The 142,205-nt window shown below is 47.5% G+C and overlaps 2 protein-coding genes across 2 annotated transcripts; both read left to right on the forward strand.

The window, feature by feature from the left end:
- Positions 1–2,253: 2,253 nt before the first annotated feature.
- NOS1 (nitric oxide synthase 1) lies at positions 2,254–90,289 on the forward strand (the record flags this gene model as incomplete). The annotated part of the gene is made up of 28 exons (XM_079718133.1): positions 2,254–2,957; positions 18,215–18,341; positions 37,480–37,608; positions 38,918–39,063; positions 40,242–40,404; positions 41,392–41,483; positions 44,235–44,376; positions 46,953–47,092; positions 49,300–49,474; positions 52,627–52,728; positions 54,325–54,519; positions 54,935–55,020; positions 57,312–57,456; positions 58,436–58,540; positions 59,077–59,135; positions 60,219–60,320; positions 63,053–63,169; positions 67,317–67,491; positions 70,478–70,616; positions 70,838–70,916; positions 77,720–77,913; positions 79,179–79,348; positions 81,795–82,005; positions 83,093–83,180; positions 84,806–84,927; positions 86,176–86,324; positions 87,752–87,946; positions 90,167–90,289. 28 exons carry the CDS (start codon positions 2,254–2,256, stop codon positions 90,287–90,289), a joined length of 4,374 nt encoding a protein of 1,457 aa, XP_079574259.1.
- Positions 90,290–106,746: 16,457 nt separating this feature from the next.
- On the forward strand, positions 106,747–141,968 carry FBXO21 (F-box protein 21; the record flags this gene model as incomplete). The annotated part of the gene is made up of 12 exons (XM_079717109.1): positions 106,747–106,985; positions 107,864–107,999; positions 109,925–110,019; positions 116,487–116,608; positions 119,477–119,623; positions 119,924–120,060; positions 121,031–121,167; positions 124,995–125,174; positions 126,251–126,383; positions 132,979–133,190; positions 134,687–134,844; positions 141,781–141,968. The coding sequence occupies 12 exons, from the start codon at positions 106,747–106,749 to the stop codon at positions 141,966–141,968; spliced, it is 1,884 nt and encodes a 627-aa protein (XP_079573235.1).
- Positions 141,969–142,205: the final 237 nt, after the last annotated feature.

Raw genomic sequence — 142,205 nt, forward strand, 5'->3', positions numbered from 1 at the left:
TGACATAACGGTTCTGGATGGTTTTCTCTGCAAACCAGAGCCCCGACAGCAAGATGCTGAAAGACACTCCGCCTGTCAACACATGGGCCGCACACGCTCACACACACAGCAGAGAAATGACACAGCACGAGGGCGATGCATGAATACAGAGAGAGAAACACACACACACGGCGACACCAGATGGAGAAGGCAGCCGGGCTGGGGCTGGGCGTTCATGATCCCCTCAGCCACAGAGAGGGGCTGGCGGAGCTGCATAACGCAAGCTGCAAAAGGGGCAGGTTGAACCTGCTGACCACCACCCACCTTGAGGGGGATCCAGGAGGCAGTGCCTCCTTCTCAGGGTGTCACCTGCACCCACCCCCTACTCTCAGAGGCAGCAGGAGTTTATCAGCTGCCCCAGCCCTGGGGTGACCCCGGGAAGTCACTAAAAGGAAAACAAGGGAGTGTCACTTTGTTAGTAGTGGCAGATGGGGGCTCCCTCCTTGTGCGAAGGAATTTTGAAGATGCTGGCAGCAAGGGCTGCCAGGGTAGAGAGGAGACTGAGGCTCGGGCTGGGGGACAGGAAAAGAGATGGAGGGATTCTCTTCCACCCCCGACCCCCGACCCCACCCACAAGCCACAGATCGCCTGCCCGCCCAGACACGTAAGGCACGCTTCCACAGCTGCCCGCTGTGCACGTGCCACAGGTGCACACACCTCACGTGCACCACAACATCTCCAGCTGGCCTCCCTATGGGCCTTTGGTATCCCATTTACTTCTCTGAGCCTGGGGGAGCTGGTGGGAGTTGCAAAAATCACTAGATTATACACTTTTTAAAACTAGAGTATGAACTTAAAAGCTCATGCTCAAGAGTGGAGCAGATCTGAGTTCAAATCCTCCCTTCACCATCATTCTCCACATGACCTTGGACTGAACCTGCCCAAGTTTCAGTCTTCTCATCGGTTGAAGGGTTACTGTGAAAATCAAAGGAGAAAAAAACATTAAGAATGTACGTGCTCAGCAAGTGCCCGCTGTCTTTAGTCTCTGGGGCTTTTTCTTCTTCATTCCACAAATATTCGTTGAGCACCAGCTGTGTGTTTACCTAACAGTCCGTGCTTCCTAATGTTTCTCCGTTAGGGTTTCAGACAGCCTGTGGTACACACATGCTCTCCAGAGTTTGGTGTGGACCCACGTCTTTGGTATTTATTATACCAATTTTGGCTTATCATGGTATGGAATGTGGCCAAGTCTGTCATTTTGAACCTGGATGGTCGATAATTACAAAAATGGTCATAAAGTCCAGTTGACATCCCTCGTCGGTGGTTCCATAGAAGGTGGCGTCATTCCCTGTCCCGTGGGTTTGTTGTGGGCGGGCTTTGGGAACAGCCAGAATGGAGAGTCCAGTGATCTTTGTCGGCCGAGCTCCTGACCTGAGGATGGAAAACGTTGCAAAACTCAGAGGGCCAGAGGCTGCGTGACAGGTTGGAGTGGTGACTTCTTGCGGTGGGAAAGAGATAAGAGAGGTCTTCTGGTCCTTGCCTTTTGATTTCTGGGGCTGACTGTCAGTGGTTTCCCCCAAGGAGCCCCTCGGTCTCATAGGGCTTTGATCCTGAGGGTGAAACCAGGCAATATGCAGCTGCCTGCAAAGGTATGCCCCTCGAGGAAGAAGGATTTCATTTCTAGGTTGGCTTCAGAACTCCAGAGCATCTTATGGCTAGACTTCTCAGTTGGCTGCGTTTCCCATGTTAGTTTTGAAGGTGGTGTTGGACACTCCACATCCATCTCTCTTTTTAAATTCTTTTCTTCCCCTCCCTTTTTCCTTCTCTTGACCTCAGGAGGCCCCAGATTGGATCTGCGTCTAACGGGGTGGCGATACCCAGAGGATAGTTCCCGCTAGCATGCGTCACCTCTAGACACAAACACCAGACACGTTTGCTCCCTGGTCTGCCTGACCTGTTGCTTAGGGACACGTCCCACTGCTTCCCCTGACGTCTGCCTGATCAACCATCGCTTCCTTAGAGAATAAGGAAGGAGGCAGACACAGGAAATCATGCCACCGACGGCCCAATGACAGTGAGTGAGTGACGCTGAGTTGACGTCAAAGGCAGAGAAGACCAAGACCAAGAGCAGCTCGCTCTCCAGACTCCCCTTGGCCCCTGCAGCGCCAGCCCCCCGCTGCTCCTCTCGTCACAGCCAGAAGCCTGGCTGCTCCCGGCGACATCGTCTCGGCTTGACACATCTTGAGGTCTTCCGACCCTTGGACACTAGACACCATGGAGAATCACATGTTCAGCGTTAAGCAGATCCAACCCAATGTCATTTCTGTCCGCCTCTTCAAGCGCAAAGTGGGGGGCCTGGGGTTCCTGGTGAAGGAGAGGGTGAGCAAGCCACCCGTGATCATCTCCGACCTGATTCGAGGGGGCGCCGCAGAGCAGAGCGGCCTCATCCAGGCTGGGGACATCATTCTCGCCGTCAACGGCCAGCCCTTGGTGGACCTGAGCTATGACAGCGCCCTGGAGGTGCTCAGGGGTATTGCCTCCGAGACCCATGTGGTCCTCATTCTGAGGGGTCCCGAGGGCTTCACCACGCACCTGGAGACCACTTTCACTGGGGACGGGACCCCCAAGACCATCCGGGTGACACGGCCCCTGGGTCCGCCAACCACAGCTGCCGATCTGTCCCACCAGTCATCAGCCAGCAAAGAGCACACCCTGGCAGTGGACGGGGCCACGGGTCCTGGCAATGGGCCGCAGCACGTGCCAGACCAGGTGCAGGAAGCTGGCTTGCACTCCCACACCAATGGCCTGGCTCCCAGGCCCCCAAGCCAGGACCCTGCCAAGAAAAGTTCTGGGGAGAGCAATAAACTGCTCAAAGAGATAGAGCCTGTGCTGAATCTTCTCACCAGTGGGGGCAAAGGGATCAACGGAGGGGGACCTGCCAAAGCGGAGACAAAGGACGCAGAAATCCAGGTGGACAGGTAAGCTCCACAGGTGCGTGTGTGTGTACGTGTGCTGTACGCGAGCATGTATTGCGACTGTCTCGCAGCCCGGAGGCTTACCTGAGCGTCTCAGTCTTCTGCACACGTCCAGCCACTCAACCAGACTTGCCTCTTGCCCTGAAAATTGCTGTTGCAGGAATGCAGTGGGCGTAATGTCTAGCACGTATCTCTTGCCATGAAACCCAGAGTTTATAATCCTGGTAGCTGAGGTCCTGTCTTCCAGCAACCCCACAAGGTGGGGATTTTTGCAATCCACATTTCACAAGTGGGAAGACAGAGGGTCAGAGAGGAGGGGCCTTTCCCGAGGTCACCTGGTGATGACAGGCACATGTACGTGGCAGGCTTGGGCGTGGGTAGATGCCGAGGCTCTGGGGAGAGAGAGGAAGCGCTGAGAGCTGAGAGCGGGGTTACCCTCAGCCCAAACTAGCTCTCTCCTGGTGATGGCCGGTCCAGGGCAAGGAAGCTTTGAAAAGGAGGAAATGGAGGCAAAGTAGAGAATTGGCCCTGACGCCCCCCAAACACTGGAATTGCTCAGGTTTTATGGGAGCCAAGGCTAGCACTTGAAGAGCTGGGGACCAGCCCCTCTGTATGTGCCAGACTGGCATTTTCTGAATCTCTGGGGGAGGAGAGCTGGCAACACAGTGGGTGATTCTAGCTCCTTCTCTGGCGAGGAGTCAGCAGCTGGACCAGGTGGTCGGGAACTAGTCAGGAGAGAGAGAAAAGTTTCTCTCCACCTCCTTCCACTCCCATCTAAGGTCTAGCACTGACCCTACAGCCCACAGTGTTCCTAGGCAGACGCTTCTTATTTACAGAGGGAGGCTCAGGTCTGAGCCCCCCAGAAATCCAGGCTGAGATTTCCCAGCTCCCTCCTCAAGGACCCCTGAGTGTCCCAAGAGCATTTAGAGGTCACCAGGACGTCCCTTGGGGGCCTGGATTAAAGTAGCTCCCCAAGCCCCTGAATGTATTCGTTTAACAAATGTTTGTTGAGGACCTACTGTGTGCCACACTGTTCTGGCCCTGGTATAGAGCAATGAATAGACAAGTCCTCTGACCTTGAGAGTGAAGGAAATTGACAACCCCCCTGACCTTTGGAAGCTTGCAGTACAGTGGGGAAGATGAAGACGTAAACTACGTAGACCGTTCGTCGTACTTGCTAAGTAGATAAATAGAGCGGGGAAGGTGTTAGGAAGTGTTGGGGAGGGTGACATTTCAGATCGGAAGCTGGTGGGTCTCACTAGGAAGGCAACATGGGAGGACCCAGAGGAAGGGGGAGAGGAAGGCTTGCAGCTTCCTGGGGGAGGGGTGTTCCAGGCAGAGGGAGCGGCAGGTGCCAAGGTCCTGGGGTCAGGTATGCCTGACACATTTGAGGACCTGCATGGGATCCAGTCCTCCTTCCTGGTGGGGCGGCCCCCAAACTACCCACTGGTGAGCCCCTCAGTCTGTGGAGCCCACCCCGGCCACCACTGCATCCTGGGGCTTTTCCAGCATCTGACACCAGGGTGAAAACTGAACCAGTGCCAGCAAGACCCCAAGTAGGAAGGTAGAGGCTCTGTCAGAAGGCTTGGGCAGAGGGGAGACAAAGGGCACCTGCTGCCCGTCCAGCCCCTGCCCTCCCAACCACCCCTTCTCACTCCTGTGAGTCCCCTGCACACACCCTGGAGCCTTTCCCACACCTTGGGTCCTGTCTCCACAAGAGACAGTGAGTCTTGGGCCCAAAACACAGGCCATGGTGTGGGCAGTTGGGAGCCCCCAGTGCCCTGCTGTCCATTTCCAGAGCTGGGGGCCAGGATCAGTCCTTGAGGTTCTCCTGGTGGCAGGGACCTGGTGCCTGATTCTCCCTCAACTAGGGAGGTCCCCCAGGCTAGAATCCAGCCTTCAGAGCAGCCACCTCCCAGGGGTCCCTACAGCAACACACCCAGTGGAGATGACGTGTTGAGCCTTGAGATAGCTTCTGGGCAGCCAGCAGGCCCCCCGAGTCTTGCTCCGTGGACTTAAATTCTAAAGCAGCTGTGTAGTCCAGAATCGATCACTGGCCTTGTTTTCCAGGAGGCCTTGGAAGTGTCTGTCCTCAGAGGCTCCTGGACACGGCCTTCCCCCCGCATCCTATACATGCCCCCCATCCTCAGCACCACCTCTCCCAGGAGGAGCAGCAAGGCAGTGCATGGGGCCGTCTCACCGTGTGGGGCAGCTGAGCCCCTGTACTAATGGCCCATGTGCTTGGTTCTGATTCTCAGCTGGGCACAGGGTGGGCGTGAGGTGTGAGCCTCAGAAACTCCGGGGGCTCTATTTCAGTCCCACCCTGGCCCTGGGAGCCTGAATCACCGGGTGTGACGTGGAGAAGTCCCTCCTGTCCCTGGGAGCTGGGCCCTCCATCCAAGGAGCCAGTGATCCCCTCTCCCCGCTGACAGTCCGAAGACGGGACTGTTGGCTGGAAGAGGCCAGAGACAGGACGCCAGACTGAGATGAGATTGTCGAGTGTAACAGACTTTAATGGGAGCCCCTCTTTGTAGCCAAGCCCCAAGGGGCTTCTCCAAACACCATCTCAGGGAAGCAGCCTTGTGTCCCCAAGAATGAGGGAGGGACACAGCGGTCTGTGTGGGGCCCTGCTCTCGCAGCCCTATTTTACCACCTCAGGAGGTTACATCTGAGCTCTCAGCTGCCCTCGTCCATTCAGGGTCCTCCATCCAGGGAGCCCACATCAGTCTCACGTGCAGTGTGATTGACCAAAAGTAGCCGAAAAAACTGCTTTGGTAGAGGTATGATTTGGGAGAAAGTGACCCAGGGCAAGCATATGCCTCCACGAAACCCACTAAGATGAATGGTTCTAAGGTTGAGTAATACTGTGTAATAGCATGTGTTCCCCCAGCTCAATGGCTAGATGCGAAGCTCCCCCCACGTTTTTGTTTTGTTTTTTTTTTTTGCGGTATGTGGGCCTCTCACTGTTGTGGCCTCTCCCATTGCAGAGCACAGGCTCCGGACGCGCAGGCTCAGCGGCCATGGCTCACGGGCCCAGCCGCTCCGCGGCATGTGGGATCTTCCCGGACTGGGGCACGAACCCACGTCCCCTGCATCGGTAGGCGGACTCTCAACCACTGCGCCACCAGGGAAGCCCTCCCCCCCTTTTTTTAACGAATATTTTTAAATGTCCCCTTCACTAACCAGAAGCTCATTCATGGAGCATAATACCTACCCACACTTTACATTGTGTAAATCAATATTATAACGCCCTAACTATAAAATAAAGGAGATAGAGCATAAAAGTCATTTATAATAAAAGAGCCTCTAATTTAATATACCAGTGCACAGGCATGGCTCCACCAGAATGTCACATGTTTGCACCTAAAGATAGACTTGCTGCAAACACGACGGCATCAAATGCAGATTGACACAGGTGTGTTGTGTTGGCAACTCAAATGCCACCTGCAGCGTCACCTTGGTGATGTGATTTTCCAAAATGGTGAATGATTCCTGATAAAACGATGTCCTGTCTTTCTCTGATTTACCCAACAGTTGCATGCATGGAAAGTTCAGTATCATTTAAAGCCAAATTTATACATAAGCCCAAATTGAGATCTTGGCTGAGAAATGTAAGCATGCTTTTTTATCTTAGTGGGTGTCCAAAGTTTGTGTGGCAGTCTGGATCCTTCTTCCTTGAGTGGGTTTGTCGCTGGTATTGCAGGAGGCCCCTCAGCACCCCCCCATGCCACCTCCCTTCCGCTGTGATGCCAGGAGCATTTGCCGTCACCGTAACAACCACAAAAGCGCTCCCCAAACTGTCTGCTCACGGCTGAAATAAGTGTCTCGTTACGCATCAGTGTCCCAAGTCAGGAAATGCAACTCAGAGGCAGCATGTTCTTCAGGGCCCTTTTGGGGCTGCTGGCCTGGGAGGATTCAAGCCGCTTGGAGCACAGGGCTGCCTGGAAACGACTCATCCTCCCAGGGGCGTCTCCATCCAGCCTGCTTTTTGGGGTGGGGTCAGACTGGCATCCCAGATGTTAGATGACAATGAGGCCAGCTGCCTGCCAGGCCCAGAGCCCCACATCCGGGTCACACTCAGTGTCCGTGGCTTCTGGGTCTGAGCAGAGGCTGGGCCATCCCTGGCTCTCAGCAGCGACCTTGACTCTTCTGCCCTCTTGGCCTCATTTTCTTCCTCCGTCCTTTCCTCTTGGCTGTGGACTTATTCCCCTGCTCTGTCTAATCCCTTTCCCTCATGGGGCACCCCTAGTCCTGTTGTTTGGCGTGCTGGCCCTTATTTATGGAGAGAAGTGATATTTACTTTAGACACAGTCTCATCCCTTCATCCCAGGGGGAGGTGGCCCTGGCAGGCGGTGGCAGCCGGTGAGGGATGGTCAGGAAGGAAGGTGGTGATTTGGGGACCTTCTGTACTTGGGAGCGGTCACTTTAAAATGCTGCCTGTCAGAGGATATCCAGGTTGTTCAGCTTGCTGCCCTGAAGGAGGGTTCTAAAGAGGCCAAGGTCTCCGGTCCAGCATCCATCTGGACTAGCTGGTCAGCCTCGCCCTGTGCTCTGATAACTTCTCATCCACTCACAGGGCCCTTGGTTACTTACAAAAGTACCTTCACAACAGTCAACTCTTCAGAGCTTGCATAAATTCAGCTCCCTAAGTAGCACCTGTAGTTTTAGCCCCCGTTTATATAAGAAGGAACTAAAGCTCAAGAGAGGTGAAGCAGCTTGCCCAGGGTCACACAGCACTGGCCACAGGGTTCTATCCAGGTTCTACCTAGACGTCTCACAGTGACTGTCTACAGTTAAAGAGAAACCAGACAAGAGAATGTGGCTGGAGGAACGGAAGTCAATTTCAACCCTATAGAATCAGCTTAATTGGGGGAGGTGGCCTCCTTCTATGACAAGCCTGAGTTTTATCATCATCATGTTGGTCAGCCTCTGCTGAGCACTCCAGGTGGGGCTGGCCCCAGGCTACGGTCTTCACATCAAGTAATTCACTTTCTCTGCATAGCACCCTGTTTTCCTGATAAGGAAACCAAGGCTCAGAGAGGTGCAGTCACTTGTGCCAGGTCACACAGCCAGCCCATGGCAAAGCCAGAACTCGACCCTAAACCCATACTCTTGACCTCTACTAACTTTGTAGATTGCACTGTTGGCCACAGTGCCCTTGACCACTAGCCATCAAATTTCTGTGGACATCAGAATATTTTCTCAGTCTGAAGGGGAAACCGAGGCCCTGAGGTTGTCATCTACTAAAGACAGCCCCCCTGGAGAACTGATCTCAGACCAACCAATGACAGCATTGATTCCAGGACTGTCTGCACTAGAGAATCTCCTCCTAGGCTGCACTTGACATGCCTCATGGCTTTGAATCACTCTGGTGGCATTTTTCAACTAAGGAATTGACTCTGGTAACTTTGTCATCACGCTGAATCTGGGTTCAACTTTTCATTCTCACCCTGAACATTCGAGTGTGAGTGGCTTCCCCAGTCCAGCCTTTCCTGGGTGGGGGACAGGGGTCCTATTTATAGCAGTTATTGCTCTTGCTCTGTTCCCTCCTCCCATCTGTATCCCTGCCACCTGGCCCAGTGGGCACCCAGACCCTCATTCTGGGGCAGAGCTATGGAAACAAGCCCACCCACCTCAAATCGCATGTAACCAGAGGGCTTCTCTCCATCTTTCAGTTGCTGGATATTTATGGAGCATCTATTCTGCCTCAGATACTGTCCTAAGAGCTGGGGATCCACTGATGATCCATTATAGAGTCATATCATAGGCAAGAAATGAATAATAAACAGACACATGCAATCATTTTAGATAGTGATACATGATGTGAAGGAAGTAATACATTGACTTCAAGAGAAGTGGCTTGGGGTTGGGTAGTGCTTTAGATCAGAAGGTCAGGGAAGGCTTCTCTGAAGGCATTTATACCGAGGCCACAAGGTGTGAACCATGTGAAATCTAGGGAAGTGTGTTCCTGGCAGAGGGTACAGCAGGAGCAAAGGTCCTGAGGCAGGGATGAGGTTGATATGTTCAAGGAACTGAAAGGAGGAGGCCTGTGGGGCTTGAGTTCAGCCAATAGGAGGAGAGTGGTAGGCGGTGAGGTCGGACACCTGGGCAGGGGCCATCAACCATCCCACCACCGTGCCATCCCCGTCCCTGTCACCACCCACTCATTGTATCAGCCATCCTTCCTGTGGCTACTGTAACAAATGACCGCAAACTTGGTGCCTTAAAACAACACATCTTGGGCTTCCCTGGTGGTGCAGTGGTTGGGAGTCCGCCTGCCCATGCAGGGGATGCGGGTTTGTGCCCCGGTCTGGGAAGATCCACATGCCGCGGAGCGGCTGGGCCCGTGAGCCATGGCCGCTGAGCCTGCGCGTCCGGAGCCTGTGCTCCACAATGGGAGAGGCCACAACAGTGAGAGGCCTGCGTACCGCAAAAACAAACAAAAACAAACAAAAAAACCCACATCTTTATTCTCTTACATTCTGGGGGTCTTAAGTCTGGAGGCTCTAGAGGAGATGCTGTTTCCTGGCCTTTCCCAGGTTCTAGAGCTGTATCCCTTGCATCCCTTGGCTTATGGCCCCTTCCACCATCTTCAAAGCCAGCAGCACACCTATCATTTTGCTCCATGGTCACACGGCCTTCCTTTTCTGTGGTCAAATCTCCCTCTGCTTCCTTCTTATAAAGATAGTTGTAACAACTTTTAGGGCCCAACCAGATAATCCAGGATAATCTTCCTATTTTCAAGATCCTTAATTTAAGCACAGCTGCAAAGATGCTTTGTCCATGCAAGGTAACATATATGGGTTCCAGGGACTAGGACTGGATATCTTTGGAGGCTGTTATTCAGCCTACCATGTGCATCCACCAAGCCCCCTCCCCGAGCAGTGCTGTGACCAGGCCCTGGACTGGCCGACAGCTGTCCCAGTCACTATCACCATCGCGTCTCACTGGACTGGGTTCAGTGGCCTTGCTTCTAGATCCACCTGCCGCCACCCCCCCCCCCCACCCTGCCCCCTTTGCCACTCACCAGCTACATATTTTAGGAAAACCCCTTGACCTCTCTGGGCCTAACTTAGTTCCTCCATCGGTAAAAGTGGTACATGCACAAGATGAGCCCTAAGATTCCTTCCAGAACAACCGTTCAGGTTCTTCCTGAAGGTCAACGGTAACCATGCTTATTGCAGGCCAAGTACCCGACCGGTCCACCTCCTGTAAAGCCATACCCGGAAGGTTTACTGCTGCCTTCGACCTCTCTGGAATATCACGCCAGGAGGAGGAACTGCGACACCCCTTTAGGTCAGAGGTCACATACTGGGGGTTGAAGGTCATGAGTAGATCTCCCATGAGTTTCATCTGGCCTGCAGAGTTTACTGAAAAGTGAATTTGTGGCAAAATAGATAAATCAAGAGATTTTACATTAAAACCAATTTTGGGCCTCTCAAAAAATAGATCAAAAGAGCTGTTAGCAAGAAGCCCACATCCTGGCGAGGCAATCAGCCATGGAGCTGGGATCCAAACTCAGCCCCAACCCCCCAGCCCGGAGCCTATAAACACGAGCTGGAGAATCATGCCCCACTTTTTTTTTTTTTAATAAATTTATTTATTTATTTATTTATGGCTGTGTTAGGTTTTCGTGGCTGTGCGCGGGCTTTCTCTAGTTGCAGTGAGCGGGGGCTACTCTTCATTGCGGTGGCTTCTCTTGTTGCAGAGCACGGGCTCTAGGTGCGCGGGCTTCAGTAGTTGTGGCACGTGGGCTCAGTAGTTGTGGCTCGCGGGCTCTAGAGCGCAGGCTCAGTAGTTGTGGTGCTCGGGTTTAGTTGCTCCGCGGCATGTGGGATCTTCCCTGACCAGGGTTCGAACCCGTGTCCCCTGCATTGGCAGGCATATTCTTAACCACTGCGCCACTGGGGAAGTCCCTGCCCAGCTTTGGTGACATTAGGAATGAGAGTCATGGTTGTTCCTGAGCTCAGAGGCCCTCGCCTCACTTCTCAGCTACAGCACTTGCCATGGAATTCCCGCTCTGAAGAGCATACTTTTCTCTTTATCAAGAACTTCACCCCACTCCAGCGGGATGAAATCTGGCAGGAAAGCTGCACAGCGACCCCACACCCACTTCCACCGCCCCCAAGTCTTCCAGCTTCAGCTCAGCTCCCATCATCCGCAACCAGGTAGAGGCGGAAGCCAAAGGCCGCTGGAGTGTGGAGGGCGAGAAGGGGGCTGGGGGGGAGTGTGGTGTCTGCCGGGAGATGCAGGCAGGGCTTCCTGCCAGGGCCAGCTGCTCCTCGGCGGCCTCCTCGCCTGCTTGGGCCGGAGCAGGCCGTCCCCACCTCCAGGCTGCGCCCTGCACGCAGGCCGGGCCCACCCGCTCCCCATCCTGGGTCCTCGGGGTGGGTTAGTGGTCAGCACTGGGCTGACCGGCCTATGTGCAAACTCCCTGTGGAGTCAGGCCCAGGACCCCCATCCCCCCTGCATGAGAGATCAGGGAAGCCTCGGTTGGAAGGATCTGGCAAAGGTCCTCAGAAGGTTTAGAGATGCTAGACCAACTCTTGGCTTGAGTATGATGATCCAGGTAGTCAAGTGGAAGAAAAGGGCTTTAGTTTAGTCCTTGCCAAAAAGCACAGAAAATGCTCACCAGGTAGGAGGGAGAGCAAACTACCTGATCTTATGGGGGGAGGGTAAGGGGGGGGAAGAGAGGAGCTGGGGGGAGGGTGACATTTCTAACCAGGAGGGGACCTTGCTGCTCACTACCAGAGCCCAGCTCCGAGCTCTCCAAGAGAAACGGGTCTTCAAGGGTATCCTTGGCCGATGTGGGGTGCTTTTTTTTTTTTTTTTTTTTTTTTTTGCGGTACGCGGGCCTCTCACTGCTGTGGCCTCTCCCGTTGTGGAGCACAGACTCCGGACGCACAGGCTCAGCAGCCATGGCTCACGGGCCCAGCCGCTCCACGGCCTATGGGATCTTCCCGGACCGGGGCACGAACCCGTGTCCCCTGCATCGGCAGGCGGACTCTCAGCCACTGCGCCACCAGGGAAGCCCGTGGGTTGCTTTTGACAGTGCAGATTTCAGGCTTCCCGCTCTTTCAGACTCTCCAGGGGGTGGGCTCAGGAGAATTTTAACAAGCCCTTCGATGGGTTCTGATGCACCCTGAAGTTTGAGAACCACCAAACATGACCACATGATGGCTCTGGCCTCGCTGGTCTACCAGAATGCCAAGTCCACTGGAGGGTGGCCTTTCCAGGGGGATAAGGACACTGAGAGTATGTGGCAGCCACTTAGTGAAGGCAGGTTCCTCAGTCCCATCTGGAAACAAGGGACAACTAGTAAATAAATCCTCATAGACCCTTGGGTGGGCGTGGAGCAAGGCTGGAAGGAACTGCGAAGCATGGGGTTGGGGTCCTCGGCTGCAGCTAAGCTGTGCTTCTCAACAGGGAGGAGTATATTTCTCCCCCTGCCCACAGGGACACTGGGCAATGTCTAGACATTTTGGGTTGTCACAACGGGTGGTGGGGTGATGGGGGATGTTACTGGTATCTAGTGGGGAGAGACCAGGGATGCTGCTAAACGTCCTACAAGGCACAGGACAGCCCCCACCACAAAGAATTATCAGACCCCAAATATCAAGAGCTCCAGGCTGAGAAACCCTGATCTAAATGAAGACCCCTCAGGCAGCTGGGCAGGACAGAGCCTCAGGAGTACTGGCCAAGGAGAGTCACCATCCAGGCTTCTCAGAAGTCAAGCCAGGCCCCATCCACTTCCGTCTGTGGGCTCCCAGGGTGTTTACTTAAATGAAGCCATGATACATTGGAGTTACCAAAATTGCATTTAGCTGATAAATACGTTCACCACCTCCGCCTCCTTTGCGGGGGATATTTGCTATCTAGACTTGAGGGTCTTCACGAGTGTGAGGTCCCATCAAATGGCTCCTCTTCCCCATAAGCCCTGTTCACAGCGAGTCTCAGCTGGGAGGACAGCAAGAAGGAGACATTTGTTTTCCAAGCTTCCTCCACTTCTCACTGGTGGTGTGATCTCTACAAGTGACTTAATCTCTCTGGGCTTCAACTTCCTTAGCTGTAAATAAAGATAAATTTAGTTCATGTTTGGTTAGTGCTGACTGTGTACTAGGCATTTTACAAGCATGACCTTGTGTAACCCTCAGGAGAGGTGGCATGTGAAATGGCCCTTGAAGGGCAAATAGGAGTTGGCTCTCAGCAGAGGGAAATGAAAGGGCATACTGGGGAGGGCAAGGATAAATGTAGGGGTGGACATAGTGTGCTCGTTGGGAAGAGAGGAGAGTGGAGATCAGGGCTAAGAGTGATGGGAGGTGTGAGTCTAGAAAAGAAGCAGAGAATCCCCAAATTTCTGGGCTCTCTGAACAAGACATGATATGCCTCAATGGAATATTACTTAGCCATAAAAAAAGAATGAAATAATGCCGTTTGCAGCAACATGGACGGACCTAGAGATTATCATACTAAGTGAAGTTAAGTCAGACAGAGAAAAATACATGTCATATGATATCACTTATATGTGGAATCTAAAAAAATGATACAAATGAACTTATTTACAAACCAGAAATAGACTCACAGGCATAGAAAAAAAACTTATGGCTACCAAAGGGGACAGCGGGAGAGGGGAGATAAATTAAGAGTTTGGGATGAACATATACACACTACTGTATATAAAATAGGTAAAAAACAAGGTCCTGCTATAGAGCACAGGGAACTATACTCAATATCTTGTAACAACCTATAATGGAAAGGAATCTGAAAAAGAATATATGTATGTATAACTGAATCCCTTTGCTGTACACTTGAAACTAACACAACATTGTAAATTAACTGTACTTCAATTTAAAAAAAAAAGAAAGGTCTGAGTACAGACATCCTTCCTGGGCCCCCATAAGCCCCCAAGGAAGACGCCCCTTCTCAGGTGGAAGCCTTATATACCTTCAGTCTTTAGAGACATTAAGCCTTCGGCCAGCACTGCCCAGTGCTATGCCGCTAGCTATAAAGTGAAATAAAATTAAAAATGCAATTCCTCAGTGACAATGGGCACATTTCAAGTATTCAGTTGCCTCATGTGGGCCGAGGCTAAGCTTACACCTAAAGCAATTAGATGGAGAAAAGGGAACCCTCTTGCACTGTTGGTGGGAATGTAAATTGATACAGCCACCATGGAGAACAGTATGGAGGTTCCTTAAAAAACTACAAATAGAACTACCATGACACAGCAATCCCACTACTGGGCATGTACCCTGAGAAAACCATAATTCAAAATGAGTCATGTACCACAATGTTCATTGCAGCTCTATTTACAATAGGCAGGACATGGAAGCAACCTAAGTGTCCATCGACAGATGAATGGATAAAGAAGATGTGGCACATATTATACAATGGAATATTACTCAGCCATAAAAAGAAATGAAATTGAGTTATTTGTAGTGAGGTGGATGGACCTAGAGACTGTCATACAGAGTGAAGTAAAATACCGACAACACAGGCAGACACGGAATGTTTCCAGTGACTCAGGAAGTTCTAGACCATGCTGGCTTAGAAGAATCTTGACTGTTTTATAAAGAACGAGCATTTTCTTTTCTCTGTTTCTGTCTGATCAGCCTGTAAGCAAATTAGTAGTCAAAGCAATAGTAGATGCCACAGGCTAGGCGCCATAAGCTTTACCTCATTTAACCATTGCAGTCACCCTGTGAACTGGGTATTATTATTAACCCTATTTTGGAGATGAGTATACTGAGAATTAGAAAGGTTGAGTATCAGAAATATCCAAAGTCACACAGCTTATGACCAGCAAAGCTAAGAGTTGAACCCAGCTCCACCCAATCCACAGCCCATGTCTTAACCAGTAGGCTGAACGGCCCATACGAACCCAGCAAGCGGATACCTCTCAGGCTGAGCAAATTCATGGCCATAAACCACATATTCCCCTCAGACCTGTTTATCACGGACAGACTTGGGGTGGGGGTGGGAGCTGAGAATGTACCTAAATCTACTTCTGATTTTGTCCCCGGTTGCAGGAAGCAAAATAGCTCCATGTCAGACGCTAATGGGTGTTCCCTATGGTCCCATATTAAAAATATTCTTCCCCTGCTCATCACAGGACTGTCAAATAAGTGTGTGTTGACAGAACACTTCAAATGCATTATTTCAACAAAGGTGTTAAAGGCTTTAAAAAAAAAAAAAGTTGATAAAAGGAATTCTCCCTGCAGATTCACACAAGACAAGCCATATGAGCGGTTTCAGAGTTGCCCAGGTAATTTTAACCCTGTAATTTTTGCAAACTGACCTCATTCAGTGAGAGATGTTGGATTCCTTCCTCTTTAGCCTCTGGCTTAGCATAAGCATCCTGACTCTTTTTTCCTGTCTCTGTTTAAAAAAAAAAAAAAAAAAAAGAAGGATCTGAACCGAGCATCAGTTAGACCTACTTTCAAATCCCAGCTCTGCTGTGTACTTACTGCTGGACCTTGGGAAATTTACATAACCTCTCTGAGCTCAGTTTTTGCATCTGTAAAATGGGGCTTTTAGTATCTGTTGAGATTAAATGAAGTAACTTCTGTGCTGGCACCTGGTACATTACGGACACTCAAACAGTACTAACCTCCTCTCTTCTCTGCTGAATCCCCATTTATGGTCATGTGATATCCTAGGATCAGGAGTTTTAGAGCTGAGAGGGACTGGAGTGACATTTACAGCAGCCATCTCAGCAGACAATTCCTCTGTTTATCACCATGTAGGTAAACCATTGACTTGGGAAATGTCTGTAATCAAGAACCACTCCTGGTATGTTTTGGTGACATTTTAAAGAGGGTAAAACAGAATGTTCCCTCTGACAATTGCAGACCTCTCCAAGCAAGGTAAGCAGAAGTGGCTTTGACATGGGCCACCAGAATGCTGTGAAACAAAGCAAGGAGGGGGTTCTGGTTAGCACCCCCTCCTTGTGAGCAGCCAGAGGGACCACTTACGGCCTTGTACTCAGAGCTTGGGCCCTGGCTTCTGATTCATCCCAAGTGACTGTCAGCATCAGACTGGGGTTTGGAGGAGATTACGGGGCCAGGACCAGGAGTCCCCAAAACTGGGAATGTAGAACAGAAGGCTGGATACGGCCAGCCTCGACACCTGGGACCAAAACTGAGATGGACCACAGAGCAAGCCACATCACCCAAAGTTGAGGAACAGACAGATACCGTAGAGTGAAACTGGATGGGAGGGTTAAAAAGAGGCAGATCGTTAGGAAGCAGGAGGGCAGTGCTCAGAGGGCAGGAGAACAGAGATGAGCCAGACTGATTGGGAGGTCCGGGTTTTGATGCAAAGTCAGTCCCATTTCAGCCATGACTTCTCTCCGTCTCTGAGGATGGTCAGCCTGTGGAATCTAGCCAAGATAGCCTCTTCTTGAACCTATCAGAGTTCAAGGGCAGAGAGCCAGGAAAGCTTCATTGTTAAGAAGTCAACCTCCAGGGCTTCCCTGGTGGCGCAGTGGTTGAGAGTCCGCCTGCCGATGCAGGGGACACGGGTTCGTGCCCCGGTCCGGGAAGATCTCACATGCCGCAGAGCGGCTGGGCCCGTGAGCCATGGCCGCTGAGCCTGCGCGTCTGGAGCCTGTGCTCCACAACGGGAGAGGCCACAGCAGTGAGAGACCCGCGTACCGCAAAAAAAAAAAAAAAAAAAAAAAAAAGAAGAAGTCAACCTCCAGAGTCAGGAACAAGCCTGGGTTTGAATCCCAACTCCATCATCCCTAGCTGTGAGACTTAGGCTAGTGATTTAAACTCTCTGAGCCTCAGTTTCCTCATCTGATAATGATTGTAAGGAAGATGATGGTGGTAATGAAGATGATGATGATGGTGATGATGTAAGAGGTTGATGATGATGAAGATTCTGATTTGATGAAGGTGATGATGAGAAGGATGAGAATGATCTTGGCAATAGCATTGGTGATAATGAGGCTAATGGTACTGGTGCTGATGGGGATGGTGATGATGGCTATGGTGACAATGAGGGTTATGCTGATAGGGAGAAGTTGGATGGTGATGATTACGATGGTGCTGATGATGACAATCATAAAGCTGATGGTGGTGATGGTGACGGGGGTGGGGACTATGATGATAAGTGATGGTATTAGTAAGAGCCTCCACTTCAGAATAAATGTGGAGAGTAGGCTGGAATACTGTGACCTCGAGCGACTTAGCTTCCGTCTCACTTATGCCATCTTTAAAATAGTGATTGGGCTTCCCTGGTGGCACAGTGGTTAAGAATCCTCCTGCCAATGCAAGGGACACGAGTTCGAGCCCAGCTCTGGGAAGATCCCACATGCCGTGGAGCAACAAAGCCCGTGCACCACAACTACTGAGCCTGCGCTCTAGAGCCCGCAAGCCACAACTACTGAGCCCATGTGCCACAACTACTGAAGCCCACGTGCCTAGAGCCCATGCTCTGCAACAAGAGAAGCCACCGCAGTGAGAAGCCCGCGCACCGCAACGAAGAGTAGCCCCCGCTTGCTGCAACTAGAGAAAAGCCCGCACGCAGCAACAAAAGACCCAACTCAGCCAAAAATAAATAAATAAATAGATAGATAAATAATTTTTTTAAGTTTTTTAAAAAAATAGTGATTAACGTTCACACCGACCTCATACGGTTGTCCCAAGGACTAAATTCACTAAAACATATGAAAAGTGCTTGACACATAGTAAGTACTTAATAAATGCTGTCGTTATTGATAGTAGTATTATTTCTGTTGCTATGTTCCCCTTATTTTCAGAATCATTCCTGTTGATCATGGGCTGGTATCACTAGTCTTGTGATCAATGCTCTAGATGGCGTTTGTATGACTCATCACCTTGGCCCGCAGGACTGGTTTCCAACCCTATCCCTCTTGCTTCCTGTGTCTTCTATCGTTAAGTTTCAGGGATGTTAAGCTGCCCAGGGGTTCTGCATAGGATTCTGCTAGGAGAGGGGCCCCCTGTGTTCCTAGATGAGGGAAGAGGGAGGGAAGAACAAAATCTGTGTTGTGGTCATCCTAAAATGATGTCCACAGAATGGGTGTGTGCCAGCCATCCGTGCCAAGTGGGATGAGCTCACCGTCATGCTTGATCCTACAAAGGGGCAGGCTGCAGGTCCAAAGCTCCCCGTCTCCGTGTAGAGTCGGGTGGGTGAGCCCTGCAGGCCCTGCACTGACTCAGGACTTTCAGAGCAGGGTGACCAGCCCGTCACTCCAGACGTCGAGTCTTCCTCACGTCCCCTGCCTTGCCTTTCAGAGATCTGGATGGCAAATCACACAGGCCGCTGCCCCTTGGTGTGGAGAACGACCGAGTCTTCAATGACCTATGGGGGAAGGGCAACATGCCAGTCGTCCTCAACAACCCGTATTCAGAGAAGGAGCAGGTAAGTGGTGGTGCCAGCCTGGCACCCACACTCCATGGCTCCCTGAATCCTCTTGGGGAGACAAATCCCAAACCACGTGGGGGAGGAAACCAGCCAGTGTAGCTGGAGAACTGGGGTGGGGAGCTGAGGCCGGGAGTGCTTATCCTGGGCTATGGATTTTGGCTTTGATATGGTTGTTTACTTTGCGAGCTTGCTAGTTTTCAAATTTTCCTTCTGTTTCTACCAGGAAAGACATTCACATGGTTTTAAATTTAAAAGATATAAAAGATACATGGTAAAAACTTTTTCTCTCTCCCGTCATCCCAGCCACACAGTTTCCCTTCCCAGAGGCGAGCAGTATTCATCAATCATCATTTTAGGGGTCCTTTTAGCAATATTTTATGCATAGACAAACAAATACACAAACATTATTTTCACATTTTTTTAACATCTTTATTGGAGTATAATTGCTTTACAATGGTGTGTTAGTTTCTGCTTTATAACAAAGTGAATCAGTTATACATATACATACGTCCCCATATCTCTTCCCTCTTGCATCTCCCTCCCTCCCACCCTCCCTGTCCCACCCCTCTAGGTGGTCACAAAGCACTGAGCTGATCTCTCTGTGCTATGCGGCTGCTTCCCACTAGCTATCTATTTTACATTTGGTAGTGTATATATGTCAATGCTACTCTCTCACTTCGTCCCAGCTTCCCCTTCCCTGTGTCTTCATGTCCACTCTCTACGTCTGAGTCTCTATTCCTGTCCTGCCCCTAGGTTCTTCAGGACCTTTTTTTTTTTTTTTTAGATTCTATATATATGTGTTAGCATACAGTATTTGTTTTTCTCTTTCTGACTTACTTCACTCTGTATGACAGTCTCTAGGTCCATCCACATCACTACAAATAACTCAATTTCGTTTCTTTTTATGGCTGAGTAATATTCCATTGTATATATGTGCCACATCTTCTTTATCCATTCATCTGTCGATGGACACTTAGGTTGCTTCCATGTCCTGCCTATTGTAAATAGAGCTGCAATGAACATTGTGGTACATGACTCATTTTGAATTATGGTTTTCTCAGGGTATATGCCCAGTAGTGGGACTGCTGTGTCATGGTAGTTCTATTTGTAGTTTTTTAAGGAACCTCCATACTGTTCTCCATGGTGGTTGTATCAATTTACATTCCCACCAACAGTGCAAGAGGGTTCGCTTTTCTCCATCTAATTGCTTTAGGTGTAAGCTTAGGTTGTTTATTTGAGATTTTTCTTGTTTCTTGAGGTAGGATTGTATTGCTATAAAGTTCCCTGTTAGAACTGCTTTTGCTGCATCCCATAGGTTTTGGGCCATCATGTTTTCATTGTCATTTGTTTCTAGTTTTTTTTTATTTTCTCTTTGATTTCTTCAGTGATCTCTTGGTTATTTAGTAGCATATTGTTTAGCCTCCATGTGTTTGCATTTTTTACAGTTTTTTTCCTGTAATTGATATCTAGTCTCATAGCATTGTGGTCAGAAAAGATAGTTGATATGATTTCAATTTTCCTAAATTTACCAAGGCTTGATTTGTGACCCAAGATATGATCTATCCTGGAGAATGTTCCATGAGCACTTGAGAAGAAAGTGTATTCTGTTGTTTTTGGATGGACTGTCCTATAAATATCAATTAAGTCCATCTTGTTTAATGTATCATTTAAAGCTTGTGTTTCCTTATTTATTTTCATTTTAGTTGATCAGTCCAACTTTGGTGAAAGTGGGGTGTTAAAGTCCCCTACTATTATTGTGTTACTGTCAATTTCCCCTTTTATGGCTGTTAGCATGTGCCTTATGTATTGAGGTGCTCCTATGTTGGGTGCATAAATATTTACAATTGTTATATCTTCTTCTTGGATTGATCCCTTGATCATTATGTATTGTCCTTCTCTGTCTCTTGTAATAGTCTTTATTTTAAAGTCTATTTTGTGTGATATGAGAATTGCTACTCCAGCTTTCTTTCAATTTCCATTTGCATGGAATATCTTTTTCCATCCCCTCACTTTCAGTCTGTATGTGTCCCTAGGTCTTAAGTGGGTCTCTTGTAGACAGAATATATATGGAAGATCTTGTTTTTGTATCCATTCAGCCAGTCTGTGTCTTTTGGTGGGAGCATTTAATCCATTTACATTTAAGGTAGTTATCGATATGTATGTTCCTATTACCATTTTGTTAATTGTTTTGGGTTTGTTATTGTAGGTCTTTTCCTTCTCTTGTGTTTCCTGCCTAGAGAAGTTCCTGTAGCATTTGTTGTAAAGCTGGTTTGGTGGTGCTGAATTCTTTTAGCTTTTGCTTGTCTGTAAAGATTTTAATTTCTCTGTCGAATCTGAATGAGATCCTTGCTGGGTAGAGTAATCTTGGTTGTAGGTTTTTCCCTTTCATCACTTTAAATATGTCCTGCCACTCCCTTCTGGCTTGTAGAGTTTCTGCTGAAAGATCAGCTGTTAACCTTATGGGGTTTCCCTTGTATGTTATTTGTTGCTTTCCCCTTGCTGCTTTTTTTTTTTTTTTGCGGTACATGGGCCTCTCACAGGAGATGTTGTGGCATCTCCTGTTGCGGAGCACAGGCTCCGGACGTGCAGGCTCAGCGGCCATGGCTCACGGGCCTAGCCGCTCCACAGCGTATGGGATTTTCCCAGACCAGGGCACGAACCCGTGTCTCCTGCATCGGCAGGTGGACTCTCAACCACTGCGCCACCAGGGAAGCCCTCCCGTTGCTGCTTTTAATAATTTTTCTTTGTATTTAATTTTTGATAATTTGATTAATATGTGTCTTGGCATGTTTCTCCTTGATTTTATCCTGTATGGGACTCTCTGCACTTCCTGGACTTGATTGACTATTTCCTTTCTCATATTAGGGAAGTTTTCCACTATAATCTCTTCAAATATTTTCTCAGTCCCTTTCTTTTTCTCTTCTTCTTCTGGGACCCCTATAATTCGAATGTTGGTACATTTAATGTTGTCCCAGAGGTCCCTGAGACCATTCTCAATTCTTTTCATTCTTTTTTCTTTATTCTGCTCTGTGGTAGTTATTTTCACTATTTTATCTTCCAGGTCACTTATCCGTTCTTCTGCCTCAGTTATTCTCCTATTGATTCCTTCTAGGGAATTTTTAATTTCATTTATTGTGCTGTTCATCATTGTTCGTTTGCTCTTTAGTTCTTCTAGATCCTTGTTAGATGTTTCTTGTATTTTCTCCATTCTATTTCCAAGATTTTGGATCATCTTTACTATCATTACTCTGAATTCTTTTTCAGGTAGGCTGCCTATTTCCTCTTCATTTGTTTGGTCTGGTGGGTTTTTACCTTGCTCGTTCATCTGCTGGGTATTTATCTGTCTTCTCATTTTGCTTAACTTACTGTGTTTTGGGTCTCCTTTTTACAGGCTGCAGGTTCGTAGTTCCCGTTGTTTTTAGTGTCTGTCCCCAGTGGCTAAGGTTGTTTCAGTAGGTTGTGTAGGCCTCCTGGTAGAGGGGACTAGTGCCTGTGTTCTGGTGGGTGAGGCTGGATCTTGTCTTTCTGGTGGGCAGGACCATGTCTGGTGGTGTGTTTTGGGGTGTCTGTGACTTTATTCTGATTTTAGGCAGCCTCTCTGCTAATGGGTGGGGCTGTGTTCCTGTCTTGCTAGTTGTTTGGCATGGGGTGCCCAGCACTGGAGCTTGCTGGTCGTTGAGTGGAGCTGGGTCTTAGCGTTGAGATGGAGATCTCTGGGAGAGCTCTTGTTGATTGATATTACGTGGGGCCGGGAGGTCTCTGGTGGACCAATGTCCTGAACTCGGCTCTCCCACCTCAGAGGCTCAGGCTTGACGCCCGGCCGGAGCACCAAGACCCTGTCAGCCACACGGTTGGAGTGCCTTCAGAGTTGGAGAAGCTGGCCTGTAGTGGCTCTCCTTCTGTGCTGCACATTAGAATCACCTGCTTCTTCCTTGTTTTGCCCCGAAGGCAGTATTCCACAGAGAAATACAGTAGCCTTGAAAATAGTCACAGCTCTGAGATGGCTTTTTTTTTTCCTTTGTGCTTAGTTGGGTTTCACTTGCTCACAGGGGGCCACGTGCAGAGGCCTCACACCCAGCTCTTCCGACCGGAGTTCCTAGGGCGGGATGGCTTCTGCCAGCACCTCAGCTCAGGCGGGCCGTGTGCAGAAGTGGTCGAACGACACTGCGATCCAAGATGGCAGCCCAGGGCCACGTGCAGAGAGCTATTTTCACATGTTTTTACGCAAATGAGAGCACATCATACAGGCAGACCTTGTTTCATTGCTTTTTTTGTTTCTTGTTTTTACAAATTGAAGGTTTGTGGCAGCTCTGCACTGAGCAAGTCTATTGGTGCCATTTTTCCAGTAGCATTATTTTTAATTTAAATTATGTACATTTTTTAAGACACAAGGTTATTGCACACTTAGTTGGCCACAGTATAGTAGTATAGTACATATAGCATTTGTATGCACTGGGAAACCAAAAATTTAGTGTCACGTACTTTATTGTGGTATTTGCTATATTATTATTGGTCTGGAAATGAACCCACAATATCTCCAACATATGGCTGTATTGTTTTGTGCCTTGTTCTTTCACTTATCAACGTATCTTAGAGATTAGTCCTCATTAGTAGGTAAAGAGTCCCGGTTCTTTTTTCATGGCTGCATAATATTCCATTATATTGCTCTGCCATGTTTATTGAGCCAGTCCTCCAAAGTGGACACGTGGTCCATTGCCAATATTTTGCCATGACATTGTCATAATGCATGACATTGTGCAGATACCTCATTGACAGATGGGTGGGCTTATCAAAAGAATAAATTCCTAGTACCAGAATTGTTGACTCAAAGGTCATATACATTTGTGACTTGGGCAGAAATGGCCAAACGGCTCACCACAGGGGTTGCACCATTCCCACCTGCTAAGCAGGCAAATGACTGTTTCCCCACAGCCTCGCCAGCTTGGTGTGTTATCAAACTCTTCAGTCTCTGCCAATTTTCTGAGAAATGTTTTATCAGCTAAGTCAATATGGTGAGAGTGGCTAGATCTGGCTAGAGATTAGCAGAGCCTTTTCCTCACCTAACAGACCAGGCCAGAGCAACCCTGGCATGTGAATTTCCCACCCCTCCCCTGCACCAGAGCAAAGTATGGGTGGAATGGCCACTCAGCAGGTCATCCTCTTCCTTCCCTCCACCTGTCCCAAGCCCTGGATGGCACAGACCAGGTTGCCAAGCTCTTTCTTTCAATGTTTAATCTATGGACAACACCTTTCATCACTAGCCCACATGAGCAATGACTCATAGCCTCTCTAAGTAACTTCACAGGGGAGGATGAGACATTCCAGAGCCTCAGTGAGAATTGCTTTCTTTAGCTGCTGATGGTTGGCCAGGAAGATAAAGACATCAGGATTCCACAGTAGGTCAGATCCATGATGCCACCGGCCAAGCACACCCCCTCTTGCAGGGACACCTGGGAATGTTTGGTGGACAAGCACAACTGTAGCCTTCTTTTATGCTGTCCTCAAAAATCCAGGCCATACTGTGAGTGTAAGGACTATTATTATCCATTAATGATTAAATGAACAAATAGAGCTTAAATTTTCTTTCTTAACTGAAGGGAAAGGGTGTTGCCATAATGCAAACCCTCCCAAGACAAAGGACAGAAAGAGGTAGCCTCAGGCCAGATCCAGGCTGTAGACATGATTTGTTAAGTTTGTACTATATTGTCCTAAATGACAATTTATGTTTGTACTTTGAGTTTATTGCTAGTGTTTCGCATTTTCATGTAATTATCACATTTACAACTTCTCTTACAAATGTGGACAGTCTGGCTACATTGACCCTATATTCTTATGGGGCAATAATCTGCCTGGACTGAGTTAACAGCTGTTCCCACTACACAGGGTGTGTGCTCTCCAGTTTGTCACAATTCCCACCACTCTCTTTTGTGCTCCTCTCATTACTGCCAACTGTTCATTGTCATTTATCATAACATTAGTGCTGTTGGTTTTCTTATAATAGGGTGAAAGTTAAATCTTTTCGTATCCATGTCTTTATTACAAGTGGCATGTAGGGACTGACCAAGAGGTTTACACATTTCAGGAAAGATGCGAAAGATTTCATGTTTGTGAGAATTAAGAATATTCTTATGTGTTTAATATGCAACCACATGTTTTGTCTTGAGCTTACCCAGCTGGCTTTACTGATTTGCCTTGCCTACCTGCCCCCTCTATGTATCAGAGTTTGGGATTGCTGGTCTGCAGTAACCCCTGAGATCTGGGGTAGAGGGAAGAAGCAGAGGAGGCCTTGGCCCCACCAGAAAAACCCTTAAAGTCCTGCTGAAATCTGAGTGATAGCACGATTATGGCTATTTCCTTTCAGAAGGTCCATATTGGTTAGACAGTGACAGCTTGAAAAACATAAACTTGAACTTCAAGCCAGAGGAGTAGGGTTCAATACTGGGGACAGGACATGGAGATTAATAGGACCAGAGAGGGGCTTCCCTGGTGGCTCAGTGGTTGGGAGTCTTCCTGCCAATGCAGGGGACACGGGTTCGAGTCCTGGTCTGGGAAGATCCCACATGCAGCAGAGCAACTAGGTCCGTGAGCCACAACTACTAAGCCTGCACGTCTGGAGCCTGTGCTTCCAACAAGAGAGGCCGCGATAGTGAGAGGCCCACGCACTGTGATGAAGAGTGGCCCCCGCTCGCCGCAACTAGAGAAAGCCCTTACACAGAAACGAAGACCCAACACAGCCAAAAATTAATTAATTGATTAATTAATTAATTAAAAAATAGGACCAGAGACCTTCTTTGCAAGGCATCATGATGAAATGATCAGTATCTTAGTCCATTTGGGCTGCTATAACAGAATACCGTAGACTGGGTGGCTTATAAACAACAGAAATTTATTTCCCACAGTTTTGGACGCTGAGCCATCCAAGATCAAGGCACTGACAGATTCAACGTCTAGTGCAGGCCTGCTTCTTGGTTGATAGACAGCCATCTATGGCTGTGTTCTCACATGGTAGAAGGGGCAAGGGACCTCTCTGGGGTTTCTTTCATAAGGACACTAATTCCATTAATGAGGGCTCCACCCTCATGACCTCATCACCTCCCAAAGGCCCCGCTTCCAAAACCATCACATAGAGGTTGGGTTTCAACAGATGAATTTGCAGGGACATGAACATTCAGTCTATAGCAATCAGGGGGAGGTGCTGAGAACCTGCCTTAAGGCCTCCTCTAAAATGGAAATTCCATTTCCTTGGAGGAGAAAGGGTGCTGGAGAAAGGGGAAAAGACAGTCTTCCTGAGGTTAAGACGGCCAAACAGTTTTAGACATGGGAGCTTCTGGAAGCATGACATACAGACCAGCAGTGCTTGGATTTACACTCACTCCTTTATCATTATCAAGTCCTCACTGTAGTCCGTGACCTAAAAAAGTTTCAAAATCACTGGCCTGTGAGATTATCCAGGCTCTGCTGTCTAAGACTCAATTTTCCAAATGCATCTCAGAAATAGAGCTGAAAAGAGCTGGAGACCCAAGCGCTCAGTTATATTGGAGTCCCAGTGCTAAAGAAACAGCCCAGCTACCTCCTGCTAGACACCCTCAAAGCCACAGGGCTCAGAAATGTTTCCCAGGCTGAGCAAATTAACAGAAAACTCAACGTGTTTCTTTCTGACCTGAAAGACCAGCTCCTATGCTTAGCCTCTTCTCTACCTGCTCAAAGCCACTTTACCTGGAGCTCCTGGAATCAGCTTCCTTCCTCCCAGTTGTAACCCACATTTGCTGCCTTTTTAGGCATTGGTGGAGGGGGTAGCATTGTTAATAACACAAAGAGAGACCCAGCCACTACCTGCCTTCCTGAGTCACGAAGAGACAGGAGCTGGTGGAGGAGCAGCTGGTCTGCCTTTTCCCCAAGGACTGGGCAAAAGGCAACAGAGCCCAGGTGAAGCAGGGCAGATGCAGGCTAGACATGAGAAAGAACTTCCTGACTCAGACGACTGTTAGGTCCCTGAAGGAATAGTGTGGTCTGTCCTATCCTCTTTGATACTCTTGTTTGTCCAGACTCAAGGAAAATCGAGCCATAGAGGCAACTTCTCTTAAATTAGCCTCAGAAGGCTGAGATGTTAATCTTTACCTAGTGGTTATTTCTCTTGCTAATAGTTTGGGTCAGCAATGGGTAGAGCCAGTGAGACTCAAGTCCCTGGTCACTAGAGCACAGTGTGTGAATGACTCTGTGATGCTTATCTTTAACATCCCCTTGCAAATTGTATCTGGCCTGGGCTGGTGGATGGAATGAATCGGTTCACCCATCACACAAAAAATAGTCACCCAATACCTGCCACCTGCACAGCTTGGGGTGGAAGCAAAGGTGAACAAGCATCGCCCTCCCTTCCCCTGAGAACTTCACGGGTGAATTGGGGAGACAGACACATGGACAGTGCAGTTAATCCTAAAATAGAGAGGGACACAAGACACTGTGGGAACATAAATACCTCAGGCGGTATCAGGAAAGGTTTACTGGAAGAGGTGACATTTGATCTGGGTTTTGACGATCATGTAGGAGTTTGCCTAGAAGAAAGTGGGGAAAAGCATTACAGTTTTAAAAGGAATAGTGATGGCTGATACACTATGTTTCTTTTTCTTGCTAAGGATTATTATTTGATTGCTGAGGTTGTCTTTGATGCTAATACCACCTGAGACACATATTGAGTTTTGACACTTTCTAAAAGGCCCTTACATAATAACCCTCCTAAGTGGAAATGCTACCCTAGATTAAGGACATGAGAAAGTGCTGTTTGTCCATTCTCCCCGCAAAACCTTAGGATTTGAAACAAGCCCTTCTCTGCTTCCCTTCTTATTAAGCATCTATTTTTCTTGCCTGCCTGATTTGCTTTCCTAAGGGGTAAGGATAGAACCGTGCCCTGCTTGGGAGCAGAACGTCTATTTTCAGATACTAATTAAGCATCCATCCAATCCGTAGTGGGTGCAAGGGGGGTCCTGGGCCTGGGGGAAGTGGCGTTTCCATTTGGGTTTCTTCCTTCTTATTCAGCCCGCTGCCCCTCTATCCAGCCTCTTACTGACAAAGGCAACAAGGTAGTCAGAGAGATGATTCTTATTTTGAAATCTCCCTTCCCACCCCATCCCCACCACCTCATCAAGAACCTGGCATTTCCTCACCCCTGGGGACATAGGGCTTGCTAGCTTTCAAAATGTCAAAATCTGCTGAGAAGCTTTTCCCTATTTCCAGGTAAGTGTCAGCATCACCCCAGCCTCTCTGCACAGCTCCAAATTATAAGGCAAAAGGGGAGTGCTTATGGGCCCTCAATCTTCAGAGGTGTCCCAGGCCCCTCTGGGAGTAAACACCCCAACCAGCCAGCTGCTGCTTGGCTTTGCTGATGACCAAAAGGGGACAGCCAGACCCAGCCAGGCTGTGTCTGGATGAAGGCAAACCAGCACAGCCCTCTGCCTCTTAGCGACAGCCCAGCATGCTTCAGGGAAATCTTCTAAGTCAGCCCTGACTCACTGCACGTAATGATGTCGGGATAAAAATAACAGTAATGCTGATAACAATACCACCCTGCAAGGGGTGTGGTCATTTTACTCCCTGGACTCACGCACAGCACTGGGGTCAAGAGCTCAGCTATGGGTTTGGCTTCCTCCTCCTGGTGACCGTGGTCAGACAACTGATTAGCATCTGTGCTGAGGCTCATAGTAGCTTATGGGCTGGTGGAGTCGTAGGGAGGAAGAAATGAGATACTGTATGAAATGATAGCATCTGCTGTCACGACCAAAGCTAACATTTGTTGAGCGGAGGCAGGCACTGTGCCAAGCACTTTAGATCCACAGTCTCATTTAATCCCCAGCCCAACCGAATGGATTACTGTTATCGTTCCCATTTTACAGATGAATAAACTGAGGCCCAAAGGGTTGAATAGCTTGAAGAAGGTCACTTGACTAGTAAGTGGGCAAGATGGGACTTGAACCCAGGCCATGGAGCCCTAGAGCCACTCTTAACTCTACAAGGCCTGGCACAGAATAAATGCTCCAAAAAAGTTCATTAGCGTCATTATTATGTTGTTGTTGTGATTTGGCTAATTATTATATTGCTAATCTAGGCATCATATTGCTAATTTAGGTAAAGATGTATTGCTAATGATTATATTGCTGATGTGAGGCAGATAGGGCAAGAAGCCCTGTCCCCATTTTGCAGATGACACCCTTGTGGCCCAGAAAGGGAACGCGACCACCCACTGAGTCTTGGTGACAAAGCCACGTCTCTTTCCCTTTATGACGACATCATCATCCTTGTCGATCGTTCAAATCAATGTTGTGTATGGCGTTTACCTCCTGGGGCCGAGCTCTAGGAATACACAGAGCAGGGAGCACTAAGACCTAGATGGAAATAAAGGAAACTTTGAAGGCCTGGATTCCAGGCCCAGCTCTGTGGCCTATCAGTTGTTAATTTGGGGATAGTTAGTTTACTTCTCAGAGCCTCCATTTCCTCATCTGAAAAATGGGTTACCATGCGGAGTCCATGAACCAGTGGATATGCAGTGGCCTAGCCTGGGTGAGGCACAGAATAGGCATTTACTGAATGTCACTGGAAATGAAATTGAAATGATCACGGCCCTTGAGTTCAGAGCCTAGACGTCATCTTTTCCTCGAGTATTTGCCTCAACCTCCAGAAACAACCAGTCTCAAGACAAGCTCCAGACACAGACACACACACAGCAGTTATCACACTGTGATAGTTGCGGTTTCGTAGACTCATGAGCAGATGTTCCCCGCAGAGCCCACCTGGCTGGCTCTAGCAGATTCCACTGGCTGCATTCAGGGTACCTTCCTGGGGGGGCCTGTTGACTACTCCCTTCCCTAAGCCTGTCTCTAAGCACTTGAGAAACCTCTTATGTTTTGAGATTAGTTTCTCTCTGTGGGAAAGTGCCCCCAAATCCCTAATATAATATAAGTTGCAATTAAACCCATTTCTGCCCCCAACTCTATCAGGCCAGGTATCCTTTGCCTTGATCTGGCTTACAACCAGAGTGAGACACTCAGGTTGGATTTTCCCCAAAGCATTTTCAATACCCCCGTCCCACTTCCTCGAGTTACCAGGGTTTCCTGGGTTGCCCTCAAACAGGGCGCAAAGGATGCTGTCCAGGAATTTGTATTGAACAGAGTCCCTCAGAGTTCCCAGTGGCAGCAGAATCCAAATCTTGCTGATGTTTCACATCCCTCCACCCAGACCATCACCTGCTCAGTGACCTCCAGGGTCTTCCTAGGTCACTTACTCAAGGGACCAGCCTTCTATGACCTGCTGCTATAGGTGGTATGAGCCAGGGTGGAACCAGGAAGTGGGGCCTATATTGACAGGTGTTCGGGTTCAGCCCTGCTGGAATTTCCACATTTAAAAAATATATATATATATATATATTTATTTATTTATTTTTGGCTGTGTTGGGTCTTCGTTGCTGCACACGGGCTTTCCCTAGTTGTGCCGAACGGGGGCTACTCTTCATTGCGGTGCGTGGGCTTCTCCTTGCAGTGGCCTCTCTTGTTGTGGAGCACGGGCTCTAGGCACGCGGGCTTCAGTAGTTGTGACTTACAAGATCTAGAGTGCAGGCTCAGTAGTTGTGGCGCCCGGACTTACTTGCTCCACAGCATGTGGGATCTTCCTGGACCAGGGCTCGAACCCGTGTCCCCTGCGTTGGCAGGTGGATTCCCAACCACTGCACCACCAGGGAAGCCCTACACGTATTTTGTTAACTGTTTGTTTTAATAGTGAATATATTCAATGCAAGCTGTTTGAGTGTTGTCCATGTAGGACAATGACACTCTAGCTCAGGAATCAGTGAATCCACTCTGTACGCTCATTTATTGCATCAAACCATATTCAGATTCTTTCCCCAGATAGGCCGAGTTGGGTCAAAGTCGTTTTTTCCTCCTCTATTTGCAAATGGGTATCAGCAGCCAAAGCCATCTTCACATGGAGATTCTCGGAAGTCCACAGAGCCCCACCCCACTTCTATTTTCTGAGGGCCCCAGAATGTTTAAAAGGTAAAAAGTCCAAAACATGATCACCAAGCTTGTTGTGCATTTTAAATATTTACATTTAGCAAGTTAATGCTTTTAATAAACACACACAGTACAATGCAATATAATAGGGATGGGCCACAAGATAATTACAGGGTTTCTCAAAATTAATTCATAGTGCACATATACATTCTGGTCTGGCAATGGGACCAAGTTTAAAGTTGTCTAATATTCTGATCATCTTGTGAGATCATTGTGACTACAAGCATCACCTCATTTGGAGAAAGCAACAACAAGCTAACTTCAAAACCCCTTGGGACTTCCCTGGCCGTCCAGTGGTTAGGGCTCCCTGATTCCACTGCAGGAGGTGCGGGTTCAATCCCTGGTCGGGGAACTAAGATCCCACATGCAGCCCTGCAGGGTCAAAAACAAAAACAAAAACAAAAACAAAACCTCACCTCCAGAGGCCCTTGTCTGTGAACCCAAACTGTGATGAGTCTGACTCCCAAGCACCCCCTTCCGTAATCATCCTCCACAGACTATAGAACACAGACCATTGAATCAGGGGGAAAGAGAGAGTGGGGGAAGAATAAGCCATTTCAGGCCTCCGTGGAGTTATTATAAAGAATGAATCACTTTAGAAATCATGCTTTGAATACACTACAAGGAAATTATACTCCAAGATACTTAACACTGTTGGTTAAGTTTTATAAGTAGCAATTTTTTAATTGCACAGATGGGTGCGTACCTGCTGGTTTGCGGGCCCGTGGTTCTAGAAACTGAGCTGCCACAGCTCCCAACTGGGTTATACTTGCTGCTCTGAGTGGTGGTACCCACAGATTGGAACAGTGACGCCTGGGGCTGCAGCTAAGGGGCTGCAGCATGGTGTGTGGCATCCAGGCCCTGGTTTGGATGGCCCACTGCCCGGCTCAGCCCCAGCGTGCTGCCCTCATTTTAGAGCAAGCCAAGCAGGGCAAGTTGCTGAAGGCCTATGAGGGAGGGGCTGGCACTGACACCAACAGTGAAAGAATGAGAACTTACTTGCTTTGTACAGGTTTGGGCCTCAGCTCCTAGATTCGTTTCCTAGAGCTGTTTTCAGGAGGAAGCACCACAAACTGGGTGGCTTAAACAACAGGAATTTATTATCTCAGAATCTGGAAACCAAAAGTCTGAGATCAAGGTGGCTACGGGGTTAGTTCCTTCTGAGGGCTGTGAGGGAAGGAGCTGCTCCAGGCCCCTGTCCTTGGCTTGTAGATGACGGTCTTCGTGTTCTCCCTGTATACGTGTCTGCCTCCTAATTTCCCCTTTTTGTAAGGTCACCAGTCATATTGGATTAAGGCCACCTTAATGACCTCATTTGAACTTAATTACCTCTTTAAAGACTCCAAATAAGGTCACATTTTGAGGTCCTTGGATTAGGGCATCAAGGTATGAATTGGGAGAACACAGTTCAACTCCTAACGGCTCCTAATATGTTCTGTGTCTGGCAGGCACCCCCCTCCCTGCTGTCAAGCTCTTGTCCCGGTCTCACTGTGAGAATCCTGGCTGTGACAGCCCACAATCGGAGGAGGGCAGGGTGCCCGGCCTCTCTGTTTCTAGATCTGCCAGATTCTGATGTCTAGCGTCTATCTTCCTGCCTTAAAATCCTCCCTCCACGTTCCCCCCACTCCCACTCCTTACTTCCCAACGTCTGCTAAGAGGCTCACATCCTCCCACTTACCTAGACTGGAAGCCTCCAAGTCATTGTTGACTTTGTTCTTTTCCCTCCCATCCTCGCATGCTACAAGGCTCTTGTCCTGCTTCTGGCACCCCAGCTCCCATCTCCTCCCTTCCTGTCGTCTGCTCCTGCAGCTGTATTTTCCACCCTCCTGGCCCCTCCCCCGCACTGGTGCAGCAGCCCCCTCCTGGGTCTCTGAGCCTTCACCCTCTCCCTCCTGTAGTCCCAGCAGTCACATATTTCCTAAAATTCAGCTTCGATAATGCCACCCCCTCCATAAGGCAGCTTCTCCACTGTCTACTAAATCAAGGCTGAAGTCTTTGGCTTAGCATTTAAGGAACTCCACAATTTTGAAATGCATTTATTTATTTATTTAAACATCTTTATTGGAGTATAATTGCTTTACAATTTGAAATGCATTTAGACCTTATATTAAATAGCTCAAGCTGCCAAAACAACAACCACAGACTCAGCAGCTTAAACAACAGAAAGTTGTTTCTCACAGTTCTGGAGGGTGGTGCCAGCATGGTTGCATTTGGTGAGGGCTCTCTTCCTGGCTTGCAGACAGCCACCTTACTTACACAGCCTGTGCACACAGGGAAAGAGAGAGAGAGCGATCTCTCTTCCTCTTCTTATGAGACCACTAATCCTATCAGATTAGGGTCCTGCCCTTATAACCTCATTTAACCTTAAGTACCTTCTAAAAGCCCTATCTCCAAATATGTCACAATGGGAATTAGAGCTTCAACATATGAATTCGAGAGGATACAATTCAGTCCATAGCAGACCTCAAATGAAGATGTTGTTGAACATGCAGTGTGTGCTGGGCACCAGTCTAGAGACTGGCAAAGAGCAAAGTGGATGGTGAGTAGGCCAAAAACTGTATCTATATCTAAACATCTATAAAGATATATGTAAATCTATGTGAGATAAAGAGATATAACTACGTACATTCATGTGCAAATACATATACACTCACAAACTGCAGGCAGTGGTAAGTGCTATGAATAAAAATAAAGCATGATAAAGGGGCAGAGAGTAACAAGGATGGGGCACTGTTTTAAAGAATGATCAGGAGTGATCTCTGTCTCAGCAGTGTTTAAGTGGATGGAGACATAAGTAAGAGAGGTTAGCTTTCAGCCACTGAAATTTAATCCTTCACATCAGGAGTCTGCAAACTTTTTCTGTAAGGGAGAGGATAGGAAATATTTTTGGCTTTGTGGGCCATCCCATCTTAGTCTCCATCACAACTTCCCGACTCTGCCCTTGTATTGCAAAGGCAGCCACAGACAATATGGAAACAAACAAGGTTAGCTGTGTGCCAATAAAACTTTATTCACAGACACTGAAATTCAAACTTCATGTAACTTTCATCTGTCATGGGACATTATCCTTTTGACTTTTTCATTCAACAAGTTTAAAATGGGAAAACCATTCTTAGTCCATGGGCTGAACCAAAATAGATGGTAGACCAAATTTGGCCCACAGGGCCACAGGTTGCAAAAACCCTTGCTTCAGAGCATGCAGCTAGAAGATGCTTCTCCCAAGAGAATGGGGATCACTGTAGGGCCTAGAACACAAGTCCCTGGCACACAGTACGTATTCAGTGTGTATTTGTTGAATGAGAGGAAGCAGGGAGGGAAGGAAAGGGGGAAGGAATGAGGGTCCCGGGGCTCCTGCAAGCTGAATTCCTGGCTCAGGGCCCCAGGCTGACATGACCTCACCTGCTGTCTCCTCTTGGGTTGCGAGATCATTTCCTTCCATTTCCTCAGGGCCTCTCTGCAGGCTCCCCAAGCAAAGAGGTGTGGACAAAGCCTTTGAAATGCCCAGGAGCTCAGAGCCTCCTTTGCAAATTTAGGAACAGGCATCGAGGAGCCCTCCCATAGAACCCACTGAAATCAAGTCCGTGTCTCCCGCGACCTGAAAAGCTTCCATTGTCTACCCCAGACACAAATCAAACACACACAGCCGCAGCCCAAAGTCCACTTGTGCCCCATCCCCAGCTTAACAACCCACAAGGGCCACTAATCTGAATTTTTAGCTCAGGTCCCCACTCAGAAAAGTCATTTGCATCCCCCATGCAGGCCCCTGACTGCTATATTAATCTCCCCATTTGTCCCCTTCTGAGTCATCTAATATTACTGCTGGCTAATTAAAACATCAAAGCCCAAGTACAACAGCCCTGCCAGAGGCCCCCTAATGCCTGGTTTCAAGTGGGCAGTTCACACAGCCTGGGGTGCAGAATGGCACACCTCGCGCCTGGGCCCCCAATCACTTGTGTAATGACCACCCCTCGCACATCCGGACCCTCAGCACATGGCCTCTTTTACTGCCTGTTATCTCACTCCCTCCGCCCTGCCAATGATTGCTGCCGGCTGCCTGCCCACCGGCCACGCCCCACCCCTCTCTTCCTCCCTCCTTGTCAGGCTCCCCGCCCTCCTGCACTCCTGTCACCTCCACGGGTCCTGGGCCCAACCCCAGCACCAACACCTTGTGTTATCCCCACTGTGGGATTCCAGCTGCCCCTCAACCTCCAGGGTGTTAAGAGAGAGAGTTTCTAAACGGGCTAAGTGACGCCCTGCCTACGGAGGACGGCTGGGGTGCCTCCCACGCAGGAAAGGTAGGATTTTATTTTCTCAAGGATGCAGGTCGTCGGCACCGTCAGAGGAATTTGTCACCACAAAGGCCTTCCCAGAGGTGGCCTCCATCACCTGGACATCTGATGGAAGACACAGGAGTGGAAATAGAATCCGAAATAAAGAAGTTTAAGTTGTCTGGACAGGCCTTCCAAGGAAGTGGAGTTTGGATGTGGCTTCACGTGGGGACATGAGTAAAATAACTTAAGAGTTTAGCAGGATAGAAAGGCAAATAGGGAATTTGCCTATTCCCTATTAGGGAATTCATCCATCTCATTCTCCTGCTCCCGGGATGGCAGTACAGCAGTAACGCTGATAGCAGTAGTCGTTGTAACAGGACTACAAGTTTTACTAGTAGCAGAATAACGACACCAATAGTGATGAAGAATGGCTAACATTTAGGAGGCTGTTGCAGTCACCCCAATGAAAGATGATGGAGGCTTGGACAGGGTGCTGGCCAGTAGATGGAGAGAAAGGGGACCAAATGGATTCTAGAGTTATTTAGAAGGCTAAAATGGATGGGAGTCAGGGATGGATTGGGGGGTGGGAGATAAAGAGGATGATGTCCAGGAAGCTCCTCCCTGTGGCATATGCACAGGTGGTGGATGGATGGTGGTACCCAACACTGAGATGGGAGCCACTGGGGATGACTGGGTCTGGCCAGAGCAGGGGGGTGTGGAAGATGATGAGTCATAGTACCTTCCTTTTGTTCTCTGCCATCGCTCCCTGCACGGTTCTGGCATGATCTTTAACAGTGGCATGCTGTCACCTGCCTCCTGTTCCCCAAACTCCAACATGGCAGCATGGATGCTTTAGCACAGAGCTCCTCTTCCTCGGCTGGAAAGGTGGCTATGCCTCTCACTTCTCTGCCAGCAAGACTATGCTTCCACTTCTTTGCCTGGTTAGCACCTACTTATCCTTCGGGTCTTGACTTAGAAGTCAAATACTCTGGGTCAGGCGCCTCTTCTTTGTGCTTCCACAGCCCCCTACACACTGCCAACGTCCCGAGTTATGGCACCCACTTCACTCAATTATAATGGTTCATTAAATCACCATCCCCATTGGACTGTGAACTCCGTGAGGGCACAGATCACATCTGTATGTTTGTAGCCCTGGCCCTTACTGACTTGCCTGGCACATAGGAGATATTCAATAAACATGTGTTGAATGAATGAATGAATGAATGAGTGAGTGAATTGTGCATGATCGTCAAGAGGCAGGATAGTCAAACAGTTAAAGGCATGGTTTCAAAGGCCAGACTGCCAGGCTTGGACTCCTGGCTCCAGCTTACTAGCTCTGTGGTCTTAGACAACTTAGTTAACCTCTCTGTGCCTCAGTTTCCTCATCTGTAAAATGGGGATGATGTTGCTTGGAACATAGCAAGTGCTCATTGAGTGCTAGTTTTCAGTAGTTGGCCTTTAGAGTTCCCTGGGATTTCTGTCCTAGGCTTAACCTGATTTAATCCTAATTCACAGCTCCCTGCCAGCCTGAGCACCTCCAAGCTGATGAGACCTGGACCCTGCCTCCTTTCTGACTTCATCTCCTTGTACTCATCCTCACTCATCCACTCCAGCCACACTGGCCTCCTTGCTGGTGCTTTGAACTGAGCAAACCCATCCCTACCTCAGGGTCTTTGCACTTGCCTCTTTCCCCTCTACTTTGTCACCATTACCTCCCTCTATATTATATTCTTATCACCACCTGAAATTATATCATCCACATATTAGTTTACTTATTATTTATCTCTGCTTCTCCCAAAACGATGCTCCAGAAGGACAAGGATCCTGACTGCCTTGTTCACTTCAGTGTCCCCAATGCCTGACAGTGTCTAGCACATAGTAGGTGCTCAATAAATACAATTTGAATGTGTGAATGCCCTGCCTCAAGGTCACTGCCCACTGCTCTACTCTTTGACCTGAGTGACACAACATTGTCTCATCTTCTCCCCTCCCTTGCTCGGTTGTTGCATCAGGGTGTGCCTGCTGCCTGTCCCTTAGAGTTGCTGATGCTCGTCTGATGCACGAGCACACCTCTGCCCAGGCAGATAGACAACCACTCAGAAACAGCCAAGACAGAATGTGATCCTTATCGATGAAGTTCAAAATGGATACGGGCTGACATTTGTCAGCCCAGGCTTATCCCCGCTCACCTACTGGACAGTTTGCTTACAGAGGTGAAGACAAATGGATCACTGAAGACATTCAAGATGGAGAGAACAGTAAGTGCGAAGGCCGGAGGCAGGCATGTGTTTGGCCTTTTTGAAAAGCAGAAACCTGAAATCGGGGGAAAGTATTCTATGCTTTAAACCTTTCTCACATAAACTTTTTGTTGTCCCAGTACTTGCCCGAAATGGTGAGTTCGGGCTATGGCAGGAAGGCCCAGAAATCCAAGTAACTTGACCCAGCCTCAGGTTTGATTCCTCCGCCCTGAGGGCTGTTATCACTGACAGTGTTCTTTCAGTCACTTATTCATTCCACAAACTTTCATTAAGTCCCTGCTGTGTGCCAGACACTGTGCTAGACGCCAGAGAGACCACCTTTGAGTTCCTGACCCCTCTCCCCAGAACAGAACCTGAAACATTCTTCCATGGTGCCTCAGGTAGAGGGACCAAGTTCCCAGCTACCTTGTATGTGTCCATCCCAGAGAGTCACAGACAGTTGGTGACTGGCGACAGATTCCAGGAAGAGCATCACCTCTCCCCATACCAATGGAAACAATCTTCCAGTGCCCTCAAATGCATAATATCTCATCTTTATTCTCTCCTCCAGCCCCCTGCCTCGGGAAAACAGTCTCCCACAAAGAATGGCAGCCCCTCCAAGTGCCCTCGCTTCCTCAAGGTCAAGAACTGGGAGACCAGTGTGGTTCTCTCTGACACCCTCCACCTTAAGAGCACGTTGGTGAGTAACCCAGCAAGGGGGAGACCAGGGTTTCTCAACCCCAGCAATATCCACACATGGGACTGAGTAATTCTTATCGTGGGGACCAACCTGTGCATTATAGGATGTTGAGCATCACCCCTGACCTGTGCCAGCCAGATGCCAGTACCCCCCACACCAAGTTGTGACAACCAAATATGTCTTCAGACATTACCAGATGTCCCCTGGGTGGGAAATTCATCCCCATTTGAGAACCACTGGTGGATACTTACTTGTGCAAATACTTTTTATTTGTGTCCCTTGTACTCAAAAGGGGAGTTGCTGGTTCTAAGTACATTCTTTTTCTCTCACACAATCCGACCACTGATGGAGTTTTGGACAAACCCTTCTTGATTTTCAGTCTGTCCTCTAAATTTTATATATTTTTAAGTCAATCAACCAATCTATTGTTCTACATTGTTCTGGAAAATGGACCTCCTGGAGGAATGTTGTATCAGTTAGCTATTGGAGTGTAACAAACTTCCCCCAAAATTAGTGACCTGAAACAACCACCACTCATTATTCTCCAAAAGCCTACGGATGGGCTGTGTGGTTCTGCTGATCTCATGCTTCTGCGATCATCTGAGGGGTCAGCTCTCGGCAGGCTGGTCTCGGGTGGCCCTGGCTGGGATAACTGAGCTCTGCTCCGTGCGGCCTCTCAGCCTCCAGCAAGCTAGCTGGGTCTCCTTCACATGCTGGTTGCAGTGTCCTGAGAGAATGAGCAGAAATGTGTAAGATCTCTTGAGGTCTAGACTCAGAATGGGCACAGTGTCGCTTCTGCCATATTCTATTGGCCCAAACCAGCCCAGATTCAAAAGGAGATGGAAGAGGCTTTACCTCTTGATGAGAATTGCTGTAAAGTCACATAGCAAAGGGTGTGAATACAGGGAGGGGAGAATTAGGGCTATGTTCTGCAATCAACATCCCACAGACACATTCTAACAAGTTACTCTAGTCACTCTACTAGCTCCTTCTTGATCAACAGGGGATCAGAACATATTGGGGGATTCAGCACCAATGGTTCTGCTTCCCAGGGAATGGCAGTCACAAAGCCCCCCTCCCCCCGGTTAAGTAGAGCAAACACATCCAGGACCTTAAACTGATGCTTGCCCTTTCCTTACCTGGGCTGATAACCAGGTCCAACAGTGACGAGAAGCTGGTATGTGAGAAATCCGCTTTGGGAATTAAAGCCAGGGAAACTCCACCACGAATGTCAGATCCAGGTCCACAACCCTACACGTGCCACAGTTGGGTGAAACGAAGTAATAGCCCAAATCTCTTTTCCTTCCAGGGAACGGGATGCACCGAGCACATCTGTATGGGGTCCATCATGCTTCCTTCTCAGCAAATACGAAGGCCTGAAGACGTCCGCACAAAAGAACAGCTCTTCCCTCTTGCCAAAGAGTTTATTGATCAGTACTACTCATCAATTAAAAGGCAAGTTCATGTCTACACTGGGAAGACCGGGTACTGGGTACAAAGACTCCAGGTCCAAATGTGCAGACAGGTGAACCAAGACCTGAGCATAAGGCCTCTGCCTGCCATGCACAGAGGTCGAAAACTGGTGGCCCAAGGGCCAAATCTGGCCCCTAGAAGTGTTTTTGTTTAGCCTGCAAAGTGTTGCTTAAATTTGAAGCTTTTCAAGCAATTCCACGCCTGGGTATATTCCCTAAAGAAACTCTCACACTTGTTCACAAGAAGGCCTGCATAAGAATGTTCACTGAAACATTGTTAGAATAGGAAAAAAAAATTAAAGAGCCAACTGGAAACAATCTCAACTCCATTGATAGGAGAACGTGTAAGTAAACTGTGGCATTTTCTGTAATGGAATACTATACAGCTGTGAACATGAACACGTTAAAACTCTGCATGTTCATGGAAATGAAGCTCCTAAATAACTTTGAGCAAAGGAAGAAAAGGACAGGCTGTAGAAGGATACATTCAGGACAGCCTCATTTACATAAACTTTTTAAACATGCAGAAAAATACTATACGTGATTTAGGGGATAGATACACAAGTGGCAAAATATAAACAAAAGCGTGAGAATGCTAGATGCCACATTCAAAACAGCAGTCACTCCTGGAAAGAAAGTGGGCTACAGTGCACAGTAGTCCCCAAGGAACTATAATATATTTTCTTATTTATTTATCATTTCTTAGGCTTGGGACATGGGTATTCATTACATTATTCTCTATACCTTTTTGTAAACCTGAACCTTTTCATAAGAATTTTTTAACTTTCTAAAATTCAGTTTATTGCCACCATTTAAAAATTAGAAGAGTTGCCTTTAAAAATCAGATTTCCAGTTTCTCTTGAAAGAAGATCTGGCAGTACCAGGCCCCCATAGACAACAGCAGGCTAGAGCAGAGTTGGGGCTGCCCCCTTTGGACCAGGCGTAGGCTCACCTGTTTGCTGCAGTCCCCATCCAGCCAGTTCAGTCATACGTACACTGCCGGGCCTTTGTAGGCATTTGAGTTTGCCAGTCTCTGCTTTATGCTGAAACTGTTGTGTCCAGATATCAATCCAGACTCTGTGGCTTCTGGCTCACTCCTTCCACCAACCTCTAATTTAGTAGAGAGGGTGATGCTCCCATGTCTCTTCTCTCTTCCCTCAGATTCGGCTCCAAAGCCCATATGGAGAGGCTGGAAGAGGTGAGCAAAGAGATTGAAACCACCAGCACCTACCAGCTCAAGGACACAGAGCTCATCTATGGGGCCAAGCACGCCTGGAGGAATGCCTCCCGCTGTGTCGGCCGGATCCAGTGGTCCAAGCTGCAGGTGGGCAGTCAGGCTCAGATACTATGAAGAGCCCTTTGGTGCGGTTGTGGGGGGGAGGAATGAGCTTTTAAAAGGGTCAGCTCCTAGCAAGGGCACTTGGTGGCTACGGTGAACTCTCAGACGGTGATCATGGGGTCCCAAATTCTCAGATCATGACTGAATCTGGCTTATATCTTATTTAGCCCAAACAATCTTTTTTAAAAATTGAATTTGGGGCTTCCCTGGTGGCACAGTGGTTGAGAGTCCACCTGCCAATGCAGGGGACATGGGTTCGTGCCCCGGTCCGGGAGGATCCCACATGCCACGGAGCGGCTGGGCCCGTGAGCCATGGCTGCTGGGCCTGCACGTCCAGAGCCTGTGCTCCGCAACGGGAGGGGCCACAACAGTGAGAGGCCCGCGTACCGCAAAAAAAAAAAAAAAAAATGAATTTGATGTCTCTAGGTAGGGCTTATACTCTCCAGTTTACTACAGACCCCACTTGCCCCTTTTGTCTTATACCTCCTCTCTTTCCTTATTTACATTATCTGCCTACTCCCTAAAAGCATTAGATTCTGTGTCCCCTGGTGTGATTTTTTTTTTCCTCTAGGGAATAGTTTCATTTTGGAAGTAGATTAGTTATCAATCTCGGGGGGGGCGGGGTGTCTGGTTTTTTTGTTGTTGTTTTATTTTTAAGTTCCTAATCTCTAGGAACCTCATAGGAGATACAGGCGGCCCATTTAAAGCCCCTCCTCTGTTCAGCATCCCTTTCCTACATTCACTTGCACTCCATGCCTACTTTTAGGGGATTTTTCCTGGTTTGACTGGCCATAGTTATTAGGGTAGAAAAAAAGATAAAACCCAGCCTGGGGCTCGGTAATGAGATGCTCGCTACCCCAGGGGCGCAGCAGCCGGGGTGGGCTCTGGGCGCTCCTCCATTGGGAGGGCTGCCCTGGGGGTGGTGAATGGGGAAGGAGGAGGTGATCACTCCCACGATATACCCCCTTGCAGGTGTTCGATGCCCGCGACTGTACCACGGCTCACGGGATGTTCAACTACATCTGTAACCATATCAAATATGCCACCAACAAAGGGAACCTCAGGTGAGCTGACCTGCTTAGGGATGCGGAGTCTGATGTCCCCCCCATTGTTGACCCTTGGGTCTGGCGTTCACTCCCCTGTGAAGGAAATTCTCCCCCTCTTTTCCCGGGGACAGGTGTCAAGCCGAGAGAGGTAGCCTGGCATCCACGTTCTAACCGGCATGTGCCTTCTCTCCCAGGAGAAACAGACTCCGTGTGGTGTGCAAGACTACAGCAACCAAAATCATGTTTATCCTACAGTTCAGTATCACCCACGGAGGAAACAGGAAGGGATGTTTCAGATTCCCAGGAATAGGAAAATCCCATTGCCGGTGGTGACCTGCTTTTACCAGCTCCTGCTCTGTTGCCTGGAGCCGCCTCTGAGGCTCCCTGGGTTTAAAAGGCAATTTCTCTTCCCTCTGCTGTGGGGACCACCGTTTCTGGTTCCACCAAGCTGAGCCACACCTGGGACTCCTTTTGCCGCCCGCGAAGAATAGAGCCACAGGATACAGGCCAAGGCAGGAAGGCGCCAATGTGAGCTGGTGGCTTCCACACTGGCAAGCCTCAGCTGGGAGAGGAGCAGCTAGAAGGGAACAGCTGGGGCCCCGCAGACAGGCGGTGACAGTTGTTAATCCTACTCCCTCAGTCCTGCCCCTGCATCTGTTCCCAGCAGCTGAGGACCAGCCCCATCTTGGGGCCATGCAGGACCACTGCAGGGATATTCCCACAAGCCCTCAGGCTACACTGAACTCATCCCCAAAGTGACCTATTGGCATTAAGCATGGGCTTTCTTGGACAAGTCTCTTCCTTGAGAAGGAAATGGTGTTTGCCAGCCGAGCCCACCAATAGGAAAAGACCCTGTAATGTAAGCCCAGGGCCTGCTTGGGAAATTAGTATTCAGATCTTTTTCCTAAAAGACCTCACCCCTCAGAAAACAATAAAGAGCCCTCCTGCATATCCTAACATTAAAGGAGGGCCCAGTCAAGGTCTTGGCCTCAAGGAGTTTATGGGTTATTTTGGTAGTTTTCAAATGGTGCTGTGATGGGGTAATATGGGGCGGGGATCGCCACAGGGCAGGCAGTGCACCTTTACTTTTTTCAATTCTGTATTGGGGGGGGCGGGTCTAAATGAGATATTCTATTGATGAAATGTTTGGCTAATTTTTTTTTTTTTTACAAGTTTGAAACTACACATCTGGACACGATGAGAGGCCATGAGAGAATGTATACCATGTATAGAAACTATCTAAGCCTAAAGGAGGAAGGTGGACAAGGGAGATGAAGGGAGGGAGAGAGATGTAATTCAAACAGTACAGGGCATTAGACTTGCCATTATGCGACATTATGCTTAGGAGGCTTGGGAGATGGGAGGTGTAAACCTGTTCCACGTCTTCCATTGGGCTCATTCCCACACACAGAGTAAGCATCCCACCCCACTGTGTGAGATTCTGGAGTTTCTAAACACACTTTTTAAATATATATAAACAAACACAAACAGGCTTTATCTGCTGCTCAACCGAAGAAACAGCCATGTGGTTTAATGCTGGAGGGAAATGCTCACAATTTTACTCAGTCTGTGTTCATCTCCAATATGGCACCTTTGCTAAGAGATTTTTAAGAGCATCTTTGGCTCTGTATGACTTCCGCCTTCAGCCTGGGTCCTAGACTCACCCCGAGGTGTGACACTCCACTCCCTGCAGTATTAAATGCAATATTGCCTTGTGCAGACAGTATGACCTAAATGTGCTCAAAAGGAGGCCCTGGGAGCTAGATAAGACAGGGGATGCTGTGTGGAGAAAGCAGATTTGAATCGGGCCTTGCAACTGGGTACATGACAGCAGAAACAGACTCCAAGCAAGGGAGCAGCAGGGCAGGATCCCAGGGGCAGGATGTGAATGGGAGCAGATCTGTGAGCTTTGGGTTGGACCTATGATGTCCTCCCCATGTTGACACAAGCCAGGATGTGGTTTCCATAGCCTAGGATTTGGTCCGTGGATGGAACTGATGAGTCCAGGTAACAGGAGCTCCTGGCAGGAGACACTATCAAACCACTTTGTGAAAAAATTACTCTCCTTTCCATTTGTTTCAGTCCTTCTGATGGTACCAAAGAGGATAAGGCATCATTATAACAGCTCTCCAAAACGCTGATCTCCCTTTTAACAAGAAGAGAGCAGGGCTCCAGTGAGGTGCCTTCCATAGGCAACCACAGCTTTCTACAATTTAATAACAGTACACGGTCTCACAGTTGCCTGTTTAGGTGGGCAAGGCCAGGGGCGATCTTCAGTTCTCTTTCAAAGTAAATAAATACGAGTACAAATGGAAGTTGATTTCTTATTAATCGTACATCTGTAGACTTTGCTGTGGTACAGGAGGTGAGCAAATGGGACAATAAACAGTGATGGTGGTAAAAGAAAGACTAAAACTGGGAATCAGTGGTGAGCTCTCGAAAGGAAACAGGATCTGATGTTTTTTTCCCTGAGGATTACCTGCTGCAAAAGAACTTTCTGGAAAACTGGCCCAAGTCAAGATTGTTTGGAAGTCTCCAGTTAGAGACGCATTCTCTTTCCTTCAGTGAGCTGACACCAGGCCTCCTATCCTCCACCTTTCCTCACCCAGCGGTCCAGTGGAGAGACAGAGAAAGGTCCCTCCCCTTCCAACAGCTGCACCGTGGGCCCGGAGCCTTATGCACTCATTGGCCTGGACGACACTTTTTCCACTATGTCCCCAAAGTGCAAGGCCAGCCCTGGTGCCAAACGTCCCCCTCTCTCCGCCACAGATCTGCCATCACCATATTTCCCCAGAGGACCGACGGCAAGCATGACTTTCGCGTCTGGAACTCCCAGCTCATCCGCTATGCTGGCTACAAGCAGCCCGACGGCTCCATCCTGGGGGATCCAGCCAGCGTGCAGTTCACAGAGGTGCGTGCCCCCACTCCTCCCCCAGCTGGTCTCTCATCCTCCCAAACTGTCTTTATCCACAGACTTTTCTTAGTTTAATATTATCGTAGGGAGAGTGGTCGGTGTGGTACAGCTTACTCATCTCCAGAGCTCCTGCTCTGTCTGCCTCTAGTCCTGCTGGTTCTGCTACAGCTGGTCATTTGGTCATTTTCAGGCCATTACCTTGCCCGACCCTCATGATGGGAACTATTGCCCCATTTCACAGATGAGTAGACTGAGTCTCACCAAGGCCAAACACATTATCCAAGGCTACTGAAGGAGCAGAGGAAAAGCTAGAAGTACAGTTCCAATCTCCTGCCTTCCCCTGGGAGGAGAGGAACTGACATGTGGAAGCCATGTCTGACATCATCTTTTCTGAGTTGGGTAATATGTCAGACTCATACCCTTCATTCATTCATTCATTTCCTTGTACAACATTTCTCCCTACCCAACTCCCCTCTGGACAGACTGGACTCTCCAGTACCACCACGGTTGCTGGCAGCCCAAGTCAGTTCATAAAAGCCACTAGGAACATGAATACCACCTTCTCCCCATCCAGGGCTCCTTCTAGGTGGCGATGTGGGCGGATAGCACAGGTAAGGCCTGGAAGCTTCCACAAGCTATGCCCACAGGAGACATAATAGGCAGAGCCCATGCCTGGAATATCTCACGCACACAGACCTGGTACCTCCTTTATTTGTCACCCACTCAGCCGCCATTCTGCTTTATCTTCGTTCTTTCCTCAAACCCCCCTCAAACTCCACCCCACGAGGGAGCTGCTTAGGCCAAGGGCCAGCCCACACCCTCATCACCGCTGACTTCATTTGCAAGTGGCTTTTCTTTTTAAAATATTACTATCCTGGGGAGGGGGCTATAACCAGGGCGACCAGGAGTCAGACCTGTGTCTTTTAGCCTCAGCCGGACTCTCTGCTCCACTTGGCTGACCTCTAACTGTATACTTGGCTGACCTTGTCCTTGTGGCCGCCGGAACAGAAACACCATGGCCTCTCCCTCTCCTTCTGTCTCCAGAAACCTCACTGACACAACATGTTCTAAACCCACGCTTCTGTGCTTCCTCTGTCTACTAACCCAGCAGAAAGAGTCACCCCAAACATAACCACAGAATTGTAACTTTCAAAACCCCTCACCCAGTACGGCAGCCACTGGCTGCATGTAGCTAGTGACCACTTGAAATGTGGCGAGTCCAAACTGAGACATGCCCTAAGTGTAAATAACACGGTCTCAGAGACAGGGAACAAAAAAAGAGTGGAAAAGATCTCATTAGTAATTTGTATCTTGATTACCTATTGAAAAATAATATTGTGGATAATATCGGGCTAATCTATTTCTATTTATTAATAAATTAATACATTTTATTGTATTAATAAGTATAGTTAATTTTATGTTAAACATCTTTAAATATATTAATATTAATAATTTATTTAATAATTTATTATTAAACAGTCGGTGTTTAATTATGTTATATATTATAAATTTTTATATTTTGTTGGATTAATAAATGAATTGAATATTTAATTTTAATGTCAAATATACTATTAATATATTATTACTATTAATATATGCCATATATATTATATATATGCCATATATAATAATATATTAATACATAGTGATATTAATATTTGATATAGTAATGCTTTTAGTACAGTATTAATAAATTACTGTTACTATAATTAATTACTGTTACTGTAATTAACATCGTGCTATAATTCTTTTTTTTTTTTTTTTTTTTTGCGGTACGCGGGCCTCTCACTATTGTGGCCTCTCCCGTTGTGGGGCACAGGCTCCGGACGCGCAGGTTCAGCGGCCATGGCTCACGGGCCTAGCCACTCTGCGGCATGCGGGATTTTCCCGGATCGGGGCACGAACGCGTGTCCCCTGCATCAGCAGGCGGACTCTCAACCACTGTGCTACCAGGGAAGCCCCATCATTATTTAATTTAATTAAATATTATTGAAATTAAAACTTTTTTAAATGATATATTATTTTCACCAGGTTTTGCTCTGTGTTTTTTTTTTTTTTAATTTTTAAAATGTGGCTGGTAGAAAATTTTAAATTACTATGTGGCTCGCTTTATATTTTGATAGGATAGCTGCTCTAACAGATGCATTTTATGTGGTCCTTCTGAGAGATCTGCCCTCATCAAATCTGGTAGATTTTCTTCATGTCTTAGGCACCGGATGCAAACACTTCCGGAGCAAGTGCGTAGGCGTGCCCAGCACTGTGCCAGGGCACCACAGATGCAAGAGTCAGTTCAGCCCTTGCTCCCAGAGTTCCCAGTTGGCAGGGAAGACCTGGAAAACATAACCAAGTGAGGGGCTGGAGGACACGTTTGCTTTCTGTCCCGTGGGACCACAGAAAGTTATACTAGTTACCTGATGATGTCAGGGAGAACTTCATAAGGAAGGTGGCCGTGACCCAGAGCCTCCAGCGGGGCTGCTGGTGGGCTTGCACTGGGACCTCTGCCCCTCCCCCCATTGCTGTTGTGTCTGGAGGGTCTGGGGCATGGTGTCCTGACCTGGCGGATCTGGTTGCAGATCTGCATCCAGCAGGGCTGGAAACCCCCAAGAAGCCGCTTCGATGTCCTGCCACTCCTGCTCCAGGCCAACGGCAATGACCCTGAGCTCTTCCAGATTCCTCCAGAGCTGGTGCTGGAAGTGCCCATCAGGCACCCCAAGTAAGAGGGACTGGCATGGGGTGGGTGAGGGTGGGTGGATTTACCCAGTGCCCCTCTCTACCCAACCCTGCACCCCCGGCTCTCTCTCCAGCCCAGACAGAGGCTGAAAGGGGGTCTTGGTTCCTACCCTCATTATGGGGCCAGGGCAAGGTGAGCTCCCTCAACATCAATAATTCCTCCTTCACCAGCCCAAGGACCACCATCTTTTCTGAATCAAAATCTCCCTCCTTGTAAGTCAGATAGAGAAAGACAAATACTGTATGATATCACTTCTATGTAGACTCTAAAAAGTACAACAAACTAGTGAATATAACAAAAAAGAAGCAGACTCACAGATATAGAGAATAAACTAGTGGTTACCAGAGGGGAGAGGGGCAGTATAGGGGTAGGGGATTACGAGGTACAAACTGCTAGGTATAAAATAAATAAACCTCAAGGAGATACAGTAAAACACAGGGAAGATAGCCAGTATTGTATAATAACTATAAATGGAGTATAACCTTTAAAAATTGTGAATCACTATATTGTACACCTGCAACTTATCTAATATTGTACATCAACTATACTTCAGTTAAAAAAAAAATCTCCCTCCTTACCCCACTCCTAAGCCATCAACCTGGACCTGCCCTTTTTCCAACCCTAAGGGCTGAAAGAGCAGAAGCACCTCCTGTGTCGTTGTGGGCACAAATTTTAAATAGAGGGAGCCATTTAAAACTCTATGTGACCTGACGCAGCTCAAGGTCAAAAGCAATTTGGGGCTGGGATGGGGCTATGAGGGCTGTGGCCAGCAGCACAAATAGAATTTACACTTTTCGAGAGTAAAGAAACTCCACAGTAAGACCCTGGCCTCAGGGGCAAAATTGATGAGGGAAGCACCAAAAAAAAAAAAAAAACCAATCATCAAGATAAATAGTATTTTAATGTAATATTTTTTAAAATAAAAATTAACTTTTTAAATATATCAAAACTTTAAACAAAGACCAGGTCAGGGCTGAAATTAGGGGGAAGCAAGTGAGGCGAGTTAGGGCAAGGTGGGAGCCTGTCTTTATTTAAAGTTGTTTTTTGTTTTTTTTTTTTGCGATACTCCCACCTCTCACTGTTGTGGCCTCTCCTGTTGCGGAGCACAGGCTCCCGATGCGCAGGCTCAGCAGCTGTGGCTCACGGGTCCAGCCGCTACGCGGCATGTGGGATCTTCCAGGACCGGGGCACAAACCCGTGTCCCCTGCATCGGCAGGCGGACTCCCAACCACTGCGCCACCAGGGAAGCCCTATTTAAAGTTTTGATATTTTGTTTGTCATGGATTTTTTTGCATTAATTTTGATTTTTTAAAAAAACATCGAATTAATTTAGAATATTGTGTAAATAAGTTAATAGTATTGATCTTGATCCCTGGGTTTGTTGGTGCCCCCTTAAATTTTGCACCCAAGGCTAGTGCCTTACTTGCCTCACCCTAGTCCAGGCCCTGGAGAGGGAGCAAGTGTCCTGAGGCTCCTGACACTGCCCAATATCTGGGAACTTACCCAGTCTCCCTGCTGAAACTTGACCTTCATTCATTCATTCATTCGATACTGTTTATTATTCCCAGTCTGGGCCAGGCATTGTGCTGGGTTTTGTAGATGACTTGGTCCCCACCTCCACGGTGCTTTCAGTCTCAAGGAGGAGATCAGTTACCCAAATAACCACTTAATTCCAATAAAATGCTGCAAAATAAATTTTATGGTACCTAGAGGCATAAAGCTTCCTGACCCAACCCAGATCAGGCATAAGGGAAGGCTTCCCAGAGTCAATAGCATTTTAGCTGAGAATGAAAGGAGGGTAAGAGCTGAACAGGCACAGAAGGGAAAGAGAAGGAAGGAACTGCCGTGCAAAGGTCCTGAGGTCAGAAGGAACTCAGCAATGCTCACTTTCTCCTAGATTCACCTTCAGGGTGGGTTTAGGAGATAAACAGCAGCCCAAGGCAATTGTTCCCAGGCCTGGATGTCCATCCAAATCACCTGGGAAACATGTTAAAGTGCATATTCTCAGGCCCCAGCTGCGGAAGCTGTGATCCCACAGGTCTGACATGAGCCCAGGAATTAGATTCTGGCATAGTAAGTCCCAGTCAGTCACTGGCATTTCAGCATCCCCAGACTAAGGATATCCTGCCTGTGTGTCTTCCCATGAGGCTTCTGCCCCATGGTGAGCTGGGCTGTGTTTCTCTCTGCAGGTTTGAATGGTTCAAGGACCTTGGGCTGAAGTGGTACGGCCTCCCCGCTGTGTCAAACATGCTCCTGGAGATCGGCGGCCTGGAGTTCAGTGCCTGTCCCTTCAGCGGCTGGTACATGGGCACAGAGATTGGCGTCCGCGACTACTGTGACAGCTCCCGATACAACATCCTGGAGGTGAAGTCCCTTCTTGGTCATCATGATGCAGAAGCAGAAGGCAAAGGGGATGGGCTCAGCTGTCCTTTCCCACAGCTGAGCTTTGGGGCTTGGAAACTAGAAGAGGTTAAAACAGAATCTGCAATTCTGGGGATGCCCCCTGGCCTTTGTGAAGCCTTCCGTGGCATTAAGAGTACGTGTACTACAAAAAAAAAAAGAAGAGTACGTGTACTATGTGCTCGGCACCACTCCAAGCACTTTGCATGTATTAGGTGCTCATTTAATCCTTACCACAACCTCCAGGTGTGATAATTCCCCTTTCACAGATGAGGAAACTGAGGCCTTTGGGAGGGTTAAAATGACGATGAGCTCAAGATCATACAGCTAGGGAGTGGCAGAGCTGGGATGTGAACCCAGTCTGGCTTTTTTTTCTTCCCCTCACCCTGGCAGTCTGGCTTTATGATCCAAGTTCATAAGCATTCTACTGCACTGCCTGTCAGTGTCAAGCCTTGTTAGAAGGTTTTGAGAACGACCCATGAACATGGGACATTTTTGGTCTCTTTTCTTAAAAAAACAAGGCTTGACAGTGATTCCCCACCATGTACATTTCTGGGTGGAGGTTCTGATTCTCTCCAGGGCTGAGTCATCCTGATCTACAAAAGAGTGCTGGGGCGGACTGCTCCCTGGAGCTCCACTTTGGTGAAAGCATCAGGATTGCTGTGGTTTTGTCAGCAAATGTTGTTTGTAACCACAGTCTGCTGTGATTGGCCTTGTTTCAAAAGAGAACACTGAGAAACAGAGAAGTTAAGTGCTGAGCCTACATCACGCAGTAAATAAAGCACAGGGCAAAATTCGAACTCCGAAACAAGCGTTAGGTTTATATTATTAAAATCCATGGGTGTTCACCTGGGTGGACCTTAAGGGCATTATGCTAAGTGAGATAAATCAGACAGAGAAAGACAAATACTACATGATCTCACGTATGTGTGGAATCTAAAAAAGCCAAACTCCCCAAAACAGAGAGTAGAGTGGTGATTACCAGGGGCTGGGGAGGCGAGGCAGGAGAACTGGGGAAGATGTGGTGGAAGTGTACAAACCTGCAACTAGCAGATAAATAATTCCTGAAGATTTAATGCCCAGCATAGTGATTATACTCAACAATGATACTGTTGTAAATTTCAGAGTTGCTAAGAGACTAGATCTTAATTGTTCTCACCACAAAAAAGAAATGGTAATTATTTGATTGGATAAAGGTGTTAACTAACCCTACAGTGGTAATCATATTGCAATATATAAATGTATCAAACCAATATCTCTCACACCTGAAATACACATAACGTTATATGTCAATTTTATCTCAATTTTAAAAAATTCCATGGGTGCTGGCCTGGAAAACAGAACCAGGGGTCCTCAGCCTCGCCACACACTGGAATTACCTAGGGAGTTTTATTATGCTGGGGACCCACTCCCCAGAATTTGGATGAAAGTGCTCCAGGGTGGAGCCCAGGCACCAGTATTTTTCAAAGCTCCCCAGAAGATTCTACTGGGAAGCCACTGATTTATACAAACTCCTGGCAGGAAAGGAAAAAACATTTCCAGGCAATTTCCAGAAATGTGGCTCAAGTAATATTTGGGAATTTTTAAAGTCATATATATATATATATATATTTGCACTTTCTTGCAACTAATTTCTATTCTTTTAACCAAAATAATGCTGTAGAAGTAACAATAGCAGCATGACTGGCTGTACACACTCTCTTCTTTTATAAAATAACTCAAGTTTTATATGTATTTATGTAAAGCAGCGAATTTCTTACTCTCTGTGTTTGTATCATCACTAAAAGACCCCAAACAGACCCTAACACCTCAGCCTCAAAAGAGTACATTAATGTCTGCTATTGTGATCCCTGCTTACATTTCGATTGCAAAGAGTAGTCACTGGGTAACTTAAATGAGACACGCTTCCACCCCAGCCTTCCAGTTCTAACTGCCATTATGTACAAATGTTGACATCTGGGGCTGGGAAGCGATTTACCCAAACTTGAGAAATTGTCACTTTCTAACCCCATAATGAGACCTAGGTTCCCACAAGTGACTAGAATTGACAGAGGAAGTGAGAAGCCAGGCTCTAATTAATGGATTTGCTATTGGGTCTTCCCTCCTCCTGACATCAGCTTAGCTGGAGCTGTAACATAAATGTCAGGAGTTGTTTTCTCCGAGTAGTTTTGCCAAAGGAATCTGCCAGCTGGGGAGCCGCTCCCAGGTCTTGGGCATTACGCATCTCCCTGGGCTCCAGCCCCGAGGCCAACTGGCTCTGTGGCCTGTGAGCAAGTCTCTGCAGCTCTCTGAGCCTCAGTTTCCTCATCTGTCAAGTGGAGTAGGCAGGCATCCCCATGAACTCAAAATACCCATGATCTAGATTCCAGGCAGTGGCCACACTGGAGATGGAACAGGATGGGTGGAGAGCTTTTCCTACTAGAAAGCAGCTCATGTCACTTCCAGACCCACATCTCTCCTTAAAATCCCCCAAAGACCCTCCTCATCATATCTGGAATAAAATCCTCACTCCTTAGCACATCTAGCATAATCCAGTCCTGCATCTCTCTCTCACCAACTCCCCCTGGCTCCCTACCCTCCAAATACACTGGCCTTCTTTCTGTACCTCAGCGCAAGCCTGATCCCACCCCAGGGTCTTTGCATGCTGTTCTCTCTACATAGAACATTCCCTCCCAAGATTTACAAATGTCTTGCTTCTTCTCATCATTTGGGACTCACCTGTATGCCACCTCTGCAGTGGTCCTTCCCTGACTATCCTGGTTCAACTCATCCTGCCCCCATATCCCTCTTTATCCCATTTCCTCACCTTACTTTCTTCCTAGGAATTAGCACTCATCACAGTATTAACTATTTCTCTCCCCCACTAGAAGGTAAGCTCAATAGTAAAAGGTCCAGCCAAGTCCCTCTAGTCTCTTGATGCTACCAGTGGGTCCTCAATAAAAAAAAAAAAAAAAAAAAAAAAAAAAAAAAAAAAAAAAATTTGAGTAAGTGAATTAGTCTGCATATGAGTTGATGAATTATTTAAGAATTTCATTGGTGACACTAGCCCTGTCCCTCTTTAGTCTGAAATACAGAGGTGCCCCAGCCTATGAGTCTGTGTTTCCTTCCCCTTTCAGGAAGTGGCCAAGAAGATGAACTTGGACATGAGGAAGACATCCTCCCTGTGGAAGGACCAGGCACTGGTGGAGATCAACATTGCGGTGCTGTACAGCTTCCAGGTAGTGCCAGGGCACACCTCCTGGCTGCCAAGCCTCAAAGGGGAATTAAAACCTTTCAGAGTCTCAGGGCAGAAGGTCAAAAGCCCAGCTCCCAGGAAGCGTCCTTGCAGGGACCTGCCTGCCAGTGAGGTGTACTTCCCATCATGCATGCCTTCCTCCCCATGATGGATCTTGGGTGGGGACCATTTGAGAAAGAGGCAAAAAGATAAGGGTTTTGTGACTTGTTGCTTATGATTTTTTAGAACTGAAATGACAGACATCCGGGACTTCCCTGGTGGTCCAGTGGTTAAGACCCCACACTTCCACCGCAGGGGGCATGGGTTCCATCCCTGGTAAGGGAACTAAAATCCTGCAGGACGCATGGCGCGGCCAAAAAAGAAAAGAAATGGCAAACATCATCTGTGTCTTGCCACTTCTTAGGCATTCAGACTTTCACCTAACAGAGATAAATACTCATCATCATGATCAGAAGCATAGGTCCCCCGTTGCATGGGGCTCCGTGATAAATGCTATTATATACAGTATGATAGCTTTAAAAACTATCAGCTAAACCATGACACTTTTGAGAGTGAATGGAGGACACCACTAATAATTGTAACAGTACAAAGGCATAAGCTGGGATTCTCCCAGGCAAACCAGGAGGCCCACAGAATAGAGGTCACTCTCTGTAGTAGAGACCAGCTCTATCCTCTGAGGGTGATGGTTTGGGAAGCTAGACCCTCATAGACGTACATGGGAGGCGTCCACAGGCAGTAGAATGAACATACCAAATCATGTCTAGACATGAATATAAACCATAGGTCCCCATGTCAGGAATAGGGAGACTGGGTATACTGGGGAATGTGTATCCCAGGGAAGAGACCAGTTGAGATAGGATGAAGGTGAAGGAATCCCCCTCCCTTCCTTCTCTACCGTGGGGGAGTGAAGTTTTAGGAATTGTTGAAAATGAAGGAGGGTGCTTTGGTGGACTGGTACGAAGACTGGCGAGCCAGAGGCAGCAGAGATGTGAGTGAGATGAATGATTGGAAGAGAAAAGTGCAGGAAAGGGACAGAGTTTTGTGGGCAGAAAGGGAAGACACTGCCTGGGCAAGGTAAGAATCCAAGCCAGCAGACTACAACGGGCCCTGGGGCTGGGTTACGCGGACATTCAGTCCACCCAGCTCTGCTGTGATTGACTTGTTTTCACTTTAATAAACTCATCCTTATTACTTAAAATTGTTGATTTTAAGAGGATTTTGTCTCACCATCCTAAATGGAGAGCCAGTACCATTTGCCATAAATAGAAGAGAATTGTACATTTAAATAAATATATAAACAAATACACACAGGGAAACAACACAAAGTTGTTGGATTCTAGTTGCCTGAGCTTCCTTTCTCATTAAAAAAAAAATTTAAAAAAGAGAGGAGGAAGGACAGAGGAAGATTGGAGGTGTTTCTCCTGGGTCTCATCAGGATTGAAAGAACAATGTAGAGAATCACCTGCCTAGAAGCATCTCCAGGACCAGCCTTTGGGAAACACTGCTCTATGGGCAAGGGAGTCCCGAGATACCCCAGCTGCTCTTTCCTCCTGACTCCTTGTCCCCTCTCCTCCCACAGAGTGACAAAGTGACCATCGTTGACCACCACTCTGCCACTGAGTCCTTCATTAAGCACATGGAGAATGAATACCGCTGCCGGGGAGGCTGCCCCGCTGACTGGGTGTGGATCGTGCCCCCCATGTCTGGTAGCATCACCCCCGTCTTCCACCAAGAGATGCTCAACTACCGACTCACCCCCTCCTTCGAATACCAGGTCCTGCCCCTCCCCGCCTCTCTCATGCTAAGTCTTCAATATCTGGTGTGTGTGTTATGATTAGAGCACGTCTCAGCTCACACGTGCATTTCGGATGCTCAAGTGTGGCCACCATATTGAAGAGCACAGCTCAAGCTGAAAGACGAATGGAGATGAAATGAGTAGTCCGGGGTCACGAGGAGGGTGTTTGAGAGGGATTCTGAGGGATGAGTGGGAAGGTCTAGCAGGACAGTGCAGGGAGGCTGGACCAGCCACTCTGTGCCAGGACCCCTGTGGTCACCACTGTCAGAATCGTTCCCTTCAAGGGCTAAGGGTTGGAGCTGGCTGGACAGCCACAAGCCCCCAGGGAGCCCTGAGCATCTCCCAAGAGGAGCCAGGGCCCCTCACTGCAGTGACCATAGTCCTCTCTTCCCAGCCTGACCCTTGGAACACCCACATCTGGAAAGGTACCAACGGGACCCCCACAAAGCGGCGAGCCATTGGCTTCAAGAAGCTGGCAGAGTAAGTCTCCTAAAGTAGGTGGGGATGGGGGGTGGATGTGCCCCCGCATTCAGAGAGCCCCAGAAAAGAAGGCTGGAAACATGCTTGTGCCTCTGCCCTCTCGTGTGACGTGATTTCTCCATTTTCTCCAACCCCCTCGTGGGATGCAAACATCACCATGACTCTTCTCCTTCCCAACCTCACTTTCCTCCCCGCCACTTTCCTAAATTCTTGTCCTGGAGACAGTGTTGTGTTGATAAACCAGCTCTCCAATTAGTAAAGTTGGCCATAATAATGATAATAGATTTGTAACCTTTGCCAATTTCCGTGGTGTAAATACTCCCACTATGGCCAATTTCAAGCTCTCAACAGGAAGTCACTGAAGCCAGAGTCAGGAGGAGCTGGGACCAGCTGGCTCCAGCCCACCACTGCCTAGAGAGGCCTCTTGCCCAGGGCTGGGTCTCATTTCACTCACTCATTCACTCATTCAGCCAACAAATGGATACTAAGTGCCTACTCGGTGCCCGGCACTGTGCTGGGCTCCAGAGATGCCATGATGAGCCAGATGATGTGGTCCTGCCCTCGTGAAGCTCACAGCTACCATCAAGGAACGATTCATGGTGCCATAAAATAGACTTCAGCCAGTTTGGGAGGTCAAAAGGGGCTTCCCGCAGGAGATGACAATTGAGCTGAAGAATGAAATGAATAAGACTTCACTGAGAAAAGGAGGGAGGGAAGAGGGTTAGGGACCAAGGCTATTGAAGAGTAATTGTCCTGAAGAACTCGTGGTCAGCCAGGGGACCGGCTGACAAGTGGGGTGGGGTTGACAGATGGTTTAATGGGGATGCCAGCTTTCTGTCTAAAGATAGAGACCTCCCTGACCCACTCAGCAGAGGCCCTCTATTGGGAGCTCACTTTTTGGCAGAGGGGCTAGTAGGCACTGAGCTACTTAGTCACTTTCCTCAGCCCCTCGGGTCCAGCTCTCAACAGGTGACTGGTAGGTCTTGCAGGGACTGAAACCTAGATCCTGGATCCACTAATATGGTCCACAGGATCTCTCCCTTCTCTCCCTCCCTCCCCTTTCTCCCTCCACCTAACTTTATCTTGCAGCCAAGCAAGAATGCATCAGCAGCCATTCTTTCCCTATCAAGAGCATCACAAATTCGCAGGGACAGCAGCCTTTGGCTTCAGTTCAGTTCAAACTCTCTCTGAGGGAGGAAGGGAGGGAAAAATCTAAAGAATTAATTGCACTATTAATTTCGGGGTAGAAACAATGGGAGTTAATTATAGATGCTTTTTTACGATCCGATCATTCAAAGGGAACCCTCCAGGCATCTTTTATTCTCTTCTGTTTCTCCCCCTTTAGCTCCCAGTGCTCTGGCAGCATGGGTGGTTTCCCTGATTCTAAAAAAGTGATGAATTTACCACCGATAATCCCCAGATTGGGGTAACTAGCAATTTGTCTACTCTGAGATTCCTAGTTAGAACAGGGATGCTTGCTCGGAAGGTGAGCCCAGGCATTCATAGATGGGAAGGAAGAAACACTGGTTCTGAATTCTCCATTTAACTAGAAAGAGCCTCGACTTGACATTTAAACTCCCCAGGGCTTTGGTGGTAGCAGTATGTTTAAAATCCATTCCTTCTTTTGATAGATACATATTTAGTGCCTGTTAAGTATCAGCCTCTGCAAGACCCTGGATGTGCATGGCTGCTTAAACCAGACTTGGTCCTTCCTTTGTGGATTTATGAACCTCTAAAATCCCTTCTAGCTCAATACCTGGTGATTTATTAGTGATTCGTTCTCTCTCTCTCTCTCTCTCTCTCTCTCTCTCTCACACACACACACACACACACACACGCACATACACACACACGCACACACACACGAGCATAAGCCCCATGACAGCCATTTCTCTGTGTTTCCATTCCTATAACAATGCCTGGCACATAGCTAGGCACTCAACAAACACTTGATGAATGAACAAATGAGTGAAGGAATGAATGATCATCTTTTGGGGCAATGCTTGGCAAACCAACGTTCTCAAGACTGGGATCAATTAATCAAGTAACAAACTAATGAAACTAACTAACCATGTTAGCTCATGACCAGTTGGTCTGGAGTGACTTTTAAGAAAGGGATCAATATGGCACCTAAACTTGCACTTTGAGTATCCCTGAAGCCATCAAAGATTAGGAGAGAAAGTTCCCTCCTATTAAATTTCATGGATCATGGTTCTTGCCCCAGAGTCCCAGCGTGGCATCCTCCCTCCTTTCTGCATTTCCCATTTTCCTCTCCATCCTCTCCCCTCCAGAGCCGTCAAGTTCTCAGCCAAGCTGATGGGACAGGCCATGGCCAAGAGGGTCAAGGCTACCATCCTGTACGCCACAGAGACGGGCAAATCGCAGGCTTATGCCAAAACCCTGTGTGAGATCTTCAAACATGCCTTTGATGCCAAGGTGGGTAGGGGGCAGTGCCAGCTCTCTGACCCTTCATGGTAAAGTTGGGGAGGGGAGAGAAGGAATTCAGCAAAGAAGAATCCTTTGAGAATGGGTGATAGCACATCTGAAGATGCCCATCAACTCACTCACGCACATTTGCATATATTTCAGGGTACTCTGATGCTTCTCTCCCTGGGAACCCTCCAGGAGTCCAGGAATCATAACCCCCATTCCAAGAGCAAAATATTGGAAAGTTTATGAAAGACAATTCTGGAGTCAGTTTGGGAAGCTCTGCCTTTAATACAATTCAGTGGGTTTCTTTGCTGCAGGAATTCTCAGAGCCTGTAATCTGCATGTACGTGTTATCATTCCCAAAAGAGGAGAGGAGAGAATATAAATGTTTCCCAAAGATGTTTGCTTATGGATCACTTACTTTTAAGGAGCATCTCAGGAGACTAGGCTTCCCTGGAACCTACTTTGAGAAATATTGCTCAAGTAATGCTAAGATATAGGGCAAAACAATCTTTCCCTAAGGCGGGTATCTCAGACCTGTTTGGCCCAGGTCCTTCACACTGCTGGACGGAGGATTAGAAAGGAAGCGGAGCAGACAACTGGTCAAATCTAGCTGGGTCATTCCCAGCCTAAATGTGATGAAGAAGATTCCAGCATCCTTTGGTTGTAAGAAGCCCAGGAGTCTTAATCAAGATCTGTCTTTACTGACAGCCAACCCATTGCCCCAGACTCTCTGTAGTCCTTCAGGCCACAGGTGACCACAGAAAGGTCCCACGCTGCCAACAAGCTATTAGTTCTACCCACTTGAGCCCGTTGAAATAGTGGCACCCAGGACCTTTGGATCTCCTTCCGAAGGAGATGGCTCAGGATGACTCATCTTCTTCCTCCCTCTCTTCTCTTCCCCCATCACTTTGTTCTCTCCTTCCCCTTCTCTCTTCTCATCACCTTCTTCCTTCCTCTCCCCGCCCCTCATTCTGCCACGTAGGTGATGTCCATGGAAGAATATGACATTGTACACCTGGAACATGAAACTCTGGTCCTGGTGGTTACCAGCACCTTTGGAAATGGAGACCCCCCTGAGAATGGGGAGGTGAGATGAGCTTTTACCTGTTCTAGCACGTATTTCCATCAGCAGAAAAGAGGGGCATCGTTTACACCTGCTATTCAGTAGCAAATCCTCCAAAGCCTCAAAGCCAGTGACCTCAGTTTGGATCCAAGTTCTGCCAAGATTGGACAGTTCCACGTCTTCAGTCTATGGGTGTCCACTGACTAGCCAACCCCTAGTGAAAATGCTGTCACCTGAGTGAGCTACCTCTTTGGAATGGACGCTCCAATCAAGAGCTTGGTGTCCCCTGCTCCAGATGAGAGAAGCAGGGACAATATTTTTGTAGAAAGCCACAAAGGGGATTTGTGTGCTGGGGGTGGTGAGGGGAGTCCACACCTGTAGCCCTTTATGAATAGCCCTCTTCCACGTGCAGCATTGCTGCCCAGCCTGAGCCCCTGACTCCCTGGCCCCCAGGCATCAGGCTCCTCTTTTGCCAGTTAGGTCCCCAGACCCTCTCCCCGACCCCGTTCCAGACTTAATCATGCATGCCTCACATTTTGCTTATCTCTTTCGGCCTCCAGAAATTTGGCTGTGCCTTGATGGAAATGAGGCACCCCAACTCTGTGCACGAGGAAAGGAAGTAAGTGAAAGACCCGCCAGTGTCACATGACACCCTGTGAGGGTAACTGAAAATTGTCTTTTGGCATCTGGGGCTCACATCTGAGTTCTGGGTAGTTTTGTGACCTGAAGTTCATTTGTGACTGATTTTAGCCGGTGGGTGTCTGTCGTCCTCTGGGGCGGATTATTTGGTCTTTGGTCACTTCACAGCCCTGTGCCTCAGTTTCTTTTTCCATCACATTGGGTTTATTCCACCTGCATGAACTTTCTGATTTGTAAGAATCAAATTAGAAAACAGATGTCAGCGTCCTATGAAAAGCTGAGCACTATGTAAATATCAGTTCTTATTATGGCCGCCCTTTGGAAACCTACATTCAGAATCAGTGAGTTTCTTTCCCTAGAACTTTTCCATCTGATGGAGTTGCATCCACTAACGTGGAGGCTGACCTCAAAAGATATCTCGGGAATTCCCTGGCTGTCTAGTGGTTAGGACTTGGCATTTTCACTGCTGAGGGCCTGGGTTCAATCTCTGGTCAGGAACTATAGGATCCCACAAGCTGTGCAGTGCAGGCAAAAAAAAAAAAAGGATATCTCATAAGGTGAAAAATGCCTGAGGTCAAAAGATGTTCCTGGTAAAATGGCATCTAACATGGGGTTCGGTTCTAAAGATATTTCATAAGGTGACAAACACCTGTAACCAAAATTACCCTTGAAAAACCCTTAAATGCACCCAAAGTAGAGAACATATGGCATGTGCATACCGAGCTGCCTTTCTGTGAGAACATCTCAGTGTTTCCTCCACCACAGAACAGGTCTTCAGTTGAGCATTGGACGCCATGGCTGGCTGGTGGTTAGAGGCTGTGTTCTGCACAACATCCCTCTTGGTTTTCTTTCAGCCAAGCACACATTGCCAAACTTGTCTACATTCCATATCCAGGGGACAGCTGAGTCCCTGGTGGTCAGCCTGCCTTCTGTGCTCAAGGCCAACATCTTAGTCCTCAGTCTCCCTGCCTCTCTCCTTCCCACCCTATCCTGGTGGCCTCCAGTAGGTCCCCCACACCCCTCCTTCAGGGAGAGATAGGGCACCATCCATTCTCCCCTCTAGGTACCCGGAACCCTTGCGTTTATTTCCCCGTAAAGGGCCTCCCCTCCCCCGAGGTGACACAGAAGTCCACGGCCTGGCTGCAGCCCCTGACAGCCAGCGCAGGTAGAGCATGTGTGTGCGCGCACGCGCCTGTGCATGTGTGTGCACACGAACGTGTGCACGTGTATGCCTTGCGTTCACGTGTGTGTATGAGTGGTGTGAGCGCTTGTGTGCATGTTGGTAGGTATGTGTGCGCATGCCCAATGCTGCAGCATCCAAGGCCACACCCAGGTCTCAAGGAGACCTGAGTTCTAACCCAGGCTGTGACACTAACATGCTGAGTAACCTTGAGCAAGCTGCTTGACCTCTCTGGGCCTCGTCTTTCTTATCTGCCAAATGGGGAGAAACTACCTCTGCCCCAACCACCTCTGGGAGCTGTTGCAAGGATCGAAGGATAATAACAAAGAGGAACGCATTTGGAAAAACCTCAAGCCTCACACAAACACAAGTGCTGTTATTTTTACCCCACAACCGTCAACCATCCTTCCCACACTAACAACACAGCCACCCCCTGATATGTTACAGGACTTATTTAGAGAAGTGACTCAATGTGAGACTATTTTAGGGCAGCAAATACACTTACATATATTTAGAACTTTCCTGATGCTGGTGCGAAAACTTTGAAGAACATCCAGCTTAGAAACCCTGCTGCCAGAATGTGCAATTTCTTTTTTTATCCTTTGCACTCAGATTTGTGTGTTGAGTTTTTGTGTTTTGTGTTTTGATTTGAGAGTTTTATGGAGTTTTTTAGTTTGGGGGGTTATTTTGTTTTGTTGCTCTTGGAGACATTTTTGGTTTGGATTGGTTTGGTTTGGTTTGGTTTTTGCCTTATCTGAGAACAAGACTTACCACTTTTAAAGGAAAACTGGAAAACCATTCATGGTTTTGTTTTTTTTAAATCTCGAGGCTCCTGAGCCTCTGATGCTGAGGTCCCAATGACATCTTTCTTCCCCTTTGAAACAACTTCATAAGAAATCCAATCTCTGGGCTTCCCTGGTGGCTCAGTGGTTGAGGGTCCGCCTGCTGATGCAGGGGACACGGGTTCGTGCCCCGGTCCAGGAAGATCCCACATGCCACGGAGCGACTGGGTCCGTGAGCCATGGCCTCTGAGCCTGTGCGTTCGGAGCCTGTGCTCCACAACGGGAGAGGCCACAACAGTGAGAGGCCCGCGTACCGCAAAAAAAAAAAAAGAAATCCAGTCTCTTTTCAGGCTGTGTCAGTGCTGAACATTTTTCAGTTTACTTGAAATGTGAAATGTGAGAGACCCTTGAAATGTCTAAAGACCAAAACTTTATTGAAAGAGAATGTTGTAATGGTTACCAGTGGGGAGAGGGAAGGGGGAGGTGAAGATAGGGATCGGGGATTAAGAGGTACAAACTATTATGTATAAAATAAGCTACAGTGTTATATTGTACAACACAGGGAATATAGTCAATATTTTATAATAATTATAAATGGCATATATAACATTTAAAAATTGTGAACCACTATATTACACACCTGTAACTTAATATCGTACATCAACTCTACTTCAATTTTTAAAAATGGAAAAGAAATTTTAAAAAGAAAGAGAATGTTGAATGGGGTAGTCCTGCACCATCCACTAAACCTTGCTACGGGCACATAAATGTTCTATATCTGTACCATCCTGTACGGCAGCCGCTAGCCACGCATGGCTGTTGAGCACTTGACACGAGGCTAGTGCATGTGGGGGACAGAATGGTTCATTGTATTGAATTTGAATGAATTTAACTTTAACTAGCCACACACAGCCAATGGCTACCGTAGTAGACAGCACGAGTGTCGTTCTTGGCTACTCAGTGTGAGGAGAGGAGACCAGCAGCATCTCCTGTTAGAAATGCAGAATCTGAGGCCCTACCCTGGACCTAGTGAATTTGGATGTGCTGCTTAACAAGATCTCAGAAGGATTCCTGTACTCATTAAAATTTGGTTGTGACCACCTAGAGGGGTGGGATAGGGAGGGTGGGAGGGAGGGAGACACAAGAGGGAAGAGATATGGGAACATATGTATATATATAACTGAGTCACTTTGTTATAAAGCAGAAACTAACACACCATTGTAAAGCAATTATACTCCAATAAAGATGTAAAAAAAAAAAGAACATTCTAGAAGCTTAATTCAAAGACTGCATTGTGTGTGCATGTGTATTCAAAAACACACTGATCATGTTATCAAAAAAAAAAAATTGGGGAAGCAAGGAAACGTGGTCTGATGGGTTAAGGAATGGACTGTTCTTTCTATTCTTTCTTTCAAGTGTGGTCCGCTTTTTTTTTCCAGTTTTAATATTTTTTTTTCAGTTTTAATATTTTTTTATCGAAGTCTAGTTGATTTACAACGTTGTGTTAATTTCTGCTATACAGCAAAGTGATCCAGTTATACATATATATACATGATTTTTCATATTCTTTTCCATTATAGTTTATCATAGGATATGGACTATAGCTCTCTGTGCTGATACAGTCGGACCTTGTGGTTTATCAATTCCGTATCTAAAAGCTTACATCTGCTCCCCCCAACCTCCCACTCCATCCCTCCCCCCACCCCCTCCCCTGGGCAACCACCAACACGTAGCATCAAATGATGTCTAGGTGTCATTTTTGGCAGGCAAGGGTGAGTTGATACATTCTAGACAAAGCCATAAGTGCGTTATGGTCTCACTCAAGACCCAAAGGAAGGCCCTAGAACCAGGACTGGTGATTTGGAGAGCCATCGGGTGTTGACCCCAGGAGGGGCCTCCAAGCCAGAGCTCACAGACTCTCTTTCATCTTGGCAGGAGCTACAAGGTTCGTTTCAACAGTGTTTCCTCCTACTCCGACTCCCGCAAATCGTCGGGCGATGGGCCGGACCTCAGAGACAACTTTGAGAGCGCGGGACCCCTGGCGAATGTGAGGTGAGCGAGGGGGAGGGGCCCAGGGTGTCAGGGACGACGAAGGCTCTCGCGGAGCTGGACTGAGTTACAAAGTGGGCTCTTTCTTGGGGGCCGGGGGGGGTCTCCCTTCCGTGTCTGTTTATCCCTCGAATAACCAGCTGCACTCTGGCTCTTTGGGGGCATCCTCCCCCCATTAAAGCACACTACCTGGACCCCTCCTGTGACCTCTTCCCATCACACTACTTCAGAGCCCCTGTCACCCAAGTTTCGCCCCATCACACAAATGTCACATCATTTGTGCTGAAGGATGTTAGTTCCCCACACGTCACTCAGCGAGCTCCCTTTGTAAGTGCCGTTACTGGAGAATGAACTTGAGTTGAGAATGAACTTGAATTGGGGTCCAAGAGTCTCAGAGATCAAGTGAACGTTAACATAGGTTAATATCTACTCCTTTTGGGCTTCCCTGGTGGCGCAGTGGTTGAGAGTCCGCCTGCCGATGCAGGGGATGTGGGTTCGTGCCCTGGTCCGGGAAGATCCCACATGCCACGGAGCGGCTGGGCCCGTGAGCCATGGCCGCTGAGCCTGCACATCCGGAGCCTGTGCTCTGCAATGGGAGAGGCCACAACAGTGAGAGGCCCGCATACCGCAAAAAAAAAAAAAAAAAAAAAATCTTAAATCTACATTCATGCTTTTCATCTCATTCTCCTCTCTTCTGGCGACACACTGCCATGACCCAGTGGTTCCCACCCTTGGGTGCTCATCAAAATCACCTGGAGTTGTTTGCAGTATACAGATAACCAAGCCCCACTTCCAGAGATTCTGAGGTAGTTGGTCTAAAATTGGGCCCAAGCATTGCTTTTTCTCTTTTTTTTAAATCTCCCTAATTGCCTCCCATGTGCAGTCAGATTCAAAAAAATACTGTCCTGACCCCATGTCACCCAAAGCATAGTCACATCCCATGAGAGCATTTTGGATAGTACACGGACAGATGTTTTATATTTCAGTGGCTGTGAATTTGGTTTAATGGGTATTTGGAAAGAAAGAAAACTGGATGTCAAGCCCTTGGTTTGACAAACATTGGTCAAGATGAGGCTTGATGTCAGCAGTGTGTTCAGGCCGGGCCACGAATCTCTTAGACCTTCACCAACTGAACCCTCTCCACACCAGCTCAGGACAGTGCTTAGCAGATGATAGAGATCACAGGCTTCCTAGATATTCAAGTATTGTTTTCATCAGTACCCTTTTTTTTGGCTGAGTCACGCAGCTTTCAGGATCTTAGTTCCCTGACCAGGGATCGAACTGGGGGCCATGGCAGTGAAAGTGCCGAGTCCTAACCACTGGACCGCCAGGAAAGTGCCCATCAGTACGCTTGTTAATAAACTTTATTTATTTAAAGCAGTTTAGCTTCACAGCAAAATTGAGGAGAAGGCACAGATTTCCCATATACTCCCTGCCCCCCCACACACACAGCCTCCTCTACCATCAGCATCCCCCACCACGGTGGTGCATTTACACAACTGATGAAGCTACACTGACACACCATTGCTACCCAGGGCCCATAGTTTACGTTAGAGTTCACCCTTGAACTGATGGGTTTTGACATCAGTTCATTTTCTTTAGCTTGACGTTGAAACATCCATGGTTTGACGGTCAGACCTATTTTTCCCTTACTAAATCTATCATGGCTTAGAGCAGGGGTTGGCAAACTACAGCCCATGGGCCAAATTCAGCCTGGCCACTGTATACTGTTGTACAGCCCATGAGCTCAGAATGGTTTTTACAGAAGAACAATTACAGTTTCTTTGATGATAGAAAACATTACCTTTGAACCCCAATTAAGCAAAATGCTATCCCCCCAAAAAAGAATTCCATTCTTCTCATTAGTAGACATATATAACTAAAAAATTGTACCCAGCAACTATTATTATTATTATTGTATTTTTAATTTTGTCCAAAAGTATGCAGGCATATATTTTCTTTTTTGTCATGTCGGTATCTACATAATAGCTTTGATTTTCCTTCTTGGCCTACAAGCCTGAAAATATTTACTGTCTGCCCCCATGTATAATAAGTTTGCCAAGTTCTGTTTTGGAAGCTTAAAATAGGAATTTTGAAACCATAAGATGAAGACTGTGATGAAATGTGAACCTAGGAAGTGGCTGTGACACAGGCCTTCAGGTGCATCAGGAAGCATGTTAATGAATTAATGACCCAGACCAACTCTTAGCGAACACCAGTGGGCTTGAATCGCCAGTGAGTACAAATTAAAGGCAAAGTAAATGGCACTACTAAGTAAATAACAGTATGGGTGGTAGTCAAGTATGGCGGATGTCTCGAACATAATAAATATTGGAGGTTCGGGGAACAATGCCTTAACCACAAGGCATGACTAGCGCGAAGAGTCTCCAAATCTGTGTTAGGCTAAGGGGGATGGCTGGGAGGCAGAAGTGCTGCTTCCTGTATCCTTTAACCAGTCCTCTCCTGGCCACCTGCTCTTTCCACCTGTCAGGCCACTGCCCTGCGGGGAAAAGGTGAGGAACCCAGCTAAAGGAGGATTGTGGGTGAAGGAGTGCTGGGGAAACATGCTACCTAATCCCACATCCTTCCCTTGGAAAGGGTCTGGAACCCCAGGGAAAAAAGGGCAGGAGAGGAGAGGAGAGGAGAGGAGAATGAGATGAAAAGCATAAATGTAGATTTAAAAGGAGTAGATATTAACCTATGTTAACCTTCACGTGATCTCTGAGACGCCTGGACCCCAACTCAAATTCATTCTCCAGTAACAGAGGGTCCCTCCCGACTTGCCCCACCTCCTTCCCTCATCCTCCATCGCAATCTTTCACCACCCTGGCTCCATCATTCTAAAAAAGAGACTCAAGAGCAGAGCCAGACCCTGTAGGGAGTAGGCTAAATAGCCCCACTCCTTGGCTTGTCTGAATTGGCAGTCACCACGGAACCCTCCAACATGGGAAAGAAGCAAGTTGGGGTGTTGTTCGTATCCCACTTATAAACCTGTTGATCCAGTCCCAGTGAGGTCAAGACCCACAGCCAGGACCAAGTCCTGGAAATGTGACGTCAAGTCTCTGCAGGACTGAGGGGCCACCTGGGACACAGCCCTCCACTTCCCAGACTTCAGAAAAATCTCATTAACTTGACGCCCATTGACTCAAACACCGACACTTTCTTGGTGGTATCTATGCAAAGAGACTTTGTGAAGCAAATCAATTTCACAGATATTGCAAGGGGTGAGCCAGCATATTTATAAACCTTTCAATCCCTTTTAGAAGAACCTGTTTACACACCAACACTGGATGTGTTAATGACAAGTCCTGATCTCCTCGTTAACACAGGTCCCCTAGAACTGCTATGCTAGGGTTTTCATTCTCTTTGTACTTAAAACTAACCTGGTTGTATCATGAGTAGAGTCAAGTCTTCCTCTAATGTAGACTCATTTCCCCAATTAGTCCAGCTTAGAAATGGACACCCAAGAAACAGCCAATTGTTCTGGGTCACCACTATCCCCAACTCATCCTCCTTAGGACCAACTGGGACTTTGCTCCTGAGGACAGTAATACCTAGCAGAGACCAGAAGGAAGGGAGAGCAGGGCTGGGGGTTCCCAGGCTTAAAGACGGCCTTCCCCAGATGGGCTTGGGGTAGTCTGACCATCATGGGCTAAACACCATCCTTCTGGAGATACCAGAGGTCTTTGTCTGCTTGGGCAGCCATAACAAAATACCATGCACTGGGGGACTTCAACAGTAGAAATTTATTTTCTCACCGTTCTGGAGGCTAAAAGTCCAAGATCAAGGTACCAGTAGGATTGGTTTCTGGTGAGGCATCTCTTCCTGGCTTGCAGACAGCCACCTTCTTGCTGTGTCCTCACATGGCCTTTCCTCTGTGAGCGTGTGGTGGGAGGAGAGAAAGAGAGAGAGCTCTCTGGTAGCTCTCCCTCTTCTTAAAGGACACCAGTCCTGTTGGATTAGGGCCCCACCCTTATGACCTCATTTGACCTCAGTTACCTCCTTGAAGGCCCCATCTGCAAATATAGTCACATTGGGGGAGAGGGCTTCAACATATGAATTTGGGGGGACATAACAGTCCATAACCCCAGACACCCCCCCAACGCCTCCCCAGTCCCCTAGCCTGGAACTTCTGTTGTCTTCTTGGCAGGTTCTCTGTGTTCGGCCTTGGCTCGCGGGCGTACCCTCACTTCTGCGCCTTTGGACACGCCGTGGACACCCTCCTGGAAGAGCTGGGTGGGGAGAGGATCCTGAAGATGAGAGAGGGGGATGAGCTCTGTGGGCAGGAAGAGGCTTTCAGGACCTGGGCCAAGAACGTCTTCAAGGTAACCATCTGCCCAGATCTCAGAGACCCAGGGGGAGAAGTCATGTCCCCAGTGACCCCCAAGGACAGAGTACCTAAACCATCAGAGATAGAAGAAACTTGAGAAAATCCTTGGTACTTCCCTCATGTATCCAACCAGGAGACCGCGTCAAACAATTCAGATGAGTTTGGGTGGTCTTAAGATACACAATTTCCAACCAGAATCCAACCTCTGCATTCAGGGTGAAGAGTTGGTCTATAAAAAATTATAGAGTCTTGGAATTTCAGGGCAGGGAGGAATCCATCCCTCACTCACATTTGGTAGACAAGTAAACAAAAATACATAGTGTTGGTTAACCAAACCAGGGGGCCATGCCTCAGGCTGGATCTCAGATCTCACCAGTTTGTCTGCTTTGACAATCTTATTCCTCTTGTGCTAGATCTTCAGTGACCTATACAGTAGCCACTAGCAACAAGTGATCATTTAAATTTAAATGTAAACTAAGTAACATTAAATATGATGCATGGATAAATTAAATGTTGTGTGTCCGTACAATGGAATATCATTTGGACATAACAAGGAATGAAGTGCTGATGCATGCTACAAGGATGAACCTTGAAAACACGTGCTAAGTGAAAGAAGCCAGACACAAGGGACACTTACTGTATGATTCCATTTACATGAAATGTCCAGAATAGGCAAATCCATAGAGACAGAAAGTAGATTAGTGGTTGCCAGGGGTTTGGTGGCAGGAGTGGAAAATGGGTGTGGCTACTAATGGGTACAGGGTTTCTTCTGGGTTGAGGGAAATGTTCTGAAACTGGATTAGTGGTGGTGATTGTACAACCTTGTAAATAACATATATACAACTAGATGTAAATTAAGTAGAATTTAAAATTCCACTCCTCAGCTGCACAAGCCACATTTCATGTGCTCAATAGCCACTAGTGGCTAGTGGTTACCATATTAGACAATTAGAATGTTTCCATCATGATAGGACATCCTATTGGATAGCGTTATGCTAGATATGAGGTCAAGAGAATAAATGAGCAATGGCTTCCATAGGCATGTGGGGCGTGGTGCAATTGGCCATCCTGGGAAAAACAAAAAAGCAATGAATGTGGACCCACCTTTACCTGCTCCTTCTTTGGCCCTGGAATACATTGTTATCAGCAGCCCCAGGAGAAAGGGGACTGTGCAACCTTCTGTCAGTCAGTTGACACTTTTTATCCTCACAAAGGAGTAAAGGGGAAACTGAGGCCCCTGAGCTATAAGGATATGTGAGTGAGGAGGCTGTGTTGATAAACTTGTGCCAGCATTTCTTCCTAGGCAAAGAGAACCAAGATAACTTGGCTCTGTTTATACCTGGAGATAATTGTGTGGTTCTTGACTTCAGTCAGGCAACATTGAGCATCCAGAAGCAGGGCCTGTTACAAGCTATCATACCCTTTAAGCTATCACATCCCTCACCCTCCCAGCCAACTCCCAGCCCTACCAACCACTAAATCTACGTTGTGTCTCTATAAATTTGCCTATTCTGGACACTTCATATGAATGGAATCATAATATGTGGTCTGTTATAACTGACTTCTTTCACTTAGCTTAATGCTTTCCTGGTGCCTCCACATTATAGTATATATCAGTGCTTCATTCCTTTTTACTGCCAAAATAATATTCCATTTTATAGATATACCATATTTTATTTCTCCACTCATCAGCAAATGGACACGTGGATTATTTTAAAATCAACATGAGGCCAAAAAAATGGTATTAAAAAAACCTACCTTTGAAAACCTTTGGAATTATCCATGGTTTTTAACCTCCAAAAATCTGAATTCTGAACAGTAATTCGTAGAATCAATAAAGTTGGAGAACTTATGAACTTGGCAAAAAAAGAAAAAGAAAAATTTTATATGCAGGTTTCCAAACATGCAATATATTCTGCCTTCACTATAATTTTTAAATCTTTAGAGGAAGATAGGAAATTTCTAAGGTTTTTACTTTCTTGTTTAACGTTAAGCCTCTGCAAAAGTTGGTTTTAGAAATAAATGGGGCTTCCCTGGTGGCACAGTGGTTGAGAGTCCGCCTGCCGATGCAGAGGATACGGGTTCGTGCCCCGGTCTGGGAGGATCCCACATGCCGCGGAGCGGCTGGGCCCGTGAGCCATGGCCGTTTATCCTGCGCGTCCGGAGCCTGTGCTCCGCAACGGGAGAGGCCACAACAGTGAGAGGCCCACATACCGCAAAAAAAAAAAAAAAAAAAAAAAAAAAAAAAAAAAAGAAATAAATGACATAATAGAGTTACCTATTAAATAGAGGTTAGGTCCCAAAGTCAATAGTAAATGTGGTATGTCCAGCCCATCAAAGGCACTCAAAAAGTAAGGGTGGATTGGTTGATGAGTGGATGAGTGGATAAATGGATGGAGAGAAGGATGGATGGGTGGATGGATGGCTTGATGGATGGAAGGAAGAGAGGAAGAGAGGATGGAGGGAGGATGGGTGGATGGATGGAGGAATGGATGGATGGGTGGATGAATAGAAGGATGGATGGATGGATGGAAGGAGGGAGGGAAGGAAAGGAGGAAGGGAGGAAAGGAGGATAGATGGATGAATGGAGGGATGCAGTGGAGGGAAGGAGGATGGGTGGATGGGAGAATGGGTGAATGGGTGGATGGATGGATGGACGGATGGATGGATGGATGGATGGATGGGTGGATGAATGGATGGAAAGGAGGAACGGAGGGAGGGAGGGAGGGTGGGGAGATGAGTGGGTGGATGGGTTGATGTGTGGGTGGATGGGAGAACGGGTGAATGGGTGGAGGAATGGATGGATGGGTAGATGAATGGAAGGAAGGAAGGAATGGAGGGAGGAAGAGGATGGGTGGATGAGTCGATGGATGGGTTGATGGGTGGACGGATGGATGGATGGATACATGCTATGACTTGGAGCTGTCGGGAGGCACGCTGCTGGCTGAAAGAGGTCACTGAAAGCCCCGTGTGTGCCACAGGCAGCCTGTGATGTGTTCTGCGTGGGAGATGATGTCAACATTGAGAAGGCAAACAACTCCCTCATCAGCAATGACCGCAGTTGGAAGAGGAACAAGTTCCGCCTCACCTACGTGGCCGAAGCTCCAGAACTCACACAAGGTACCTCCCACCACGCACCTGGGGAGATGTTCATGACAGTGGGGGGAAAAGAAAACAGGAGTTCTCACCTCCGAAAGGTCCTTAGAGAAGGTAGGCTTCATTGCTTTGGTCTCCCTTTAGTTCAGTCCTCCCGGTAAAGAGAGGGTCAGGAGAAGCTGGAGACTTTTTACTGACAACTGTTTAACTCCATCACAGGAAGACTGTTGTTCTTCTCCCCCCAGGTCTATCCAGTGTCCACAGAAAGCGGGTCTCAGCCGCTCGACTCCTCAGCCGTCAAAACCTTCAGAGTTCTAAATCCAGGTAGGAACACCTTGGCCCCTTTGGGTTCCCCACCTGTGCCCCAGTTGCCACCCACAACAAGGAAGGAGGACTCTGAGGACTGGCTTCCTATTACCATTCTAAGGGTCCTCGAGACCCCCTTGCCACTAGCATCTTGGTTTCCTGCTTTCCCTTTGCCAAGCTCCAACCTGCAGGGATGAAAAAAGTAAATGGTGACGATCCTTGTGGAAAGGGGAAAGAGAAAGGTGTTTCGAGGAATTTTTAATAGAGACCACACCCTTTTCAAACTGCTAGTGTTCATTGTAATGTGCATCTTAGTCAGAAATCACTTAGTCCAGACATCTCCCTGTGGATAATTCTTCTCTGCTGTCCTGAGAAATGCCTGCTCAGTCTCTGTTTAAATTCCTCTGGGATGACGGGAGGTTTATTAACCTATAAAACAGCCCCCTCTGTGTTCTGAGGTCCTAATTGTTAGAAATGATCTTCCGATTCCTTGTAACCAAAGCAAATGTTCCTGGCCCTTCATGTTGATCCTAAGTGACACCCTCCACTGACACCCAAAACAGAGTCAGTTCTTCCAAAGGAGAGAGCTGCCAACAGCCAAGGACAGTGACCAGTCTCTCCCTGGTCCTCATTCCTTCCAGCTGTTCTTCCTGAGACCTGGTCTCCCAAACCTTTTGCTTTAGTAAAAAGACACACTCTGGGGCTTCCCTAGTGGCGCAGTGGTTGAGAGTCCGCCTGCCGATGCAGGGGACGCGGGTTCGTGACCCGGTCTGGGAAGATCCCACATGCCGCGGAGCAGCTGGGCCCGTGAGCCGTGGCCGCTGAGCCTGCGCATCCGGAGCCTGTGCTCCGCAACGGGAGAGGCCGCAGAGTGAGAGGCCCGCGTACCGCAAAAAAAAAAAAAAAAAAAAAAAAGACACACTCTGTCCTGTTGGAAATGTGATTCCCAGCCCTGGCCACAGTGCAGTGGAGGTCCTGTGATCACTACCAAGTGCACTAAGGCTATTCTTACCATCCCCGATCTGGGTAGGATGCTCTAATGCCGCCCAGGATTGCAGGTGTTGTCCTAACAGCCATGCTGCTCTCCCATTAAGCTTATGTCCTTGCTGCTCTTGGACTTGAAGTCTTTTCCGAATGATCAGACCAGGTCTCTGCATCCCTCTACTTATATAAGTAAATTTTTTGGCAGTAAAGAAAGTCTTTGCTTTGATCCCTGTTGAAAGGAACCTTTTTCACTCTGCAGTTATAGCCCATGAAGATCTTTTGACATCTTGATTCTTTGCCTGGCATAGTACAAAGGGTGGGCTCTCCAGCTGGACAGCCATGGGTTCTGACCCCAGTGCTGCCACGTGTCAGCTGTGGGACCTTGGGCAAGTCCCTTGGGTCTTCTGAACCCCTGTCTCCTTACCTAAAATGAGATCGATGGCTATAAAGATTGCCAGTGTTTATCTAGTACTTTCTGTGTTCCAAGCACTATTTTGAGTCCTCTCTGTGCAGGATCTCCCAGAGTTCTGACCAGCCCAGGAAGTAAGTACTAGTATCATCCACGTTTTAAATATGAAAAATGACAATTAGAAAATACAAGTGAACTTTCAAGGCCACACAGGCTCAGTTCTCTGACTCCAAGGTCAAAATGCCAAATGGCTATACCTATGGCCTCAACAGCATCACAAGGCTGCTGTGAGTATTAGAAACAACACACACAAAGCAACTAGCATATCCCTCATTCCCGTTACTATTCCTTACCCATCCCAGCTTCATACACCTGCAAATTTAGTATGTGTGCTTTCTACGTGGACTTAAAACCATTTTTTTAATTGAAGTATAGTTGATTTACACTGTTGTGTTAATTTCTGCTGTACAGCAAAGTGATTCCGTTTTACATATACATACATTCTTTTTTTTAAATATTCTTTTCCATTGTGGTTTATCATAGGATATTGAATATAATTCCCTGTGCTATACAGTAGAACCTTATTGTTTATCCATTCTATATATAAAAGCTTACATCTGCCAAACCCAACCTCCCACTCCATCCCACCCCCAACCCCCTTCCTCTTGGCAACCACAAGTCTGTTCTCTGTGCTTGGATGTAAAACTTTTGATAAAGTGGTCAACAGGATGGAGCCCCAGGGCTCTCATGTTCTCTCCCAGATCCTCAAACACTAAAGAAATGGATTGGGAAATTAATCCATTTGAATAATTAGTTAAATGCAATATTCAGAGCATAATGATCTCTGATATAGATAGGGACTCTGTATTTGAAATAGGCATTGTACTCCCCATTTCCACCCTGTGGAAAAGTACAACTTCAGTAGCACTGGATGAGAAGAGACTAAGAATCTACTGGTAATTTCTTTCAGTGACAAACTGTGAAAGCCCAGATCACAAAAATTACTCCCCAAACCATAGTACATAAAAAGCAAGGTAATTTGCAAATGTTTTGATGCTAAGTTGGACTGAAGTCCCAGAATAACCCCCAATCCACCTCTGGAAAGGACAGTTAACTCTGAGTGACTTACAAGAAGATATTTCAACAAGGTTAGGAACCAGAAGACAGTATTAAAATCAGTTATGGATTAGCTCAAAAAGGATCAAATGGCATCTAGCGTTTAACTCTTTCAAAGCACACTGCATAGCACTACCTACTTTCAGGCTTACTACCATTTCCAGCTTTATACGGTTGTTGTTGTTGTGTTTCTTTTTTTTCTTAAGAATAACTGAGTAAAAAAGCATGACTCTCTCTCCTGTTTTCCCCTGCCCAAGGCCAAAGTCGAGCTGTTTGAGCCAGGAGACCATAGCAAGATATCATGTATCACACACCCACCACTCCCACCCCCAACAAGAGACCCTTAATTGCAAGCAAAGTGCTTAAGAGGAAATACGCCACCTTTTGAAGGTGATCCTTGCAACTCTAAAGAGAAAAGTGACTGCAGTTACTGCCTGGCCAGGAAATAAATTTTCTACATACGGCAATTAGCAAACAATACAGAAAAGAGTATAATGGAGCGCTAATGGGTGGGGTGTGGATCATAGGTCCTAGAAGTCAGAAGGAGGAGAGGAAACACCGGGTAGGCTTTAGATAGGCTAGTGAATAGAGGGGGGACATCTAGGAAGAGAGAATAGGAGCAAAGATGCTGAAGGGGCCCCGAGCGCTGGGGTATCTGAGAGAAAGATGGGACGTTATAATGGAGAGTTCTTGATGGGAGAACTCTTTTTTTTTTTTTTTTTTTTTTTTTTTTTTTTGTGGTACGCGGGCCTCTCACTGTTGTGGCCTCTCCCGTTGCGGAGCACAGGCTCCGGATGCACAGGCTCAGCAGCCATGGCTCACGGGCCCAGCCGCTCCGCGGTATATGGGATCCTCCCAGACCGGGGCACGAACCCGTATCCCCTGCATCGGCAGGCGGACTCTCAACCACTGCGCCACCAGGGAGGCCCTTGATGGGAGAACTCTTAATTCCCAGCTACCCTCTGATAAAATTGCTTCTCTCCAGCCTTCACCATCTCAACAAAAGACATCAACATTTGGCTTAAGCCCAAGACTTAAGCATCCTCCCTGCCTCCTCGCTTTCCCTCCCACTATCCATCCAACTCTCAGCTGGTACTGTGGGTCTTCTGTTTCAACTACATCTCAGATCTACATCCACCACCTTAAGCAAGGCCACGATCGCCTGTGGTCTGAGTGCCTGCCATAGATACCTAACTTGTCTCCTTGTTTCTTGACATTTCTCTCAAAGATCCATTTTCCAAATAGCAGGCAGACTAATCTTTTAAGAGTATAAACGGAAGCCTGTCCATCCACAGCTTCACATCCTCCAATAGCTTCCCACTGGACTTAGGAAACCTTCAAACTCCTTTGCCATGACAGGTCATGACAAGACCCTCATGATCTGGCCTCTGCCTAGCTCTCTGATCTCCTTCTGTACCACCCACCCCTGTGTTGACCCCTCTTCCACACTCCAGTCTTCTTTCCCTTCCTCAAATGTGCCACACTTTTTCCGACCTCAGGGCCTTTGCACATGCTGCTTCCTTTTTCAGCAACACTCTTCCCCCAGATCTTTGCATGTCCGTTCCTTCTCATTCTTCAGATCTCTGCTCAAATGTGAAATCACCAGAGAGGCCTCCTTGACCATCCTTATCTGCCAGTCACTTAGCCCACTGCCCCCACCCATCAGCATCCACCCATCCTCATCACCAGCCCCATCTGAGATCTTTTTAATGTACTTCTCAATGAGAATCAGGCCCTTTGTTCTCTTTATCCATCATTTTCTCACCAGTGCCTAGAACAGTGCCTGACACTCAATACAAATTTGTTGAAGGTATGAAGCTTATTCACTCAAACTGCTCACAACAGACACTGTTTACTGTTTTCCTTGAAGAACGAACATGAGCTAATTTTTTTTTCCGTTTAATGCTGGATGTTAGCAGACTGTTCTTTCATCTGCGAACCTGTCATTGAACCATTGCCGAGTGTGTGTGTGAGTGTGTGTGTGTGTGTGTGTGTGTGTGTGTTATGCTCCTGTAGGTGAATATAAATACATCACAGGCAGGGGATGCTCTGGGGGAAAGGGCTCAAATGGCTCCTGCCTGCCCAATGTTGCCCTTTTTCCCTCCCCTAAAACTTTTCAATGGCCCATATGTGTCCCAAGCTTTTTTTTTTTTTTTTTTTAAAGGCTTAGAAAATCCTATACTTAGAAACCCCCAGCAGAACTGAGATGTCAGACAATTAGTCTCCAGGCTAGTGCTACCCACTGGGGGATCAGCTTCCTGCAAAGCTTCAAGGACCAACCCACTGAGGTGTCCTAGGGCCATGCAGCCATTCACTGCCGGGATTCTCCGCATGCCATGACTGGTCAGCGGCTTGCAAAGTGTCTGTGGTCAAATTCCCAGCAGAGCCGGGGCCCACCTTGTGGCCCACCTGCCAGCTCCATTCCCATCCCTGCCTCTTATCCGCCTGACCACCTTCGGCCACGTTCAAGAGGACTTAGGGGAAATGGCTGTGCGTGTGAGCCAGCTCAGCAAGTTCGGGTCCTCCGCATTTCTATTTTGTACTGGCCAAAGGAACAGAGGCAAATATACTTCTGAAAGAAATTATGATGATCTGGGAGAAAGTGGGAACTGATTTGTGGGCCTTTCAAAGGCTTCCCGTGGTAGGCGCTGGAGGCTCCCAAATTAGCAACCCCACAGCGCCCTCTGCTGGTTGTCAGCCTCCGCCAGTCCCCTTCCTGGAGCTGGCAGGGGGTGATGATTGATGCCTTGCTCTCCAGGAACCACAAGATTGGTATGAGCTCAGAGCAGAATCAGTCGCGCAAGCGCATTTAATGGGTAAGATCAGTGCCCCAGAGAGAACAAAATCTGCCCAGGGAAGGAGAGTGGTACCCCACACCCCACCACCATCATTCACAATTTCAGTTACCAAGTTCCCCACCCCCCATACTAAGGACAGGGGTGCCATGCAAAATATGCCAGCACAACTATTCTTAATAATGGCGGCTATTTGCAGCACAAAAGGGCCCTTGGCTGTGCCAAAAACTCCTTTAAATAGCGAGTCCCATTGGTCTATTCAAGTGCTGATTTACATACCGCGGAGAATGTAGAAACTTCACGTTGAATATCAAGTGTCTCTGTCAACCAAAAACCAGTTGGCAAGGAAGAAAAAAGCGGATCTGAAAATGCGAATGTAACTCAAAGAATACAAAAACGATTTGATTTACCAAAGTGTAGTCATCCATCCCAAAATTTTCAGGTATAAAAATGTGGTATATCTGTACTAAAACTTTAAAGAGGACCAGAATAATCCTAGTCTGAGAATTCATTCTTAGCACAGACCTCCTGCACTTGAAATCCAAAAATCAAAAGAAAGGGCCTGACCTGGCAGGCATCAACGAGTTTCTCTCTGGGTTTTCTCCTTAGTTCTGTAAATTTTATAATATCATGGGATTTGTGCACAACGAGAACCTGAGTTCAAGGCCAAGTTCTTTTCCCTTTTCCATGACAAGATGAGGACTCTGGTTGCAAAAGCGGGTGGAGCTTGGGATTTCTAGGAGAGATGGAATTTCACAGAATGGGGACATCATTGCCTGTGGCTCCAATGGGCTAGTGGTTCCTGGCAGAACTCTGCTTGGTACAGAGAACAGAGCCTGTTCCAGTAGCTGGTTAATCCTGAGGGTCTGAGGTTCCTACAAACAACAGATATTTTTTGAACGCCTACTATGTGCCATTCACTGTCCTAGGTGCCAGAATAGAACAGTGGAAAAAACCAGACAATTTCCTTGCCCTCTAGAGTTTACATTGTCCTGGGGGCCAGGGGGCAGGCAGGGGGCACAGACCACGTAAAGGAGTAAACTCTGCTGGGGGTCAGTTGATGGTAAGTGCTACGGAGGAAAGAAAAGCAGGGGCAGGAAGCCAGGAGAGCAAAGAGGTCTGGGAACTGAACCTTGGGGTGCTCCAGTGTCCAGTTAGGGGAGATGAGAGGGAACTGGCAAAGGAGACTGAAGAGGAGCAGCCAGAGAGAAGGTCAGGAGAGCCTGGGATGCTCAAGAGAAGGGTACTGAGAAGGAGGAAGTGGGCAGCTGCGTCCAGTGCTGCTCTGATGATCACAGTGAGTGCTGGGAGCTGGCGGTCGGATTTGCCATGAGGAGCCCGTGGGTGACCTTGCTGAAAGCCACGGCGTGGAGTGATGGGGCCAGAAGTCTGATTGGCCTGAGCCCCAAAGAGAATGGAAGGAGGGGAGTTGCAGCCACAAGGACAGATAAAGGAGCAAAGGAGGTGGCCAGAAGCTGGTGGCCCTCATCCCACTGTTGCCCTGCTCTTCCCTGCAGCCGATCAACCATCTTCGTGCGTCTCCACACCAACGGGAATCAGGAGCTGCAGTACCAGCCTGGGGACCACCTGGGCGTCTTCCCCGGCAACCACGAGGACCTCGTGAATGCCCTGATCGAGCGGCTGGAGGACGCACCCCCGGTCAACCAGCTGGTGAAGGTGGAGCTGCTAGAGGAGCGAAACACGGCTTTGGGTAACTATGGCCGGGCTACACCCAAGGGTGCTTCCCTCCTCCAGGGGGTCTGAAAGGCAGTGGGTATCTGGGGAAGAGGAGACTTGTTCTTCTTCACAATCACCATTCCAGGTGGGAGAGTGGGTCTCTGTCACCCCCAGCTTATGAGATTGAAGACTCTTCCTTTCTCATGGTTGAATAACCTTGGCCCAACGGGCTAAGCAAATAAATGTCCATGAAGCCAGGACGTTGATGGTTCGTCTTCGAGCCAAAGGGGCTTCTACCTTCCTTCATCAGCTAGACACTGCTCTTAGCAGAGGCTACTCGTCTAACTTCCTCCATCACCCCTGCCTCACTGCCACCAAGTAAATAGCAGCTGGAGTCCGCCCATGCCTCCTCTTAGAATCCAAAGGCACCCTATGAAGCTCAGTGGTCCATTGGGATTGAACCATATTTCTGACCAAATTAGATCAAGTCCCAACCTGTTTCAGGGACCATCCTTGACATTCCTATTAAATAACTTTCCAAGGTAAATGGGTCTCCGTGCTTCATCTCAGTAGCCACAGGTGAGCTCAGAACTCAGGTACAAGGAACTGCAGTGACCATACATGGTAGCCTGGGCTACAGTGACACATCCCCTCTACAAAGGAGCTAGGACACAGAGTCAGGGCAGAATGTGAAAACAGTTTGTAGCCAAAGCCCTACTGAAAATCCCTTAGGAAGGTACCACTTTAGAGAGACATACCTTCTCTTAATAAATCCAACCCAGACACTTCTTTCTCCATGTTGGAACAGTACTTTTTATCTTGAAGTAGAGGCTTGTGTGTAGGGGCTGTAATGGAGTAAAGTAAATAGAAGCAGTATTGCATAGTAGTTAAAACATGGTCTGGAGCAATACTGTCTGACTTTATGCATTTGTGCTGTGTGACCTTGGGCAAATTCCTTAACCTTTCTGTGCTTCCATTTTTCTCAACTGCAAAATGGAGATAATAATAGCACCCACCATGTAGGATTGTGATGAGGATTAAATGAGTTAATAATATCGATTGATTTTGGACAAGCTCCTTGCATACAGGAGGTGATCACAGGGTCCCCAGGACCCTGGGTATAGATGAGGGACATGGGAGGTGGATAGCCGAGGGGTTACTTGGCTCTGGGGCAGTCCGGCTCTCCAGACCCCATCCTCAGTCCCAGAAGCAGGTCTGGCCTCCCTAACTTGGACCTAAGCCCTCGGAGCCCAGACTCTCCTCCCCGACCCGTCTCTCACCTTCTCTGTGCCTCCACAGGGGTTATCAGTAACTGGACCGATGAGCATCGCCTCCCACCCTGCACCATCTTCCAGGCCTTCAGGTACTACCTGGATATCACCACGCCTCCAACGCCACTGCAGCTGCAGCAGTTTGCCTCTCTGGCCACCAGTGAGAAAGAGAAGCAGCGTCTGCTGGTCCTCAGCAAGGTGGGTCCCTGGCCACAAACAACCTTACCTTCTCCTCGTTGGAGAATTGTATAGTTATTGCAACAGTTGTCCAGCAGATGGCAGTCTTGAGCGAGGGCTGCCATAGTCTAGTTTGCAGGTCACCATACTGGCTAGTCCATTTTGGCTAGTCCTGACCATCTCCCTTCCTTCTAACTAAGGTCTAACGGAACGAGAGAGCGACCCCGTTGAATCTCAGAGTTCTCTGGCTACAGTCTTAATTGCTGTTCGAACTCTTTTTCCTCCTGCCTTTGGAACCCTTGAGCCTCCATTAGTTCCATCAGAGCCCATGCTTAGAAGAAAAATAACTTGAGAGAATCCCCCAGTGCCCTGTTTTAAAAATCAGCTTTTTCAGTGCTGAAGAGCTATAGGTATGACTTCAAGATATAAGAGGCCTCCGATGGTAAGGTGAACCAAAAAGCACAGCTTCTACCGCCCTTGCTTAGAAACCAAGCTGCTGCAAAAAATCCTAGCTGGGAGGACCACTCAGATTTCTCCCAGTGGGGCTCCTCCCCAGTAAGCAAGCCACCAGAAAATGATGGTGTCACTTTCTTCTGCTGTGCAGGAGAGGGCATCAAATGGTGGCACAGGAAGTTCTGTTTTTAATTCAGGGAGTGCATCTTACTTAGAAATATGAAAATAAGTGCCAGGAAAAAAACACCTAAAAGAACTGTATGTAGAACTGTATGTGGTTACCTCTAGGGAGTTGGAAAGCATTATCTTTAATCGTAAGTTTTGCAGAATTATTTAACTTTTTAAACTCTGTACACGCATAACTGTGATTTAAAATTTTAAGTAACGGAAGGGGGATAATCAGAAGAGGGAACAGGGGCCTCCCTGGTGGCGCAGTGGTTGAGAGTCCGCCTGCCGATGCAGGGGATACGGGTTCGTGCCCCGGTCTGGGAGGATCCCATATGCCGCGGAGCGGCTGGGCCTGTGAGCCATGGCTGCTGAGCCTGCGCATCCGGAGCCTGTGCTCCGCAACGGGAGAGGCCACAACAGTGAGAGGCCCGCGTACCACCAAAAAAAAAAAAAAAAAAAAGAAGAGGGAACAGAGCTTGCGCTCTTTGCACAGGATTATTTAAAGTAAAATTTGATGTAGCTGTATGTATTAATCCGCTTCTTCCAAAAAGCGCAAACTCCATTAAAAGAGCGAGGATTTTTTTTTATTAGGGGAAACACCTGAGGGAGAGAACATGGACACAGAGTCAGATAAGACTGAGAGAACCATCAGACCTCAAACCAAGCCTGACCCCAAGTGAAGGAGAGGGCAGAAAGTTTGAATGGAAGCACAGGATCAGATCCATGTCAGTTTTCAGGGGGATGTCAGTTTCAGTGAGCAGCTGCTGGGGCTTTTGGCCAATTGAGCCCCAGCGGCTCGAAGTCAATGAGGCTGGGGGTCTGGAAAGCACATTCTCCAGAATGCCATACCCTATCAGTAGAGCAAGGATGGGCTTTAGGACCATGGGGAAAAGCTCGGTTATACAATGCACTGGTAATAGGCTTTACCCCTCCTCAAAATCTGAGCCTCCTATAAGCTAAGGGCAGCTTCTAAGATGTAGGAAAAATAACTCCAGAGCCCCAGAGAGTTCCTGTGTTCCCTAGTAACACCTGGGCTTTGCCGTCAACATGCCCCTGAACATGGTCCTCCACACCCCAACCTGTTCCTTCGGGGCTGTCTTTTACCATCTTCAGTGTGACCCATGTGCTCGGAGGATACACCTCCAGCCTTGCAGACCCACAAATCACACGCCTGCAAGTCATGACTCCCTTCACAGTGCATTTCTCCTGACCTTCGCAAAGGCAGGAGAGTGTAATACTAGGAGCACAGATTCTGGAGCCAGACTGCCTAGAACAGGGGTCGGCAAACTTTTTCTGTAAAAGGCCAGGTAGTAAGTATTTTAGACTCATGCTCTATGTGTCTCTGTTGCAACCATTCAACTCTGCCATTGTAGCACAACAGCATAGACAATCCATAACTGAGTGGGTGTGGCTGGGTTCCAATCAAACTTTATTTGTGGACACCAAAATTTGAATTTCATGTCATAGTCTAGGGTCATGAAATAGTATTGCTCTTTTGATTCCCCCCTCATACCCCCAACCATTTAAACATGTAAAAACAACTCTTAGCTCACGGGCCATACGAGCAGGTGGTGAGCCAGATCTGGTTTTCGGGCTGAAGTCTGCCACCACCTCGTAGCCATGGGACCTCTATAGCCCTCAGTTTCCCCATCCATAAAATAGGGATGACAATCAGACTTATAAGGTCCTTGCAAAAATGAAACCCTGGCCCAGAGTAATTCCTAGGCAGGAGTTAACTATTATTATTTGTTCATTTGCCTCCTTCCCCGGACCTCCTCAAGCGTCCCTTGGAAGTTTGCTCCAGGGTCTGGCTGCGAGTTCTCTTCTGCCCCTCTCCTTGGTGCAGGGTTTGCAGGAGTACGAGGAATGGAAATGGGGCAGGAACCCGAACATCGTGGAGGTGCTGGAGGAGTTCCCATCCATCCAGATGCCCGCCACCCTGCTCCTGACCCAGCTGTCGCTGCTGCAACCTCGCTACTATTCCATCAGCTCCTCCCCGGACATGTACCCCGACGAGGTGCACCTCACCGTGGCCATTGTCTCCTACCGCACCCGAGGTGGGCAGAGGCGCTGGGAGAGCCCCCGGGTCTGCGTTTCCCCCGCTCCAGGGACCTCTGCACATCTGCCTAAACTTCTGCCACGTCCTAAATCCTGGGGAGGTGACCCACCCCCCAAGACCAGGAAACTGGGAAAAGGAGTACAGCAGCAAACCGTCCCCTGAGGCAGAGCCAGCTCTGCAGAATTAGGAAGGAAATGAGACGTGCATTTGGAGGCCTCTCCAAAAGCCTGAGACCTCCTTTTACTCCCTTCCTCCCCTCATACCCCCAAGGCGGCAGCTAGAACAAGCCACCACCACCCCTTCCCTCCGCGGGGGGAGCTCTCTGCTGCCTGACGTCCAGCTGGCTGTAGGTCAGCTGGATAACCTGACCTCTGCACCCGTGTTTTCCTCCTTGGTTATAGCAATTAAAATGCATGGTGCCTGGGAATTCCCAGGCGGTCCAGTGGCTAGGACTTGGTGCTCTCACTGCTGGGGCCCAGGTTCGATACCTGATTAGGGAACTAAGATCCTGCAAGCTGTGCAGTGTGGCCAAAAAATACACAAACAAACAAGCAAACAGAAAACGCATGGTGGGCTTCCCTGGTGGCGCAGTGGTTGAGAGTCCGCCTGCCGATGCAGGGGACACAGGTTCGTGCCCCGGTCTGGGAAGATCCCACATGCCGCAGAGCGGCTAGGCCCGTGAGCCACGGCCGCTGAGCCTGCGCATCCGGAGCCTGTGCTCCGCAACAGGAGAGGCCACAACAGTGAGAGGCCCGCGTACTGAAAAAAAAAAAAAAAGCATGGTGCCTGAGAGAGCTCTGAGACCGGAGTCCTGACAGGCCACCAAGAGCACATCGATCAAGGCCCTTTCCGTGGGCATGACTGGAATACAAGCCACCCCTAACCACCAGTTTCACAGCCATGAGCCCACCCCAGCTTTACCATTTCCTCTTCCCCGTCAGACGAAGGGGTCTACACAGGGAACTCCAAGGCAGAAGCTTGGTGTCGGGGCTGTGAGCCTTCTGCACTGGAGGGTGGGGGGAAGCCGGGGACGGGGGAGCTTGAGGGACAGTAAATGAGCCAGGTCACCTCGGTTACCCTGTTAGATGGAGAAGGACCAATTCACCACGGCGTGTGCTCCTCCTGGCTCAACCAGATCCAGGCTGACGACGTGGTGCCCTGTTTCGTAAGAGGGTGAGTGTCAAATGAAAGGAAAGAGCCATCCCAGATCTGCATCCTCATGTCCTGAGATGGGGCGGGTGGACCAGCCTGAAGGGTTCTAGAGAGATGGCTGAGTCCGATGGGATTGAGATCAACATTCAGCATCGCTCGAAGCTGTTAAGGAAACAGGATCATGGGGGCAGGGCAACATAGCAGAAGCTAAGCAAGTCCTCTAGTCAAGTTCAGGCCAGTGCATCAGATATTTATCAAGTGCATGTCCTGTGCTAGATGGGGCTACAGTAGACAACCAGGCAAAATGCAGTTTCAGCCTTCATGGAATTTGCAGACTAGTGAAACTTCTATCCACAGTCTGCTGGCCACCCCATGTGTTCCCAGTTTCTTAGAGACCGGGAAGATTTAATTCCCCTCCCCGTCAACCATCTTCCCCTCCAAACTCAGTTTTAAAGGATATTTCTGCCCATGGCTGACAATACTGTATTGTGCTCTTTAAAGTGTGTTAAGAGGATAGGTTTCACATTAAACACATTTTTGATCGGAGACGTATTACGGCCAGAGGTGTTAGTTTGTGTAAAAAATCCCCTGGTCAGGGCCTCCCTGGTGGCGCAGTGGTTGAGAGTCCGCCTGCCGATGCAGGGGACACGGGTTCGTGCCCTGGTCCGGGAAGGTCCCACATGCCGCAGAGCGGCTGGGCCCGTGAGCCATGGCCACTGAGCCTGCACGTCCGGAGCCTGTGCTCAGCAACGGGAGAGGCCACAGCAGTGAGAGGCCCGCGTACTGCAAAAAAAAAAAAAAATCCCCTGGTCAATATGTGTTAAGTGTTCCTACCTCAATCAGTCAATCAAATAAAATAATATAGCTTTAAAAACAAAAAATAAGGGATATGTCTGAGCTTAGGCCCACTATAGTTACCTGCTTCATCAACTGATAACTTCCCTACCTAAACGGTGGGCTTGGCCAGCCATTTTTCTCAGTTGTTAAGGGTAGAATGGTCATGATATGGTCCACATACCATGAGCATCCGAATCCCGTGGGGTAATTCAAAAATGCCGGGTCCTGAGCCGAGACTTGCTGCACTGCCCAGGAATCTACACCCCCTTTGAACGTCCCCACATGATTCTCTTGTACATTGAAGTTTGCACCTCCCTGATTTGGGAAGATCTCATGGATGGTTAATTCAGTGGTTCTCAACCTGGGGTGATTTTGCCCCCCAGGGGCCCTTGGCCACGTCTGGGGATATTTTTGGTTGTCATAGCTGGAGGGTGCTCCTGGCATCTAATAGATAGAGGCCTGGGTACTACTCAGCATCCTGCAGTGCACAGGACAGCCCTCGTCACCGAGAGGTATGCTGCCCCCACTGTCAGGAGTGCTGAGGCAGGGAAACCCTGGGTTAAATCAACCCCACTCCTTTTGTGGCTTAGCTCAGCAATGGGGATAGTTGGGAAGTGGAGTGATAGCCAGACCCTGAGGACCCAAATTAATGGGACCTCCCACCCTGATAAGGGCCACCTGACCCCAGCGGAAGAGCTTTAAGCCCCATTGTATTTCTGCCCAAGACGGCCATCTGTTTGCCTAAGACCCAACAGTTCTTGATCAGATGTGAGCTCAGCAAGGCTTCTGACTCTCTCTTCCTTGTCCAGAGCGCCCAGCTTCCACCTGCCCCGAAACCCCCAAGTGCCCTGTATCCTGGTTGGCCCGGGCACAGGCATTGCCCCTTTCCGAAGCTTCTGGCAGCAACGGCAATTTGATATCCAACACAAAGGTGAGTCGTGGTCTAGCAGGCACGTGGTTTCTACCCCCTGGACCTGGGGAGGCCCGCCTGTGTCCCAGCATCCCGGAGGCATGGTGATGTTTTCTCTGCTTTGTGTCACTCCCTGGGGACAGAGGGGGAGCATAGTAGTGAGCAGACCCATGGGTGAAGGTTACGGTGTAATTCAAAGGACCAGTCCAAACAAATGGTCCACACAGCTTGTTCCAAGGCCCGAATTCCATCCCCAGAAGACATTTCTTGGACTCTTAAGATAAGACCCCCATCTTAAAATGTAAGCAGCCCTAGAAGGGGTAAGCGTTAAGCCTTATCCAATGGCTGTGTGTTCACGGGATGGTCCCAAAGCCTGTCATTCAGGAGCAGGGTTTGCTGTGTGAGAAACACAACAGATCAGCTTTGGGAGGAGAGAGAAAAAGAAACCCACGTTTCTGACATGCATTTAACAGGGATTTCCTGAGCATCTCATGAATGCCAAATACTGTCAAATGCAGTTTGCCAAATGTTTGCAGTTTGTCAAATGCAGAATGCCAAATACAGTTGACCCTTGAACGACATGGGTTTGAACTGCATGGTCCACTTATACGCAAGCTTTTTTCATTAAATACATATGTATAGTGCTACATGATCCGAGGCTGGTTGAGAATCCACGGATGTGGAACCTTGGATACAGAGGAATCTCAGATACAGGGGGCCAACTCTATAGGACTCGAGCATCAGTGGATTTTGGTAACCAGGGTGGGTCCTGGAACTGATACCCTAGGATACCGAGGGACAACTGTATTCACCATGTACCAGGCACAGGTCTAAGGTTTTACATTTACTTCTTACAATAACCCTATGAGGTTAGACGCTATTATTATTTCCATTTTGTGCTTGGGGACACGGAGACATAGAAAGTTATGTAAGTTCCTCAGCATCACACAGAGCTGGAATTTGAATCCAGGCAGTCTAGTTGCAGAGTCTGGGGGTTTAGCAGTACCCAGTAGTGGGGGCTTTCCCAGAGGAAGGACTGAGACCCAGAGAAGAGAGGTCTGCTGAAGTCTGAGCACACTTCACCTACTTCCCTCAGTGTGTGTGCGTGTGCGTGTGTGTGTATGCGAGTACATATACCGCCTGCCCCAGGGTCCATGCACCTCTACCCCTGTAGCACGTGCTAAGGTTCTGAGCACCCCTGGCACCACCAGCCACCCCCGAAATCAGGCATCAGAGCTGTCGGTGACAGAAGATCTTCCCGGTCCCCAGGAATGAGTCCCTGCCCCATGGTCTTGGTCTTCGGGTGCCGGCAGTCCAAGATAGACCACATCTACAAGGAGGAGACTCTACAGGCCAAGAGCAAGGGGGTCTTCAGAGAACTGTACACAGCCTACTCCCGGGAGCCAGACAAACCAAAGGTAACCCCCAGCCTGTTCATGGTCCCCCCACCCCAGCCCAGCACACACACACGCTCGTCCACTCATGCAAATCCAGTTCCCAGAAACCCCTCACCCTTTCTGCATTCTCCTCCGTGACATTGCTCTGAACTTCAGGAAGCATGGAGCATAAACATTTGACGTAAAATATTGAACAGCCCACATTCTATGATGCCACTTACATGAAATATCCAGAACAGCCAAATCCATAGAGACAGAAAGCTGACTCATGGTTGCCAGGGGCTGTGGGAAGGGGGAATGGGGAGGGTACAGGGTTCCTTCTGGGGGTGATGAAAAGGTTCTGGAACCAGGTAGAGGGGATGGTTGCACAGCACCGTGAATGTGCTTAGTGCCACTGCATTGTATTATACACTTTAAAACACGCATATATTTTATGTTATGTGTGTTTTATCACAATAAAAAGAATTTTAAAAATTAAACAGGGAATTCCCTGGCGGTCCAGTGGTTAGGACTCTGCACTCCCATTGCCAAGGGCCCAGGTTCAATCCCTGGTCTGGGAACTAAGACCACAAGGCATGCAGAGTGGCCAAAAAAAAAAAATTAAACAGCCCATAAGAGGCACTCCAAGTCAGAATGGACACAAGCCGCAGGACTGGAGCATGCCCCTGTTGGATCTTGGGGTTCTCAACTGGACCCCCAGGGGTGTCCCAGGAAAGGAGCCAGGATAGCGGGGAGGGGGGCACTCAGAGGGTCTGGGCAGCAGCTACTTGACATCTGGCATGGAAGTTCATCAGTGTTTCGGTAGCAGGTACAGCTGTTCCAGAACATACCAGCTGAATGTCGGGCTCGCTTGGGGGAATGTTTCCTGGACAAACCAGACAAATTCCCTAGAGGCTGCATTGTACACCCCTTGTGTCCACCTGACATTCTCTTAGCCCCCCTGTTATTCCAGCAATTCCTGCAGCAGCTGGCTTTGCCCAGGTGTAACCTGACAGCCCCTTCCCCGACCCCCATTTCTTGCTGTCTGTCCTGGGGCTTCTCTGGCACCCCGGCATAGGACGCCTGCAGTACCAGCCCTGCACCTAGAAGTGTACGGGAGTTAACACCCCCTGGGTGACCACAGGCCATCGAAGAGAGGAGCGGGTAGACGATGCCCCCCTCTGCGCCCCTCCAGGGGCTGGCTCTGGGGGGCGTGCTGCATGATTCCAAAGAGGGTTCTCAGCAGAGGTGAGCTCCAGAGTGGGGAGCAGCTCGTCACACCCTCAGATCAGCTTTCCCTCCTCTCCTGCTTCACTATTCCCAGTGCCCTGCGTCACTGCTCAAAACATAGACCTGCCCACAAGCCCCTGTGTCTGACTCGGCTCCCGGGGTAGTGGGGCCCGGGAGGGAGCTACACAGGATTGTCCTGCAGCCCGGCTCCTTCTCACTGGTCCTCCTCCTCCCTGCAGAAGTACGTGCAGGACATCCTACAGGAGCAGCTGGCAGAACCCGTGTACCGAGCCCTGAAGGATCAAGGGGGCCACATTTACGTCTGCGGGGACGTCACCATGGCGGCCGATGTCCTCAAAGCCATCCAGCGCATCATGACCCAGCAGGGGAACCTCTCGGTGGAGGACGCCGGCGTGTTCATCAGCAGGCTGAGGGTGAGTGATGGGCCAGCTCCTGGGATTCCTTTTCTGACATCCAGCTTCCTGTCTCCTCTTCCTCACCCTTCCTGTCTCAATGACTAGGGGACCCATGATGACATCCCTCCTCCCATTTTCCCATTTATGACTGGGGGTAGAGGATACACGTGGTCCCAAACCATAGTCGAGAGAGAAGGAAGGATGGTGGGACATGCAGGTGCGTGTATTAAATATGGTAGGGAGGGGCTTCCCTGGTGGCGCAGTGGTTAAGAGTCCGCCTGCCGATGCAGGGGACACGGGTTCGTGCCCCGGTCTGGGAAGATCCCACATGCCGCAGAGCGGCTGGGCCCGTGAGCCATGCCCACTGAGCCTGCATGTCCGGAGCCTGTGCTCCACAACGGGAGAGGCCACAGCAGTGAGAGGCCCGCGTACTGCAGAAAAAATAATAATAATAAATAAAAAAAAATATGGTAGGGAGCTATGATGTGTGAAAATAACAAGTGGGTGGACCACTGGGTAGCTAGATGGAAACCATCCTAACTCAACTTTTCCTGTCCCCAGAAACAAGCTGCAGCACTGCTCTGTGCAGTTGTGCAGGTTGGGCACTGCACAAAAAGGTTTGTCCAAGGGGGGCAAGTGGGGGATGAAAGCCACTCCATGCTTGGCTTCCCAAGCAGTGCACCTTGGGAGGAGGGTTGCCTTTTCCTAATTTGCACAAAGGCTAGTAGCAGCCCAGTAAGCAAAGTCCTAACTATGTGGCCAACTGCTCCAAATAGAATAAACTGAGTCCAAGGCCTCCGCAAAGCTCCAGGGGTGATCCCATTCTTCTCCCTGCTTCCCTAAATGAGCAGCAATCAAACATTTTTGCAGAAGAAGCCCTTGCTCTAATTCTGATAATAAACCCTACTAGGTTAAAAACAACAACAACAACAACTTTCTGGTAGAAATGCCAGAGCTCCAAGGAGAGCTGCAGAGCCCTGACCACTCTGTCTCTTTGGTATGAGTCTTGGGAGACACTTTCATAGATTCTGCAAAACTCTGCAGAATAAGGTTGAAAACCACCCCAACTTAGAATGAATCCACTCTACAGATGGGCAACTTTCTTCAAAACCTTTGGGACCAAGGATGCCAGAACTTAACTCTGCTGCATGCGTGTTCCCCAACCACTGCCTCTCCTCAGCAGGGAGGTGCCTTTTCCCCTTGTTTAATGCTCAGCGACACTGCCCTCTGGGATATTCTTAATGCCCATCCCTCAGTCCTGCCTCAGGAGCTCCAGTGGCTCCAGAAACTCCCAGATGCCACAAGTTCATCATCACTCGTGCTGTTTCTTGAGTTATCTTTTTTGTTTGTCTGTTTCTGGGAAAGGCTGAGCTAAGATGCTCACAGTCAGAAAAACTCCTATGTTCAGAGAAGTCTCCACTTTGGCAACCGTGGTATTCCCCGAGTGCTAAGCGGACACTTTGTTTTTTCTCCCATCTCTGCCGGTCTCTACAGGCTGTGACGTTTACACTAAACCCAGCCATGCCCAGATCTGAACTTGCAGGAACAAGGAGGAGGGAGGAAAGGGGGAAATGGAGAAGTTTCCACTGGACCCCCTCAGCTCTTCTATCCTCAGAATCCACAAAGCAGCAGCATGTTTCTGGATGGGAACAAAAGTGTTCTTTGCCAACTGGACTTAGAGGCCCCGTGCCCTAGAGGGCAGAGGGTCTTGCTGAAACAGAGTCTTGGAGACCAAAGGGGCCTCTGGGGGCCCTGGGTTACACCTCGTTTCTTTTTTCTTTCTTTCTTTTTCTGGCCGTGCCGCAGGGCTTGCAGGATCTCTTAGTCCCCCAACCAGGGATTGAACCCAGGGCTACGGCAGTTAAAGCACCGAGTCCTAACCACTGGACCACCAGGGAATTCCCTACACCTCGTTTCTTTTTTTTTTTTTTTTGCGGTACGCGGGCCTCTCTCCCGTTGTGGAGCACAGGCTCCGGATACGCAGGCTCAGTGGCCATGGCTCACGGGCCTAGCTGCTCCACGGCATGTGGGATCTTCCCGGACTGGGACACGAACCCGCATCCCCTGCATCGGCAGGCAGACTCCCAACCACTGCACCACCAGGGAAGCCCTCCACCTCGTTTCTTAAGGAACCGTCTTCTCTAGGAATATTCCAGTCCAGGGTATCAGCGTGTCTGCCCTTCTCCGTGCCCTTGGCTGGCATCTGAGGTCTGTCTCCTGGTTGTTTCTGTCCCCTAGGATGACAGCCGGTACCATGAGGACATTTTCGGGGTCACCCTGCGCACATATGAAGTGACCAACCGCCTTAGATCCGAATCCATTGCCTTCATTGAGGAGAGCAAAAAGGGCGCTGATGAGTAAGCTGGCTCCGTCCCATGGGCGGGGTGGGCAGAGCCCTGACAGGCAGGGATGTCTGATTTCATTGACCATGGCTTTCCCACAGTGGGGTCCCCAGACCAGCATCATAAGCACTCCCTGGGAACGTGTTAGAAATGCAGATTCCCAGGCTGCTCCAGCCCTGATGAATCTGAAGCTCTGGGGTCAGGGCACGGAACGGTTTGTGTTTTTATGACCCCTGGAGGGGATTCTGAGTTCCCCTCAAGTCTGGGGACCCCAGCTTTGGATGTTCACTTCCACCGGGGCGCCCCCAGTTCCATGATGGCTCTCACCACTGCAAAATCTGTATTCCTGTTCACTGCTCCTAGCATCTACACCACCTCCCTCACCCACAGAGCGCCGCTAGCATTCTCACTGACACAAATTCCGATTGATATGAATTTGACAATTCCACTTGTCCTCTAGAAATTGCTGGAAATGGTCTGAGGTACCACAAAACTGGGACTGAGTCTCACTATTTTAACCTTACATTAATGCCATGACATGTCACCCTTGATTGTAATCTCACTCCCCCCATTCTCTGCCACAGGGCACCTCGAAACCACCACCGTGTGCCCTTTAAATTAAGTGGGAATTCAGCTGCTTCGTTTTCAGTAGCCTAGGGCACACACACTCCATTTCTTAAGCATCCCCATTTTTTTTCCCCTTATGACAACACAGCAGTCTTGAAAACATACTTGGGTGTCCAGCAGGCTGACATTATTGCCTTGAAGATCACATCTTGCCCTGGTTTGTTGTGTGGGTGAGCAAGCATTCATTCATCTGTTCATTCATTCATTCATTCACTCAAGATGAGCCCCATCAAGGTGCCAGGTCCTGTCCGAGGCACTGGGGCTGACGAGGAAGTGAAAGAGACAAAGCCCAGAGCTCAGGGTCTGTGTAAGGAAAACAGAGCAGCCTTTGCTCCTCTGGCACTAACTCCCTCCCCACTTCTCCTCCTACAGGGTTTTCAGCTCCTAACTGGACCCTCTTGCCCAGGTGGATGGCAGAGTGACCACACCACTGCCCTCGGCCAGGATGGCTGCAGGTTTTGTAAGCACGGACACTGCTGAACCTTTCCTTCGGGCCCGCACATGGCCCCCGCTCTCCCTCTTGTCCTGTCGCCGTGTCCTGGTCCTCCTCTCCTGGGTTCTCACCTCTCAGTGGTTTCCTGGCCCTCTTGGGTTTTCTCCTTGAGTTTTCCTGCTGCAGTGCGATGCCTTCATAATCCGCAGTGGCTCTTACAAAACTGTTTCCCTCTCTCTCTCTTTCTGACAAGGGCAAATCACCGGTGCATGAAACCACTGGAACATGGCTGTGGCTCGTGTTAGGGTGTTTTCTGGGGTTTGCCCTGGAGAGGCTGCAGGGACCAGATGGCAGAGTTTTTTGAGCTAGTCCCTCAGCTGTTCAAATCCCCCTGTCCTTTTCTATGATGATGTTCTGGTTGTGTGTGTGTGAGCGTGTGTTGGGCCTGGGTCTCCCTCCGTCCTCTTGCTCGTGCAGGCATGTCGCCTGCAGACCCTCAGTGCCAAGAAATATGCCCCGGCCCATACTGGGGCCTCACACATCCATAATTAAGGGTCTGTGCTAGCATGCCTGAAACACTTGGAAGCATCCTAATTGTCCTTGTTATATAGGGTCAGGGCATGGAGGTGGGGTGTGATGATCAAGGGGGAAATCTCCAATGAAAGGGGAAATCACTGAATTAGATGCATCTAGATGCTGGCCCCAGTTAGCGGAGCCCTTACTGGGAAATTAACCCATCTAATGGATTGGGCAAACCTGCTCCCCAACCCCACGCACCCCAGGATCAAATCAGGATCGCCTGATTTGGCATTTCCACCCACAAGACCAGAAGTAATGTTGTCCAAGGGAATGAGCTGGAAATAAGAATCTTCCCATCTTTGCCACCGGCTAACTTTGGACAACCTCACTTGTCCTTAGTTTCCACTAACTGTAATGTTATGAAGCCAAAAAGTATGAATGGATCAAACTTTAAAGTTGTGGAGATTGAAAACGGTATCAAGGAAGAATATCACTGTTATTTTTTTATTCCCCCCAATGGGGCTTGCTGTTTCACCCCTGGGGATAAAATAATGGAAGCCAGTGAAAGCAGATCAGGTTGGAGAGGGACTCCATCATGAGGTATCTCACGGCTTCCTCTACAGGACCCCAGCAAGAGTGGGGAGTACCTGCCCTCATGCTTTTGGTCTTCTAAAAGGGATCCCCCCAATTTTTAACCTGATAAGATAATTTTGACAAATAAATTATCCTCCACTCAGATCAAAAACAGGCAGGAAAGTCTTTGGTAGGAATCAGGGCAAGTACAGTTTCTCCCAGGCAGACCTGAGAGAGTTCATCTTCTCAGAGGAAACGGGGTGGAAGGGTCCCTTTCTTCACTTAAGCGCTAAAAATCAACAGTGAGCAGCACCCAGAGAGAGCCAAGAAGTTCCACTGACCCCCCAGGAACTGCCTTCCCAGTGTTGAAAGGCAAGCAATCAGCCAGTTCTGATCTTCCGTCTTGTTTCTTTTTGTCTTGTCTGATGGAAAGACAGCTTTTTCTTTCTGTACAGCACACGGGCATTTCTTTCTTGATGCTCAGTTTGGAGGCCTGCCAAAGGGAGAGAGCCCTGGCTCTCTCTGGAAGGGCCTTAGATAGGGGGTGCCAAAGAGGTGTCCCCAGGAGGGGGCAACCTTAGAGACTCTTAAAGACAAAGGGCAAACTCTAGGTCGCCTTTTTCCACCCTTCCCAGCAGCCCCCGCTGGTATCACATCCCTGGCACTCGGAGTTTGCCTTCATGCCAGTTATGATTTCCCTGCCTGCCTTTCATCCTGTTTCCTCCTGCTCAGGCTTCCATGGCACAGAGACCAAGCCCTTGGCATGCTTGGCCGACCCTCTCTGACCAGGAGGGAAACCCATTCTAAACCCTTTCTTTCCTGCAAACATGATTCTGGCCAGTAGCTGTCCTCCCAGAGGCTTCCTTTCCAACCCTTTGAGCCTTTTGGAGATACCTCCTAAGATGTCACTAGCTCCCCAGGGACTGAACCACTGTGTCCAACCTCCATCGTAGAGGAATTAATCAGTGCTCCCCTTTCCAAATCAAGCTTTATGCATGAATGCTTTTGCATCACCAAATAAATACTTACGAGCACTTATTCCATGCCAGGCACCTTCTTCCTATAGCCCTGCCCTTCTAGTAGCAGGCAGACAGAGAAAAATATCATCTTGCTTTATCAGGGAGTCTAAAGAAATGATTATATCACCAGGATTCATCTTTCTTCCCGAGAATGATTATTTTGTGCTTTTTTAAGTAAACACCTTTCAACCCTCAACAGAAGCTGCTTCATAACTCCTGGCTGGAGGACAGGAGATTGGTCTGATGTGTTTCTCTCATTTGCCAGAATCTCTGATACCAAAAGCCTCGCTGTAATGAACCTACCAAGAGGCAGAGGGAGTGGAGCCCTGATTTCAGGTTCAGCTCTGATCCAGGGTGGCTAAATGCTGCTCTCTTCTGGTGGTCTGTAGTTCAGTCCCAGTAGCCTGCCAATTTTGGTGTAAGAGTAGGTGAACAAAAATAGGGTTGCCTGGGCATTTGGGGGTCGCCTTAGTTGCAGGCCTCTTATTTCTCTTGCACTCTCTTGAATTGGTCAGCAGTAGCTCCAACTCCACTTAACAAAAGTGAGTTTGGCCAGGAGGGATGAGACCTTCCCTGCCACAGGAAAGCTGGAACAGTCATGTTCTCCTATTGTCACTGTGAATTCTGTTCCTGTACCTTGTGTTGCAAAAGAAGCAGAAGTCGTTAAACTCCCTGAGAGGATACAGGTTTTCCCTTGGTTTCTATGGAGTGAGACAGCCAGGTATCTTTGCTTTGGGGGAATGTTTCAGACCCACCAAAATGGAGTTTTAGAAGCAGACCTGAGTCCAAATGCTAACTCTGCCCCTGTTTCTGTAGACAGCTGTCAGCTGGTGAGCTAACCTTTCTGAGCCTACACATCTACCTGTATCACAAGGTGGATTAAATGAGATAATGCCCATAAAATGTCCAGTTACAGTACCTGGCCCATTATAAACTATCAATTTTGTTTCACTTAATCTATACCATTTCTTGCCTCTCCAGTATGCAGAAGGCACCGTGGAGTGTACAGAGCAGAACACATTTCCTCTCTTATAGCAGGTTAGGATCTGGGTTGCAGAGACACAGTTCTTAGAATCTACATGCAGGTCCGGGGTTTGAGCAATCGGTGGAATTCCACCAGCAGGTTTGGGGAAAGGAGATTGCCAGGATGTAGGAAGAGAGAGGGGAAAGACACAGACAGGGAGCATGCAGGGTAAATTGGGGCTGGCTTCAGACATGGCCCAACTTTGGAAGGCTGCGGAAGGGAGGGGTACACTGCGGAGGTAGGCAGGGAACAGACAGAATTTTGTCTAGGGATTTTGGCTTTATTTGGTAGGCAGCACAGCGTCCTCAGGAGTGCTTTTAAAAGGGGAAAATAAGGTGATTTGGGTTATGCTTGGAAAAGAATGTTCTGGCTACAGCACAGAGCCTGGATGGCTGACCTGTTGAACTGTTGGTTGGTTATTGCAGAAACCCAAGGCTTGAATGAGGGAAAGGGCAGATGTAGTGATAAAGACATTCCGGGGGTTGAATTACCAGGACCTGGACTCCGACCTGTTGTGGAGGATGAGAACAAAGGGAGAGTCAAGAGTGTTGCCTCCAGGCTGAGAAATGGGTCTCAGGAGAAAAAACAGGCTCCAGGTAAAGCTGAGTTTTCAGAACTGACATGATAGCCAGCTTCTCCCCGAGTCAACAGGGTGGATCCTTCCAAGGTCCAGCCACGCCTAGGTGGGCAGAAAGAGAACTGACCCCAGGCCAATAGACATCGGCCTTAGAACACGGAATTTTCTTGCCAGACACACTCTCAGCAGCCCCCTGCTTTGGGCTTCCAAAAGGAGGTCACGTTTGGCCCTAAGTCAGGTTTGCCACAGGTGAGATTCTCTGACCCAGATCATGGTGCAAACAGTTCCCGCCAGAGTGGGCAAGCTGATGTCTGGACCCCCTTACCACTACAGCACTGGCCCTTTTAATTCATGCCATTAGGAAAAGCATGGACTTAAGATTTTATGCCGGCCATGTTTCCTTGTATATTTCCATCGCCCCTGCCCCCGATCTCCAGCATGGCACTGTGCCCGCCTTACCCTCGAAGTCTTCTGTCTGAATCGGCACGTTAATCTGAGACTGCCTGCCGGTGACAAGGAAAAAGAAATATTAATCTGGGCTTCCCTTGGGACCTGTCCACACTCCCTGTCTTCTGCCAGCCCTCTCCTGCATCCACATGTGCCATTCGGCTCAAGAACTACAGGCCAAGAGCTGGGGTGGAGGATAAAGGATCTGAGAGGCTGAGGGAGTGACCGTGTCCCCCAGGGACTCAACACAGATGGTCCCCACACACCTGAATTTGGCCTTTGGGGACTAATGCCAGCCTGGCCTCTCCTCTTTCTTCCACACCCACCCCAACTTCGGTCCACCTGCCGGTCCCCGCCTGGTGGCACAGACACAGTGATGTGTCTCAGATGCAAAGACCCCTGTAAACTTTCACTCCAGGAAAGCAGGGGCTGTTTGGGGGTGTGGGTGGGGTCTGTTCTCTATTAATACTTGTCAGAGCCGCATGCAAGGGAGGTGATCGGGCGTAAATACGCCTCGGTACGTTTCTGAGTTTGTTGTGTCCTAGAACGTCTGAACGGTCTGGGCAAGCGGGGCATGCGTGTCTGGTCCAGAGCAGAGCCCGTTCTTAAAGCAGGTGGCCCTGACAGGCAGGAACAGATCTTCCTGAAGATGCAGCTTTCCATAGTTTTCTAGAAAGTGATGCCAGGACATCAAAGTGCCCAGACTCGGCTCCTAGGAGACTCTGGTCCAGGGTCTGTCAACCCCAGCACTGTTGGCATTTGGGGCTGGGGAATTCTTTGTGGTGAGGGCTGTCCTGGGCATTGTAGGGTGTTGAGTGGCACCCCTGGCCTCCAGCTACTAGATGTCAGTAGCAGTCCCACCCCACCCTCCCAAGTCACGACAACCAACTATGTCTTCGGACGTTGCCAGATGTCCCCTGGGGGCAACAGAATCTCTACCGGTGCCTCAGGCCTTCTCACCATCCACCTTCTGGAACAGGCAGAGCATTTCTCAGCCCAATGGTTTTCTCTCCATTGTCTGCCGCCAAGAACTTGAAGGATTTCAAGAGGGAATGAAAAAGTGTGGTTCCGCCAACTCCTGCCCAAGACAGAAGGATGATAGCGCCGATTCCATAAGCTGCTGTGCCCTTGGCATCCAGTTCCGATGAAGACCCACGGAGGCCCAGCGCCCTCCCGTGCCCCCCACCCCGTCTCCACCCTGTTTTTCCGTGTTGTCATGTCATTGTTGTGATCATAAGACCCACTCCGGGCTCAGCAGTGGTCAGCTGGGGGGCGCAGGGTGTGGGGAGGGGGTCGCCCCGCGTCGCTGCGCCAGTGGTGGTGGGTTTCTGTTCCTTCCGGGACCGGGGAGCCGGGGAGGTGGGCCAAGCCGGTGTCACCTGTCACTGAACGCGCTGCCAGCAGCTCGGACCTCCCCCTACCTCTGAGCTCTCAATGCTGCTAATCTCCGCCAAGTGTCCCGTGCGCTCCAGCACCTTCTCGAAGGACTGACGCCCGCCCCATGCTCTCTGCGAGGTTGTCCAGGCTGTGCTCGCCGCATGCTCTTCTTCTGTATAATTCTTATCTTCTAATTTGATGGAATTCAACAAAAGTCTATTTATGCCTGTTTGCATCATGGTCAAAATATTAAAAAGTGGACTTGACTCGACTGACCGTGGTCTTTTGTTTGATTTGCTTGGAATTTCTCATGTCTTTGCCCACTGCAGCAGGCTGGGTACCAGGAAGCCCAGTCTGAGACAGAGGCAGCAGGAGGCTGAATGGGGGGCGGGGGGCGCTCTTAGGAAGGCGGGAGGAGAAGCCTGAGCTGCAATGTTGTCTCAACAGAAACTTCAGCCAACACTGCAGGGAATTCTGAAAATGGCCTTCCAGAGCTGTCCCGATTTGGGACAAGAAGCCCTCACTCTCTGCAGCAGAAGCCAAGCCCCAAGGGCATGAGGGCATTCCCAGCATCCAGAGGAAGAGCTGTTGACTCCTGACATGGATCTGGAGGGCACTTCTTAGCATCCTGTCCACCCTCCTCCCTGACACCTCTGCCCCCATCACAGCTGCATCCCTAGAAAGGACCCCCAAAGAGACGGAACCACCTTCTCCCTCAGCACTTCTTCCTTGTACGACAACCCTGAGACCCTGAACCTAGTTCCTGACTGGCTATAGACCCAGTTCCAAAAGGCAGAGACCTCAAAAGCCCTAAAAGGACAGCTGAAGAGGAGCCGACCCCAAATACCCTGACAGAGTGGCTACTGTAAAAGGATCAAGTGGGGCGGTGGGCTTTATCATGCCCTTCTGGGCATGGCCATTTAGACGCTGGGGCATTTTGACCTTCACATCTATTTCCTGGTCATAAAGCACAAAACATTCGATATTCAACCTTTTAAATTACAGAGTTATTTGTCCAACAGCAAACACTCGCTTCACATGGTTCCTGGACACCTCTGCCCCACCCCTGAGCCTCAGGCCCAAGTTCAAACATGAGATGCAGATCAGAGAGGAAGCAGGAGTCAGGGGATGCTTCAGTACCCGGATCCACGCTCTCCTACAAAAATGAATTAAAATAATGGCTAACAGTCATCAAATGCCAGTCTTTACAAAAATACTTTGACACGTTACCATTGTTCTCCTCGATTTAAAACCTGGGAAACTAAGGCGAAAGCAGGTCAGCCAGTCAGCACAGCCAGAAAATGTTAGATGTGGAGTTTGAGTCCAGACCGTCCGGCTCTAGAATCTGAATTTTTAAACACCACCTTGTTGTGGACCAAAAAAAAAAAAAAAAAAAAAAGTCGTCTGCCATTTCAGAAAACAAAGAACGTTCCCTGCCATTCCGGTAAACAACTAATGTTGCCTGCCATCAAGCCATCGGCCTCTGCAGCCCACCCCTCCCCCACGGCGTACCTGGAAGGGGAGTCCGGATGGAGAAAAACAAGATGCTGGCCCTAGATAGTTAAGATGTAAATCCAAGGAATAATTTCAATAAGCCCAGACTGTTACATCTTCCCATACATAGAAAAGCACTAAAACCATTAACTTGAGATAGCTGAGGGTTTGTGTGTGTGTGTGTGACTAGCAGTAATCTTTTGATATTTGACTACATGTTTGTTTGGGTTTTTTCCAGCAAAAACGCCTACATATCCTGGCTCCTCCCTTACTTCCTTGGAACAGTTCCTCAGAGCTATCCAAGAGGCTGCCTTCCTGGGCTAGAGTTCTCAGTAAGGTCCCACATAAAACATAATTCTCAACTTTTAGGTTGTGCGTTTTTCTCCAGTCGACACAGTGCTGCTGCTAAGACACTGTCACAATTCGAATCCTGGCTCCCTTACTTCCTAGCTGTGCAACTTCGGATAAGTTGCCTAACCTCTCTGTACCTTCACTTCTTCACTGTAAAATAGGCTGTGATCATTTTGACTTCATTGCATCGCGACAGGATTAAATGGCTTAATATAGGCAACACACATATAATATGACGGAACGGAATGGAATGGAATGGAATAGAATAGGATAGAATCAAAGAGTCCTATACACAAGTAAACTAAGGTTCTAGCTCTGGTTCCTTCCAACTTTCTCAGCCCTTTTCTCTTCCTGAAGCTCAAACAGCCCCATCTTGATGCCATTTGCCATTTGATACTTAGGCACTGCGTTTCCCAGAGCACCTGCCATCACAGGGGCCACTGGTTTTAAAAGCCAGGTCCTGGCCTCTCCCCACACCTGCTCATTAGCGCTCGCTGGGGATAAGGTCTGACACCGCCCACGTTTTTAACTAGCTCCCCGACGTGATTCATACACACACTGGAGTTTTGAGAGGCCCAGCCTCAAAGGTGGCTGGGGACAATTTAACATTTATATGCATCCCGAATGGAGTGGCTTCTGTTGCCTGGCAACCAGGTGAAAAATCCAAGTTTACACCAAAACAGAACCTTCCCAACCACAAATCAAAAGGAGAAGGGGATGGAAAACAAGTAGGGGAGGAGGGAAAAAGGATTTTTGAATCACTGCAGATCATTACAGAATATGGGCTTTGCAGTCAGTTAAATCGTAAAAATGTACTTCTTATTTTTTTCATTGTACCCTTGGCAAAATCGCCAAGGAAGCAAAAACAGGGAAAGTATTTACAATCAATAGAGCTTAACCCACATCAGTAAAAGGAAATCACTTTAGCAATAGCCTCTTGAGGAAAATAAGATTAAGTTAATCAAATAGCAGAAGATTAAAACCAAAGTAATTAGTAAAGTGATTTTTTTTTAAGTCTCAAATCTTTTGTATTACTAGACCTGGGAACAGGGTGGGAGGACAGGGGTGGGTGGTCTCCTGGCTTCTCGGCATCTTGGTTTTCTCAGCTGGAACTCAGAGTCGAGGCTGGAAGTTGATATTGGGAGCCCCACTCTCTCCTCACTAATTTACTCTCTCCAAGAGTTTTGAGATCTTCGAGGGTGATGAGCCCCACATCTCATAAGGATGTGTTGGGGAAAAGAAACTATTAAATGCGAGAAAGCCTCTGAGACATACTATCAAATCAAGGTGTAGTATCTGTGGCATTAATTAAACATTACGCAGTGAGTAATTGAATCACTTTCATTTTGAAGGCTTTAAAAAGAGTCTCTAATGGAAATGCAGTTATTAGCAGAAAAGCCGCCAGCAAAATCTGCAGGAAGAGAGACACCTGTTTCATGTTCCTCCAAGCTGGTGCTAATAGCATCGCCTTCCTTGAAAAGCACACGCTGCCCCCAGACTGCCTCTCCAGAAACATCTCTTTCAGCCCGTCTCACCTTTGCTCAAAGGCATTCGGGGCCCCCAGGGACCAGAGGGGGAAGACCAACCCCTCCGGCCAACACTCAGTGCCCGCTCTGGCCACAAGCAGCCTTTGGGTTTCTGTTTCGGCCACTGCTCCACGCAAAGCTTCACTGATTCGCCCCAAGGTGTCTAAACACAGCTTTTATTTTCCTTCTGGCTGGCCTTTGCTTCTGGCACACCCCCTACCTAGAAAGCCCACTTTGCCCTCTCACCTCTGCGGATCCCACCTCTATTGCTGAGAGCTGGACTCAAGCACTGTCTTTTCAGGGAAGCCCTCGTCTACCCACCAACTATACTTCCTGCCTGTACCAATCGCTTGGCATCATGGAGGTACTGCTTTGCAATTGTGTGTGTGTGTGTGTGTGCATTTTACCTGCTTCTATGTAACTGTTAACCTATTGCCACAATAATGCTGAGTAACAAACAGTTACAAAATCTCCCTGGCATACTGCTTTATTGCTGCAGAGGTTGGAGTCATGCTGCTATGAGCCAAGGAATTCAAATAGCCTGTACAAGCTTGGAAAGGCCAAGAACTGATTTTCACCCAGGGCCTCCAGAAGGAACACAGCTCTCCTGATGTCTTGATCTTAGCCTCGTAAGACCCATTTGAGACTTTTGACATCCAGAGCCATAAGATCATACATTTATGTTTTAAGCCCCTAAGTTGTGGTAATTTGTTATGGCAGCAATAGAAAAGTAAAATCTGTATTTAGTCTGTATTGATTTCTTATTGCTGCTGCTCTAGGGAAGAATCCATTTCCTTATGTTTTCCAGCTTTTAGACGCTGCCCACATTTCTTGGCTTATGGCCCAGCATCACTCCAACCTCTGTATCCATCGTCGCATCCCCTCTCTCTGACTGACTCTCCTCTTTCCCTCTTATAAGGACCCTTGTGATTACATTGAGCCCACAAGATTGTAGAGGATAATCTCTGCATCTCAAGATTTCTAACGTCATTACATCTGCAAAGTCCCTTTTGCCATGTAAGATACCTGTGATATTGTGGTTTATAATAAGAAAGATATATTTGGTCTTGGTCCTATTTCTGGCACAGAACTCCTAAAATTCTTGGAATCTCCTGTGATAAGAGTGACAAAGGTGTCTTGTTATTAACAAACCCCTTTCAGCCACGCCTGAGTTTATGTTACTGCAGTGACTTTTAGAAAGCACCTGAGGAAGGGGCTGGTTGCCAAGGGAACCAGCCAGGTGATTAGAGGGTTGGAACTTTCAGTCCTATGCCCCTGACCTCCTCGGAGGGGAGAGAGGCTGGAGGTTGAATCGATCGCCAACGCCCAGTGACTTCATCAATCATTCCTATGGAATGAGGCCTCCGTAAAAACCCAAAAGGACGGGGTTTGGAGAGCTTTCAGGTTGGTGAAGATGTGGATATTTAGGGAGAGTGATGGACTCAGGGAACACAGAAGCTCCAGACCCTTTCCCCATACCTTGCCCTGTGCATCTCTTCCATCCGGCTGTTCCTGAGTTATACCTTTTATAGTAAACTGGTTAAGCTAGTAAGCAAAACGTTTCTCTGAGTTCTGTGAGCCACTCTAGCAAATTAATCAAACACAAGGAGGGGCGTCATGGGGAACTCCGAGCTGTAGCCAGACTGGCAGAAGCACAGGTGACAACACGGACTTGCAATGTGGCTTCTGATGTGGGCGGGGCCGGGGGGGAGCAGTCTGGCAGGACTGAACCCTTAACCTGTGGGATCTGTCTCCTGGTCGAGAGTATCAGGTAGATGATGTCAGCACTGAGTTGAATTGTAGGACACCCAGCTGGTGTAGGAGAAATCACTTGGCAACGTCGGGGGAAAAAAACCCACACATCATAGTAACCTATTCACAGGTTCTAGCGATTAGAATGTGAACGACTGTGGGAGCCATTATTCAGCCTACCATAGCCTACTCTCTGGCCCTCAAAGATTCACTTCCACCCCACATGCAAAATACATCCAGCTCCATTGCGCTGCACTCATAGGGTTAATTCACTCATTCCTTAGAAATATAAGGAGGACCTAGTATGTGTCAAGCTCTTTTGTAGACATTGAAGGACAACCAGTAGAGTTCACATTCTACTGGAAGGAGAGAGACATAAGTTCAGTGGTTTTCTTGAAGAGTATGTTAGATGGTGATAAGAAATTTTAGAGAAAAACAAAGCAGGGCAGAGTGACAGAGGGTTTTACATGAGGTGGCCAGGCAGGGCTTCCTCAATTAGGTGACTGAGGAGACTTGGGCGGGTGAGGGGAAACGCCACACACATCCAGGGGTGACTGGGCAGAGCTGTGTCTGTACGATAGCACAAAACGTTCTCATACACCCTAGCAGTACCTTCAGTAAATACTTGAGCAAAATGGAACAGAGCCCCTGCTTTTCCGGAGGTTACCTTTTATAGGAAGAAATGTGTTTATCATCGAATTAATGGTGAACTTTGGGCCCCTCATCCAAGGCACCTTCTTTCCTCATTCTGCATAAATGCCCTCCTGTTGACTTACAAATTCATCCTGTGTGTTCCTTTTCTAAAACAGGGCCTCCAGGGAATTCCCTGGCAGTCCAATTGTTAGGACTCCCAGTTTTCACTGCCGAGGGCCCGGGTTTGATCCCCGGTTCCCCACAAGCTGCGGGGCATGGCCAAAAAAAATAAAATAAAACAGGGCCTCCAAACAGTAAAGATTCAGGCCCCTACTGACTGCAAAAAGAAGCACAACCTAAAAGTTTCAAGTCATGTTTTATTCGGGGACCTTACTGAGGACTCTGGCCTGGGAAGGCAGCCTCTCAGATAGCTCTGGGGGACTGTTCCAAAGTGGAAAGGGAGGAACCAGGATATACAGGAGTTTTTGCTAAAAAAACCCAAAAACAAAACATGTAGTCAAACATCAAAAGATTACTGCTGATCACAAAAAAACAGACAAGTTAATGATTTTAGTGCTTTTCTATGTATGAAAATATGCAAGAGTCTGGACTTATTAAAATCATTCCTTTGATAGGCGTCTTAACTATGTAGGGCCAGTACCCTGTTTTTCTCCATCCTGAATTCCCCTCAGGGGGCACCATGGGGGGCAGCTGATGGCTTGATGGCTGCAGCATTCTTTGTTTACTGAAATGGGAGGCAACATTCTTTGTCCACACCCCGCAAAGCCTGAATCGGCCCGTGCTGGTGGGTGAATCTGATAATCACACCGAGGTGTGTATTATGACATTTTGGGAGTGTGTACTGAATGAATAAAAGGGGCTCTGCAAGGGCAGAGACAGAAGCAGACTTAGCCTGTGGTCAGCAGACGTGTGTTTCTGCAGGCAAGAGCTTGAGCTAGACCTAAAGGATGCGTAGGAGCTACAGACACTCCAGGAAAGTGGCCCTGGATTAGCAGGTGGGAGGGAGAGTCTAGGGGCTGTATCAGCAGAGAAAGGATGTGTTTGTTTATTTCGAGAACAAGGAAAGCCATAGAAGATGTTGAGGGGGATTGAAATGCTCTCTCTAGCTGGACTGTGGCAATCTCATGGGAGAGGAACATCGAAGTCCTCCAGCCAAAGATAACCAGAAATACACCGATGGTCCACAAAGATAGGGTTATTCTTTCGCTACAGCAGGGAGAGGGCACCCAGGAGGAACTCTGGGGAGTCAAGCATTTGGGCTTTTGCTAGGGGATTTTAAACAGGAACTCAGGTAGTGGGGACCAGCTCTGGGTTAAATACAGTCAGCAGTTCAGCGAAAAGGTACGTTAAAAACTTAGAATTTTCCCTGTTGCCAAAATGGAAAGAGACACATTCCCTCCTTCCTTTCTTAGAGTATTTCCTTGACAAATTCTGTATGTGTAAATATTTCCTCTGTCTCTTTGATACGGATGTAAATCTTTTCTGTGGGTGCTATTTTTATTTTTTTACTATGGTAAACTATACATAACAGGAAATTTACGATTTAAATATTTTTAAGTATACAATTCAGTGGCATTAAGGGCATTCATCTTGTGTAACTGTCACCACTATCTCTTTCCAGAACTTTTTCATCATCCTAAACAGAAACTCTGTACCCATTCAGCAATAACCCCCATTCCCTCCTCCCTCCCAGCCCCTGGTAAACCTCTAATCTATATTCTGTCTCTATGAATTTGCCTATTCTAGATGTTTCATAGAAGTTGGATCATACAATATTTGTCCTTTTGTGTGAGGCTTCTTGTACTTAGCATCATGTTCTCAAGGTTCATCCATGTTGTAGCACGTGTCAGTGCTTCACTCCTTTTTATGGCTGAATACTACTCCACTGTATGTCTACCGTACATTTTGCAAATCTTTTCAAAGGCTAAATAAGCCTCTTGCCAATGTCATAGCCCAGAAATGTTTCTCTTAAGGGCCTGGGAACCATCTCTTTGAAATGTAAATATCAAGGAAGGTAGTGTCCTTTTCTCCCTGCGATATGGGAGTCTGAGCACTCCGTTTCAGGCTGTAACCACCAGCTTATCACAAAGATGAGCGATTTTATTATTCCTTGAGACAAAGTCAGGTAGTACAATGTGTACCCCATTTGCCAGGTGACCTTAGGATGAACTTGGAAAGAATAAACTAGGGAAAGTGTGATCAGGTCCTCCTACTTTTTAAGTGAATGGTAATTTACAAGCCACCATTAATCTCAGAAGCATGTACACGATGAAATGTTTGGCTGTATATAAAAAGGGTAGGATTTCTGTCTGTAATCTCATTAGCAGGTTACCTGCGATGTGGATCACATTTAGTTTAATGCTTGTTCAACAACAAAACTGTTCTCCTTCTTTCCTAGGGTTTGGGGAGGATTTTCTGGATTGGCAGGAGAGTTTAATTTTAATTTGTCGTTGAAAAGAAATCCATAGTCGTTCATAAGAACCACCTGTGCAGCTGTGGGGGTCTGCCTTCCACTTAACAGGCTGCAAACCTCACAGAGGTCTGCGTGTCACCAAGGCTGATATTCACATTCTCAGGGCCAGGCCTGAACTGTTAAGAGCCACCCTGGAGACATGGACTGGGACAGTGGCTGAGGAGACAGAGAAGGAGACAGATTTGAGAAATGTTAGGAGTGATCTTTTAGAGAAGGGAATTGCTTTCCTGTTCCCACAAAAAAGTTTCTCTGAAGAAACTGAGGCACAGAGAACTTAACGTCTGTTGGGCATTTGAATACAGATAGTGTTTCCTAGCACACTTTAAGATCTCAACACTTTTTCCAGGCCCTGTGGGATCTTGAAAGCATGCAGTGCTTGAAAGCAGAGAATCTGGAGCTACCACCAGATTCCAATTCAGAGTTGCCCGGCTGAGCCCTTCCCCATTTCCCGAGCTACAAAATCAAGAGCACAAAAACAAGGTTGTTTTCAGCTCCTAGGCTTTGGGTTTATTTCTAATGCAGCAACAGGAACTGATGTATATGTATTGTTTCATTTAATAGGAAGATCTATTGTTATCCCCATTTTATAGACGTGGAAATGGAGGCTTGGGTATGTTATCCTCTATGGGGCATTTGGATACAGAGGGTGAGGGAAAGAGAGTTTCCAGCAAGGATGGCAGAGGTTCCAGTTTTGCAGGAACAGAGGGATGGTTGGCCCTTTCCAAGGAGGGATGGTTGGCCCTTTCCAAGGCAGGAAACTTTGGGAGGGGACAAGGTAAATTACAGGGGGGGGGATGGGGGAGGGGGGGAGGACTTTGAGCTCCTGGGAGGCAAGGACACTGTCTTATTCACCTCTGTATCCCCAAGGCACACAGCCCAGGGCCTGTCACGAAACTAAACTGAGTTGGAAAAATAAATAAATAGGTGCAGGCACGGAAGTAAGAGAGTGCCCACCCACAGGTGAATGGGAACTCCTGTTTGGAGGACTCAAATCCAAGTTCGACCACTTTTTGTCTCTGTGACTTTCAACTAGTGACTCCCACCTTTATGAGCCAGGTTTTCCTTATCTGTAGAACGTATATAAAATATGGTACCTATGGCAGAGGGCTCAAATGAGGTGTCCCTGAAGAACGGATTTAAAGTGCTTGGCAGGGCACCCGCTCATGAATATTAAGTTTGTTATTATTAGAGCATACTGTTTAGCATACAGTCAAGCAGAGTCAAGCGGATCTGGATTAGAATCTAGGACAAGGGACTCCCAACAAGTCCATCTATCTCCCTGAACCTCAGTTTCCCCATCTGTAACTTGGGGAGAAGAACAGTTCATAGGGTTATTGGGAAGGGCCGGTGGTCTCATTGACAGGAAACGCTCCGCACACATAATAAACATGGATGCCACTATTATTGTCCATTCACAGCTTCCGGGCCCCACCGCGCTGTTATTTTCCAAAAGGCATTTCCTTCCCTTGGCCACAGCTCAGCCCTCCGAGAGCAGCTGGGGCCGAGGGGGTGTGGCCACGGGCGTGGGTGGGGCGACCCTGGTGCCCACCCCTCAAGGCGGGTGGGCGGGGCGAAGCGGGGCGCCCTGGCGCGCGCGGGCGCGCGCGGCGGCCCCAGGTACGCGGACAAAATGGCGGCGGCAGTGGTCGACAGCGCGATGGAAGTGGTGCCGGCGCTGACGGAGGAGGCCGCGCCTGAGGCAGCGGGCCTCAGCTGCCTCGTCAACCTGCCCGGCGAGGTGCTGGAGTACATCCTGTGCAGCGGCTCGCTGACGGCCGCCGACATCGGCCGCGTCTCCAGCACCTGCCGGCGGCTGCGCGAGCTGTGCCAGAGTAGCGGGAAGGTGTGGAAGGAGCAGTTCCGGGTGAGGTGAGCCCGCCGCCCATGCCGCCCGCGCCCCCGCTCTGCGCCCCCCGGGGCCCGGGCCTGGCCGCCCGGAGCCGCCACCTCCCTGCCCGCGCGCGGACCCCACCCCCGCATCCCACCCCCGGACCCCTTCCCGCGGACAGACAGACAAAGGCCTCCAGGCCGCCGGCCCCTCGGTCCACGCCAGGCGGACCCGCCGGTGTCCAGATTGCGCATTGGGAAGCGCCCAGCAGCCGGGCCCTCCATAAAGGATGACGAGCGTGGTATCACGGCTAATCCATCATGCGCGCTTCTTTTGTGCCCGACTCTGTGCTAAAATGTTTACACGGACCGGGTGATGCAGTGCTGCTTACAGCCCTTTGAGGAAGCGGGCGCATCATCCCCTGGCTGTTGGCTGAGAGCACAGATTTCGGTGTGGGACCCGGGATAAAATCTGGCCCTGGCGTACTCGCCGTGCGACCTTGGGGGTAGCGACTTGCCTTTTTTGAGCCTCATTCATCGACTTTAAACAGTGTTGATTAGACCTACCTTTTACTGTGGTGATTAGATGAGCTGATGTATAGGGGGCACTTACACAGGGCCCGGCTCTTAGGAGGCGCACAGTTAATGTTAACTGTGATTGTCATCACTATGATTGTTGTTTGCCCCACTGTCCGCATTGTATAAATGGGGAGTGGAAACAGAATATTCATACTGCTACGCCAAGGTCACGCCGTGAGCGAGTCCGTGCGTGCCGGGTGGAGATTTGAACTAGGTCCACCGCCAGGCCCCCTCTGACCCCTAAACCCAACCGCTTTCCCTGTTTTCCAAGGCTGCCTTTGATTCGTGTTTGTCTGCCTTTGAGGCTCTGTGAAGCTGAGGGGGTGTTTCTCTCCTTGTAGGTGGCCTTCCCTTATGAAACACTACAGCCCCACCGACTACGTCAATTGGTTGGAGGAGTATAAAGTTCGGCAAAAAGCTGGGTTAGAGGCCCGGAAGATTGTAGCCTCCTTCTCAAAGAGGTTCTTTTCAGAGCACGTAAGGATCTGTTGATGGAGCTCTAAGCATTTGCATGGTGGTGGTGTCTGCGTCTGGGTCTGTAGGCATTAGCTCATCCAGCTCTTTTTGCTATCTCCCTTTTCAGTGCTCTCACAATCCCTTCCTCACTTAGATGGCTGCAAGAGTCATTGTGTCCTTTCCCTCCTATCCAGCAACGTGAAGCCATTTGTCCCTGCCAGCTTTACTTTTCTAAAGCCAGAGAGAATGGGGGGAGAGAGGGAGGGAGAGGGAAGGAGGGACCCGCATTGCAATGTGGAGGGAATCCAGATCAGCATTGTTTTTCTTTAAGTGGGTTAAACATATATTTTGCAACCTCCACATGATTGGGGGTATTATCCATGATTAAACACTACAGATTTCACCCAGTTATTTTCCAGAAGCGTTGCCAAAATTAATAGGGTTCTTCTCTCTGGCTTCGCAGGTTCTAACCAGTAGTGAACTGCATTATTTGTTAAGGTAACAGAGGATTAAGACATGTCTAAAATCAAGACATACCTGTAAATCAAGAATTATTACTCCCTCAATTAAATCGTCGTGTGTTCATTATCCCTGGAAAGTTATTTTGTTTGTTTGTTTGTTTGTCTTGTAATATTGCTGAAGTGCATGGGTTGGTTGGTTGGTTTCCCTTCCACAAAATATCTCACAGAAGTTTCTGTATCGGGTCCTGATTCTTAACTTTTTATAAATTCTGGAAAATAGTCCACGCTAATATTTTAAGTTTATTTCTGATCGGAGGTCTAGAAATGGAGCCAGTCTGCTTTATTTTACTATCCTGGTTTACTGAAGATTAATTCCTTTTTCTAATTTTAATTACTGTTGCTTAATGGAGTTCATACGTTTTGAAATGTTTTCAAGGCTTTTCAAGTTTTGAAAGGGAAAATTTGAACTTTGGACAAATTTGAACTTATTCCCCTATAGAGAATAAAACTAGCTATTTCCTAGTGTAATTCATTTCTATAAATGTTTGTTCATGTTAGAATGGTCAGAATTTATGTCCTACTTTGGATAAGCCATACGCTGGCTAAGAGCATTCATAATCACAGGTATTCCATTCTGGTTTAAATGTGTTTGCACATACATATATGTGGGTGCTGGATGTGTTTGATGAACTTGGACATGGGCTGCTAGTTTGCTACCTCTACTTAGAGTCCATCTGGTTTTGTATGCATACTTAACAGCCTGTGCCTTAGTCTAATAATAATGCATTGTTGTATTTTTTCCCCAGCTCCCTCTTTCCCTGTACCTCTGCTTGATTAGAAGCGTGTCAAGGACTTTGAACATAACAGGAGTATACTTAGGATTGATCTGTGGGTGGATGATTACTTTGGCTCAAGACCCTTGTCTTCCTGTGTTCTCAGCATGCACACAGGTTGACAAGAAATTTCCTGGCTACTTTCAAAAAGAAAAGTGGGAGAAGTAATAGAATTTTAAACCAAGGGGATCTTAAAGCTTATTGGTACCACCACCTCAATTTACAGAGGAGAAGCATGCCCAGTCGGTTAAGAGTTGCCCAAAGCACTGGACTTTCTCTCTCTGGCCCTACACTCCTAGTTGAATACAACGTAGACTGCACAGAATAGTTACTGTGAATTAGGAGATTTTTGTATTTCTAGTCCTCATTTCAGAGCTATTTTTCTTCACATTTCCGATGTGAGTTATCACTTTCGGAAATTCCAGTCTTTGAAAATATAATTCATTTACAACTAACAATTATGATCTGAACAAATTATTGTTACTCCACATGTTCCTTTCCACCTCTAGTGGGTGGGTGGTGCAAGATAGTGTGGGAGAGGTGTTACCACTTCCATAGAAATGAGCAGCTTCGTTTGCAACTCAGATTTGTGTGTGAGCGACAACAACGTTATTACTCGTTACTGAGGCCGCTTTGTGTGTCTTCTTCATAGGTCCCTTGTAACGGTTTTAGTGACATTGAGAATCTTGAGGGACCAGAGATATTTTTTGAGGATGAACTGGTGTGTATCCTAAATATGGAAGGAAGGTAAGCTGTAGATTTATCAGGGATTTTGTTAGTTTGTGTGTTTTAATAATAACCCCAGAATTAATTGCTGTAATTTGTATGTGACTGAACTGTGGTACATGTATTTCCAAATATTTCATGTTACATTCATGTTACCATAGTTACATTTTTGAAAAATTCCGTGTATATAAGGTAAATACACCAAGACAATTGATATTTAAAGAAATGGTGCAAAAATCCTTTTGGGAGAATTAATATTTAGTCTTCCTATGGCTCAAATACTGTGCTCTGGGCACTTGTATCTGTATATCATTTGGGTAATACAGATTATCTTTTCTTTGTTGTCATCTCTTCATCTACTACCGCCAAATTTGCCTGTCGTGAGTTGAATTTAAAAAATTTTAAAAATTTCTTACGCATGTCTTAATGTAATGGATAATTTTTTTTTTTTTTTTTTTTTTTTTTACAATTTCTGAATTCTGGTAAGCAGTAATCTTACTTTGGCGATGAACATTTTAGATATTTGGTTGAGCCTTTTTTCTCTCCCGATTAAGAAGAATCCATTATCTCTCGGTTGTTGCTTAAATTTTTTTATGCCTTATATTTTCTGCTGTGAAGGTTAATTTCCAGTTTACCTGAAAGATGACTTGGCTTCCAGCTTAACTGGAAAAAGTTAAGCTTAACCTGCGAAAAAGATTTTCTGCTCTAAAAGTTCTAGAAACTTTACTAGTGATGGGAGATAAGAGTGCTAGTTTAACATCTTCCTTAAGAGAGATTATTGTGAAATGTCTCACAAACAGGGAGCAAGACATTTTTCTTGTTGTTTTCAAGGGGGTTTAGGAGAGAGAAATATCTATCAGTGGAACAGCTGTGGGGAGAGGTAAGATGTGTCACTATTCTAGGCCTTGGATGAGTTCTGATGCAGAGGTCATTTTTCTGTTTCTATTTTGGTTTATCTATAAATGAATTGAAGTGTGATCTAATAGTCAGTATTGTGCAGCCTTAAAAATAAAAGTCGACCTGGCTTTTTTACATACATACACGTAAACTTTTAAATACATAAATGTTATACATACTCAGTTTATTGGTTGTTTTGGGTTTGGTTTGATGTTTAGTGCAGGCTTTTTTTTTTTTTTCTTATTTATGTTGTTTCTTTCCTTCCTTCTCCCTCCGTTTGCACTGCCCTTCCCAGCCCCCACTCCCGTAATTTATGATGACAACCTAGGTTGTATGCTTCCATGCTAATATGATATACATGCGGATGGAGGGGGATCATCACTTTACAAAACTGAGATCAAATCATAGGTACTTTTCAATATCTTTTTTTCCTCATTCAACATTGCCCCGTGGAAATCTATCCTAATCAACTGGTAAAAATCAAATTCACTCTTGTTAATGGCTGCATACTGTTTTGTAGTATATACCATAACTTATTTAATCATCCCCCATTAATGGGTGACCACTTTCTTCTCCATTTTGTTACTATGGAGGGTGGTGTTTCTAGTGCTTTCATTTCTGAGTATTAGATTCCTGGGGATGGGTTTCCTAGGTCAGACTATAGAATGTTGTTTGAAAAACATAAGAGATAACATGTCCTTGAATAAGAAGACTTACCATCATGAAAATGTTGATTCTTCCAAAATTAATACATAAACTTAGTGCTGTTCCAGTTAGGATCCAACAAGAGTTTTGGGAGGGGAGAGAGTTCCGTGTGTTTTAAATGGATAGTATTGTCATAAAATATATACAGAATAGTAAATTCACATGAGCCAGAAAAAACAATTTTTAAATAATCACAATGGGAAACTTGCATCACTAGATATTAGAACATATTATGACACTCCCTGTTATCAAACAATACAATATTTGAATAAAAATAGATAGCTACATCAGTGGCAAAGGATAATTCAAATTCATGTCCCAGCATAACAGATAATTTAATATATTTAAACTCAGAGGGGAAAAGATGGGTTATTTAATGAACGGTATTGGATATAACTGAATATCCATCTGGAAGAAAGTAAAACTTGTATCATATACAAAAATTAAATTCCAAGAGATTAAACAACCTAAAATTTAAAACTATCACAATGAAAATCCTTCAAGAAAATAGGGGACTTCATGTACAATCTGGGGTACCTCCTTAACCAAGACTGATAATGCAAAAGCAATAAAAAAAAATAAAGACAAATGATTTTGCAATTAAAAAAATAGACTTGTATGACCAAAGAAACCATGAACAAAGTCAACAGAATCCTTAAAATTTCTAAAAAGAAATTGAAAAATGTACAAAGGATAAGAGGACGACATTCTCAGAAGAGCAAGTCCAAGTGGCTGGCATTCAAGTAAAAAGACCTTTAAGTTCACTCTTCGAAGAAATGATAAACAACAATGAAATATTGCATTTTTCCTTATCAGATTGGTAAAAAAAAAAAAAAATAGACTAAATATGCACAGCCAGTAAAAGTGTATATCATTATAGTCTTTTTAGAAATTATCATAAGTATGTTACCCTTTGGCCTGACAAGTATTTTGAACCTAAAACGGGGTTGTTTTTTAATAATAAGGAATACTCTCATGTTTGTAAATATTTGGGGATGACGGTTTTCATGAAGGACCCTCTTTGTATTCATTCCTGGCAAATGCTTGTTGTTTGGATATGGAAAGCATAGGAAGGAAGAAGGGTAGTTGGTGCTAAGGCACCAGTCCCTGGGTATTTGAAAACAGTTTACATTGATGGTGTTCTATGTGGTCTTAAAAGAAGAGTACATCCTACAAATAAAGATTTGAAGCAACATATTAAAAGGGCATACACTATATCTGGGAATATTGACCCAGAATGACCAGCACTGAGACATATTTCAGTAAAACTACTAGATTTTAAAGACAGAAAAGTCCTTTGGGGATCCAAGCAAAAAAGACAAAGCCACTTATAAGGGAGAACAAATCAGAATATCATTAAACTTTTCAACAGCAGTACTCTCTGCCAGAGAAAAAAAGGAGTAACACATTTAAGATACCCAAGGATGGAAAATGTCAGCCAAGTATTTTTATATCCAGCCAAACTGACTTCCAAGTGTAAGGGCTGTGGAAAAACTCATCCACTTGAAAGAACTCAGGGACTTCTTAGCCCTACCTGAAAAATATGCTAGAAAATGAGCTTCAGACAACCAAAATAACCAAAGAGACCCTGATAAAAGAACTAGTGGTGAACATTAAATACATATTTACTTGTAGAATTAAATCCAAGTGACAGGGGAGAAAGTATTGTATGTGATGGCTGTAAGCCCTGACAGTGTAGATACAACACAGCTGTCCAGAAGAAATGAGCAGAGGATGGAGGAGATCGTGAACAAAATATATAGGTGTTTTCAGGAATCATCAAGGTGATAAGAATATTGGTCTTGTTATTCTGAGGCTGCTGTGTGTGTGTGTATAAAAGAGAGCGAGATGTAGAATAAAGCAAATGAGTGATTATGTGGTATTCTAATTCATCACTGGTATCTGAAGAAGCAGGATTCTCCTGGAGGAAAAAAGATACAGATATAAAATAGAAGAAGGTAAAAACTGTATAGTTCTGAATTTGAATTAGATGTGTCAGTATGAATTCATGAGATATTTTATGTTTAAATACGTGTAGGTATATGTGTATGTGTGTGTGTGTGTACACACACTTATACACTAGACTTCGTATCTGCCCACTGAAAAGTTCTAGAAACAATAACCAACCTAGTAGAAATGATCATCCCTAGCACTCAGATTGTGGTCTTCATACTACTTCCCATCAAAAGCAGCCAGGGTTTTTGGAGAAATGCCTGATTCTAGGTCCAGAGCAGGAAATGTAAAAGATGACCCTGGAAGCATCTTGGAAGCCTAGAACCAGGTAGCGAGAAAAGTAACAATATTTCATGTCAGAAGTATTCAGGGGCCAACGTGAAGAGGCTTCCTTTGGCCAAAGATGTAGTGATTTGAGCATCAGTGTGGACAGTAACTAGAATGGGTGGAAATACAGCAAATATGTTTAGCTCCATGAGTTCATAATAATACTTAACAACAACTAATTGGTCACCTTTGGAGGATAATAACAACCCAAATTATTATTTTGGAAAATGATGAAAGAAGTGAACATTTATCCTGCCTTTTCCTACATACTATGCCACTGGGGGACCAAATAGTAGATGAGGGGAAATTATTCTTCATAGAAGTATTCCAGCTAATAATTAAAAGGGATGGCTGCATTAGAATATCACCACGTTATGGCCTCTAATGAATTAACAGACCTGGGCCTTTGAGTAGCAATGGCTGCTGACATCACAGAAAGAGACAACCAAGGCATGATTGATTGCCTCCTTATGGAACTCACTACCGCCTATGAAGTCGTCTTGCCAAGTAAATGGAATCTGAATCTGATCAAGCCTCTACGTCCAATTTACAGGAATTTAGAAGACAGAAGAACATGTTATGCTACACCATGTGGATGCAGTCAACAAATTCCAGACTATGGGAAAGTACAGGTCAAACAACCAGGTTTCTTCAACAAATAAAATACAAGGGGAAAAAAGATGAAGGGGGATCCTGTGAATTAAGAGACTTAAAAGCATGTAAACAGACTAATCTGGAGTGTTTAGGGATACACATTTGCAAAAACTCTAGAGAAAAGCAAGGTAGTGATGACCGTTGAGGTATGGAGTGTGATCATTGTCATGGGGGGGAGGAGAGGGCCCATGGAGAGCCTCTGGGGTTTCTGCAAAGTTCTGTCTCTTGGCCTAAGTGGTGGATACAAGGGTGTTTCCCTTATAATAATTCATTAGGCTATTCACTTGTTTCATGTGATTTTCTAGATTGGTACACTTTACAACTCAAAGGTTAAAAAGCTAGTAAAACCTAGCTCTGCTCATTTTCACTTACTCCCTGAAGATTGGAGAGTCCTTTATTTATGAAGACACACCAATAAGTTAATCATTGATTGTCCCCCTCCTACTTCCCATAATCCCTGTGCATATTTGGGAGATCTGATGAAGAGTTTCAATCATTCAGCAAGTATTTATTGAGCATCTGCTGTGTGTCAGACACCATTCTAGGAGCTGAGGATACAGCAGTGAGCAACACTTAAACAAAAAAAACAAAACCTTGCCTTCATGGAGCTCACACTCTAGTGGAGAAGAGAGATGCTTAACAAAGTTAAGATATTAATTATATTAGAAAATGAGAAGTGCTATAGAGAAATATTAACCAGGGGAGAGGGTGAGGGAACGATTGGTGGGGGGGTACAGTTTTAAATAGAATGGTGGGAGAAAGCCTTACTCAAAGCGACATTTCAGTCAAAACCTGCAAGGAGATGAGGGCACAGATTGCAGATCCTCAGGGAAGGAATGTTCTAGTCAGGAGGAATTGAGTGCTAAGGCCTAAGGTGAACTCCAGCCAGGTGTGAGGAAGGAACGGCCGGGAAACCAGCATTGCTGGCAGCTGGACTGGGTGGGGAGGGTGATACAGGAACTGAGGGCAGACAGGTAACGGGGCGAGAGTTTAAAGGACCTTTTAGGTTTAGGTCATCATTAGGACTTGGGCTTTTATATACTTTGATCGAGGTGGAAAACCATTGGAGAATTTGGGGCAGAGGGTTTTTGTGCTATGACTTAACACAAGCGCCCTCTGGCTGCCATGTCGAATGTAGACTGTGAGGGCCAAGGATCAAAGCAGGAAGCTTCTGTGATACAGACAAAAGAGGACGGTGGTTTAGATGAGTTGGACGTGCTCACATTTCTGATATATTTTGACGATAGGACTAAGAGCATAGGTGGATGGATTGAATATGGCTGTGAGGGAAAGCAAGGAGTCAAGGATGGCTCCGAGGGTGTCCTAACTGGATGGTGGAGTTGCCTTTATCTGAGATGGGCATGACTGTAGGAGAGGAAGAAAGTTAAGGTCTCATCAGATACTGAAGTGGGATGTGGTTGTAGCAGTTGGATATACAGGTGTGGAGTTTAGGGGAAAAACCTGTTCTGGAGAATAAATTGGGGGGTGTCAGTATGGATGGTGTCTGAAACCTTGAGACTGGATGAGATGGCAGTGAGTGTAGAAGGAGAAAGGCAGCAGCCCAAGGCCTAAGTTACCCCTGTCAGGGGCTGAGCGGCCAGCAGAGCTTCCAAATGCCTTTCTCCTGTCTCCTGAGACTCACCCACCTCCCCTGACTTTTCAGGTTTCTCTTTCATTTCCTGTTAGTAAATCTGAAGCCAAATGGATAACTGTTTCTTGAATTTCAGCACAGCTAATTTGGTGTTAAATTACAAATGCCAAACCCTAAATTGTGCTGTCTGCTTCCATGATAATAAGTACTATATGCTTGTGAGCCAATTATACTTTTCTTGTTAAGTAGACTCTTAACGTGGTATGATTAGTGTGAAGTAAAAAAGTGGATAATTGAGAATTTTAATATCTTAATTCTTATTGACTCATTGCTTGTTTGTTTGTTTGTTTGTTTTTTCCAGAAAAGCTTTGACCTGGAAATACTATGCCAAAAAAATTCTTTATTACCTACGACAACAGAAAATTTTAAATAATCTTAAGGCTTTTCTTCAGCAGCCTGATGACTATGAATCATATCTTGAAGGTGAGACTTCAACATTGATATTTTGATAGGCAGCTGAGTTGTCCTTAAGAGCAGCAGTGAAAGTGGCCGTGATGGAAAAGCGGTGGAAAAGTAAACTGTGCTACATGGGCTTCTGGAGGTTGGGTTGTACGGTCTGATCAATTAGGTAGGCAGACCGATTAAATTCAGAGCTAAGATCTGGTCAAAATCTTTAGCTGTCAGCTAAAGAGACAGTGTTTATAAAGATGCACCATCGGGCTTCCCTGGTGGCGCAGTGGTTAAGAATCCGCCTGCCCGTGCAGGAGACACAGGTTCGAGCCTTGGTCCGGGAAGATCCCACATGCCGCAGAGCAACTAAGCCTGTGCACCACACCTACTGAGCCTGCGCTCTAGAGCCCGTGAGCCACAACTACTGAAGCCCGCGCGCCTAGAGCCCGTGCTCCGCAACAAGAGAAGCCACCACAATGAGCAGCCCGTGCACCGCAACGGAAGAGTAGTCCCCACTTGCCGCAACTAGAGAAAGCCCGTGCGCAGCAACAAAGACCCAGTGCAGCCAAAAATAAATAAATAAATAAATTTAAAGATGCATCATCGGTTCAAAGCATGAGGCTGACATTTTAGCTAATGAGGTTAATTCCCTGTCTCTCTAAGCTTTGAAGCCTCATTTCAAATCAGAAATAAGTGTGTCCAGTTTTGTCTCCATGTGACCTCGAGCAACCCCTTAACCTCTCTGGTTGGAGTTTAATGAGGACACATGTTCTCGCACATCCGTGAGTCTCGTTGTCCGTAATGAGAGGTGAGTGGAAGGAAGTCCAGTGGACACAGGCAAGAGGAGGGGAAGAACTTTCTGCTCCTCCTGAGCTGAACGAGAACAAGATGTGACTTCATTGTTTAAAAACTATTTTAAATTCCTAGCATATTCCACAAACACTCCCACAAATTATGGTTATGAAATACAGATATGACTCTTCCTTCACTTTCATTCCCTACTCCCAGCGACTTACCCAATTCATTGATTCTTTTTCCTTTCCAGCGTTTCTCATAGTCGTGTCTCCGTTCTGTTCTTGGTCTCACGCAGGCCGTTGCCACCTCTCCCAGCAGCAGCTTTCTAAGTAATACTTGCTTTCATGGGCATCGCCCCCTCCTGCTCTCAAGTCAGCCAGTGTACAGTGCCGGCCTAGTCTGAAACCCAGCCTTTTCAGCACTCCGTGTGAGCCTGCGACGTGGCCAGCTGATTTCCTTTTTTTAAATTGAATCTCTGCCTGCTTTCAGTGCCCTCCATAATTCAGTCAGGCCTTTCCCCGTCACTCTAACATGTCGCATTTGCTCCAGCCAGGCCACTATCCTCACTGGCGCCATACACATACACCTGACTTCACTTCCTCATTCGTGGTATCCCTTTTCCTTAGGATTCCCTCCTAAATCCTGCTCACCCTCCAAGTTCATTTCAGGTTTCACTTGCAGTAAGTTTCCCTGATAACTGCAACACTTGCAGATTTTACTGCCTCAGACCTACAGTAGCGGTGGCTAGTAAACCCTATCCATCCTTGTTGTTTCTTTAATAGTCACTGTGTTTCTTGTGTTCCTTGTCCTTATGATCAGGATATACTCCACAGTGCGTAGTGCAGATTCTTATTGTTTGATCTTGTTGATTATAGCATCCAGAAGGACATGAAGTATCTGCTTCAGTTCATTAAAATAAAATATCCTCACCACCCTGGAATCTTCACATATGCATCCCAGAGTTAAGAGGCATCTTCTGTTTATTCCACGGTCAAGAATAACTTGACAAGCTTTATTTATGAAAACAATTACTTCTCTTTCATCTTTCAAATATTAAGTAATATTATAATTTTCAGCAGCTCATTCACATCAGTGCTGTGGACATTGGGTAGCTGTTGAAGGTTTTTAACTAGTTGAGTGAATAGAAATTGGCTCCAAGGTTTTGATCCTTGGTGACCAACTAGAATCATCTGATGCCATTGATAAAGTCTAAGAAGCAGCAGTCGGATAGAACAGGCTGCGGAGCTGTGCGGCCTAAATCCCTTCAGCCGACAGGTGGGGGAGCTGAGTCGCGAGGAGGCCCAGGAGCCATTCCCTGACTGGTGGCAGAACTGGGGCTGGTGTCCAGGTCTCTTGATACCCACTGGGGTGTAAGTAGGGGATCCAGGTCCTGAGCTGGTTTGAGACCTCCTGAATTTAAAGTGACTCTGCAGCTTCCCGAGTGAAAACGTCCTATAGCAGATGAGCAGGTTAGCCCACTGGGTCTCGGGTTAAAGAGTAACCTAAGGTGGTGAAGAGTAGTGATTTTCGAGAGACAGTATCTCTGGTGTGCTCCGTACAACTTATTAGCTGTGGGTTTCCTGAGTGTAACTATTTAATTTCAAAGTCCAGTTATCTCCAAAGTCCATTTACTGGCTCACCTTTCAGAGGAATAATTTGTTGAAATGGTATATCTGACATTGAGGGCTTTCAACTATATTTTTTTTAAGTCTCAATGAACTGTCTTATAAGTTTTCAGAGTTGTTGGATTTTGAACTGTAAGAAAATTAGGGAGAGAGAAGTAGCTTGAAAAGATCTCCTTTATGGTATTTATTTCTCTTCCTAGTAGACTGTGGAGATATGGCATGTATCACACAGTTCTTTTGAGTCCATGACCTCTGAGAGAGTTGGTATATTAAAAAAATAATAATAATAATGAAATCTTCTTTGTTGTAAGAATGTTGCTCCTTCTCAGCGTATTAGCAGCGGCCAGACCTGACATCCAAGATAGGAACCACATCTGGAGGGGTGGTGTAAAGAGCTGTGGCCCCAGGAGTCCGGGGTGAATGACCACTAATAAGAAAAGGTAGAAGTAGGAATTTATTCAATAATTCTTGTTCATTTCAGGCGCCGTGTATATTGACCAGTACTGCAATCCTCTCTCCGACATCAGCCTCAGAGACATTCAGGCCCAGATTGACAGCATCGTGGAGCTTGTTTGCAAAACCCTCCGGGGCATAAATAGTCGCCACCCCAGCTTGGCCTTCAAGGCAGGTGTGGAATTGCTTTGGATCCAGCTGTATTTGCAAAAGAAAACGTAGAGTAATTGATTAATTTGGGGAATTCTGCAGTGCATTCCCATTATGTCCCAAAAAATCGACTGATGATACAACCACATGTTCACCTGGATGATGTAAAAGACCTCAAATACGTATTCTCTTTTCCACCCTGGGTTGGTAACACCTGATGTATATTCTTAGGACATTGCCAGTGTCTGCATGTTAAAGGTTATTTGGGACACTGGTCACAACGTTATTTGTGCTTGTGTCCTCAGAGTAGGTCTCTGTATTTCAGGTGAATCCTCCATGATAATGGAAATAGAACTCCAGAGCCAGGTGCTGGATGCCATGAACTACGTCCTTTATGACCAACTGAAGTTCAAGGGGAACCGAATGGATTACTATAATGCCCTAAACTTATATATGCACCAGGTAAGTGTGTGTATAATAGAAAATATATAATAATTATATATATATATTAAGCTTATCTCTGATAAACTGTACAGTTATTGAGAGCAAGTAATAGATTTTGTTCATCTCTCAAAGCCCAGTGAAACTCATTTTTGCCTCTACTATGAGGATATTGCTGTGGCTTTTACCTACTTCATCACAGAGCATCCTCTGAAAACCCTTGAGGTAAATTCCTGACTAGAAATAGGACTTCTCTGACTCAGTGTGGTCAGTTTGCATCTTGTGAACACTAAACTATGAAACTAACTAGGTCTTCCTTTTTGCACTGGCTTCCAGGAAGACTAGAGGAAATACATGACAGCTACATCATTGAGGCTTGTTTTTTTATTTGCTTCCTACTTGTCTCCGTTTTTGTATCTGTTCTGTTGCTCTCTATGAGACTTGTATTTTCTTTTGTCATATCTTACACATGTTATCTGAAATGGCTTTCTTCCTAGAAGAAGGAGGGCCTAAATCACAGGTCTGCACACTTTTTCTGTGAAGGGCCAGACAGTGATTCTCCTTCGCCCTGCAGGCCACGTGCCCTGTGTCCTAACCACTCGGTTCTGCCGTGGTCGAGCGAAAGAAGGCACAAACCATACAGAAACAAAGGCGTGTGGCTGTGTTCCAGTAAAACGATGTATGTGGACATGGACATGTGAATTTCATATAGTTTTCATGTTTTATGAAATAGTATTCTTTTGACTTTTTTAAACATTAAGAAATATTAAAACTCTTCTTATGCAAGCCATCCAAAAACAGTTGGTGGGTCCGATTTGGCCCATGGACTGTAGTCCGAGAACCCTGATCTAAGTAAATGAAGTATTCATCCACTTAAGCCTGAAAACCTGTCCTCTCACCTGATGCACAGTAGGTGCCCACTGAGGTGTGGGGAAGGGTTGAGAAGGTGTGGTTCATCTCTGTGAAGCTAAAGCCTTCTTTTCTCTGCTAGGTTTTAATCCGCAGAACTGGAATCCCAATCAGCATGTCTCTGCTCTACCTGACGATTGCCCGGCAGTTGGGGGTCCCACTGGAGCCTGTCAACTTCCCCAGTCACTTCTTATTACGGTGGTGCCAAGGTGCAGAAGGGTGAGCCATCCGTGACACATCGTGATTGCCCTGAGGATTCATTTCCACTGTGCTGAGAGGAGATGTAACAGCAGAGGTTAAAAGGGGGCCTAGGGTGGTGATGGAACTGGTTTGCTCTTGACTGTATCCACGTCCGTAATCTGCTCGTGGGAGAAGTGCACTCTGGATCTTTGTCTTATTTCTCAGAACTGCATGTGAATCTCCAGTTATCTCAGAGAAAACATTTAATTTTAAAGAACAGGACTAAGAGTTCAGGATCTTATGTGAATCTCAGAGTCCCTTTGCTCCAAAGCAAATCAGTACAAAGAGTTCTTAAAGAAACTGTTACTTCCCAGTCTTCCATAAAATCTCCCCCGAGAAGAGAGGGAAGGAGGGAGGGAGAAGAAGGGGAGAGGGAACTGGGCCTAAGTGCTTCATCCATGTGCAAAAGCAAATACTCAAGTTCTCAGCAGCGGCACTCCTTCTAGGCAAGGTTGGTGACCTGATGTGCATTTTGAACACCAGGTTAATGAGTTCTGTTTTGTTCTCTTGTTTTAGACTTGGTGTCCTATTGGACATAAAGCTCCTTTTCAGCTATAGTCTAGAGAGACGGTCTCTTTAAAAGTGCCATCTAGAGGGAAAAGAAACATAGTTATTTAATTACATCCTGTTATTTCAAACTACTTCTTAATGACTGGCTGTGGTACTGTTTGGTGAAGTGATGAGTGGAATGATAGAAAGTAGCTGAGCTTTGAAGTTTGAATTTAGACCTCGGTTTCCTCTGAGCCTCAGTTTCTTCCTGTGTAAAATGGGGCTAATGTTTTTCATAAAGTGGTTTGGAGGGTTAAATGAGAGAAGCCAGTGCTCTACACACCTGGTGGAATTTCTCTATATTTCCACCTCCGGGTTTAGGAAATAAAACTTGTCTGTAAGTTGGCGCCTCCTCGGTATTCTTCCTTATCCCTTTCCCTCCTCTTCTCTCTAGAGGTAACCGCCAGTTAGTTTGAAAGTTTTTGTTATTTCCATGCAAATTTTAATATTTCATTACATGTGTATGTTTCCTTGAATAGCGAGTACAAGCTCTCCTTGTTTCCCAGATATAGTCTGTTCCTTAAAATGTATTGGATGGTTTCTCTTTTGGATAGCAGGCACCCATTTTCCATTATTTTAAATGAGAAAAGTGCTTTTTCAGTTCATTCCCTCTCCCTGAATAACCCAACCAATTTCCCCAAATATCTCTAAAATATTCTTAAATGCTTATATAATGGTCCACCAAGGATTTCTGCATGATATAAAGCATTTAAAATACCCATTACCATGTTACTTACCACAGTGACCTATTGCTGAGCACATTTGTGTGTGGTAACAGGATGGTTTTTCCTTCTTTAGGCTACAGTGAGCATACACCACAATGCAGATGAACAATGAAGTGGTTTGTTAGCACCCCAAGTACCTGGCAGACGCAAACACTGATGAGACCCATAAAGGCTGGCCCGCTGGGGAGAGGCCGGGAGGGTGGCGGGAGAGTGCACAGCTGCTGGGCTGCAGGCCCTCTGCGTCCTGACTGGGCTGCTCCTCGGGCCCGTGGTCTCTGTGTCGGCACCAAGACCATAGTGTCGCGTTGACTGTGGCTTTATCGTTAGTCCTAATGACTGGTAGGGCGAGGCCCCCACGGAGTCCTTTAGAATTGCCCTGGCTCCTCTTAGCCTGATGTCCACGTGCAGCTTTAGAATCCGTTTGTCAGGCACCTCGAAGCTCTGGTATGGTAGCTGGGCCCGGAGCTCCTCTGGGTTCGTGGATTCACGTGAGGAGTATGGCCTGCTTGCGTTTCCCTGCTCAGTCTGCCTGTCTGTAAACACATCTCCTTCCACGTTTAAGTCATCTTTAATGTCCTTAAAAAGATTTATTGGGGCTTCCCTGGTGGCGCAGTGGTTGAGAGTCTGCCTGCCGATGCAGGGGACACGGGTTCGTGCCCCGGTCCGGGAAGATCCCACATGCCGCGGAGCGGCTGGGCCCGTGAGCCATGGCCGCTGGGCCTACGCGTCCGGAGCCTATGCTCCGCAACGGGAGAGGCCACAGCGGTGAGAGGCCCGCGTACCGCCAAAAAAAAAAAAAAAAAAAGATTTTATTGTTTTCTACATCCAGCTCTTGGATATCTTGCTAGATTTATTCCTGGGTACCTTAACTTTTTGTTGCTATTGTAAATGGTAATTGTTTAAATTACGCTGTCTGTGTATTGGTGGTGTACAGGGGCATGGTTGATGACTTAGATCTGGATCTGATTATCCGCACCTCTGCTGGATCAATTATTAGTGCTAATAATTTGCTAGGTCTTTCAACTTTTCTATGTAGACAGTCATATTGTCTGAATTGCAACAGTTCTATTTCTTCTTTTTCCAGCTGTTGTATGTTTGTGTCTCTTTTACTTACTCTGCTGGCTAGGTCCTCTTGTACACAGTGAATAGAAACAGTGATAGCAGGCACTCTGCCTTGGGTATGACTTTAAAATTTCCTCTCAAGCATGATGTTTGGGAGCAGCACCTTTCATTGAGATGATCACAGCTGCCTTCTAAAGTTGTAATTTGGGACTTGCCTGGTGGTCCAGTGGTTAGGACTCCATGCTTCCACTGCAGGGGGCACAGGTTCCATCCCTGGTCGGGGAACTAAGAGCCTGCATGCCATGTGGTGCGGTTAAAAAAAAAGGAAAAAAATAATAATAAAGCCGTAATTTGCTAAGAGTTTTATTAATAACTAGGATTTTTTCCCCCAAAATTTATTTTCTGTGTCTACAGAGAGGATGTGGTTTTTCTCTTTTAGTCTGCATATGGTGAAGTTTTTTAGCGTTCAGTCCTCCTTTCATTCTTAAGGAACATCTAACTTACTCATATGGATTTTTATAATACATTGCTGTGTTTGATTTGCTCATATTTTATTTCGAAATTTTGCCTATAAACTTTTGTGCATTTGTGTGGTTCTCCTAGACCCAAAAAAAGGGTTGAAGAGCATTCCTTATTTCTGGAACAATTATATATGTCTTGCTAAAGGCAGGCTATTAATACGGCTCAAAGAAGAAATCTGACTGGGCTTTTTAGCTGCCGAAGAGAAAGTCTCTATCAAAGTGAAACAGTTGCTCAAAGAAAAAAAAAAAACACAGCTATCCCTGAAACAAAGTCCCACCTCAATCCCTCAGGAGTCCTCGTAGGGTGAATGCAGTATCTTTAGAGGTCCTGCGGTGAGAACCTGCTTATGTGACCGCCTACTGGCCTGGCTCGGCGTGGGCCACCCCGACGTGCGAGAGCTCGGGTCGTGGAGGGCGGTTCCATGGGAGGAGCAGGAGGTGGAGGCCAGGGACACAGCTCTCCGGGGTCTGGAGCAGGGTCCCAGCCTGAGCCTCCCGAGCGCATCTGCAGAGCTGAGGCCAGAATCCTTGTGGCCCCAGGCCCCATAACTGTCATCACAGCCTCAAGGGGCCCGGGATCCACAGACGTTAACTGTGGCTACTCTGTGAAATTAGTAGACTGGCTTAGGCATTCCAGAAATATTTCTGTCAACCAGACTTCTAATAGATAGGCCTGGCAGTGAGTTTTAGAGTTAATCTCTCTAAAAAACTATATTAAATGGCGTAAACCAGTGCTATTTCTCAAGTATCAGTGTACTGCGATCTTAATACAGCAGAGTGTGTATAGAGGTCAGATTTCAGACTTTGGGCAAGGCCTTGATATTTTCAGTAGAAGTGCCACTGTGTTAACATTCAGTCTCTGATTTGAGCTACTTATTACGGGGTTTTAAATATTGACTTGTTCAGCTCTAATCTGAGATACGACTCACTACGTGTGCTCTTTGGATAGGGCAACCCTGGACATCTTTGACTACATCTACATAGATGCTTTTGGGAAAGGCAAGCAGCTGACAGTGAAAGAATGTGAATACCTGATCGGCCAGCATGTGACTGCAGCGCTGTATGGGGTGGTGAATGTAAAGAAGGTGTTACAGCGAATGGTGGGAAACCTTTTAAGCCTGGGAAAGCGGTAAGGTTTTCTTGGTTTTCCAGTACTTCCGCGGCGTGTGCGTCTTTGGAGGTGCAAATTACCTTACAGAGAATTTCATTTAATGAGCCTACCTGTGATACAGAGAAGCAGCGGATGCTTTGTGGCACAGTTGGGACAGCTGCAGCTATCTACCCACCATGGGAAAAAACTGGTTCCCATGATGTAATGCTATCCAGACTTAGGATGTGCTAAGTGACTTTTCTTTGAGATCTTTGCAGTGGACTTGGGCGAGTTCTCTTTTATAAATGCTGAAAGCATTCTCCAGTAACAAGAATATTTTAGACTGGCAACAATTATTTTTCACCTCCTAGTGCTTTGCTGTCTTTTAATTTATACCTTTCTATCACTTAGGTAAGAAAACAAACAAAAGTATGAAACGATCTTGCTTCTGAGTCCAAGGAAAATTGTCGTACAGGGAAAATAGAAATTTATAGATTGGAGTATCTTCTGCCTAATGGCAGAATTTTTTTAAAAATAAGCTTTATTTTTTTAAGAACAGTTTTAGGTACACAGCAAAACTGAGCAGAAAGTACAGAGAGTTCCCGTTTACCCGCTGCCTCTGGACACACACAGCCTCCCTCATTTCAACACCCCCCCTCCCGGGAGCAGGGTGTTTGTTACAGTTGATGAACCTACCCTGGCATGTCATTATCACTCCAAGTCCATAGTTTACATTGGGTTTGCTGTGGATGGTGTACATTCTGTGGATTTTGACAAGTATGTAATGACGTGTACCCACCACTGTAGTGTCATCCAGAAGAGTTTCACTGACCTAATAGTCCTCCACCTGTTCAGAGTCCATTTTTAATTTATGTACAGTGTTATTGAGGTGACTCCATAAGGAAAACGGTTACGATTTTAACTTAGTGGAGTACGAAATTTCTATTTCTTGTGTATCTTTTTTTATTAAGAGTGTTGTAACTTTGCTGAAGAGAGGAAGTATCAGAATCAGAGAACGTGTGGGATTTGCGTCCATTACTTTTAAAATCTGGGCCTTGATAAAGAGGGTCTTAGCTCGGAAGCAAACAGGATAAAACAGATTTCTTTCCCCACAGGGAAGGCATCGACCAGTCGTACCAGCTCCTGAGGGACTCCCTGGATCTTTACCTGGCGATGTACCCGGACCAGGTGCAGCTCCTCCTCCTCCAAGCCAGGCTCTACTTCCACCTGGGCATCTGGCCAGAGAAGGTAATTATTTTACTTTGATGCTTTGCACCTGCCTTAGAGAGGGAACTCCTAGCTGAAAGGCAGCGCTTACGAGTTTATCCTTGTATTAACTTGGAGGATAAACACAGATTTATTCACAGTCTCCTGGTTTTGACCCATCGATTTAACTTTTTGTCTCCTTTTATTCTACTAAAAATTAGTTATCCTGCTAGGAATTGCCCATTCTCTCTGTGGTCAGTGCCTTAAACTCCCAGAACCACAAGGCCTCGGCCCTACCTCTCACCCACTGTTGCCCCAAAGATGTATTTTCCCCAGGTCATCCTTCTCAAGAGGAAGCGGAAGTTTCCATATTCATCCTCAAGCTGTGCTGTTAGCAACTAAATTGACCACATGTAAATAGCCCTGCATGGCGTAGGAAAGTGAGATCTTAGATGTGTTTAGGTCCAGCTGCTGGATGCTTTTAGGACTGCTTATGCCTTTGGAAACTGTTGGGTTTTACTGTTCCACTTGGCTCTCTCAGGTTTGTGACACCCCCTTTGGCCAGCAGGAAGCCCTGTCAGAGGCCACAGTGTTTGGGGTCAGCACCACTCCTCAGGAGCTGTGGGTGTAGCACATGTATGCTTCCAGCCACGCAACAGTGCAGGAGCAGCTGCTCGCCCCCATCATGCCCTTGCTTGTCCATGGGAATATGTTAATAGTCCACTTTGTTTAGACAGCCGGGTGAGAGACTTGAATTCTAAGCTCTCACAGGAACATCACCGTAAAATCATCAGCCCTGTCACTAGAGAGTGGTAAAATCTTCCTTGAGAAAGTAAATAATCTCAATGACTCACCGTTGCTTAGATGTACATTGCCTCATTTATTCACAGTGTCAAAGATCTACCATAGTTCTAGGAAAGGATGCGTCAGTAGGAAAATCCCTGAGCCCCAGTCTTCAGATGTCATCTACAGCCCAGGCAGCGGCTGTCCTCCCAGGACACCCATGTGATCCGATAGAAGAGTTACTGGAACACTAGGCTCTCTACCAAGGTCACCACCTGCTTCCCACGACCTTGTCCAGAATTGAATAGTTTACTTCTATTTTTTACTTGATTTATTTTTGATACCAGGATATACATAACTAATTCCTTTCACTTTTTACTGCACATTAGTTCAGGAATTGCATGATAATTTGTAAAATGCAGAGATCTTTTCAAAGCATGGTTCCTCATAAGTAGATTCTGTACTTAACTTACACATCAGCCTTAGAAGGAGTAGGGTTGACATGGCCTTTGGGAGGAACGTCTGTAGAAGCCCTGGCGTCCTTCCCTTTGATGACAGGCTCAGTTTAGGGCTCCTGTGCTGCCTCTGGGGGAATTTCCTTGGTATCCTCCTCAGATGGTCAGGATTGCCTTCCTTCCAAGCAGATGTCACGGGAACAAGTTCCATAATTGTCACACGCAGAACATTTTTCCCCATGATGACCATTCATGGGCTGCTGGGGTCAGGCACCTAGACGCTCCCTGCATCTAAGCTCAGGAAGGGAAAGTGGCTCCTTCCCCGTGTGTGGCAACTGTCTCGCCTCCATGAACTGTGCTGCAACTGCAGGAAGGACCCCATGACAGCGGAAGAGAGCTGGGGTCCGAAGTGAGGAAGGCTCCAGGGGGTGCGGAAGCAGTTAGAAAAGGGTCCTTTCCGGAGGAAGGGTTTGAGGTGGCCCTAGAAGGCCGGGGAATGATTTCAGAGCACAGGGACGTAGGTTCCTCCAGTGGTGGGGACGGCTGGGAGAGCTCAGTGCTGCACACCTCCAGTACCTTCTGCCAGCCCTTTGGGGTGGCTACTTTTGTTTTTTGTTTTGTTTTTTGCCCTTTTACAAATAATGAAACCGAGGCACCGAGAAAAGTTAAGTAGTTTGCCAAGGTCTCCCGCACAGAAGTTGATGGCATCAGGCGTTCAGATTCACAGCCCACCCGCACGCTTCACCCCTGTGGACCAGGGCCAAGGCGAGATTGTTTCTGAAGAGGCCAACAGAAGGGCATTTTCTACTCCTGCTAAACCTACATCCTTGTTCCGATCCGTAGTTATCCCTTCCCTCCATTTTCCACATTCAGTGGAAAAGGTGTCCCTCAGTCTTCCAAGGCAAAACTCCGTGTTCTCTGGATCCAACCTGCTGCCTGTCCTTGGACTACTGAGTTTTCCTTTATTGCTTCTCCTGTATCTGCAGCTCCCTGTTTCTGCTTCTACTGTCAGCATTAAACATACTCAGGTCTCTCTCATCTTTGAAAAAGGAGAAGGAGCAGCCTCTGACGACAGCCCCCGGCTTTGCCCGTGGCTCCATCTTACCTCTCTGCTCCCAGCCTGGCCAGGGTCCTTGTGATGGCCTCCCCCACACTGCGCAGAGCGTGGGGCTCCATTCCCACCCCTCCCCCATGTGAACTGGAAGCCCATGACCCCTTCTTGCTAAACCTTTCTCTTTGTTGCCAAATCCAGTGGACACTTGTCTTTCCTTATCTTTCTTGATCACTTGGAGGTCATCCCCCCGCTCAAAACACTCTGTTCCTTTGATTCTGGTCCCCTGTTCCCAGGCTCTCGCTAGTTGCTGTCCTCTGTCTCTCCCTTTAAGGCTCTACACTGTGGGGTAGTTTCTAGACTTCTTTCTACTGTGCACGGTTCCCCTCGGTGATCTCACCAGCCCTCCTCGCCTCAGTTACCATCTGTAGGTCAGCGGCTCCCGAACCTCTGATCTCCTGCTTAGCTCTCGCCTCTGAAGCCCCTCCCTGCCCCCCTGCACCATGACGGCCCTGAGCTCGCCCTTCCGCAAAGCTTGTGCGGAGTGGCTCGCAGCTGCTTAGCCGTCCTTCTGCATGAGGCCTGCTCTTTAAGGACAGGGACCATGTCTTGTTCTTTACTGTAGCTGTTCCCCTTGCTCTCAGCACAGTTCCTGCCACCCAGTAGGTACAGCATTTTATTTGAATGAATGATTAAGAAATGACAGAAATTCGTTAGCTGTGAACGAGGAAGGAGGCTCGAAGAGAATATCCCAATTTTCCAATAAGGGTGGCCACTTTAAAAGTTGAAGTGTGTGGGGAACTGACCTGTTTTGGGGTAGGAGACAGTGTTCTGTCTGGGATATGTTGAGTTTGGTTGGCACGACCTGGAGCCGTGGAGTACCGCGTTTGGTGGGCGCTCTTGGCATCCGCATCTGGTAGCTGAAGTCCCCAAAGTGGAAGAGCCCACGAAGTGGACGTCCAGAGGATGGAGCCAAGAGCTTCAGAGAGATGTCGGGGGAAACCTGCAGTTAAGAGGGCAGAGCAGGGTCCGCAAACTCTGGCCCCTGGGCCCAGAGCCGCCTGGCTTTGTGAATACGTTTTGTCAGCACACAGCCGTGTCCATTTGTCTGCGGGCTGTCTCTGGCTGCTTTTCAGCCGCAGCGGCAGAGGGGCGTAGTTGAGTCAGAGACCGTACGGCCCACAAAGCCTAACATATTTTCTTTCGGGCCCTTTACAGAACAAGTTGCCAGTCATGTGCTATAGATACCCCTGTTCCAAGATCTCTACTCTGAAGGTTGTGGGCCCTTGGGATTCTAGGCCTAGGCATTTAGCTGTAGACGTCATGGTGCCCCACTGTTAACACGGCTTTTGGAAACACACCGGGCACATCTCATGGTGTCTTCTCCGTTTCTGCCGTCTCCCTTCACCCCGTCATCCACACACCAAGGGAGGGACGGCAGTAATCATCCCTGAGCCTTATCTCCTCCTCTGATACTCTGAGTTCAAGACTTCCTTTATGCTTTGAAGATTCCACGTTACGTTTCTTTCACTTATCTGGCGGGAAGGGGCTGCCAGGAACAGAGGGGAAGCTGTGTCTATAGAAAAGTTGTCAGCAGTAACTAGTTGGAACTGCAGAGGGGAACACAAGAAGCTTACTGTGAAGTCAGATGCTTTTAGCTACAAGGGACAACTGTTGTTAGTGTCCCCTACATTACAAGGCCACTGCGGGGGGTGGCGAGTGGATGGGATTGGCTCCTGGCTGGTACTGGTTGAAGCTGGGTCTGCTACTTGGGGTAATACCACTCTGTCCATTTTTTATGTGTATGAAAATTTTCCTAACAGTCAATTAAAATACCCCTCTTCCTGCTTTGATGTGAAGGTGACTGAGACCTGGGGTTGCGAGTCAGCCCTGGGTCCGCATCCTCACTGCATGTCTTCCTAACCCCATGACGTCAGGCAAGTTGCTTAGCTAGTGTGGAGGGCTTTAATTGAATAAGGGGTGTGGTTTTCGGTAAAATATTTTCTAGTCAGGTTAAGTCTAAGAGGGAGGATGCTGATTTTTGGCTTATGATAGGTCTAGGTAGGGAGGTAAACGGTGCCTGATAGTGGGGAAATACCCTAAAAGCCTAGAAAACTTGTGGGTATTTGAGGGGTAAATAAATTTTAAGTCTTGTGCGTTAAGGTTAATTTCAAGTGCTAGTACAAAACCCAGGATGGTCACTGTAAAGGCAGTTAATTTTAGGTATGGGGGCGTGGTTATTAGGGGGACCATTGTTGGGGGGATGTTGTTGGAGATAATAAATCCAGCAAAAACACAATTAGTAGGAAGTTTGATGGAGTTAATTAGGAGTGGGCTGTTTTCATTGATTGAGGCTAAGGGAGAGAAGTGAGGTGGTCCTAGCAGTGCGAAGAAGGGAGTGCGAGCCCTTCGGACAGCTGGGAGGGAGGTGGCAACTGGAGTTACTAGCAGGGCTCAGGCATTGGTATAAGATGTGTTAGCAGCTTCAGCGATCAGGCCTTTAGAAGCCAGCGAGGAAAGGCATTCCTGTCGGTGCTAAACTTCCAATAATAAGGGCTGTTGTGGTGAAAGGTAGAGCTTTGAATAGGCCTCCTATTTTTCGAACGTCTTGTTCGTTGTTCAGGCTGTGAATAATAGATCCGGAGCATATGAATAGTATGACCTTAAAAAAAGCATGTGTGAACATGTGCACGAATGCTATATAGGGTTGGTTGATGCCAATTGTTACCATTATTAGGCCTAATTGGCTGGAAGCGGAGAAGGCGACAGTTTTTTTAATGTCGTTTTGGGTGGGGGCACATACTGCTGTGAACAGGGTGGTAAAAGGGCTCCTACGCATAGTGCTACCGTTTGAACAAGTTTATTGTTTTCTGTTAAAGGGTAAAATCGAATAAGCAAGAAGATACCTGCCACGACCACTGTGCTTGAGTGGAGTAAGGCTGAGACAGGAGCAGGACCTTCTGTTGCTGAGGGGGGTCAAGGGTGAAGTCCAGAATGAGCAGGTTTTCCGGCTGCAGCTAGTACGAGTCTTTCAAGGGGGAGATTCGAGTGATTTAAGTCGAGTATAAAAACTTGTTGCAGGTCTCATGTGTTTAGGTTAAATAGGAATCATGCTATTGATGTAAGTCCAATGTCCTGATACAGTTATATAGGATGGCCTGGAGAGCGGCTCTGTTTGCATCTGATTCCTCTTGAAATTGGCAGTGACTGGACTGCTGACCTTCAAGTTGGGAGGATTAAATGAAGTAAAAAATGTGACAGGCTTGGCACAGTGACCAGCAGAGAATAAGTATTCAGTAAATATTGAGATCCTGCAAATCTCATTCTGGAAGACAAGATTGGGTTTTAATATGTTACATTGCATAAAGCTGTAGTTTTCACGACACTTTTATAGGCTCACAATGTATCAGGAAATAGGGCAGTTACTAATCATTATTTGATAAGTGAATAAATTAATTCAAGGGTAAAAACAGCAAGTTTGACTGATCCGGGGCTAGAGTCCAGGCTGCTCTGTCTGCTCAGCGTCCGTAAGTGGGAGGAGACCCGTGTCACAGACCCTCGGCTGAGCTGTGAGCGAGCGGGGCTTGCTAAGTGTTCACGTGTGTTAGCTTTCCTTGAACTTGTATTTTTCCGTAGAGACACTGGGTGCAGTAGAAAGAGTAGAGCCTTGGGGTCAGGCAGTGCTGCCCTGCCAGCTCGTCACATAGATTGCGGGGCGACGGGGTTTCCCCCTGTCCCCCTGAACACTGAATTCCACTGGGAGTTAAAGTCACTGAAGCGACCAGTAGGATTTCAGAACCCTGCCCCGCACATCTTCATGCTTCACAGACAGCATCATAAATGAACTGTGCTGATGTGCGTCCATCACTCCAGTGCCCTCCCTGTGACCCCTTCCCCTCTCCTGCAGCACTGAGGCCAGTCTGTCACTCAGCCTCTTGACCTCGATTGAAGCAGCTTCACATTTCTTTTTCCTCTCAATTCATAAGTGGCAGGTTGAACATGTTTCCTGTCTGTATGTAAGAAATTGAGTCCTCCCACTCACCAAGAATGTTGGACCCTGTTAGAGTTCACCTAGTCCGACAGGCCCTCCCGTCCCCATCCTGTGCGGACCCTGGTCCCCGTGTCTCTAAAGAGTTCCTCCGCTCACGCTGGTTGCGTTTGGATGCCGGGGCCAGTCCCCAGCACGTGAAGTGACTCGGCGTACAGAGCACCGACGGGATGAGAGCCTGTGGGTGACGGAGACTCGGGCCGCCAGCCCGCCTCGCCTCGCTGCCCTTCCTCAGGTTACGTAGGTCTAAATCCCTCGCCAGGAAAAAGAAAAGGCCTAAATGAAAATATTATCTCCTAGTCTTTCTGTCTTGTCTTGAAGGTGCTTGACATCCTCCAGCACATCCAAACCCTAGACCCCGGGCAGCACGGGGCGGTGGGCTATCTGGTGCAGCACACGCTGGAGCACATTGAGCGGAAGAAGGAGGAGGTGGGCGTGGAGGTGAAGCTCCGCTCCCACGAGAAGCACAGAGACGTCTGCTATGCCATTGGGCTCATTATGAAGCATAAGAGGTGAGTGCCCCGGCGCCCGCCCCCCGCGCGGCTGCAGAGGACACGGAGCAGCGGGGGTGCACCTGGAGGGGACCTGACCCGACGCAGCAGCGACCGAGGCCCGTCGCAGCGAGGACCGAAGGCCGAACCATATCTTTAACCTTTTTGTTTTTTAAGAAGCAACTTGCTTTCCTAACGGGGAGCTCTTCTGCTGTGTGTAGTGACCCTTCTCCGTGGGGGACGGAAGCCCCGTCAGCCTCATTCTTCCTCTCCTCTCTTCGTCGTCCTCACTCTCTCCAGTGGTCTCGCTCTCCTTGGATCTGAGGGTGGTAGGGACTTGCTGGGTCCTGGGGATTGGACATGGCCGATTGACGAGGCAAAATTAAACTGCCTCCAGAGCAGCTGTACCTGTTTACGTCCCACCAGCAGGCCAGGCCCTGAGAGGTTTGATTCTCAACAGCTTGTGTTAGTGCCAGACCTTTAAATATGCACCTATGTGGTAAATGGCAAATGGCATTTCATTGTGGTTTTAATTTGCATTTCCCTGGTTACCACCCAGATTGAGATTCTTTCCCTGCATTCACTAGCCATTCAGGTTCCTTTGATTAAGTGCCTCTCCAGGTATTTTGCTGTTCATTTGAGTTGTCAGTCTTACTGACGTGCAGTTTCTTTATTCTGTGTATTAGTCTCTGTGTGCAGATAAGTTGCAAATATCTTTTCTCAGTTTTTGGCTAGTGTTTTCCATTCTTTTAGTACATTCTTTTTTTTTTTTTTTTAACTTTGTTGTGGAAATTTCAAGCATATGTAAGAGTAGAGAGAGGAGTCTTAGGAACCAGGTGGTGTTCCCATGTCCGGCTTCAGCGGTTACCATACAGTTTGTGTCACCCCCTCCCCTCCCTCCCTGGAGCAAATACCAGAGGTCGTTCTCCTCTGTAGCTATTTCAGTAGGTAACACTGAAAGGTAAGGGCTCACTTTTTTAAAAAGACACCTTCACCATTCTGTTGTCATATCTAAGAAGATAATCAGTTCGCTAACCTCATCAAATATCTGGTGAGAGTTTGTGTTTCCTCAATTGTCCTACCATGGATGGGTGGATGGATGGATGGATGGATGGATAATAAGAGGAGTTTATAAAGAGAGGCAGGAGTGGGGCTCCCCTGGTGGCGCAGTGGTTGAGAGTCCGCCTGCCGATGCAGGGGACACGGGTTCGTGCCCCGGTCCGGGAGGATCCCACATGCCGCGGAGCGGCCGGGCCCGTGAGCCGTGGCCGCTGAGCCTGCGCGTCCGGAGCCTGTGCTCAGCAACGGAAGAGGCCACAACAGTGAGAGGCCCGCGTACCGCAAAAAAAAAAAAAAAAAAAAAAGAGGCAGGAGTAAAATTGATTTAGCATGGAGTAAAAGCAAGTGTATCTCTAAGAATGTAAGCTTCAGAGAAGCCAAGCCATTGTCTCTATATTTCATAGCTGCCATGACAGGGCCCCAGGGAGCTGATCTGCCACTGCTCTTATGTTAATTAGGTATGGCTATAACTGTGTCATCTATGGCTGGGACCCCACCTGCATGATGGGACACGAGTGGATTCGAAACATGAACGTCCACAGCCTGCCTCACGGCCATCATCAGCCTTTCTATAATGTTCTCGTGGAGGACGGATCCTGTAGATATGCCGCCCAAGGTAAGTAGCTGGTACTGTCTGTACTTGAAGCACACGTTTGACCACTCAGATTCTGCAGGCACAGGCTGTCGGTCTATTCGGAGTTGACAGGTGTCCCATGGCTGTTAACCTCATCAGAGCTGGTACTCAGTTAAACGTGGGTGGGTATGCATTGGTGCGGCCATACCACGAGTTACCCAGTCACCACCCCAGGGTCTCCCCCTCAGTCGCCACCACAGCCAGGACCCTGTTCCAGGCTGTTGCCGACCTCTGTTTTGATTGGTCATTGCCTCTGCCAGTCACAGTCCTGCTTCCCAGGCACTGCCATTGGCTCTCTGCAGGCAAGGAGGGTCAGCTTGTGCCCTGCTCATACTGCCTGCCTGAACTGGAGGGCACCGATAGGCACTGTTGGGGGAGCCACCCGAGCATTGAGACTGGCAGCCAGTTAGCTGTGCTCCCCCCAGAGACGCCCCCAGTGGCCACTGTGGGAACTGCAGTTCACAGCACTGGCTCTGAGGGCACCTGGGAGAGGCAACAACAGGTAGGTGCTTGGTATGTGTTTGGGGTCACTGCCAGCCCTGACAGGTGCTGGCCCAGGGCTCTCCTCTTCTTTGTCGCTCCATTTAGTGGGATGAATTTATCGCATGCCTGCCTGTCAAGGCATTCACAATGTTCATTTTATTAATAAAAATGCTAATGTAGTGCTGCTCTGTGACAGCAGCCTTCTAATGTACATTAGCTCCATTTGAGAACTGTAGTTACCATCACCATCATCATCATCGTGTGCATTTGATACACAGGTAAACTGAAACACATAAAGATGTTTAAATTTTAACTTACAGAGTATGCGGCCAGGCAGCTTGGCAAAGAGCCTTCCCCATAACCATCATGCTGCACCTTTTTGCGTCTCACCTAAAGCATCATGTTTGACCTAAGTTGATATTGTGTTCTGGTAAATCCAATAATAGAAATGTTGGATGTATAAAAATCTCAGAAGTACCGAAAAGACTAGAAAGAGTTTCATATTAATTATTGTTAATTCATCAGAAGCTGGGAGAGGATCGTATACAAGAGAAATTCCCTTTATTGAGACCAACAGCTCACCTAACCTCCGTCAGTACAAGGGGAGTTATCAAAGGGGGCGATGTGCACCCCGTGTCAGATGAAGGCACTGACAGGGATTTTATTTAACTTAAAAAGCTTTGTCAGTTAAAAAAAATTATACTACAAATTTTAAAAATCAAGTTATTTGGAAATTGCTGAGTGATTCTCGGACTGTTTGCACCCGCCACTGATCACTCAGTGAGCATTTCCCATTGCGCGTCATGGAGCAAGTCACGAGCACAGAGGAAATTGTCTTGTTGTCAACACTGGGGTCCATGTCTACACCTTCACCTTGTACACTCATTGCCCGTTACGTGGAGTTGATGTCAAGACTTTGAGTATCTGATATTTGGGTTTCTAGAAACACTTATATTAACTTTAAAATGGGCTTCTTAGAGTAGGTGAAGCTGGGTATTTGGTTTTAAGGTGTTCTGAACTTGTCCAGTGTCTGCGTAGAAGATTCAGGAATTCATCCTAATCTTAACCTTAGGTCAACATGAGCTGTAAGGTTTACAGTCAGAATACTGTAATGACTTTGTTAAAAAACAAAACAAAACCAAAACTGCTTGTCAGTTTCACACTCTAAAATTGATTTGAAAGAATATTGCAGATAACATGACCTAAATACTTAATCATGCATCTTCTAAGAATAAGGACATTTCTGTGCATTACCACAGGTACATCATTACACCCAACAAATAAAAATGATTTCATAATATCTAACATTCAATCAGTTTTCAAATTTCTCAATTCTCACAAGTATAACTTTATAGGTACGTGTTTATTCTATTTTAAATCATGATCCAGACAAGATTCAGGCACTGTGTCTAGTTATTATGTCTTTGTAGTCTCTTCTAGTAAAGAACCGTTCCTCATTTCTCATCGTTTTTCCCTTTTTCACAAGACTTTGACTTTCTGAAGAGTCCGGGCCGGTTGTCTTGTGAATTGTCTAACATTCTGGATTTGTCTTACTGTTTCTTTGTCTATGTATTGTCTGTAAACTGGAAGTTAGGCCCGGGTTTGGTTAGATCAGGTTGCTGGTTTTGGCTGGCGTGCTTACTCTCAGGTGCTGTGTGCGTCACGTTGCATCTCGTCCAGAGACCATGGGGTTCCGTGTCCCACTGTTAGTGAGGCAGAGTGTGGTCATTGGCTAAGATGGTGACTCGCTCTAAGGGACAGTTTTCCCTCTGAAGTTAACAGGAAATTCATGGGGTCACACTGGGGCATCCTGGGTATACCCTGTTCCCCAGTAACCTTTATCCTTGTGTTTGTGTTAGCACCTGTTGGCTCTTCTTGCCTAAACCATGATGTGAGAATTGCAGAATGGTGGTCTCCTACTGCGGGATGCCCTCTGGTTCTGTAAACAAGAGCCTTGCCCTCCTCCCCCTCTTCCTCCCCCTCTTGCTCTCTCCCTCTCTCCTCCCCCGCCCTCACCTCTCTCTCCTCTCCTCCTCTCTCCCTTGCTCTCTCTCCCTCTCTCCCTCCCCTCTCCTCCCATAGATTCCTGGATTTTTTATTTAGTCAATGTGTTATAATCATTTGGAACAATTTTATTCTCAAATTAGCCCACATTTAGCCAGTGAGCGACCTTGAGAGGGTAAACTTTAAAAGCACTAATTTAAATATGTTTTTGAACATTTCTGGGTTAATATACTTGCATTAAATTATTTTGTTTTTAAACTATTTCGTGATCTAAATTTTCAGCCTCTGGCTCCAGTGATCCTAGTAATCTGGGCAGAGCCCATTAATGAATGCTTTTCTGTTTTTTAGCTCTCCACAGAGAGTTGAAGAGTGCATTATAAACCACATACCTGCGTGCCATCCTCAAATACTTTTCGTCTGCACAATTAAGTTTTCCCTCAATATGTTAATGGGCTGTACAGCATCTTGCATGTTTGTAATTTTTGTTCCCACTAGGGGGCGTGCTTTAGTATTAATATTTTCTTGGTACCAGAAACTCCTGTCTCAACTTCCCTGCGTACTTCTTAGTACTGAAGAAAATGACTATCATAGATGCTCTGAATTTAAGCCAGCTGCCCATATTGGAAGGTCAGGAATTCAGCTGCGGTGTGAGAACCTGGCTTTTACATGTCTTCCGTGTGTGATGGTAAAGCACCTGGTTGAACGCTTGGGCCGTGGCGTGCCCTCACCCAGTGTCAGTTTCCTTTTCCATAACTGGTCTTCCACTTCCAAACTAAGTTTCCACCATCCCCCCCTCCCCTCCAGCACGCACACACACAGACCGTGGTGGTCTGCACATGCTGGCAAGGGTGTGAGGACTCCCTGCGTCAGGGTTGGAGTGTAAATTTTCAGCCGTCTCAGAGGGCGGTTTGGCTCTCTCTTAAATTGTCAGAACCTCAAGTGCTCATTCTCCTCTGACCTGGCACTTCTCCCCTCGGTTCCTCCAGTGGAGACGCACTGACACGGGGCCTATGGTGTCAGCAAAGCAGTGTCATTCATGGGACTTATCTGGTAAATGGGGGTATATCCAAACTTCGGGTAGCTGAGCTGCAACCAAATAAACCAGTTGCAGGTAAATACTTACTGTATGTTTTATAGGAATAAGTACACATAAGGCAACGCAGAATTTTCTTTGCATGCATATAATTATATTTAGCTACATATACATATGTTCATAAAAGAAGGACTAGAAAAACTCACAGTCATAGTGGTTTCCTCTGGGGAGGGGCCAATAGGTGCCCCCAGAGGACTCATGGGTATGTTTCCAGACTTTTACAGGAATGTATTCGTGTATTTTGGGGTAGCTGAAATTTTTAAATAAAATAAGTGGACACATTTCTCTGAAAATTTTAGGGGAATCAGAAATTCTTCCCAAGATTTTTCCAGGACTTTTAAGTAGTCCCTGTTTAATATTTTCTCTTTATTAAGTTTTGTATCACTTAGATTTCTTATTCCTCTTCAACATTTTTTTAAACTTATTTAGTGGATTGGGAATTATTTTCCCCTCATAATGCTTAGTTGTCAACTTCAGTGTTTTTTTTTTTCCTAAAAAAGTTTCTTTTATGAGTACATTTTTCCTGTTGTGCTGGGAGTCCAGGTAGATAAACACTGAATTCAGTCCACGTTCCTGGCTAACAGCCGGGAGCGGGGCCGTGAGCGCCCTCGTGGACCGTCACTGCCCCCTTCCTGGTTTCCCCAACGTTCTGTCTGTACTCTTCATGCCTCTTTGTTTGGGGCCCACATTCAGAATTCTCGGCAGCAGCTGCCCAGTCATGCTGTCCTTACAGACACACGATCATGACCTGACTGTGACCTTTCTGCCCTCCTACCAACACTCAGATGCCAAGCATTAGCTGACACCAAGCTGCTGCTTAAGGATACATAGAGAGAAAAAGAGAGGGAGAGAAGTGATGCTGAAACATGTGTCTGGCTTTCTTCAGAGCAGGCTCTGGGCACATTTTGGTTCAGACAGCTGTGTGTTGGGGGGGTGTCCTGTGCATTGATTTAGAGGCACCCTGGCCCCTGCCCATGCGATGCCGGCAGCAGCCCCCAATCTGACAACCAGAAATGTCTTCACACGTTGCCAAGCATCCTGTCAGAAGCAGAATGGCCCCCGGATGAGGACCAAATGGACTTTTATCTCTCGGGGGTTATCCCAGGTTCTTTGCCCTCCTCTGGGGCAAGAACAGCCGACAGGGGAAGGCAGTTGGCTGGGTTCAGGCCCCAGGCCGTGGTTGCATCCCCCTGGGCCTCCCCAAGGCAGGTACGCCCGTGACTCATCGCTCACTGGGGGAGGAGGCAAGACGGCGGATTTTCTCAGCCGGTGGCATTTTAAAGCATCCAACTTTTGGGGGGTTTTTGTTTTGTTTTTCAACATTTGTTGAAAATAAATGTAAGGAAGGAAGTAAAACCATCCCCAGAGCTCTGGTGGTAACAGTAGGGAGAGATCAGAGCTCATAGAGCACCGTCCCCACAGCCTGCCTTGGGCCGTGGCCCGGCCTTCTGGTCTATCCCAGCCCCTCCTCCCTGACCTCTGCTGGCGGGACAGTGCACGGGGACGCTTCTCTTCATCTGCTTCCCCAGCCCTGGAACTGGGCCGTCTGGGTTTGAGCCCCCGCTGAATCCTTGGGCAGGGTCCTCACTCCTGCTGCTGTCAGCTCAGCCGCAAGAGGGCGTGTGACCGGAGCTCTTCGTGGAGCCTTGTGAGCTGGAGGCTGTGCACGTCCCCCGGTGCCTGGCGCGCTGTACGTGCCCAGCTTAAAGGAGTTCACGTAAAATGTGTAGCTGTATGTGCACGTCACGTAGCAGCGCAGGTATGTGGCCTTCCTGGCTTTTTATAAGTGATCATGTGTTTTTACTCCCACTTCCCCCATAGCCTCTTGAAAACAGGTTGCTCGTTTTCCTGGCTGTCTAGGATTTTGCTGAATTAATGTGCCATCACTTATTTACATAGTGACCTGCAGTTGGACATTTAGGTTGCTACTACATTTTTTGCTCTCCTAAGCGATGCTGAGGTAATGTCTGAACATTCATCTTTGCTCGTGATTGGTATGTGACGTCCATAAAGGTGTTGTTTTCTCAAACTGATACATCCCCAACCGTGGTCTGAATAAACGGCCTAAAACAGCTACAAGCACAAAAGTTCTTTAAATCCTCCCATCTTGTAAAAAAGTTACAGATTGGATTACAAACTCTTTCCCCCTCTCTTGAAAGACAAACATCTGTTACAGGCAGGCTTCCGAAAGGCGCTTGTGTTTATCCTGTGTACTCTGGGTGGAGGGCACCGAAGGTCCTGAACATGCGTTTCCGGATGTTTAACGAGCTGTTGAAGAGATAACCTGCTGCACCGTTGGTGTTAGTTAGCCCATCAGCTAGGCTCGTGCAGGGACTCCCTGAATTGATTTTGGCAATAGGTGCTAAGTATGGTTCATATTGATCTGGGACGCAGTCAGAGTGGGGAGGCCTGCCTGGGCAGTTCCCTTCTGGTCCAGGTCATGGAGGGTGGGGGTGGCCTTTCCTGACTGGGCGCCACACGCAGTCTAGGGCCAGGGCTCTATGGCCAGCGAGGAAGGGCCCACGAGACACTGTCCTTTCCTTGGGCCCATGGAGGAGCCGTTTTTCAAATCGCTTGGGGAGGGAGAGGCCATCTGAGGGGATTTCAGGCTTTAAAATACCTCGCAGGTATTATCACCTCTTTTTTTCTCATTCCGTTTTAAAGGAGTCTTATTTTCTATTGCTTTCTCTAGTGGCAAAACGGGGAGCACAGAAGGGAGGTAGTGTGGTTTTCCTAAGAGATGATAGAGATGCCACAGCCCATATCCCTGTAGGGTCTAGAGGTGCGAGCCGTTTTTCATTCCTCCTCTTGGACCCCAAGCCAGCCCTGTGAGCCGGGTCCTCGCCCTTGGAAACACTGAAGGGTGCTGGGGGTGGGGGGGGCGGTTCCCAGTAACAGACTGGGAGGAGGAGGACGGCAGGGAGAGACGTGCGAGCGGCTGCTCAGGCGGCTTCAGAAGCTTCACTGCTGGCGAGAACCGAGCAGGCTAGGCCACCCTCGGCCCACACGTGTGGCTTTGTGTTGGATCAGGTCAGAGAAGCCTGCCGAGCCCCTAGTGTGCAGACCCCGAGGGACTGCTGGAGTTTTGCTCAGAGAGAAGGAAAACACTCATGTTCCTTGCGGAGCTGGAGGAGGACCCCGAGCTCCCTCCCTCCATCCTCCAGTGGCCTCGCCGCGCTGCCTTTTCCTGTTTCCTCCTCCGACTTCTATAAACATCTGCCTTTTCTTCCCCCCGCCTCAAAAATGCACTCAGAACGGGTGATAGGAGGGTCTCTGGATAAAAGATGCTGCAGAAAATCAGCTTTAATGAGAATGTCCGTGTGCCTCTCTGCCAACAGAGAACTTGGAGTATAACGTGGAGCCTCAGGAGATCTCACACCCTGACGTCGGACGCTATTTCTCCGAGTTCACGGGCACTCACTACATCCCGAACGCAGAGCTAGAAATCCGGTACCCAGAGGATCTGGAGTCTGTCTATGAAACGGTGCAGAATATTTACAGTGCAAAGAAAGAGAATGTGGAGTAAAGTCTAGGGGGACATTGTACCTTTGCTGCTGCTGCTATTTTCCAAGAGAACAGGATTCCGGACGGAGATGTCTCCACGGATCCCTCTGGATTCACACCACCGGGAAAGCCACTAAACCAGTAGTGCTGATTGCCACCTACTAAGTTTAAATCACGTGTGCTCTCCTCCAGCTGCAAAGACAATGTTGCTCTCCGCCTACACTAGTGATTCATTGAAAGGCACTGTGTTCAGTGGCAT

Source organism: Hyperoodon ampullatus (assembly GCF_949752795.1).
Source record: "Hyperoodon ampullatus genome assembly, chromosome: 13".
Classification (NCBI taxonomy): Eukaryota; Metazoa; Chordata; class Mammalia; order Artiodactyla; family Ziphiidae; genus Hyperoodon; species Hyperoodon ampullatus.